We start from the raw sequence: 142,235 nt of genomic DNA on the forward strand, positions 1-142,235 counted from the left end.
AAACCCCAAAAACTTTAACCTTAGACTGTCTACTATTGACCTCACCCCTTTCCTAAGAGGTCTGTAGGGGGCGTGCATAAGCGCACCAACGTGCCTACCGTCCCTGTCCTATTGTTTCTCTTATTCTTCTTTTATTTTTCTTATATGTACCCATTTCATGTATTCACAACTATGTATACACTTATACTTATTATCTTGTAAACAATTGGCAAATCAAATAAATAAATAAAGTCCAGCTGGGCAGAGCAAGGAAGAGGGAGAACAAGGGAGAGGGAGTTCAGAGGAAGACCCAGGCCCACCCCCTCTTCTTCCTAGGGCATGCAGGGAGGAAAGGAGAAGGGAGCAATGTGGGTGACGTGGCTTACGGAGGAGGAAAGGGCCCTGATTCCCTTCAATAGCCACTCCTGGGAAGAGAGTTTAAAAGAGATGCAAGCTGAGTTTTCTAAAGCTACATTAACAGAGTCGAGCAGGTTTGAAAAGACGAATCCCCCACTGTCTCTTTTACAGGCCGAGGTTCCTTTCTCTGCCTGTTATGCAGTTCAGGGCTATGCCGTCTCTTATCCGATTGTTCCCAAGGCAGCCCCTCTTTGCGTTGTCTCTCAAGGCCATTCTCACATTCTACGACAGGATGAGAGAAACACTTTCGGCCTTGCTAGATTCGGTTCGTGTAACCTTGCTTACTAATTCTTACTCATGTTTATGCTTATACTTATTATCTTGTAAGTGATTGACAAATAAATAAATAAATAAACAATAAACCTTACTAGTTTGATGAAAAGAAGGACTAGGGGGGACAGGATAGCAGGGTTCCGATATCTCAGGGGCTGCCCCAAAGAAGAGGGAGTCAAGCCATGCTCCAAAGCACCTGAAGGCTGGAGGAGAAGCAACGGGTTGGAAACTCATCCAGGAGAGAAGCAACCTGGAATTAAGGAGAAACTTCTTAACAGGGAGGACAATTAATCAGTGGAACAATTTGCCTCCAGAAGTTGTGGTGGCTTCAACACTGGAAGTTTTAAAGAGATTGGATGACAATTTGTCTGAAATACTATAGGGTTTCTTGCCTAACCAGGGGGTTGGACTAGAAGATCTCCAGGGTCCCTTCCAACTCTTCTATTCTATTCTATTCTGTTCTGTTCTATTTCTATGCTGTTTCTATTTATTTCTATTTCTATTTCTATTATTTCCATTTCTATTTCTATTTCTATTATTTCTATTCTATTTCTATTTCTATTATTTCATTCCATTCCTCTGTTTCTATTCTATTCTATTCTATTCTATTCTATTCTATTCTATTCTATTCTATTCTATTCTATTCTACTGTAATTTCTATTCTATTCTATTCTATTCTATTCTATTCTATTCTACTCTACTCTACTCTATTCTATTTCTATTCCTTTATTCTATTCTATTCTCAATAAAGATTCTATTCTATTCTATTCTATTTCTATTCCTTTATTCTATTCTATTCTCAATAGATTCTATTCTATTCTACCTCTATTCTTCTATTCTATTCTATTCTATTCTATTCTATTCTATTTCTATTCTATTCTACTCTACTCTACTCTACTCTATTCTATTTCTATTCCTTTATTCTATTCTATTCTCAATAAAGATTCTATTCTATTCTATTCTATTCTATTTCTATTCCTTTATTCTATTCTATTCTCAATAGATTCTATTCTATTCTACTCTATTCTTCTATTCTATTCTATTCTATTCTATTCTATTCTATTCTATTCTATTCTATTCTATTCTATTCTATTCTATTTCTATTCCTTTATTCTATTCTATTCTCAATATTCTATTCTATTCTATTCTATTCTATTCTATTCTGTTCTGCTCTGCTCTGCCTCTTCCTGTTCTATTTCTGTTCCTTGTTCTGTTCTATTCTCAATAAAGTTCTATTCTATTCTATTCTATTTCTATTCCTTTATTCTATTCTATTCTCAATAGATTCTATTCTATTCTACTCTATTCTTCTATTCTATTCTATTCTATTCTATTCTATTCTATTCTATTCTATTTCTATTCCTTTATTCTATTCTATTCTCAATAAAGATTCTATTCTATTCTATTCTATTCTATTCTATTCTATTCTATTCTATTCTATTCTATTCTATTCTATTCTATTCTATTTCTATTCCTTTATTCTATTCTATTCTCAATAAAGATTCTATTCTATTCTATTCTATTTCTATTCCTTTATTCTATTCTATTCTCAATAGATTCTATTCTATTCTATTCTATTCTATTCTATTCTATTCTATTCTATTCTATTCTATTCTATTTCTATTCCTTTATTCTATTCTATTCTCAATAAAGATTCTATTCTATTCTATTCTATTCTATTCTATTCTATTCTATTCTATTCTATTCTATTCTATTCTATTCTATTCTATTCTATTCTATTCTATTATTTCTATTCTGCTGTACTGTAAAGATAGAGCCAGTTTTCCTGGGCCGGGTTTTTTGGCTGGACTACCTCCACGACTCAACTCTTCCCTCCCTCCTATCCCGCAAAGGAACCTTACTCAGCACATGCTCAGGGACTGCTCTCTCCCGTGGAGAGCAGAGCACACAGCCAACCAGGAAGCCAGACAGGGTCACAACCAGAAAGCTGGCTGGAGTTGGGAGCCGGCGGCCTTTTCAGCGAGGTGCTGGGTGCGAAATCTGCCTCTCCCTCCCACCCACCCCCCCCACAAGCAAAGCTAAAGAGTAGTGAAAAAGTTAAAAGAATTAAACTTAACTTTAAGGCAGGGGGCTCCCAACCTGGGACGATATTCCAAGGGGTGTGAGAAAAGTCCAGGTAAATAATAGGATATTGGCTATAGGTTGGCATTTTAATTTTATTATGCAATGGATTAACTTTGTTTTCATTTTAGAGTTAAGTATCATTATTTAGTGGCCGTCACCATACCTAGGTGAAAAGATTCAATCCTACCATCTATTTAAGGCCTTCGGTAGTTCCTAAAGTCTAAATTTCGGGGGGGTGCGAGGTTCGAGTGAAATTTCTTCAGGGGCGAAAAAAAGGTTGGGTACCGCTGCTTTTAAGGGTTAAACTTTAACCCTTAAAGGATGAAAAAGTTAAAGGATGAAAAAGTTGAAGAGGAATCTATCTGCCCCTCTTCACGCCAGAGGAAGATTGGCTCTCGCCCACCTCACCCTACCCCAAATGGGCACAGATTCAGAAAAGCTAGGTGTATTGGTGTGTGTGTGTGTGTGTGTGTGTGTGTGTGTGTGTGTGTGTGTGTGTGTGTGAGTCCTTCTCTTGGGAGGAGGGTAGTGAGCCAAGCCGCGCAGAGCCACAGGGTTCACCTTTCACGACTCCAACCTGGGCAGCCCCTTCAATTCCTCCTTCACCCACCCACCCTTAGCATTTGGGGAGCGGGGGGGGGGGGCGTTTACAGGGCAAGAGGAGGAAGCCAACCCCCTCCCTCCCTCCCTCCTTCGTTGGAAAAAGCCGGACGCCTCCTTGATGCCTGCTGCGTCCGTTGAACGCTTTGTAATGAGCAATTACCTTTCGTCACTCTCCTAATTTTCCGAATATCAATAAAGTTAATTAAACTCGGCGTGTGTCATTCTCCCGCGCCCGCCCGCGGCAGATGAAAAGGAAGGAAGGGGCTTGGGGGGGATGCTGACAGGCAAAAAAAAGTGGGGGGGCGGAAGCCGAGGGAGGGGAAGAACCCAAGGACGTGTTTGCGGATCCATGGGTGTGCGCGTTGTGCGGTGCACACACACACACACACACACACGCTGCAAACAATATAGCACGAGTGACTTGCGGGGCCGGTGCGACGTGCAATAAATTCACACGATGCAATAGGATTTAGATTAGATTAGATTAACAAGAGTTGGGGCCTTGGAGGTCATCTAGTCCAACCCCCTGCCCAAGCAGGAGACCCTATACCATTTCTGACAGATTGGCAGTCCGGTCTCTTCTTGAAAGCCTCCAGGGATGAAAGCTTCCCACCACTTCCGAAGAACAGAATAATAACAGAGTTGGAAATGATCTTGGAGGTCATCTAGTCCAACCCGCTGCCCAAGCAGGAGGCCCTACGCCATTTCGGACCGAGGGCAGTCCAGTCTCTTCTTGAAAGCCTCCGGGGATGAAAGCTTCGCACAACTTCCGAAGAACAGAATAATAACAGATCAATAGAGTTGGAAGGCACCTTGGAGGTCATCTAGCCCAACCCCCACCCTACCCAAGCGGGAGACCCTACACCATGTCTGACAGATGGCAGTCCAAATCTTTTCTTGGAAGCCTCCAGGGATGAAAGCTTCCCACCACTTCTGAAGAACAGAATAACAGATCAATAGAGTTGGAAGGACCTTGGAGGTCATCTAGCCCAACCCCCAACCCTACCCATGCAGGAGACCCTACACCATGTCTGACAGATGGCAGTCCAAATCTCTTCTTGGAAGCCTCCAGGGATGAAAGCTTCCCACAACTTCCGAAGAACAGAATAACAGATCAATAGAGTTGGAAGGGACCTTGGAGGTCATCTAGCCCAACCCCCCACCCTACCCATGCAGGAGACCCTACACCATGTCTGACAGATGGCAGTCCAATCTCTTCTTGGAAGCCTCCAGGGATGAAAGCTTCCCACCACTTCCGAAGAACAGAATAATAACAGATCAATAGAGTTGGAAGGCACCTTGGAGGTCATCTAGCCCAACCCCCCACCCTACCCATGCAGGAGACCCTACACCATGTCTGACAGATGGCAGTCCAAATCTCTTCTTGGAAGCCAACAGGGATGAAGCTCCCACCACTTCCGAGGGCAACTTCTGTTCCATTTAATTGATGGTTCTCACGGTCAAGGAAATCCCCTCCATATTTCCAGGTTAAAGGATCGCGTGTTTGTTAGTAGGACTCGCTGGGTTAGGGATCTTGTTTGCCTTTCACCGTGAGTTGTATTGTGTTGGGTGTGTTTGTGTGTGTGTGCGTGCACGAAGGGAGGCTCAGCCAATCTCAGGGTCCACACGTCCTACTCTTGACAATAAAGGTTTGAAGTTGAAGTTGAATGGAGCAGAACGAGGAGGGTGGGTGGTGGGTGGGGGGGTCCAGCCTGCTGGCTGGCTGACTTTGATCTTTGCGCCGGGAAGGGGGAGACACCACTCTGGGCTCATCCCCCCATGCCTTGCACCCCCGCAGGGCTCGGAGTCGGGGAAAATCACAGGCCGGGCCTATCTCGGTTTTCCGCCTGCCCTGCGGTTACGTTGCAACCCTTTGCACGGAAAACCAAAGGCGCTTTCGCAGCCACAGGTAACGCCGCTGCCCCTGTTGAGTTGCTTGGCAAGGCGAGGCGAGCACGCTCAAAGGCAGAGGTGACACCTGCCCGCAGGCAGCCTCTCTTTCTGTCTCTCTCTTTCTCTCTTTCTCTCTCTCTCTTTCGCTCTCTCTGCCTCCTGACCGGGAGGCGTCTGAACCAGCCGAGAAGGGAAGGAGGCAGCCTTTCCCTTTCAAAAGGCCGTCAGTCCCTGCGTCAAAGCCTCAGACTCGAAGTTGTGGAGAGGGGAGGTATAATTTTTCTACAGGCAGGTTAACAGAGTGGGAAAGGGACTTTGGAGGTCATCTAGTCCAACCCCTCCCCATCCCACCCAAGCAGGAGACCCTACACCGTTTCTGACAGATGCCAGTCCAGCAGGCTTGTCTTGAAAACTTCCAGGGATGACGCTCCCACCACTTCTGTTCCATGGGTTGGTGGTTCTCAACTGTCAGAAAGTTTCTCCTTATTTCCAGGTTGAATCTCTCCTGGATCAGTTTCCATCCATTATTCCTTGTCTGGCCTTCAGGTGCCTTGGCGAATAGCTTGACCCCCTTCCTCCTCTCTGGGGCAGCCCCTCAAATATTGGAAGATGCTCTCCTGTCTCCCCTGGTCCTTCTCTTCCCTAGACCAGCCAGGCCCAGTTCCTGCAAAAGTTTATTGTCTGTTTTAGCCTCCAGTCCGCTCATCATCCTGGTTGCTCTTCTCTGCACTTTTTCTAGAGTCTCAACATCTTTTTTTATAGTGTGGAGACCAAAACTGGATGCAGGACTCTAGGTGTGGCCTTACTAAGGATAGGTAGGTAGGTAGGTAGGTAGGTAGGTAGGTAGGTAGGTAGGTAGGTAGGTAGATAGATAGATAGATAGATAGATAGATAGATAGATAGATAGATAGATAGATAGATAGGCAGGCAGGCAGGCAGGCAGGCGCGGAGGCAGGCAGGCAGGCAGGCAGGCAGGCAGGCACACATGACATAGATGGATAGACAGACAGACAGACACACACACACACACACACACACAGAGATGATAGATAGATGATAGATAGAGACAGACATGTCCAGTTCCTGCAACCGTCCATCATGTTTTTTAGCCTCCAGTCCCCTAATCCTCTTTGTTGCTCTTCTCTGCACTTTTTCTAGCGTCTCAACATCTTTTTTTAAAGTGTGGTGACCAAAACTGGATGCAGGACTCTAGGTGTGGCCTTACTAAGGATAGGTAGGTCGGTAGATTGATAGACATGATTTAGATGAATAGATAGGGACGAGAGATATAGATATAGGTAGGAGGTAGGTAGATAGATAGATAGATAGATAGATAGATAGATAGATAGATAGATAGATAGATAGATAGACAGACAGACAGACAGACAGACAGACAGACAGACAGACAGACAGACAGACAGACAGATAGATGATGGAGATAGATAAATAGATACAGAGAGACAGATGACAGATAGATATAGACAGACAGACAGGCTAGACTAGCCAGGCCCAGTTCCTGCAACCGTTCATTGCATGTTTGAGCCTCCAGTCCCCTCATCCTCCTGGTTGCTCTTCTCTGCCCTTTTTTCTAGAGTCTCAACCCTTTTTTTGTAGTGTGGTGACCAAAACTGGATGCAGGACTCTAGGTGTGGCCTTACTCAGGCTTTATAGAGTGATATTAGTACCTCCCTTGATCTGGATTGAATCCCTCTGTTAATGCAATTTAGGATCCATCTGGAATGAGCTGAGCCCTAAATTCCAGCTGGGCTTGAAGAGGGGATGAATTCCACACACACCACTTGCTTGAAAGTTCATCCAAGCAACATGACTTGAATTTCCCAGCCCGGATTCCTGGGGCTTTCTGGGGTCAGATCAGCTGATTAATATTTTAACCCTCCAGCATTTCTTGTTACTGAAGTTCTGAATTATAGATGCGGCTTCCCCTCCCGCGGAGACCTGGAGCATGGCAGCGTCTCCAAAACGGCTTTTCAACGAGCGCCAAAGAGCCCAGGCAGCCCTCAGCCCCGTCACTGCCGATTTGCACAGGTAGTCCTTGACTTACACAACGGTTCACTTAGGGACCGTTCCAAGTTAACAAGGGCACTGAAAAAGCGACCGACGGACCGTTTTTCACACTTATAATGACCGTGTCTTCCAAACACCTGGTTCTTCTGGAACAAGCTTTCCTCACCTGAGCCGCTTCTAGTTGGGTGGACCTCCACCCCAGGAGGAAAGAATTAACATTTTGAACAGAAGAAGAAGAGTTGGAAGGGACCTCGGAGGCCTTCTAGTCTAGCCCAAGCCAGAGATGGTAGACCATGTCAGACAAAAGGCTGTCCAATCTCTTCTTAACCACCTCCACTATTAGTAAATTATTATCACTGGTAGTAGTAATTAGGACATTACTAATGATTATTTAATCTATTATTTAAAAGGCTAAAAGTGTAAACGCTTCTAAATTTTAGGAATGTTGGAAATAAAAACCAAAAAACCAAAAGAGAGGACCCTGTCTTAGTGTCTCTGCTGGCAGTGGAGGATGGGACCCTGCCAGGGTTACCTTTCGCCTTAATTCCAGGTTGCTTCTCTCCTTGATTAGTTTCCATCCATTGCCCTCCCTCTCTCCCTCCCTCCCTTCCTTTTCCTTCCTTTCTTCCTTTTCCTTCCTCCCTCTCATTTCCTCCTCCCTGCCTCCCATTTCCTTCCTTTTCCTTCCTTCCTCCCTCTCATTTCCTTCCTTTTCCTTCCTTCCTTTTCCTTTCCTTCCTTCCTTCCTTCCTCCCTCCCTCCCATTTCCTCCCTTCCTTTTCCTTCCTTCCATTTCCTTCCTTCCTTTTCTTTCCTTCCTTTTCCTTCCTTCCTTTTCCTTCCTCCCTCTCATTTCCTCCTCCCTCCCTCCCTCCCTGCCTCCCATTTCCTTCCTTTTCCTTCCTCCCTCCCATTTCCTTCCTTCCTTTTCTTTCCTTCCTCCCTCTCATTTCCTTCCTCTTCCTTCCTTTTCCTTTCCTTCCTTCCTTCCTCCCTCCCTCCCATTTCCTTCTTTCCTTTTCCTTTCCTCCCACCCTTCATCTCATTTCCTCCTCTACCCTTCCTTTTCCTTTCCTTCCTTCCTTCCTCCCTCCTTCCCATTTCCTCCCTTCCTTGCTAAATCATAGAACCCAAGGGTTGGAAGGGACCCTGGAGGTCTTCTAGTCCACCCCCCTGCTCAAGCAGGAGACCCTCTACCCTTCCAGACAAACGCCTGTGCAATCTCTTCTTAAAAGCCTCCCACAATGAAACGCCCATGACTTATGGAAGTGAGCCCTTCCCCCAATGAATTGTTCTCTTGCTCAATGACTGCATGGCTCGCTTAACAACCCCAGCAATTCCCTAAAATAACAGCTGCAAGAGGGGTCATAAAAAGGAGGCCAAACAACCTTCTGGATGAGGCGATAGAAATTCAGGGCTCCATGGCGGTCCTAAGTATCCCTCCCCTCCTCCACCGCTTAGCTATTCTCTCATCTCGGCTAGGTCTCCGTCTTGAGACCCTCTCCCCCCATGGGGGATCAAGGGAGGGACTAATACCACCCTATGAAGCCTTAGTAAGGCCACACCTAGAGTCCTGCATCCAGTTTTGGTCCCCACACTATAAAAAAAGATGTTGAGGCTCTAGAAAAAGGCAGAGAAGAGCAACCAGGAGGATGAGCATCATCCTGGAGGCTAAAACATACGATGGATAAGTTGCAGGAACTGGGACTGGCTGGTCTAGTCTGTTTGTCTGTCTGTCTGTCTGCCATGCCTACCTACCTATCATCTGTGTCTATATCTGTCTGTCTGTCTCATCTATCATCTCTATCTATCTATCTATCTCTCTATCTCTCTCTCTCTCTCTATCTATCTATCTATCTATCTATCTATCTATCTAATCTGTCCGTCCATCCATCCATCCTTAGTAAGGGCCACACCCAGAGTCCTGCATCCAGTTTTGGTCACCACACTATAAAAAAAGATGTTGAGACTCTAGAAAACGTCAGAGAAGAGCAACCAGGAGGATTAGGGGACTGGAGGCTCAAACATACGATGGACGGTTGCAGGAACCTGGCCTGGCTAGTCTAGGGAAGAGAAGGACCAGGGGAGACAGGAGAGCAGCCTTTCAATGTTTGAGGGGCTGCCCCAGAGAGGAGGAAGGGGGTCAAGCTATTTTCCAAATCACTTGAAGGCCAGACAAGGAAGAATGGATGGAAACTGACCAAGGAGAGGTTCAACTTGGAAATAAGGAGAAACTTTCTGACAGGGAGAACAATCAACCAAATGGAACAGAAGTTGCCTTCAGAAGTTGTGGGAGCGCCATCACTTGAGACTTTCAAGAAGAGACTGGACTGCCATTGGTCAGAAATGGGGTAGGGTCTACCGCTTGGGCGAGGAGTTGGACTAGATGACCTCCAAGGCCCCTTCCAACTCTGTTAATCTGTTATTATTCTGTTATTCGGAAGTGGTGGGAAGCTTTCATCCCTGGAGGCTTTCAAGAAGAGACTGGACTGCCCATCTGTCAGAAATGGTGTAGGGTCTCCTGCTTGCGGGCGGGTTGGACTAGATGACCTCCAAGATCATTTCCAACTCTCTTATTATTCTGTTATTCGGAAGTGGTGGGAAGCTTTCATCCCTGAGAGACTGGACTGCCACCGTCCCGGATGCCATGTTGACTTTTTCGACTACATCCTGCCACACCCCCCCCACACACACACACTCCACCTATCCAGTTACCTTTCGGTAACGGGCTCAACCCCCCCCCCGAATGGATGGATTGGTTTTCATTGGGGGGGCGCGGGATGTTGAAGAACCGGGATGCTAATGGAGACGAATGAGACGTTTCTTTTTTCCCCCCTCTGTATTTCTGCTTGGCATTTGTCTCCCTGCGGCAGGTGTGAAGGGAGGAGGGCCAAGCGCTTTGTTAGCCAATGCGACCCATCGAATGAGGCAAGAGGTCTACTAACTAAGCAAAATAATAATAATTATTATTATTATTATCCGGAGGCAGGAGATTCCCCAAAAGGAAGAACGAGGGGGGCAAAGTCAGCCCATTTCTAATCTCCCCATGGAAGATTTGGAGGCCACCTGGTCCAAGGGGGCCACCTCTGCTTACCTACCTGGAGGAATCACATGCCTAGGCTGACATTTCATTTTATTTCTTTGTATCCCGCCTCGATTGTTTTTAGAAACAAGGGGGTGAAGGTGCTAATCCTCCTCCCACCCCCTATTTCCCCTATGACAACAACCCTGTGAGGTGGGCTGGGCCGAGGGAGTGATTGGCCCGAAGACACCCAGCTGGCTTTCACACCTAAGGCGGGACTAGAACTCCTTGTTTCCTGGGGATCGGCCCAAAGTCACCCAATTGCCTTTCAGGCCTCAGGCGGGACTAGAACTCGCCGTCTCCTGGGGATTGGCCTGGTGCCTTCACCCGTAGACCAAACTGGCTAAACACACCCTTGGTGTAGCCCCATTTAACGCCCTGGGGTCTCCTTCTAAGAGAAGACCTGGCCTGCATATCAAAGGTCTCCTTTTTCTCTCGTTTTTTTTCTTTTTTTTCAATTACCGGTGTGAAAAAAAACCACAAATCCGTCAGTGTCGCTTAAGACTGTCCTACTTTACTCAGTGGTTTAATGAAAAGCCTTTAAAAGCTATAAAAAAGATGTGGAGACTCTGGAAAAAGTGCAGAGAAGAGCAACCAGGAGGATGAGGGGACTGGAGGATAAAACATACGATGGACGGTTGCAGGAACTGGGCCTGGCTAGTCTAGTCTGTTTGTCTGTCTGTCTATATCTATCTATCTATCTATCTATCTATCTATCTATCTATCTATCTATCTATCTATCTATCTATCTATCTATCTATCTATTATCTATCTATCTATCTATCTATCTATCTATCTATCTCTATACCATCTATCTATCTATCTATCTATCTATCTATCTATCTATCTATCTATCTATCTATCTATCTATCTATCTATCTCCCTCTCTCTCTATCTATCTATCTATCTATCTATCTATCTATCTATCTATCTATCTATCTATCTATCTATCTATCTATCTATCTATCTATCTATCATCTATCTATCTATCTATCTATCTATCTATCTATCATCTATCATCCGTCCATCCATCCATCCTTAGTAAGGCCACACCTAGAGTACTGCATCCAGTTTTGGTCACAACACTATAAAAAGATGATTTAGGGGACTGGTGGCTCAAACATACGATGGACGGTTGCAGGAACTGGGCTTGGCTAGTCTAGGGAAGAGAAGGACCAGGGGAGACAGGAGAGCATCTTCCAATATTTGAGGGGGTCAAATATTCCAATATTTGAGGAGGGGGTCAAGCTATTCTCCAAAGCATCCGAAGGCCAAACAAGGAACAATGGATGGAAACTGAACAAGGAGAGATTCAACCTGGAAATAAGGAGGAATTTTCTGACAGGGAGAACAAAGAACCAAATGGAACAGAAGTTGCTCTCGGAGGTTGTGGGAGCTTCATCCCTGGAGGCTTTCAAGAAGAGACTGGGCTGCCCTCGGTCAGAAATGGTGTAGGGTCTCCTGTTTACGCAGGGGGTTGGACTGCATGACCTCCAAGGTCCCTTCCAACTTGTTAATCTAAAAAAAAAAATCAATTTCTTTTATAAACAATAGAACTAGAAACCACCCCTCCATAAGCAATATCAATGTAAATCATATAAATATAATTAGAAGTAGAAATATCCCCCCCACCACATTTGCCTGGCTCTCCCTATCAATTATACCGCACCCTTGAGAATGATGAAAAACCGTCGGCTGCGATGCCGCGAAAGGCACATCGATTCCTCTTCCAGGCACATACCGCGGAGCCGTGCTGGGCAGCGAGTCTGTTCACCAACACCAATGCCAAAAAAAGGGGGAGAAAAAGCCCACGTCCTTTACAAATCGCTGGATGTGTTTCAACGCGCTGCCGGTCGTCGGCAGCGGGTGTAAAAAGAGAGACGCTCCCAGCTTGCCAACCGCAAACAAAGGCCCAAGCCCCCTCTCTGGGGGGGGGGGGAATCTTGTTCTTTTGCGTCCTCTAGAAAATGTCTCTTTGCACGTCGTGGTGTTGTTTTTTTTCTGTCCCCCTTTTAAAACCAGGAATAAATGCGCTCCCCCGTTCGGATACCCCTAACAATAGGGGAGACGTGGCTGGCCCAGGGAGGGAGAAAATGGAAGACAGAAGCTGTTGTGCCGCCGACTTTAGGATGGATGAAAGGAAGGAAAGAAAAAGCGTTCTCGGCACTTAAGAAGGCGGCTTTTCTTTCCAAATGGGCAGTTTTAAGACTTCCCCCCCCCCCCTTTGTAAATGTGCTGAGGGAGGCATAGATTGTAAAGGTAAAAAGGTAAAGGTGCCCCTCGCGCATCCACGCTAGTCGTTCCTGGCTCTAGGGCAGTGGTGGCTAACCCTTTTGGGCTCCTGGGCTGAAAATTGTGGGCGCACTTGCATGCTCGCGCTTGGGGGCCAGCACCTAGAAGGCAATGTGCCCCCCCACGCCCCCTACGCATGCACACGCAATCCCCACCTGCCCTCCACTGCGCCCTTATCTGCACTGCGCCTCAGAGCTGATTTTCGGCTGGTTGGAGGCCTTTTTCGGCCTCCCAGAGGCTTCAGGAAGGCTTCTGCAGGCTTTTCAGGTTGAAAATTAGGCCCATTTCGTCACTTCCGTTAATTCCTGAAAAACAGGAAGTAATGAAACAGGCCTAGTTTTCGGCCTGAAAAGCCTGCAGAAGCCTTCCTGAAGCCTCTGGGAGGCCGAAAAAGGCCTCAAACCGGCCCAAAATCAGCTGTGAGGTGCACACATGCACAGTGAGGTAAGTTTGCCTGCAGCTCACGTGCCGGCACAAATGGCTCTGCATGCCACCTATAGCACACATGCCATAGGTTCACCATCACAGCTCTAGGGGGCGCTGCTCATCGCCGTTGCAAACCCGAAGAGCCAGCGCTGTCCAAATACGTCTCCGTGGTCATGTGGCCAGCAGGACTAAACGCTGCCAAAGGCGCACACGGAACGCTGCTCCCTTCCCACCAAAGGGGTCCCTATTTTTCTACTTGCATCTTTTTTTTACATGCTTTCGAACTGCTCGGTTCGAAAGAAGCTGGGACAAGCCACGGGAGCTCACTCCATGAGACGCGGCAAGGCTAGGGATTCGAACTGCCGACCTTTTCTGATCGACAAGCTCAGCGTCTGAGCCACGGAGCCCACCGCGTCCCCTGGCATAGATTGTATGGGCTGGCAACCGAGGGAAGGGTGGAGCGAGCGAATGCCGCTCGGCTGGGACAATTATATTTATTCGTTCGTTTTTATTTTGTTTTATTTTTGCGGAGCCTTCTGTGGTCCTTGGCTCAAGAAGAAGGGGAGCATCTCGCCGCAATTGGTGCGCTTGGTTTTGTTTACTGTGATTTAGCGGCCTCCAATAATGGCACTCCTCTGGACAGTCTGCAAATCAATTAGAGCCGGGAATTAGGGAGGAAAACGGAAAAATATATGAACGTCAATCGAGAGCGGTAAACAGTATTAAAAGCAGCAGGGGAGCACAAAACTCTATTCTTGCCGCTGGGAAAAAAAAACAAGCAAAGGCCAGACTTGGAAATCAGGGGACGAGATAGAAATCGCGGCGGCGCAAAATCACCCTGACGGTTGTTGCAATTAAATCCTGAAGCTTCCGAGAGACAGAAAAAAAGGGGTTTTATTATATATTTTTATTTTAATATCGGCCCAGTGAGAAGTGTTCTGCTTGGACCCTGAAAAGACAGTAATTACGTCCTGAGGTTTCTTTCTGCCTTTTTTTTTTTTTTTGCCTTTTCTTTTTTGGCCTCGGCGTGTCAGTAATGGAGCTCCAGCAACAATTTCAGCTGCGATATGTTTGCAAAAAGAATAACTGGTCTTTTCTCCTTTCTTTCTTTCTTTCTCTTTCTCTTTTTTTTTTTGGCAGCAGTTTAATCATCCAAAGCTGTTTCATTTTTTTTTATTTTATTTTAACAATATGGAGCGATTTGCCACGGGGGCCGTGCGTTCTTCCTCTAATTGGAGCTGGCCGTTTTGGGCACCATGGTCCCTCCTGCAACCGGGGAAGGAGGGAGGGAGGAAAGAAAGAAAGAAAGAAAGAAAGAAAGAAAGAAAGAAAGAAAGAAAGAAAGAAAGAAAGAAAGAAAGAAAGAAAGAAAGAAAGGAGATGGGAAGAGGGAGAGGGAGGGATGGAGGGAAGGAAGGAAGGAAGAAAGAAAGGAGATGGGAAGAGGGAGGGGAGGGGGAGGGATGGAGGGAAGGAAGGAAGGAAAGAAGGAAGGAGATGGGAAGTAGGAGGGATGGAGGGAAGGAAGGAAAGAAAGAAGGAAGGAGATGGGAAGAGGGAGGGGAGGGATGGAGGGAAGGAAGGAAGGAAAGAAGGAAAGAAAGAAGGAAGGAAGGAAGGAAGAAAGGAAAGAAGGAAGGAGATGAGGAGGGGAGGGATGGAGGGAAGGAAGGAAAGAAAGAAGGAAGGAGATGGGAAGAGGGAGGGGAGGGATGGAGGGAAGGAAGGAAGGAAGAAAGAAAGGAGATGGGAAGAGGGAGGGAGGGGGAGGGATGGAGGGAAGGAAGGAAGGAAAGAAGGAAGGAGATGGGAAGTAGGAGGGATGGAGGGAAGGAAGGAAAGAAAGAAGGAAGGAGATGGGAAGAGGGAGGGGGAGGGATGGAGGGAAGGAAGGAAGGAAAGAAGGAAAGAAAGAAGGAAGGAAGGAAGGAAGAAAGGAAAGAAGGAAGGAGATGAGGAGGGGGAGGGATGGAGGAAGGAAGGAAAGAAAGAAGGAAGGAGATGGGAAGAGGGAGGGGGAGGGATGGAGGGAAGGAAGGAAGGAAAGAAGGAAAGAAGGAAGGAAGGAAGGAAGGAAGAAAGGAAAGGAGGAAGGAGATGAGGAGAGGGAGGGATGGAGGGAAGGAAGAAAGGAAAGAAGGAAGCAGATGAGGAGGGGGAGGGATGGAGGGAAGGAAGGAAGAAAAGAAGGAAGGAGATGGGAAGAGGGAGGGGGAGGGAGAGAAAGAGGAAAGCCCTGCGTTCGAGTCTGAGACAAAAGCGCAAGCCGCCTTTTGAAATCCCCACATCGCAGGGTGAGAGAGACACACGGATGGGGAAGATCCGGGCAGCAGCTGGCGATTATTCTCTGCCCGTCTGTGCAGCCGACAGACAGGCCCAGATGCCAGCATGGAAGGGTGCCAAGCCGCAGCGCCCGGCGCGGGAACTGGCCAGTTGGGAAGGAGGAGTAAGAGGAAGTCTGAAAGTTGGTGGCCTCGGCTGGACATCCCATCTGGAGGGGTTGCTGCGAGATGGAGCATGAAAGCAGCTGCGTCTTAAACTGAGGTCCCCCTTTATCAATAACAGAAGTAGAAATGGAAATAGAACAAGAAATAGAAAGGTTTCCTTCATAAACAATATGAATATAAATATAAGTAGAGTCAAAGTAGAAAAAGAAATATTTCCTAGCTCGATCCCCATGCTTCGCTAGGAAACTTATGTGGTCGGGCTTAGTTTTTGGGGAGGAAAATAAGGGGAAGAAAATTCTGCCTCTGCCTACCAGCATCCATCGGTATTCATCTGGCCTAGCGTCCTTTCAATGTGTGAGAGAGTGGAGGGCTGTTTGGAAACTGAAAGAGTATTGCTGTGTGAGCAAGGAGGAGACAGCAAGGAGCCTGGGCGTGGCTTAGCTCAACTGCTCTGTACTAAAGCTGCTTGGTGCTGTGAAACTGAAACTCCTCTGCTTGTGTTTTGCCTTTGGAAGAGGTTTCTTTCCAGGTGGGGAGGGGGAGTAGAACTCCTTAGCATCAGAGCGTGTTAATAATAATAATAATATAGGAAATACTCTAAATGCTCTGAGGGTCCTTTGGAAAAATCCTTCCTTAGTGAGCCCCTAGAAGCGAAGAGGAACCTACGGGCCAAAGTTCAAGTTTGTAGGCTTTACGGTTCTGGAGATTTTGTGACGATGCCTAAGTGGTAATTTCGCTTTTATATATATATATAGAAGATGTAAATATAGAAGTAGTAGAAATAGAAACATCCCCTTTATAAACAATATAAATATAGCTAGAGTAGAATTAGAAGTAGAAAAAGAAATATAAATATTTCCTATATAAACAATGCAAATAGAAGTCGAAGTTGAAGTAGTAGAAATAGAAACATCCCCTTTATAAACAATATAAATATAAATATAGGTAGTCCTCAACTTACATCAGTTCATTTAGTGACCGTTCAAAGTTACGACACTGGAAAAGGTTACGTATGACCATTTTTCACACTTATGACCCTTGCAGTGCCCCCCCCGTCACGTGATCAAAATTCAGATGCTTGGCAACTGACTCGTAGTTATGACGGTCGCAGTGTTCCTGGGCTCACGTGATTCCCCTTTTGCGACCTCCTGAGAAGGGGAAGACAGACTCACTTAAGGACCGTATTACTACGTTAACAACTGCAGTGATTCACTTAACAATGGTGGCAAGAATGGTCGTAAAATAGGGCGAAGCTCACTTAACAAATGTCTCACGTAACAGCACAAATGTTGGGCTCAATCGTAAGTTGAGGACGACCTGTATAAATATAAATATAATCCCAGGTTAAGTGCAGGGCCTGCGCGTGTCAGGATTCCAGCAGTCACCCTAATTAAAATCATGATTCTCGAGCCAAACTTCAAAAACCTTCAAAGGATTTATTAGAGGAGACATCCTGGCCCTGCCCTGTATGAAGCCAACTCTGGCATACATAATTTACAGTCCCCTGGGACCCTGGTTCCCCCCCTCCCCCCTGGGTGTGTCATAAATCAGGTTCTCCAACTGAGCACCTTCACAGGCTGGGTGTCATCAATCACATTCTCCAATTCAATATATTCACGGGGCAAAAGCTCCGGTAGTTTAGTTACAATCTTTTAAAGATAAAGAGTTGGAATGTACTTTCGCTTTCCAACTGCTGCGCTGCTCTTCCAGATTTCCTTCCTCCCCTCCTTTTTTTAACTACTACTACTGGCAGCTACTAAAACAGGGAGAGGAATATTTGATGAGTTGACAGCGCGGAAACAGGCCTCCCGGAGGCTCCAGAAGTCCGGAAATGGGCCTGTTTCTGGCCTCCAGGAAGCCTCCGGAGCCCGGGGGGAGGCCATTTTCACACTCCCGGAGGCTCAAGGAAAGTGTCATGCCCCTGTCGGAATCTGATTCAGAGGGGGAGGCCAAGCAGCTGACAGGCAGTGGGAGTGTGGCTCCGCTGGCTGTGGAGGAAACCGGGGAAGGGCAAAGTCCGGCTGGGCAGAGCAGGGAAGAGGTAGAACCAGGGAGAGGGAGTTCAGAGGAAGACCCAGGCCTATCCCTCTCTTCATCCTAGGGCCACGCAGGGAGGAATGGAGAAGGGAGTAACATGAGTTGGGTGGCTTACGGGGGAGGAAAGGGCCCTGATTCCCTTCATTAGCTGCAGCTGGGAACACAGTGTTTAAAAAAGGAAGCGGCGCACAGACTCCAGAGCCCAGGGAGGGCGAAAACACTCACCACCACGACCGTCATGCAGGAGGCTGACTAGGCCACGCCCACCCAGCCACTAGGCCGAGAGCCCCTTGCTAAATTTTTTTGAAGCCCACCCCTAAACGGTCACTAAATGAACCGTTGCAAGTCAAAGACTGCCTGTTTAAGCCCTTACTGGAAGCCCAGCTCCATCGTTCGCTGCGAATGCTTTCACTATTCATTAATATGAATTAACTCACTCAATATTCTTTGGCGCGTCCGTCATTAAGATGCACTTCGCAGGATTAAACATCCAAGAAATTAGGTAATAATTGTGTTGACAAGGAGGGTGGAATAAGGCAGAAGTTAGACCTTGACTTGTGCAGCCATTCTGCTTGAAGTAACAACGGCACTGAAAAAAAGGGGGGATGGACTGATCCATGGACTTACAACCGTTGCAACGTTGCCCCAGGCCTGTGATCAAAAGGCAGGCGCATATTTTACAATAGTTGTTCTCCCAAAAGGCCAGAATTGCTTTACAACACGTGATTCACTTAACAAACTGCAGGGATTCCTTTAGCAGCCGTGCGGGGAAAAGGTTCATAAAATCGAGGCGGTGACTCTTAGAATAACCCACTTGCTGATATCCGTGGAAATTCAGATCGCAATGGCGGTCGTAAGTCAAGGGTTGCCTGTATGAAGTTTGCAGCCAATAAAAAGCGGAGGTTTAGATCAGTGCTTCTCAACTTTGGCCACTTTAAGAGGGGTGGGCTTCCACTCCCAGAATCCCCCAGCCAGCCTACTTTAAGAGGGGTGGACTTCCACTCCCAGAATCCCCCAGCCAGCCTACTTTAAGAGGGGAGGGCTTCCACTCCCAGAATCCCCCAGTCAGCCTGCTTTAAGAGGGGTGGGCTTCCACTCCCAGAATCCCCCAGCCAGAAGGCTTTAAGAAGGGTGGGCTTCCTCTCCCAGAATCCCCAGCCAGCCTGCTTTAAGAGGGGAGGGCTTCCACTCCCAGAATCCCCAGCCAGAAGGCTTTAAGAAGGGAGGGCTTCCACTCCCAGAATCCCCCAGCCAGAAGGCTTTAAGAAGGGAGGGCTTCCACTCCCAGAATCCCCCAGCCAGCATGCTTTAAGAGGAGGGCTTCCACTCCCAGAATCCCCAGCCAGCCTACTTTAAGAGGGAGGGCTTCCACTCCCAGAATCCCCAGTCAGCCTGCTTTAAGAGGGGAGGGCTTCCACTCCCAGAATCCCCAGCCAGCCTGCTTTAAGAGGGAGGGCTTCCACTCCCAGAATCCCCCAGCCAGCCTGCTTTAAGAGGGGTGGGCTTCCACTCCCAGAATCCCCCAGCCAGCCTGCTTTAAGAGGGGTGGGCTTCCACTCCCAGAATCCCCAGCCAGCCTACTTTAAGAGGGAGGGCTTCCCTCCCAGAATCCCCCGTCAGCCTGCTTTAAGAGGGTGGGCTTCACTCCCAGAATCCCCAATCGGCATGCTTTAAGAGGGAGGACTCCAACTCCCAGAATCCCCCAGCCAGCCTGCTTTAAGAGGGGTGGGCTTCCACTCCCAGAATCCCCCAATCAGCATGCTTTAAGAGGGGAGGACTCCAACTCCCAGAATCCCCAGCCAGGCTGCTTTAAGAGGAGGACTTCCACTCCCAGAATCCCCCAGCCAGCCTGCTTTAAGAGGGGTGGACTTCCACTCCCAGAATCCCCAGCCAGCTGCTTTAAGAGGGGAGGACTTCCAACTCCCAGAATCCCCCAGCCAGCTGCTTTAAGAGGGGAGGACTTCCACTCCCAGAATCCCCAGCCAGCATGCTTTAAGAGGAGGACTCCAACTCCCAGAATCCCCAGCCAGCTGCTTTAAGAGGGAGGACTTCCACTCCCAGAATCCCCCAGCCAGCCTGCTTTAAGAGGGGAGGACTTCCACTCCCAGAATCCCCCAGCCAGCCTGCTTTAAGAGGGGAGGACTTCCACTCCCAGAATCCTCCAGCCAGCCTGCTTTAAGAGGGAGGACTTCCACTCCCAGAATCCCCAGCCAGCCTGCTTTAAGAGGGAGGACTTCCAACTCCCAGAATCCCCAGCCAGCTTGCTTTAAGAGGGGAGGACTTCCAAACTCCCAGAATCCCCAGCCAGCCTGCTTTAAGAGGGGGACTTCCCCAGCCCACTCCCAGAATCCCCCAGCCAGCCTGCTTTAAGAGGGTGGGCTTCCACTCCCAGAATCCCCCAGCCAGCCTGCTTTAAGAGGGAGGACTTCCACTCCCAGAATCCCCCAGAGCCAGCCTGCTTTAAGAGGGAGGACTTCCACTCCCAGAATCCCCAGCCAGCCTGCTTTAAGAGGGGAGGACTTCCACTCCCAGAATCCCCCAGCCAGCCTGCTTTAAGAGGGAGGGCTTCCACTCCCAGAATCCCCCAGCCAGCCTGCTTTAAGAGGGGAGGGCTTCCACTCCAGAATCCCCAGCCAGCCTGCTTTAAGAGGGGGGCTTCCACTCCCAGAATCCCCAGCCAGCCTGCTTTAAGAGGGGAGGACTTCCACTCCCAGAATCCCCCAGCCAGGATGCTTTAAGAGGGGAGGGCTTCCACTCCCAGAATCCCCCAGCCAGCCTGCTTTAAGAGGGAGGGCTTCCACTCCCAGAATCCCCAGCCAGCCTGCTTTAAGAGGGGAGGGCTTCCACTCCCAGAATCCCCCAGCCAGCCTGCTTTAAGAGGAGGACTTCCACTCCCAGAATCCCCAGCCAGCCTGCTTTAAGAGGAATCCCCCAGAATCCCCCAGCCAGCCTGCTTTAAGAGGGAGGACTTCCACTCCCAGAATCCCCAGCCAGCCTGCTTTAAGAGGGAGGACTTCCACTCCCAGAATCCCCAGCCAGCCTGCTTTAAGAGGGAGGACTTCCACTCCCAGAATCCCCCAGCCAGCCTGCTTTAAGAGGGGAGGACTTCCACTCCCAGAATCCCCAGCCAGCCTGCTTTAAGAGGGAGGGCTTCCACTCCCAGAATCCCCCAGCCAGCCTGCTTTAAGAGGAGGGGGGCTTCCACTCCCAGAATCCCCAGCCAGCCTGCTTTAAGAGGAGGGCTTCCACTCCCAGAATCCCCCAGCCAGCCTGCTTTAAGAGGAGGACTTCCACTCCCAGAATCCCCCAGCCAGCCTGCTTTAAGAGGGGTGGGCTTCCACTCCCAGAATCCCCCAGCCAGCCTGCTTTAAGAGGGAGGACTTCCACTCCCAGAATCCCCAGCCAGCCTGCTTTAAGAGGGAGGACTTCACTCCCAGAATCCCCAGCCAGCCTGCTTTAAGAGGGAGGACTTCCACTCCCAGAATCCCCCAGCCAGCCTGCTTTAAGAGGGGGGCTTCCACTCCCAGAATCCCCCAGCCAGCCTGCTTTAAGAGGGGAGGACTTCCACTCCCAGAATCCCTCAGCCAGCCTGCTTTAAGAGAGGAGGACTTCCACTCCCAGAATCCCCCAGCCAGCCTGCTTTAAGAGGGAGGACTTCCACTCCCAGAATCCCCCAGCCAGCCTGCTTTAAGAGGGAGGACTTCCACTCCCAGAATCCCCCAGCCAGCCTGCTTTAAGAGGAGGACTTCCACTCCCAGAATCCCCCAGCCAGCCTGCTTTAAGAGGGGAGGGCTTCCACTCCCAGAATCCCCCAGCCAGCCTGCTTTAAGAGGAGGGCTTCCACTCCCAGAATCCCCCAGCCAGCCTGCTTTAAGAGGGGAGGGCTTCCACTCCCAGAATCCCCCAGCCAGCCTGCTTTAAGAGGGGAGGACTTCCACTCCCAGAATCCCCCAGCCAGCCTGCTTTAAGAGGGAGGACTTCCACTCCCAGAATCCCCCAGCCAGCCTGCTTTAAGAGGGGGGACTTCCACTCCCAGAATCCCCAGCCAGCCTGCTTTAAGAGGAGGACTTCCACTCCCAGAATCCCCCAGCCAGCCTGCTTTAAGAGGGGAGGCTTCCACTCCCAGAATCCCCCAGCCAGCCTGCTTTAAGAGGGAGGACTTCCACTCCCAGAATCCCCCAGCCAGCCTGCTTTAAGAGGGGAGGACTTCCACTCCCAGAATCCCCCAGCCAGCCTGCTTTAAGAGGGAGGACTTCCACTCCCAGAATCCCCAGCCAGCCTGCTTTAAGAGGGAGGACTTCCACTCCCAGAATCCCCAGCCAGCCTGCTTTAAGAGGGAGGGCTTCCACTCCCAGAATCCCCAGCCAGCCTGCTTTAAGAGGGAGGACTTCCACTCCCAGAATCCCCCAGCCAGCCTGCTTTAAGAGGGGAGGCTTCCACTCCCAGAATCCCCAGCCAGCCTGCTTTAAGAGGGTGGACTTCCACTCCCAGAATCCCCAGCCAGCCTGCTTTAAGAGGGGAGGGCTTCCACTCCCAGAATCCCCCAGCCAGCCTGCTTTAAGAGGAGGGCTTCCACTCCCAGAATCCCCAGCCAGCCTGCTTTAAGAGGGAGGACTTCCACTCCCAGAATCCCCCAGCCAGCCTGCTTTAAGAGGGTGGACTTCCACTCCCAGAATCCCCAGCCAGCCTGCTTTAAGAGGGAGGACTTCCACTCCCAGAATCCCCCAGCCAGCCTGCTTTAGAGAGGAGGACTTCCACTCCCAGAATCCCCCAGCCAGCCTGCTTTAAGAGGGAGGACTTCCACTCCCAGAATCCCCAGCCAGCCTGCTTTAAGAGGGTGGGCTTCCACTCCCAGAATCCCCCAGCCAGCCTGCTTTAAGAGGGGAGGGCTTCCACTCCCAGAATCCCCAGCCAGCCTGCTTTAAGAGGGGAGGGCTTCCACTCCCAGAATCCCCCAGCCAGCCTGCTTTAAGAGGGAGGGCTTCCACTCCCAGAATCCCCAGCCAGCCTGCTTTAAGAGGAGGGCTTCCACTCCCAGAATCCCCCAGCCAGCCTGCTTTAAGAGGAGGGCTTCCACTCCCAGAATCCCCCAGCCAGCCCAGCTTCCACTCCCAGAATCCCCCAGCCAGCCTGCTTTAAGAGGGGTGGGCTTCCACTCCCAGAATCCCCAGCCAGCCTGCTTTAAGAGGAGGACTTCCACTCCCAGAATCCCCAGCCAGCCTGCTTTAAGAGAGGTGGGCTTCCACTCCCAGAATCCCCCAGCCAGCCTGCTTTAAGAGGGTGGACTTCCACTCCCAGAATCCCCAGCCAGCCTGCTTTAAGAGGAGGGCTTCCACTCCCAGAATCCCCCAGCCAGCCTGCTTTAAGAGGGGAGGGCTTCCACTCCCAGAATCCCCAGCCAGCCTGCTTTAAGAGGGGAGGACCCCTTCCACTCCCAGAATCCCCCAGCCAGCCTGCTTTAAGAGGAGGGGCTTCCACTCCCAGAATCCCCCAGCCAGCCATGCTTTAAGAGGGTGGACTTCCACTCCCAGAATCCCCAGCCAGCCTGCTTTAAGAGGGAGGGCTTCCACTCCCAGAATCCCCCAGCCAGCCTGCTTTAAGAGGGGTGGACTTCCACTCCCAGAATCCCCCAGCCAGCCTGCTTTAAGAGGGGAGGGCTTCCACTCCCAGAATCCCCCAGCCAGCCTGCTTTAAGAGGGGAGGGCTTCCACTCCCAGAATCCCCCAGCCAGCCTGCTTTAAGAGGAGGGCTTCCACTCCCAGAATCCCCCAGCCAGCCTGCTTTAAGAGGGAGGGCTTCACTCCCAGAATCCCCCAGCCAGCCTGCTTTAAGAGGGGAGGGCTTCCACTCCCAGAATCCCCCAGCCAGCCTGCTTTAAGAGGGGAGGACTTCCACTCCCAGAATCCCCCAGCCAGCCTGCTTTAAGAGGGGAGGACTTCCACTCCCAGAATCCCCCAGCCAGCCTGCTTTAAGAGGGGTGGGCTTCCACTCCCAGAATTACCACTTCAAGACCAGAATCCCAGAATTCCCCAGCCAACAAACTTCAATATATGTGCACATCAATTCCTATGCTGGTTGGGGAATTCTGGGAGTTGGAAGTCCACTCAACTTAAAATGGATAAGGTTGAGGGATTGGTTTAGAGTCGGTGTAACTAGCCTTTTAAAAATTAGGAATGGTACCTGGATGGTAGCTACATACAGTAAAGGAAAAGACATATTTAATTATATATGTATTAACAGCAGCTAGAATTGTATTTGCTCTGAATTGGAAAAGCGATAAGATACCGATAGAGGGAAAAGTAATGGAAAAATATTTGAATGTACAGAGACGAATAGATTAACATTGGTAATCAAAGAAAAAGTAGAAACGGAATATTATATGGTATGGGATTTATTTTATCAATGGTTGCTAAAATAAAACAAATTAAAATGGACCAGATGAATATATAAAGAAATAAGATTGTTAAAAAAAATAATAGATATGTTATGTAACAGTTATAAGGAAATGTGATTATTGTTACATAAGTAAAAGAAAAGTATTAATTATAATTGTCAGCACAGTACAATACACATGATTGAAATGAAAGATAGAATTATTGTAAATATTAAAAATAAATAAATCAACTATCCAACTTAGGGGCCGAACTTACGCCTTGTGGCAATGAGTGCCGCAGGTTAAAACAGGCATTTCCTGGGACAGGCATTTCCTTTCCCTCCCTCCCCTTTGAGTCCTCCCCCAACCACAATTTTAAAAAAAAAAATCACAATATTGGGCAACCCCAATGTGTTTCCTCTGCGTTGATGCTCCTCGAGCTATCCCGGGGAAACAAACGGCAATTATCATCATTAAAATTAATTAATTGCTTAATTAATAGAGGGCAGGCAGGCTCTCTGTATTTACTGAACAAGTAGCTAAATCCATCAATTTCCTTTTTATTTTTTTCCTTCCTCTCCCGATGCTGGCTGGTATCTCAGATTGGAAGACGGTTAGGAAGAAGAAGGGGGGAAAAAAACCTCCAGCTCTTAGCACAGGTAGGAATTGAACCGGGTGATTTATGGCGTCGCTTTGCTGCTTTATGAGATTTATGGATGTTAATTTGGCCCCGTTTGTTATTCCGAGCTCAGGGCGACGTCCCGGGAAATGAGGATGAAGAAGGTTTGAAAGCTGGAAGGAGCCGATAAATAGCACCGCTTGTTTGAGAGCCAGAAAGAGGAAAAAGAATAAAACTAAAGAAGAACGTGTTTCTAGTCCTCTTTGTGCCCCCCGGGGCGGGTGGGGAGAGAAGGCAATGGCTGGAGCCCCGGGCAGAAAATCTCGGAGAATCTCAGAGTTGGAAGGGACCTTGTAGGTCATCTAGTCAAACCCACCCTTCCTAAGTCAGGTGATGGGAGAGGCAGGACAGGTGGGGCAGGAGGAGAAAGGAGCAGGGGGGGGGCGGAGGGCTGGTTGGCTGGGATTTTGATCTCTGCGTCCTCCTGCCCTCCTCTTCCTCCTCTTTCCTTCTCCTCCTTCCCTTTCTCCTCCTTCCCCTCTTTCCTTCTGCTTCTCCTCCTCCTCCTCCTCCTTTCCTTCTGCTTCTCCTTCCTCTTCGCTTTCTCCTTCTTCCAGTTCTCTCTCCTCCTCTCCTCTTCCTCCTCCTTCCCTTCCTGCTGCTCCTCCTCCTCCTCAAATTTCCTTCTTCTTCTGTTCTCCTCCTCCTCCTCCTCTTTCCTTCTCCCTTCCCTTCTTCTTTCTCTTTCTGCTCCTCCTCCTCTCCTCCCTCCTCCTCCTCCTTTTCTTCCTCCATCCTTTCACATCTTCCTTCTTTCTCCTGCTCCTTCTCTTCTCCTTCCTTCTCCTCCACCTCTCTCTTTCTGCTTTTCCTCCTCCTCCTCCTTCCCTTCCCTGCTGCTGCTCCTCCTCCTCAAATTTCCTTCTTCTTCTGTTCTCCTCTTCCTCCTCCTCTTTCCTTCTCCTTCCCTTCTTCTTTCTCTTTCTGCTCCTCCTCCTCCTCCTACCCTTCTTCTCTTCCTCCTCCACTTTCACATCTTCCTTCTTTCTCCTGCTCTTTCTCTTTCTCCTTCCCTTCTCATCCTCCTCTCTCTTTCTGCTTTTCCTCCTCCTCCTCCTCCTTCCCTTCCCTGCTGCTGCTGCTCCTCCTCAAATTTCCTTCTTCTTCTGTTCTCCTCTTCCTCCTCCTCTTTCCTTCTCCTTCCCTTCTCCTTCTTTCTCTTTCTGCTCCCCTTTCTCCTTCTCCTCCTTCCTTCTCCTCTTCCTCTTCCACTTTCACGTTTCCCTTCTCTTTCTCCTGCTCCTCCTCCTCTTTCTCCTTGCCTCCTCCTCCTCCTCCTCCTCCACCTCTCTCCTTCTGCTCCTCCTTCTCCTTCACCTCCTCCTCCGTGCTACAGAAAGGGAGGGGGGGAGGGAGCCAGCCTGGAAGCTGCGCATCCTCCTTCCTCCCCGCTCAGCTTCCAAGGTCAAATCTCCCCCCACCCACCCCAAAAATCTCTCCATCTCCTTTCGCTGAATCGCTGGCTTCTCTCCTCACCCCACCGCCGCAGGGGACGATCCGCGCTGGAAGAATGGCTCTTCTGATGCCAGCAGCAGATGCGTGTGTGTGTGTGTGTGTGTGGCCGTCAAACCCACCCACCCCTTCCCTCCCGCTCCCCGCGGGCTCTGTGGCAGGTGGTGTTGCAGCAGATCCTGTTTCCAAATCACGACACAAGACCACGTAGGAGAATCCAGGTTTATTTGCGCAAAAGGTTCAGAGCCTTAGCCTGGCAAATTCTGAACACCCCCCCCCCCCCGGCGATCCCTGCGGGGGTTACTTTTATACAGCTCCCCGTCTCCGCGTAACATGTCTAGTTCTTAGGTTCAGCAATTTGGTGGTTTTTCACAATATCGTATTAAAGCAACTTCTATAATATTTGCGATATAAGCTAAGAAACTTCTGCTCATTATAAGAATACTTTTCTGGCAACTTTTCCATTCTGCTTCATTTCCCCCCTTTGAAACTGCACTTAAATCCTTAGATTATTGTGGAGTTTCACAGAGGGGAGAGCTATCTTCCATTGTGTTTAATTTCTCATATTCCCACAAAACCATAGCCTTATCTGCAGCCTTTTTTTTTCTCCCAGCATAGAAAAAACTGTTAGAGATTGTTCAAATGAAGATGGGGAGAATACATGGTAGAATAACACATCCTGCTGCTATCATTCCAATAAGTGCAACTATGGCTTGGAGACCGGTTAATTTAGGGAACCAAGAGCCAAAGATCTCGCCAAATTCAAACCCATCCCATTTATGGACAGGTACGTGCGCAAGGTTTTCTATACGCCTAGCCCTTTGATCAATGATTTCACCAATATCATCGAATAAATTACGAGCCTGCCGGGATGGTTGAAACTCGATATCAGCTTCCTTCCAAAATTCAGAGAAATATCTAGTATAGTTTCTAGTAGGGTGATACCTGGTTTCCAGAGACAGGTGTATGATACCTCCTGGATCGGTGCCTTGCGCCCACAATCTAATTCCCATTGTTGACCCATATCTGGAAATCCACTGCTGAGGGTTAGGTATAGTAATGTTGACATTATTGCATTGATATGGCGTACAATTTTGGGGCGGAGGTACCCTTGTTATCTGGAGATGGGTTCCCTTGCCCTTATTTGGATTATAAGTGGCCCATGCAACACAACTCCAGGTGGGACAGTACCTTTCGGGGGCGTTGCTGCAGTCCCATTTCCCGCTCTCTCCAGGGTGTTGGTAAGGGCAAATATAGACATCTGATTGAGTATACGTCCTGCGCCAAGACAACGACCCACAAGAAGTGGGCCACTGGGCCACTTTGCAGACATCAAATGAAATTGTCCCTTGGCTTGTGGCGGACAATATCTGAGTCTGGGAGATGACTGGGCCAGTATCTGAGCCCTGGCTTCTAGCTACCAACCAGGTTTGGGCCGGATTAATCTTGGGGTCATAACATTCATTCTTTTGGACACAGATAGAGTACCAGGTGCCTTTATAGCAACAAGGAGTGGCTTTTCCCGGACACCTATAATGGGTATGGTACACCAAAGTTGTGGTGAGTGTCCTCCCTTTTAACACAGATTTAAGACATACTGTGCAATTGTTTGGGCATAAGGAACTTTTAGCAGCTGGACCACTCGATCTTTCAGCTCGCTTTTCGCTTTTTATGTGGTGGCTAAGCGGGACTGGATCATCTTTATAACACAGTACTTCTTCCGTCCCATTACACCTTTTATATATCCTTTGTCGCCTTTTACCATATGCACAGGAGGGTAAATGGAAATGAGTACATGATCCTGGTTTTCCAATCCTGGCCTGTAGGACCCCTTCAGTAGTTAAGCACTGATCACATGAAGGTAGTTCTACCGAATCTTCGTTACCTATGGTAGTTCGGGGTATGCGGACGTGTCTAATTGGCACCCAGGGAGTGCGCAGAAGATGACACCTTATGGTGTTGTTGTACACGCACTGCCAATATCTAGTTCCCTCGTGCTCACACTGAGGGAGATTCGTAGTGGAACAGTTAGGAAACCTGGTTACACTATAAGTAAAATGTCTTCCGGTGGGTCGTACCATAAAACACATGTCGCATGGCCTGATTTCCTTTCCCCTATCTTGGGGTTCCTCCAGGTCCGTGGGGTCTGGTGAATACCACTCATCAACTGCATCCTTGTCGAGGGGTATTTCCTTGTTTGCATTACCTTTCCTAGCCACTAGCATCTCATATAAGTACAGGGAGTTAAGGACAACACTTATTACTAACAGGAGGGTTACAATCCAGATAGAGGGCATAAGGCCTCTGTGGATGCATGCGGTCTCCCGCATCCTTTGATTAGCCTCCATATTGCAATGGGGTATTGTCTCCCACCCCCACCAAGTCCCCCCTTTCTAAACAACTCCAATCCTTAGGTACGTCTGACTTGCGATCTAAGTTTCCAGGGGGCATCCGTTGCGTCGGGTGTTAGCTTCCGGGGTAACACCTGCAGGGCTCTGTGTCTCTTCGTCTCCCGTTCGTAGAGGGGCAGCTTCCGGGGTGCCACCAGAAGGGGAGATCTCCCGCGCAGTCCTTTGGGGAGTTACCTTTAATGGATGAATCGGGTGGGGTTCTCCTTTCCACTCGGTAGGTGCAGCCTACTTAACTCGAGACCGGCGAATCCGCGGTTTTATTTCAGCCACCTTAACAGCAAGGGGAGAACACATAACAACTGTATACGGCCCTTTCCACTTTGGGCTCAATGCTTTCCCTTTTCCAGTCTTTAACCCAGACCTCCTGTCCTGGATTGTATGTTATGTGGGGAGGTCACTAAAATATGTTGTAATCTTTGGACTATCGTATTGAGAGCTTGTAATTGTTGCACTCTAACTGCATCAGAAATCTGTACAGTATCTTGAATATTTAGACGAAGTAGATTGGTGACCCGACCGTATAATAGCTCACATGGTGAAAGTGAGACACCTTTGTGAGGAGCGCACCTGACAGCAACCAGAGCCAAACTCAAAGCATCTGGCCAGTTAAGGTGGGTTTCCTGACATATTTTGGCCAATTTTTCCTTAATAGTTCTATTAATTCTCTCTACCCTGCCTCCAGAGGGGGCATGGAAGCTACAGTGGAGCTTCCAAGTGACACCCAATATTTTAGCTAGTTGCTGAGTGGCCTTGTGGATAAACTCAAGGACCATTATCTGATGAAATTCTAGAAGGTAGGCCATATCTAGGGATTGTGATGTGGAGCAGTGCCCCGTCAACTTCAGTGGCCCTTTTTGTGCGGGTAGGGATACGCTCAGGCCATCCTGTGTAGGTACATACAACGACTAGCAGTGCGTTGTAGTGGCCAGAGCGGGGCATGTCTGTGAAGTCAATCATCAGAGAGTCAAACGGGGAACTGCCCCTTGGTTGATGGCCTGGTGGTGGTCGGGGCCCTTGTCTAGGGTTATTTGCTGCACAAGTTTCACACCTGGCACAGACGTTTGCTGCAGTGCTGTGTATTTGATTAATATAAACTTCCCTTTGCAAAACCTTGGCTAAAGCAGTTCTCCCTAGGTGCAGCTCCTTGGGTACTTGCTTCTACTATGTCCCAAGCCATATGCCCCGGCACGAAAACCCCGGTTGCCTGGTAGGATCCACCAGCCTCCTTCCAGTTGAGCCTCAAGCGCTTCCATTTAGTTCATGTCTCCCTGGGAGTAATGTGGCCGGTGGTGTTCGTGTGTGGCGTCCATACAGTAAGGCATCGTGCTTGTATTGTTGGGGCCCTTTGAGCCGCCTCTCGTGCCAATCTATCTGCTTTATCGTTGCCTTTTCTGTATATCGGAGGCCACTTTTTGATGTCCCCGGCAGTGCATGACTGCAACCTTCTGTGGGGCCCGTACACTTTCTAAGAGGCATAATATTTGGGGGCCATGCTTGATATCCTTGCCTCCTGCCGTGATAAGTCCTCTTTCCTTATATAAGGCACCATGGACTTGAACCGTGAGGAAAGCATATTTAGAGTCTGTATATATGTTGACACGTTTGCTTTTTGCCAGCTCTAAACTCTAGTTCACGGGTCTCCAACCTTGGCAAGTTTAAGCCTGGAGGACTTCAACTCCCAGAATTCCCCAGCCAGCTTTGCTGGCTGGGGAATTCTGGGAGTTGAAGTCCTCCAGGCTTAAACTTGCCAAGGTTGGAGACCCCTGAACTAGTTAATGCATGCAATTCCACTAACTGCGCACTCGTGCCTGAAGGGAGGGGCTCCGCTTCCCAAACATCATCCAAAGTAACCACTGCATACCCTGCCCGTCTCATCCCTTCCTGTATGAAGCTGGTACCGTCCGTATATAGGGTGTGATCTGGAGAAGGAAGGGGTCCATCAGTCACGTCAGGGCGGCTGGCATATGTTTCCTCTATTGTTTGGATACAATCGTGAACGGCTTCTGAGTTTGGTTCAGGCAAGAACATAGCAGGATTGAATGCGGTGGATCGTATAATATTAATCATAGGGTTATGAGTGATGACGCCTTGGTCTTTCAGCATTCGGGGGTTGGTTAGCCACAAATGGCCCTTTGTTTCCAGAACTGCTTTAAGGGCATGTGGAGTATAAATGCCAAGCTCTCGTCCAAAAGTCAGTTTAGTTTTGCTTCCTGAGTTAGCCGTCCCAGCCACAGCCTTAAGGCACGCAGGCTGTCCTTTGGCAACCTTATCCAGCTGTTTAGAGAGATAAGCTACAGGGCGATGACGTGTTCCTATTTTCTGGGTGAGGACGCCCCACTGCTACGTTCTCTTTAGTGATCTACAAATAATTGAAACGGTTTATCCAAATCCGGGAGGCCTAAACGGGGGGGTTTGCAGCAACGCGTGTTTGAGCAACCGGAAGCTAGTAGCTTCCTGCGTTCCCCAAAGTATAACGGCTCCTCGTCCTGCCCTTTGGTAGCTTCATAAAGGGGTTTAGCAATGAGGCTGAAATTAGGGATCCAGGTACGACAAAAGCCAGCGGCTCCCAAAACCCCTCTCAAGTCTTTCCTGTTAGGTGTTGGGAGCTGACCTCGAGCCTCTTTGCGTCCGTGACCTAAGGGACGTTTCCCCTGCTCTATGTCATAGCCCAGTGTTTCCCAACCTTAACAACTTTAAGACTTGTGGACTTCAACTCCCAGAATTCCTCAGGCAGCCATTCTGGCTGGGGAATTCTGGGAGTTGAAGTCCATGTATCTATCCCAGGTCTTGCAATAGGAGTAACAACTCGCGTGTGTTTTTCCAGCAATCATCTTTGGTGTGACCAGTGGATCCCCGGGGGCTTCTCATGAGGGGGGATATCCGGTCTAGTCAGACTATTCATCCTGGCGCCCCAGAGGATTCTCCCTCACCTGACATCCTTCTTAAGCCAAGAGGGGGTACGTATTTTGGGTGGGTGCGGTAGTTCTTCTGGGCAGCTAGACCATGACTGGGGTGGACTTCTTTAGCTTGGTCAGTGGTAAAGCTGGCGACACTAGGATCCTGCACCGTTGTATTTTGAATTTTCTAAGCCATGGTGGAGGGTGGTTTAATAGGTCAAGCCAAACACCTACGTAAGGAGCTTGCTCTGGGTGTCCTAACGTGGGATGGAATACTAACTGATGAACCTGTGCTGCTATAGAGGTGTCTCAAGTACCTGTGGCTGGCCACCCCACTCCAAAGGTTGGCCATTCTCCCTCACAAAACACCTGCAGTTTATGTCTACTCCACTGAAGACCGTAGATTCATATGCTTTAAGGAAGTGTTTTAGCACAGTGATCCCCAACCTTTTTTATGCCGCGGCCCGGTACCGGCATCAGCTGGGCGCCGCAGCCCGGTACCGGCATCAGCTGGGCGCCGCCATCTTTTGATGAAAAGTGCTTCCGTTGACCTCACCGGAAGCACTTTTTCATCAAAAAGATGGCGCAGCGCTTCGATGAGCTTTTCGGGTAGAAATGGCTTTCTACCGGAAAAGTTCACGAAGCGCTAGCGCCGCCATCTTTTTGATGAAAAAGTGCTTCCGGTGAGCTTTCTACCGGAAAAGCTCACGGAACGCTGGTGCCGCCATCTTTTTGATGAAAAGTGCTTCCGGTGAGCTTTCTACCGGAAAAGCTCACGAGGGCTGGTCGCCATCTTTTTGATGAAAAAGTGCTTCCGGTGAGCTTTCTACCGGAAAAGCTCACCGGAAGCACTTTCATCAAAAGATGGCAGTGCCAGCAACCAGCGGCCCAGTAGGAATTGTTCCGCGGACCGGTGATTGGGGAACCCTGTTTTAGCATACACCCCCATGGGGTTAGGGGCACACTTTCTCCACCTCCCGTGAGCCACCTAGGTCACCAGACAAGACAATTGGGAAGAGGGGTTAGAGAAAAAGCTATGGGGTCCTTCCTCTCTTGGTAACACCAGGGATTTCCACACACTCACGTCCGACCCGGGGAGCCGGGTACACACGGTCTCCGATGGGAAGTGCGGACGCCACTCGCTTTCTACTGGCCCACGGCGCTGGACAATCACAGTCACCAATGGGAACCACAGTAGCCACTCACCTCAACCATTCCTGACAATTCCTCCCACCTTTACCTAAGAGAGGGGTGATCAGTCCTCTCCTCCGTCCGCTGTTTACAGGGAGGGGTTGCTTCCCAAGTCCAATACTTGCCTGCAGGCGTGTTCCTTCTCCACCGGCCGGCTGGAAAATGTCCCGGTCTCCTCACCCTTCACCAGGGGTTCTTGAAGGTGTCAACCGCCGTTGCCGGAACCCAGTTTCCAAATCAGGACACAAGACCACGAATGGTAGGAGAATCCAGGTGTATTTGCGCAAAAGGTTCAGCGCATTAGCATGGCAGATTCTGAAACCCCCGGCGATCCCCGAGGGGGTTGCTTTTATACAGCTCCCCGTCTCAGCGTGCTACAAAAGGGGAAGTAAGTCTACTTAGTCCTTCGTTCTTATTCTTCTGTTTCTTCTGTTATTGTCCACACCCACCTTTGTTTACAGGAGTTTACATGTCTAGTTCTCAGGTTCAGCAATTTCGCGGTTTTTCACAATATCGTATTAAAGCAACTTCTATAATATCGGCGATATAAGCTAAGAAACCTCTGCTCATTATAAGAATACTTTTCTGGCAACTTTTCCATTCTGCTTCAGTGGCACTTGAGGGGAGAAGAGGTGGGAGGGTGCTGCTGGGGAGGGGGAGGCTCTTCCCACAACACACACCCCCCACACACACACACAACACACACATGAAAGAGAGAGAGAGAGAGAGAGCTTTTAAAGGTGGGTGCATTTTCTGGGTTGAGTCAAGGTCGGGGCTGCCATTCCTCGAATGGCCAGCAGGGGGAGCAAACCACCTTCCCTTATGCTGCCCTCTGGTGGGCGTCTGGTTTGTTGCAGCCCCAGCTGGCAGCTCTAAAGAACTTCCGTTTGACCTCTCAGGGCTGCCTCGCCTTCCGAGCTTGTGGCTTCAAGGCGAGGCCTTCGGTAGGTCCCTACCTGGGGCTTCCTTCTCCGCAAAGGGGCTGCTTCCATCCTTTTCTTTTCCTCTCCTTTCCTCTCCATCCATCCTTTCCTCTTCCATTCCCCTTCTTCTTTCCTTTCCTCTCCTCTCCATCCATCCTTTCCTTTCCTCTTCCATTCCCCTTCTTTCTTTCTTTCCTTTCCTCTCTTCTTCATCCATCCATTCTTTCCTTTCCTCTTCCATTCCCCTCCTTCTTTCCTTCTTTCCTTTCCTCTCCTCTCCATCCATCCTTTCCTTTCCTCTTCCATTCCCCTTCTTTCTTTCTTTCCTTTCCTCTCTTCTTCATCCATCCACTCTTTCCTTTCCTCTTCCATTCCCCTTCCTCTTTCCTTCTTTCCTTTCCTCTCCTCTCTTCTCCATCCATTCTTTCCTTTCCTCTTCCATTCCCCTTCCTCTTTCCTTCTTTCCTTTCCTTTCCCTCCCCTCCCGTCTCCTCTTCATCCATCCTTTCCTTTCCATTCCTTTCCCTTCCCTTTTTATCTTCCTTTCCTTCTCCCCTCCTCCTCCTCCTTTTTTTCTTCTTCTTTCCTCTTCTTTTCTTCCTTTCTCTTTCTCGGCAGAACAAAACCCTTTCAAGCAGGAATCGGAGAATGGAGACTCCTGAGTAATTTTGCTTCAAAAGCATCCTGGAGTTTTAGCGGCAGGCTATAATTATTTTTCTCCTTATCGCTCGGCTTTTTTGTCTCTCACGCTCCTTCTCTCACGCGCCCGCTGTCTCTCACACATACACACACACACACACACACAGACACACACAGAGGCACACACATATCTGTGCAGCGACACACAGCAGGCCCAGGCAAGGAAGGGCAAGCGGCACAAAGCAGCTCCCGGCCGACTTACGAGCAAGCTTGAGCTTCAAATTTCTGTCGCTCAGTGAGATATTTGTTAAGTGAATTTTGGCCCATTTTACGACCTTTCTGGCCACCATTGTTAAATGAATCACTGCAGGTTTTTAAAAAAACATTTTAATTAAATTGTACACTTTTAAAAACAAATCATATATTCAATCTTTGCAGTAAGTTGTGGCATCAACTTTTCCATTTTCATTTACATACATACACACACACATATAACAGATAAGAAATAACAGATAGAGTTGGAAGGGACCTTGTAGATCATGTAGTCGAACCCCCCACCCAAGCACGAGACCCTACACCATTTCTGACAGGTGACAGTCCAGTCTCTTCTTGAAAACCTCCAGGGATGAAGAAGCTCCCACAACTTCTCTTCCATTGGTTGATTGTTCTCACTGTCAAAAAATTTATCTTTATTTCCAGGTTGAATCTCTCCTGGATGAGTTTCCATCCATTCTTCCTTGTCTGGCCTTCAGGTGCCTTGGAAAATAGCTTGACCCCCTTCCTCCTCTCTGTGGCAGCCCCTCAAGTATTGGAAGATGCTCTCCTGTCTCCCCTGGTCCTTCTCTTCCCTAGACTAGCCAGGCCCAGTTCCTACAACCATGTATCGTGTCTTTGAGCCTCCAGTCCCCTCATCCTCCTGGTTGCTCTTCTCTGCACTTTTTTTCTAGAGTCTCAACATCTTTTTATAGTGTGGTGACCAAAACTGGATGCAGGACTACACCAGCCTATCTATCTATCTATCTATCTATCTATCTATCTATCTATCTATCTATCTATCTATCTATCTATCTATCTATCTCTCTCTCTCTCTCTCTCTCTCTCTCTCTCTATATATATATATATATATATATATATATATATATATATATATATATATATATATATATATATATATATATATATATATATATATATATGGTATTCAGCTTTGTTTGGGTATTTTCCCATGTCATTATAGTTGTGCTTTTAAAGTTGTAGCAACGTTTCGGCAGAATCTCATCTGCCATCATCAGGCTTCTGTATTGTGTATATACAGCTATCCTGCCCTACATAAGAGGTACTACAGACAAAATCAGTAAGATACCACACAGGCATCACATCAAGACTGCCTTCAAAACAGACAGAAAAATAGCAGCCATCCTTAGAAACCCCAAAGATAAAATTGACCTGGAAAACCAAGGCATATACGAAGTCCCCTGCGCATCATGCCTGGCCACATACATTGGACAGACCAATAGAAGAATAAGGACCCGCCTGGATGAACACAAAAATGCAGTCAAAAAGCTGGAACACACTTCCTCACTAGTCCAACACATGGAAGCCACAGGTCATAGCATCAACTTCAATGGCACCAAAACCCTAGCCACTATAGAAAACCCCAGCCACAGAATCATCATCAGAGAAGCCATAGAGATTGAAAAAAGACCTGAAAGCATGAATAGAAGAGATGATTCCACCAGACTGTCAATCATTTGGAAGCCTGCACTCACAAACAAAAAAAATCTCCACACCACAAGCCAGGCAAACACCTGGGCACAAACAGACCCCCCCTGATACCTCCAGCTCAAACACACCCCAACCAGGCACCCAGATGAAACCTAGCTTCCTAACAAATGATAGCCGTCCATTTACTCAGAGCCAAGCTACACTAAAAGCCTCCAATACAGGAAACACAATGTTGCCAGCCAACCAAGACAAAAAAAGTCACAAAACAAGACAGAAGATATTAGAGACACCAATCAAGCAGAACACAGCAAACTCCGAGACCAATAAACACAGACCAAGACTCCCAACCAATCAGGATGAAGAAAAAACCATTCTGACCAATAGGCTAGCCCCAAATTTAAAACTGGAACCACTGTAAAAGTCTGACTCACAGACAAACACAATACAGAAGCCTGATGATGGCAGATGAGATTCTGCCGAAACGTTGCTACAACTTTAAAAGCACAACTATAATGACCATTTTGGACATAGCGTTATTCTAGCTGCTGTCAGTATATGTATTATTATATATTCAGTGTCCTTCTTATATTCACCTCTGAGTATCCCTAATAAGAACATTTCAGGCTTAAGTTCTATTTTTAAGCCGATTATTTCTTGCAGCCAGAATCCTTATCTTATTCCAAAATTTCTTTGCTTTAGAACAAGACCACCACATAGGAAAGTTTCTTTTTGCATTTCCAACATGCTGGGGACTCAAATTTGGGTAGATTTTGGCCAGTGTGGCTGGTGCTAGGTGCCAACGATAGAACATTTTGTAGAGATTTTCTCTGTACGTGGCTGCCATTGTTAATTTATAGATTTTCATCCAAAGGTTTTCCCAATCTTCTAATTGTATGTTATATCCGAAGTTTTTCATCCAAGCAATCATTGTTAAATGAATTGTTGCAACTATTAAAGTGAGTAACATGGTCGTTAAGTGAATCAGGATTCCCTGTGATGACCTGGAGTGTAACACAAACGTAACAAAATCCAAAATGTAAATAAATGTCCTTTAATGCCCCCAACTTGGCCCCACTGTTCAATAATCCTTAGTTGGAGATAAAACATACTCAAAAATAGTCTTCAAAAGAAAGCAATACAGTCCAAACTTAATGAGCAGATAGAGGTGGAATAAGAAACTAAAACAAATTACAATGAAGGAATTTCCACAACGGAACAGGAGAAGTCTTTACCAAATTCTTCTCTGCCCTCTTTCCAGAGTCTCAACCTCTTTTTTTTATAGTGTGGTGACCAGACCTGGATGCAATTTTCCAGGTGTGGCCTTGCTAATGCAGCCTAAAGCAGTGTGCTATATCTTCTCCTCCCCTTCTTGCTATTCCTCCATTGATCCAATGCAGAATTGTGTTGTCTTTTCATTTTGCTGCAGTACAACAATCTTGGCTTGCTCTGCACAATGAAGGACCAGTTCTTGGCTTAAGGTTGCATCAGGGGTCCCCAAGCGTGGCCACTTGAAGACTGGTGGACTTCAACTCCCAGAATTCTCCAGCCAGCTATGCTGAGGTTGAAGTCCACAAGTCCAGACAAGGAATAATAATGGATGGAAACTGATCAAGGAGAGATTCAACCTGGAAATAAGGAGAAACTTTCTGACAGTGAGAACGATCCACCCATGGAAGTGGTGGAAGCTTCATTCCTGGAGGCTTTCAAGAAGAGACTGGACTGCCATCAGTCAGAAATGGTGTAGGGTCTCCTTCATGGGCAGGGGGTTGGACTAGATGACCTCTGAGGTCCCTTCCAAGGCTGTTATTCAATTTGTTAATCAGTGGGACGACTTGCCTTCAGAAGTTGTGGGAGCTTCATCCCTGGAGGCTTTCAAGAAGAAACCGGACTGCCACCTGTCAGAAATGGTGCAGGGTCTCCTGCTTGGGCGGGGGGTTGGACTAGATGACCTACAAGGCCCCTTCTGGCTCTGTTAATCTGTTATGATTCTGTTATTCAGAAGTTGTGAGAGCTTCACCCTGGAGGCTTTCAAGAAGAGACCGGACTGCCATCTGTCAGAAATGGTGTAGGGTCTCCTGCTTGGGCGGGGGTTGGACTAGATGACCTACAAGGTCCCTTCCGACTCTGTTAATCTGTTATGATTCTGTTATTCAGAAGTTGTGAGAGCTTCATCCCTGGAGGCTTTCAAGAAGAGACTGGACTGCCCATCTGTCAGAAATGGTGTAGGGTCTTCCACTGGGGGGGGGGGTTGGGCTAGATGACCTACAAGGTCCCTTCCCAACTCTGATTATCTGTTATCTGTTAAGTCTTAAAGTGGGCCAAGTTTGGGGACCCCTGGGCTACATGGTGGAAGTGGCCAACTAGTCACCCGGCCAAAGAGCAGTTGAGCGAAGTCTGTTAGCTCTTTTTTTTTTTTTTTTTTGCGGGTGGTGGGGAAGGAGATTTAGGGTACAAGCCATTCATTCCTGCAGCGCCCAAGACAGATTCCCTGGATGGACTCATTCTTAGGACCCCTGTGTGGCTGGAGGGATCATGAGCTTGCAGCAACTTTTGGGGTGGGGGATGCGGGTGACAAGGGATGACCTCTCCCTTCCTGGAGCCCCCAAAAAATCCAGAATATCTGGTAGCAACAATTTCATTTCAACGTTTTTGCAAACTCTTTTTTCTCCTTCGGGAAAACGGTGCTCTGCCCTTTGGAGGGGCCCAGGAGCAGAAATGTTTGGGGGTGGGGGTCAGGGGTCTCCAAATCCATTTCTTAAACACCCCTTCCCCCATTTCTCTCTTTCTTTAACCCGCCACACCCCCCACCCGTTACAACTTTGTTTTCCACTCAGGTTCCACATCACTTCCCTTCCTTGCAAGGAGGTGAGGCTGCCCAGGACTGGGGTGCAACCTCCCCCCAAGTCAGCGTATAAGGAGGGGGGAGCGCCCTGGCTGCAGCAGCCTCTGCTCCCCACCACCGCTGCTCCCTTGCCATCCCTGGAGGCTTCCAAGAAGAGACTGGAGTGTCATTGGTCAGAAATGGTGTAGGGGCTCCTGCTTGGGTGGGGTGGGGGTGGGGGTTGGTCTAGATGTCCTACAAGGTCCCTTCCAACTCTGATGATCTGTATCTATATCAATCATCACTTGAGACCTTCAAGAAGAGACTGGACTGCCATTGGTCAGAAATAGTGTAGGGTCTCCTGCTTGGGTGGGGTGGGGGGTTGGTCTAGATGTCCTACAAGGTCCCTTCCAACTCTGATTATCTGTATCTATATCAATCATCACTTGAGACCTTCAAGAAGAGACTGGACTGCCATTGGTCAGAAATGGTGTAGGGTCTCCTGCTTGGGTGGGTGGGGGGTTGGTCTAGATGTCCTACAAGGTCCTTCCAACTCTGATGATCTGTATCTATATCAATCATCACTTGAGACCTTCAAGAAGAGACTGGACTGCCATTGGTCAGAAATGGTGTAGGGTCTCCTGCTTGGGGTGGGGGTTGGTCTAGATGTCCTACAAGGTCCCTTCCAACTCTGATTATCTGTATCTATATCAATCATCACTTGAGACCTTCAAGAAGAGACTGGACTGCCATTGGTCAGAAATGGTGTAGGGTCTCCTGCTTGGGGTGGGGGGTTGGACTAGATGACCTACAAGGTCCCTTCCAACTATGTTAATCTGTATCTATATCAATCATCACTTGAGACATTCAAGAAGAGACTGGACATCGGTCAGAAATTGTGTAGGGTCTCCTACTTGTGCGGGGGGTTGGACTAGATGACCTACAAGGTCCCTTCCCACCTCTGTTAATCTGCTATTATTCTGTTCTTCAGAACTTGTGGGAACTTCGTCCCTGGAAGCTTTCAAGAAGAGACTGGACTGCCCTCTGTCAGAAATGATGTAGGGTCTCCTACTTGTGCGGGGGGTTGGTCTAGATGTCCTACAAGGTCCCTTCCAACTCTGATTATCTGTATCTATATCAATCATCACTTGAGACCTTCAAGAAGAGACTGGACTGCCATTGGTCAGAAATAGTGTAGGGTCTCCTGCTTGGGTGGGGGGTGGGGGTTGGACTAGATGACCTACAAGGTCCCTTCCAACTATGTTAATCTGTATCTATATCAATCATCACTTGAGATCTTCAAGAAGAGACTGGACTGCCATCGGTCAGAAATAGTGTAGGGTCTCCTGCTTGGGTGGGGTGGGGGTTGGACTAGATGACCTACAAGGTCTCTTCCAACTCTGATTATCTGTTATCTGTCATCAATTTCATTGAGGGCCTCATTAGGGTTATCCCTTGAGGCCTTCAAGAAGAGACTGGACTGCCATCGGTCAGAAATTGTGTACGGTCTCCTGCTTGGGTGGGGTGGGGGGTTGGACTAGATGACCTACAAGGTCTCTTCCAACTCTGATTATCTGTTATCTGTCATCAATTTCATTGAGGGCCTCATTAGGGTTATCCCTTGAGGCCTTCAAGAAGAGACTGGACTGCCATCGGTCAGAAATTGTGTACGGTCTCCTACTTGTGCAGGGGGGTTGGACTAGATGACCTACAAGGTCCCTTCCCACCTCTGTTAATCTGCTATTATTCTGTTCTTCAGAACTTGTGGGAGCTTCATCCCTGGAGGCTTCCAAGAAAAGGCTGGACATGGTGTAGAGTCTCCTGTTTGGGCGAGGGTGTGTGTGGTTGGACTAGATGACCTCCAAGGTCCCTCCCAACTCCGATTATTTGTTATGTTATCCACCCCCAAGTCGCTGGTCCTTTCCAAGGACAAAAGGTGTCGGCGGGGGAGAGAGAAAAACAGGCTGTCATTGCTGATGTTCGTGGAAATTGCTGTATCAATCCATTCGCTTCGCCGAGAGAGGCGTCAAATTGGAATTACGCGGGTGGCGCCGGGGGGCACGAGGGGTGGAGGGGATGGCAGGCGGCGCAGCTGAGCCTTGTCACAAACCTGGCACGGAGCTCCAGAGATCGCCGCACACCTGGACAGAAAATGGGGAGGATGGGGGGCAACCGGGGATGAGCTGCAGAGAAGAAAGCCCCCCCGCTCCAACGTTGGGCTGCTGTGGCTCCCCACCATCCTTTCCAAAATAGGGAGGAGGGGGTCTCATGGAGGTCCCCCTCCCCTTGCAGGGCTGGGAGCGAGCCACGGAGGGGATCGGATTGCGTGCAGAGGCCGCTTTCTTTAGCATAACGGTCTAGCCATATTTGGAGGGGCTGCCCTAGAGGAGAGGGGGCCCCCCCACTTATTCTGCAAAGCATTTGAAGGCGGGACAAGAAGCAAACGGATGGAAACTAACCAAGGAGAGAAGCAACCTGGAATGAAGGAGGAATTTCCTGAGAGGGAGGATAATCAACCCGTGGAACTCCTGGCCACCAGAAATTGCAGTTGCTCCAACACTGGAGCGCTTTTAAGAAGAGACTGGACAGCCGCTTGTCTGGAATGGTGTAGGGTCTCTCCTGCTAGAGCAGGGGATTAACAGATAACAGATAATCAGAGCTGGAAGGGACCTTGGAGGTCATCTAGTCCAACCTCCCCGCCCAAGCAGGAGATCCTACACTATTTCAGAACAAATGGCAGTCCAGTCTCTTCTTGAAAGTCTCAAGGGATGAAGCTCCCACAACTTCCGAGGACAAGCTGTTCCTTTGGTTGATTGTTCTCACTGTCAGAAAGTTTCTCCTTATTTCCAGGTTGAATCTCTCCTTGTTCAGTTTCCACACATTATTCCTTGTCTGGCCTTCGGGTTCTTTGAAAAATAGCTTGACCCCCTTCCTCCTCTCTGGGGCAGCCCCTCCAATACTGGAAGATGCTCTCCTGTCTCCCCTGGTCCTTCTCTTCCCTAGACCAGCCAGGCCCAGTTCCTGCAACCGTTCTTCATATGTTTTATCCTCCAGTCCCCTCATCCTCCTGGTTGCTCTTCTCTGCACATTTTCTAGAGTCTCAACATCTTTTTTCATAGTGTGGTGACCAAAACTGGATGCAGGACTCTAGGTGTGGCCTTACTAAGGCTTCATAGAGTGGTATTAGTCCCTCCCTTGATCTTGATTGTATCCCTCTGTTAATGCAATTTAGGATTGCATTGGCTTTTTTGGCTGCTGCTGCAGACCGTTAATTCATATTTAGCTGGTTGTCCACTAAGACTCCCAGATCCCCCTCCCAGTTACTGCTATTGAGCCTGGTTTCACCCAGTCTAGATGTGTCCTTTTGGTTTTTCTTGCCTAAGTGTAGGACTTTACTTTTCTCTATATTGAATTTCATTTTATTAGATATGGCCCATTGTTCTAGTCTGTCAAGATCCCTCTGGATCTTGAGCTTATCTTCTTGGGTGTTGGCTATTCCTGCCAGCTTAGTATCATCTGCAAATTTGGTAAGTTCCCCTTCTATTCTCTCATCTAAGTCGTTAATGAAGATATTGAAGAGTACTGGGCCTAAGACAGAACCTTGTGGCACCCCACTGCTTCCTTCCCTCCAGGTAGACTTAGACCCATTAAGGACTGACTACTCGTTGAGTACGGTTTGCCAGCCAGTTGTCAGTCCATCTAGTGGTGGTGCTATATATCCCACTTTTTTCTAGCTTACTAAGAAGTAGGTGGTGGTCTACTTTATCTAATGCCTTGCTGAAATCTAAATATATTATGTCCACAGTATTTTGCTGGTCTACTAATTTAGTCACTGTGTTGAAGAATGAAATAAGATTGGTTTGGCATGATCTGTTCTTAACAAACCCGTGCTGACTGCTAGTTGTTACTTTACTTGTTTCTAGATGTTGGCAGATCTGTTTTTTTATTATCTTTTCCAGTATCTTCCCTGGTATTGATCTTAGGCTGATTGGTCTATAGTTTCCTGGGTCTGTTTTTTTTCTTCCTTTTTTGAAGATGGGAACCACATCAGCTCTTTTGGACTAGAAGACCTCCAAGGCCCCTTCCAACTTCGTTATTCAATTATTCTATGGAAGGAAGGAAAGGAAGGAAAGACAAAGAGAGGGGAGGGGAGGAAGGGGAGGAAGGAGGGAGGGAGGGAGGGAGGGAGGGAGGGAGGAAGGAAGGAAGGAAGGAAGGAAGGAAGGAAGGAAGGAAGGAAGGAAGGAAGGAAGGAAGGAGAGAGGACAAAGAGGAGAGAAGAGGGGAGGGAGGGAGGAAGGAAGGAAGGGAGGAAGGCAGGAAGAAAGAACAAAGGAAGGAAGCAAGGGGGAGTGAGGAAGGAAGGGGAAGGAAGAAAGGAAGGAAGGAAGGAAGGAAGGAAGGAAGGAAGGAAGGAAGGAAGGAAGGAAGGAAGGAAGGAAGGAAGGAAGGAGAGAAGGACAAAGAGGGAGGGAGGAAGAAAAATGGTTGGAAACTAATCAAAGTGAGAAGCAACCTGGAATTAAAGGAGAAACTTCCTAAAGACAATTAATTTTACTGGAACAGCTTCGCTCCAGAAGTTGTTGATGCTCCAAACACTGGAGGTTTTTAAGAAGACATTGGACTGCCACTTGTCTGGAATGCCATAGGGTTTCCTGCTTGAGCAGGGGGTTGGACTAGAAGACCTCCAGGGTCCCTTCCAACTCTTGTAATTCTGGCATCCTGCTATCTCACAGATTAGGGTTTAATAATCAAGAGGGGGTTGCTAACCAGGATGGATGAAGGAAAGGGTTAGACAGCTAAATACGCATGATATTACAGATTTCAAGCCACGGTCACCTTATCGGTGAGATGGACACCCTCTAAATGTCATAAATAAGTACATTTGAATGGTTCTGAGCTGGAAAAGGTTGCTTTGAAAGTTCAAAGGGCTTGGTCTAATAATCCCCTGGGGAATCCTGGGAGTTGAAGTCCGCCCATCTTCAGAAAGCTGCCAAGGTTGAGAAGCACTGTTTTTTTAACTTTTCCTGGGAATGTCCTGAAACTCTTGCCATTCCTTCCAGACGTGTGTTCCAAGTTCGAAAGGCTTTAACCCTCCTTTAGGTGTGGAGTTCTTTGAAAAATGTTTGCAGGAGGGTTGGGTGTTTTGGGGGGAAAGGTAGAACAGTAAGGACCACACCTAGAGTCCTGCCTCCAGTTTTGGTCACCACATTATAAAAAAAGATGTTGAGACTCTGGAAAAAGTGCAGAGAAGAGCAACCAGGATGATGAGGGGACTGGAGGCTGAAACATACGACGAACGGTTGCAGGAACTGGGCTTGGCTAGTCAGTCTGTCTGTCTGTCTCTATCTGTCTGTCTGTCTGTCTGTCTGTCTGTCTGTCTATCATCTATCCCTTTATAGGGAGGATTGGAGGCTAAGATGTATAATAAATGGTTGCAGGAATTGGGAATGGCTAGTCTGTCTGTCTGTTGATTTATCTATCTATCTATCTATCTTTCTATCCATTATCTATCCATCATCTATTTATCTATCATCTATCCATTATCTATCTCTACCCTCTTTCTGTCTATCATCTATCCACCATATACATCCATCTATCTATCTATCTATCTATCTATCTATCTATCTATCTTTCTTTCTTTCTTTCTTTCTTTCTATCCATCCATCCATCCATCCATCTATCTATCTATCTATCTATCTATCTATCTATCTATCTATCTATCTATCTATCCATCTATCTATCTTTCTATCTATCCATCCATTTATCTATCTATTATCTACCTACCTACCTATCTATCTATCTATCCATCCATCCATCCATCCATCCATCCTTAGTAAGGCCACACCTAGAGTCCTGCATCCAGTTTTGGTCACCACACTATAAGAAAAGATGTTTAGAGACTCTAGATAAAGTGCAGAGAAGAGCAACCAGGATGATTGGGGGACTGGAGGCTCAAACATACGACGGATGGTTACAGGAACTGGGCCTGGCTGGTCTAGGGAAGAGAAGGACCAGGGGAGACAGGATGGCAGTCTTTCAGTATTTGAGGGGCTGCCCCAGAGAGGAGGAGGGGGTCAAGCTATTTTCCAAAGCATCTGAAGGCCAGACAAGGAACAATGGGTGGAAACTGATCCAGGAGAGATTCAACATGGAAATAAGGAGAAATTTTCTGACAGGGAGAACAACCAACCCATGGAGCAGAAGTTGCCCTCGGAAGTGGTGGGAGCTTCATCCCTGGAGGCTTCCAAGAAGAGACTGGACTACCATTTGTCAGAAATGGTGTAGGGTCTCCTGCTTGGGTGGGGGGTTGGACTAGATGACCTACAAGGTCCCTTCCAACTGTGACTAACTGTTAGCTTGGCATCTAAAAATTTGAAATCTGCAAAGCTCCACCCTTCGAGGCCCAGTCTTGGCTCAGAGTAGTCAATTCTCTCGGAGCTGCAATTGTTTGATTTTTTGGAACGAAGAGATGAAATTAGATGTTTTTGGGGGGTTGGTTTTGTTTTGTTTTTTTTCCCAGCGAAGAGACCAAATCAGTTTTCTGTGACCGAGAGAAGTAGAATACATGGTGCAACCTGGCAACCAGAAACACAACAAGAATTAATGAATTTGAACAACGTAATGCCTTATTGCCAGCATTACGTGGTCCTTCTTTTACAGCCTTCCGAAAGAGCTATAAGCAGAAAATCCTATTTTTATTTTAATTGTGATGGGCAATATTTGCAGGGGTTCTTCCTGGAAATAAAGAGAATTCCCATGTATTTTAGATTTTTTTTTTTTTAGGCATTTTGTTCGGATGTGAGGAAAGTCTGGTTGCATTAATTGGAAGGCTAAAGTTTCTAGCCCTTAAGGACCTGGAAGGAAGGAAGAATTCCCATGTAGATTTTGCATCAGGCGGTTGCAAAGTATTTAATTCCGAGACGAGGAGGAGGATGTGGCTGCATTAATTGGAAGATTAAAGTTTCTATCCCATTAAGGACTCAAAGAAAGGGATATGCACATTGGTCATCAGGGCCAGAAAATGCTTCAGCCAAGACTGAAATAGGTTCCCTGTGATTCTGGAACCTTCCGTTGCATTTTTTTTATTCTCCCTGTAATTAACAGAAGCAGAATCGCTTAAGCCAAATGGGAGCACATTGGCACGGATGCACACAGGCCCCAAGTCCTGCACTTCACTGGGTATAGCAGTTTTATTCGAGCGACAAATTGCATTTGGCCTGGCGCACCCCAAACACCTCCGCACTCCGGGGGGCCTGCCAATCAAAAACCCAAGCTCTCTTTTTTTTCAGTTTTCGGCAGAATGTTGAAGCAACATTACTTAGTCTGGTTTTTAACTGGAATAGAATAAAAAAGGAAGAATAGAACAGAATAGAATAGAATGTAGAACAGAACAGAATAGAATGAATAGAATAGAATAGAATAGAATAGAATAGAATAGAATAGAATAGAATAGAATAGAATAGAATATTGGAATGAAGAATAGAATAGAATAGAATAGAATAGAATAGAATAGAATAGAATAGAATAGAATAGAATAGAATAGAATATTGGAATGAAGAATAGAATAGAATAGAATAGAATAGAATAGAATAGAATAGAATAGAATAGAATAGAATATTGGAATGAAGAATAGAATAGAATAGAATAGAATAGAATAGAATAGAATAGAATAGAGGAAGGAAGGAAGGAAGGAAGGAAGGAAGGAAGGAAGGAAGAAAGAAAGAAAAGAATAGAATAGAATAGAATAGAATAGAATAGGATGCAAAATAGAATAGAAATAGAATAGAATAGAAATGAGAATAGAATAGAAGACTAGAAAAGAATTAGAATAGAAAATAGAATAGAATCGAATCGAATCGAATAGAATCGAATAGAATCGAATAGAATCGAATAGAATAGAATAGAATAGAAATGAGAATAGAATAGAATAGAAGAATAGAAAAGAATTAGAATAGAAAATAGAATAGAATAGAATAGAATAGAATAGAATAGAATAGAATAGAATGAAGGAATAGAAGGAAGGAAGGAAGGAAGGAAGGAAGGAAAGAAAGAAAGAAAGAAAGAAAGAAAGAAAGAAAGAAAGAAAGAAAGAAAGAAAGAAAGAAAGAAAGAAAGAAAAGAAGAATAGAATAGGATGCAAAATAGAATAGAAATAGAATAGAATAGAAATGAGAATAGAATAGAAGACTAGAAAAGAATTAGAATAGAAAATAGAATAGAATCGAATAGAATAGAAAATAGAATAGAATAGAATAGAAAATAGAATTCTTTATTGGCCAAGTGTGATTGGACACACAAGGAATTTGTCTTTGGTGCAAATGCTATCAGTGTACATAAAAAGAAAAGATACATTCGTCAAGAATCACCAGGTCCAACACTTAATGATAGTCACGGGGTACAATAAGCAATCAAATCATACGAGGAAACAGTCCATATAAATCGTAAGGATACAAGCGACAAAGTTACAGTCCTACAGTCACAAGTGGGAGGGGATGGGCAATAAGGAGTGATGAGAAGATTAATTATGCTAGTAGTGCAGACTTTGTAAATAGTTGGACAGTGTGGAGGGAATTATTTGTTTAACAGAGGGATGGCGATGGGGAAAAAACTCCCCTTGTGTCTAGTTGTTCTGGTGTGCAGGGCTCTATAGCGTCGTTTTGAGGGAAGGAGTTGAAACGGTTTCTGTCTGGGATGTGAGGGGTCTGTAGGTATTTTCCCAGCCCTCTTTTTGACTCGTGCAGGATATACAAGTCCTCGATGAAAGGCAGGTGGGTAGTAAAAATTTTTTTCTGCCGTCCTAATTCCTCTCTGGAGTCTGTGTCTGTCCTGTTGGGATGCAGAACCAAACCAGACAGTTACAGAGGTGCAGATGACAGACTCCATCATTCCTCTGGAGAACTGGATCAGCAGCTCCGTTTGGGCACTTTGAAATGGTGTAAGGTCTCGTGCTCGGGCAGGTGGGTTGGACTGGATGACCTACAAGGTCCCTTCCAACCTCTGTTAATCTGTGATCGAGTCGTTTGAATTTAAACGTTTAATCGAGACCTTTCGATTGTTTCGTAAAATAATCTTGGAATGGAAACGTTTTGCTTCCTTCCCACATGTAAATGTTGCAAGCTTAGATTAAAACGGGGCCAGCCCAGGCCTTTTATCTCCTCTGCAAATTCCAATAAATTCTTTTTATTTTTTATCATTTCCTGCGTTTTGCAGGCTCCCAATATTTCTCCGGCTTAAAGTTCTCCTTCTAATCTGTCAACAAATGAAAGGCAAGAAATAAACGTTTGCTTTCGCCCTTTTCCTTCTTGTTCTTAAACATCAGCTAGTTTTCTTTTGAGCTCAAACGGCTTGCTGGGAAGAAAGCAAGATTAAAGTCCCAGGGGGAAAAAAAAATGGAATAATGTCCAGAGAACAAATGAAGCGGCTTCTCCATCTTTGGTATCTTGCAGCCCACTTTAAACCCAGCTGGATTTAAAACAAAACAAAAAACCTCGACTAAACTAGGGATCGGTGAAAAGTTTTTTCTGAAAATCTGCACAGGTCGTCCAACAGCTCATTTAGTGACGGCTTAAAGTTACAGCGGCACTGGGGGGGGGAAAGGGATTTTATGACCGTTTTTCACAATTATAACCGTTGCAGAATCGTGTGATCAAAATTCAGACCCTTGTGGCAACTGTCTCATATTTAGGACGGTCGCAGTGTCCCAAGATCACACGATCCCCTTTTGTGACCTTCTGATAAGCAAAGTCAACGGTGTTGTGGCCTGCCAGTGGCCAGCAGAACTGGCGGCAGACTCGGACAGTCAGGAGGGGCCAGTCCTGGAAGCTGGGGAAGGCGCTGACGAGGGCTCCGCGTCATAGGCAGAGATGGGGCCCAGGGTCATCCGACAGTTATCAGCTGCCTTCAGAGTTGGACATCAGTGGGGAAGAAGAACAGCTGGAGCCTGTTCCCAGTGTGCGCATGCGCAGAGCTGCCAGAAGAAGGGAACAGCTGAGGAAAAAGAGCAGAGATGGGGCCAGAGCCGTCCGACAGTTATCAGCTGCCTTCAGAGTTGGACATCAGTGGGGAAGAAGAACGGCTGGAGCCTGTTCCCAGCGTGCGCATGCGCAGAGCTGCCAGAAGAAGGGAATAGCTGAGGAACCAGGGTCGACTTGGGAGTAAAGGCTCAGGTGGACAGGGAATGGCCCCTCCCATAGGGAATAAAGAGGAGCAAAAGGGGAGTGGGGGTTTGCAGGAGACAAGTAGTTCAATTCATTTGGGTGAAGATCTGTCCCTGACGTCTTGCCAAGTCATTGCTGCTACAGTGTGGCGTTTGGAAGACGTTGGCCTGGCAGCTCTCCAAACCTGATAACGGTCTGTAATTGTGGAATATCTTGAAAGACTGTTTGCTGGGACTTGGCTGGAGAGGAATTCCTTGTAACCTAAATAAAAGGGTTTTTTAAGTCTCTTTGATGATCTTGGGAAGCCTAAGTCAGAATGGTCAGATTCACTTAATGACCGGGTGACTAACTTAACAACTGCGGTGACTCGCTTAACAATGGAGGCAGGAAAGAATGGGGCAAGCCTTACTTAACAACTCTCTTGTCCAGGAGTGCCTGGAGTAGGAATAAACCAGGGTTTATTCCCCCTCTGCTCTTGGCCCAACCTCTACATGTTGTATGTGTTCTCATGTCAGGTTTTGCCTCCGTACCTTGAAAAACGTTCCTTCCTTACAGTGGATTTTTTTTTTGCAAGGTTATATTTAAAGCTGTTTTTTTTTTTTTGCCAACAGGGAAACAAAAACACCGTCTCGTTTTGCCACGAGATAATCTCTTTTCTGTACCGCATCCTAATCTGAATATTTGCTTTCTGTTCTGCGTATTACCGTCTGCCGTAATTATCCTTTTTGCATAATCTATTCTGTCGTCTCTAATTAGCATGCTGAAGCTTTCCTCCTGAAAGGCGTTGAAGGTCTAAAAATCTGAGCAATCTCCTGCCACGTTATATATTTCCCCACCTTTTATCACCATCGCGATGGACTAGAAACTTGGGGGGGGGCAGCTGTCCCCCACTCTTTTTAAAACAGTATTTAGGGCAGGGGTCTCCAACCTTGGCAACTCGAAGCCTGGTGGACTTCAACTCCCAGAATTCCCCAGCCTGGGGAATTCTGGGAGTTGAAATCCACCAGGCTTCGAGTTGCCAAGGTTGATGTGATGACCCAGGGTGTGGGATACAAAATAAACACCGTTGCAAAAAACAGGCGAAGCCCCTTTTATTCCTTCACTTTGCTTCCAAGCTCCAAATATCCTTGACTGGAGACAAAAAAATACTCCCACACATGCAGTTACAAGAAGAAGGAAATGGCTATAAATTATAAAGAATAAAAAGAAACACAAACCAGGCAAGATAAGTGCTGGAAGACGTCCACAGATATAAACACACACACTGGGAAGGATGTCAAACTCAGAGAGGAACCATAAACTAGAGATATTTCCATGCTTTGTCTCCAGCGTTCGCCAGTACGCATGTCTGTCTTCTTATCCAGTTGTCACAGCTGCAGCCCATGAAGGGGATCAGGGCCCTTTCCTCCCCCATAGACCACACCACTCACGTTTCTCCCTTATCCACTCCTCCCTGCGTGCCCTAGGATGGAGAGGGATGGGCCTGGGTCCTCCTCTGACTGCCCAGCCGGCCTCTGCCCTTCCCCAGCCTCCTCCACCACCTCCAGAGCCACACTTCCACTCCCTGTCGGCTGTTCCTCCTCTTCCTCGGAGTCCGTCTCCACCAGGGGCAGGACAGTTGGAGACCCTCTGATTTAGGGGTCATTCATTCCCATCCTGAATTCTGCCCTTTTAAAGGAGAATGGGGGAAGAGCAACAAAGATTATTAGGGGGCCGGAGGATAAAACATCACGAAGAATAGTTGCAGGAATTGGGTGTGTTTGGTTTAATTAAAAGAAAGATGAAGGGGGGACGTGATAGCAGCCTTCCGGTATTTGAGGGGCTGTCCCAAGGAAGAGTTGGGGTTCAACCTATTCACCAAAGCTCCTGAGGGCAGGATAAGAAATAATGGTTGGACTAGAAGACTTCCAAGGTCCCCTCCACAAATAAATGTTATGCTGTTATTTGGGAATAGAATAGAGTAGAGTAGAGTAGAGTAGAGTAGAGTAGAGTAGAGTAGAGTAGAGTAGAGTAGAGTATACAGTAGAATAGAATAGAATAGAATAGAATAGAATAGAATAGAATAGAAGGATATCGGGATAGAATTTAAATAGGATGGGATGGGATGGGATGGGATGGGATATAGAATAGAATAGAATAGAATAGAATAGAATAGAATAGAATAGAATAGAATAGAATAGAATAGAAGGATATAGGGATAGAATTTAAATAGGATGGGATGGGATAGAGAATAGAATAAGAATAGAATAGAATAGAATAGAATAGAATAGGAACAGGAATAGGATAAGAGAAGAGAGAATTCAATACAATACAATAGTTAGAATTAAAATTGTTAGAATTAATTGGAATGGAATAGAATAAGGAATGGAATAAGGAACACAATACAATACAATACAATACAATACAGTACAATACAATAAGAATTATTAAAATTAGAATTGTTAGAATGAAATGGAAGAATAGAATAGAATAGAATAGAATGCAATGCTATGCAATAGTTAGAATTAGAATTGTTAGAATTAATTAGAATGGAATAGAATAAGGAATGGAATAAGGAACACAATACAATACAATACAATACAATACAATACAATACAATACAATACAATACAGTACAATACAATAAGAATTATTAAAATTAGAATTGTTAGAATGAAATGGAAGAATAGAATAGAATAGAATAGAATGCAATGCTATGCAATAGTTAGAATTAGAATTGTTAGAATTAATTAGAATGGAATGGAATTGAATAAGGAATACAATACAATACAATTAGAATTATTAAAATTAGAATTGTTACAATGGAATGGAATGATAGAATATAATATCCGAATGAGAATAGAATAGAACAGAACAGAACAGAATAGCAATAAGAGAATAGAAGAGAGGAGAGGAGAGGAGAGGAGAGAAGATAAGAGAAGATAATATAAGATAAGATAAGATAAGATAAGAGAAGAGAAGAGAAGAGAAGAGAAGAGAAGAGAACTAACCAAAGGAGAGAAACAACCTGAATTAAGGAGCAATTTCCTGACAGTGAGAACAATTCATCAGTGGAATAACTTCCCTCCAGAAGTTGTGGCTGCTCCCAACACTGGAGGCTCTTAAGAAAAGACTGGGCAGCTATTTGACAGGGATAGTACCCTAGGGTCTCCTGCTTGAGCAGGGGGTTGGACTAGAAGACCTCCAAGGTCCCTTCCAGCTCTACTCCATTCTAATTCTCTCCAGCCTGCATGGATTGCCTTTATGACTGCTGGTTTTCTGTCTTTATGTATTTTTTGTTCAATTTACCTAGGTGCATTTGTGCCTCCTTACGCACCTTCCCAGCTCTGTTGGTTTGTCCCTCCACCCCAGTCGCCGTTTCTCTGGGGGGTCCATTGGGGGAAATGAATTGCCCACCCTGTACCTTAATAAGCCAGAAAGCAGGGAGGGGGCTCGCCTGCCTCTCGTGCGCTCCCCCCCTCCGGTCTCCCGAGGCGCATCGTCCCCAGCCTCCCGCTGCATTCATATTCATGGGACTTCTCTCCGCCAGCGTTTGACCTTGTGCGTTGTGCGGCTCTCCTTGAGGGGCACACAGCCATTTACACACCGACACTTGTCACAGGTCGTCTCCATGGGCTCCCGGGAACCTCGGGAGGACAGGCAGGAATGACAGCTGACAGATCCGGCCCCATGTCTGGCAGTTACGCCCGTGTTGCAGTAACGGAGCTGCCGGCCAAGGGGCAGGCAGCCTGGTTGGCGGGAAGGCGGTGCGCTGCAGCCCAGGGCTGGGCCGGGGTGGGTTTAAATCGGTTCGCACCGGTTGAACTGAACCGGTGGTTAAATGGCTGGCTGGTCCCACTCCTTCCAGGAGCCCCCACCTGCCCCGTTTGGGCTCCCAGGTAAGGGCAGGGAGGCCTATTAGGCCCCAAACGGGGTGCAAAGGGGTGTAGTGCGCCCCCCCGAGGGCCTGATTTTGCTCCTAGGAGGCTTCAGGGAGGCCCACTAGGCCCAAAATGGGGTGCAAAGGGGTGCAGCGTTGCTCCCCGCACCCCACTTTTGCTCCCAGCGGGGTGCACGAGGCCGAGTGCTGCCTGTCACACACCCCTGGCTACGCCCACCCAGCCGATCCTTAAGGCAGAGAACCGGTCGTTAAATGATCTGAATCCCACCACACTGGGGCGAGGAAAGGGAGTCCTGGACTTACGACTGCCCCGGAGGCCGCCCCCCACCTTTCCATGGCTAAGTGAGACGTTTGTTAGTGTTTGGGGATTAACCCCTAGCAGAGTATTGCAGCAGTAGTCAAGCCAGGCAGCCAAACGAGAGTGGAAGGGCCCCAGAGTATACACACACTGAACACAAACACTGTTTGTAGTTTAAATAGTTTTTAATCCAGTTAGAGTTTAAGCATTGTCATTCAGTCCATTAGTCATTCACTATATTTCCATCCAGTAAGACTCACCATTACAGTCCAAGTTAAGAGTCCTTGCAACATCTCCATCAGCCGATAAAGATATCTTCTCCTCCTCCAGTGCCTCTCTCCAGAGGAACAAACGCTGGATATTCAGCAAGAAGTTCAAACAGTAGAACAGTAGAATTACGCAGTAAATCAGCAAACAGTAGCAAACAAGAACATCTCAGTCACAGGCACAGTCACAGTAAGACACAGTTAGTCGCAGTAGCAGTTACAGTAAGTCACAGTAAGCTTTCCAGCTTCTAATGCTTCCTTATATTGTAACTTCTAACCGCACCTTTAATTGGCTAATTGCCTGCAGCATTGTGCTTAAAGTGATAAGCACTTAAACCATGATATCTAAGTTTTATATATTTATTCACCCAAACCATATTTGGTATCAATGTTATACCTAACAACATTGGTTCAAGGAGTTTGGCCCCATTGTACGACGCTTCCTGCTGCCGTCATTAAATGAATCCCTGCCGTTGTGAAATTAGTCCCCTGTTGTCGAGGCAATCCAGCTTCCCCGTCGATGGAAGGGGCACCGTCATAAAGCTGTAACGGTTGGGTGGGAAAAGGGCTATATGTTGCTTTTTTTCAGCGATGTAACTTTGAATGGTCGCTAAACGAACTGTTGTAACTCAGACTAGCTGTAGTTAAAATTTAACATATGGCTCTGAGACTCCGATTTCATCATGAGTCCGTTCTCCAACTGAGGTGAAATCCACAGAATTCTGGGCGGGTGGGGAGGGAGGTACCACAAAACTAAAAAAAAATGGGTTTTGCAGCATTAACAAATGAACAAATCAACAGAGAGTTGGAAGGGGCCTTGTGGGTCATCTAGTCCAACCCCCTGCTCAAGGCAACCAGGGTAAAAAAAAGGGGGGGCGGCCTTGCAAAATCGGGTACAGCTCATTGACTTGCTTAGCAGTGGAAATTCCAGTCGTAAGTCAAGAAGCACATGTGTAAAGGATGGCTCTCAATAAAGTTAATCAATTGAACCTTACTGGATGGTTGCTGCATCCCCATTGAAAGCAAACCAAAGATTTTCAGGAGTGAATTCCTGCTCCTGTTGGAGTTTGACTCCGAGAGAGAGGAGGAACAACCGACAGGGAGTGGGAATGTGGTTCCGGAGGTTGTGGAGGAAAATGGGGAAGGGCACAGGCCAGCTGGGCATTTAGAGGAAGACCCAGGCCCATCCCCTCTCCATCCTAGGGCATGCAGGGAGGAGAGGATAAGGGAGAAACGTGAGTGGTGTGGTCTACGGGGGAGGAAAGGGCCCTGATCCCCTTCATGGGCTGCAGCTGGGAGGACTGTTTAAAAGGACAAACTGCGCATGGGCCAGTGCTGGAAGCAAAGCATGAAATAATTCTAGTCTTTCAGTTCTTATCTGAGTTCTGGCATCCTTCCCAGTGTGTGTATTTCGATATCTGTGGACGTCTTCAAGCCCTTATCCTGCCTGGTCTCACTAATTGCTTCAGTGTGGTTTGTGTTGTTGTTTTTTTCTATTTATCATTTATATGTATTTTGAGTTTGAAGGGCATTTCTTCCTTTTCACAACTGTTTGTGGGGGAGTTTTTTTTTTCTCCAGTCAATGATAATTGGACCTTGGAGGCCAAGTTGAAGGAATGAAAGAGACTTCACCTGTTTTTGTGACTTTGTCGCTTTTGTATCCCACCCTGGGTCATCACACCACTGCTATCACAGCCCCCATTAAAAGCGTGGCTGCAAACCATCCCTGGGCATCCAGAGATAAATGCCACGTTGCAAAGCTTAAAGGGTAGCAGCTGCAGAGTTGGACTCTGGGTCAAGCAGCTAGGAGTGGAGCATGGGGTATCTGGTCTCCATCACAATGTTTGCCAACTTCAGCCACTTTAAGACTTGTGGACTTCAACTCCCAGAATTCCCCAGCCAGCAAAGATGGCTGGGGAATTCTGGGAGTTGAAGTCCACAATTAATCAAAGCTTGGCTGGCTGGGGAATTCTGGGAGTTGAAGTCCACAATTAATCAAAGCTTGGCTGGCTGGGGAATTCTGGGAGTTGAAGTCCACAATTAATCAAAGCTTGGCTGGCTGGGGAATTCTGGGAGTTGAAGTCCACCAGTCTCAAAAGTTCCCAAGTTGGATACCTCTTGCTATGAGGTCTCTTAGCGGGTTGGACTAGAAGACCTCCAAGGTCCCTTCCAAACTCTTGTCATTCTGTAAAGTCATCCTAGCTAAGAACCACCGGAGTTTGCAGGGATGAAACGCCAATGCAGGGATGACCTGTGGCACACGAAGCCCCCTCCCCCCACTTTGTCCCATCTAGAGTTTTCCTGCCTGTCAATCAATTTAATTGGGCGACCTGTCAGTGCTGATGGTGGAGACCTTCCGTTTGGCCTCTTCCAGCTAACCTATGCGTCTTCATGCTCCACGGGTGCATCTGTGGATTGGAGAGGGACAGGGGTCCCCCAGGGTGCCTTTAAGCAGCCCCCTCCCCTTCCCAGGCCTCTGAGGGTCCCCCTCCCTCTCCCCAGGGGTTGCAGCCACCCATATGATGCCCAACATCCGGACTTCACACAATGTGATGACCCAAAGGGGCATGGCACAAAAGCAACACAGTCACATAAGTAATTTATTATCTCCAATTTTGCCCCCAATGTCCAGGTGACCTTCTGGGCTGGAGAAAAAAAACTCTCCCAAAAACAGCCTTTAAGTGGAGGAAATTCAGTCCGAAAACAAAATTACATACAAACTGCAACTAAAAATCCACACAACCCACAAGCTGCAGCAATTAACTGGACAGGGCAGGAGAAGGAATTGCAGACTTCAAAGGCCAACAAAACTCACACAGTTGGGAAGATGCCAGGAACCCAGATAAGTCACAACAATACAAGATAAATTCATGTTTGCTCCCAACAACTTTGCTGTGTGTAGCTTCCCTTTTTAAACACTGTGTTCCCAGCTGCGGCTGATGAAGGGAATCAGGGCCCTTTCCTCCCCCGTAAGCCACGCAACTCACGTTGCTCCCTTCTCCGTTCCCCCCTGCGTTGCCCTAGGATGAAGAGGAGGGTGGGCCTGGGTCTTCCTCTGAACTCCCTCTGCCTTGCTCTACCTCTCCCCTGCTCTGCCCAGCCGGACTTTGCCCTTCCCCAGACAGACAGAGAGAGATGAGAGAGAGAAAGGGAGAGAGAGAGAGAGAGATAGGGATAGATAGATGGATGATGGATGGATGGACAGACAGAGATGATGGATGATAGGATGAATGGATGGGTGGATGGATGGATAGATAGGACAGACAGAAAGACACATGAGAGAGAGAGAGAAAAAGGGAGAAAGAGAGAGAGGGATGGATGGACAGACGGACATGAGGGATGGATAGACAGACAGACAGAGATGATGGATGATAGGATGAATGGATGAACAGAGACAGATGGAGGGACAGATGGACAGATGGATAAATACATAGATAGATAGATAGATAGATAGATAGATAGATAGATAGATAGATAGATAGATAGATAGATAGATAGATGAGATTAGTGGATAGATAGATAGATAGATAGATAGATAGATAGATAGATAGAGAGATAGATAGATAGATAGATAGATAGATAGATAGATAGATAGATAGAGTGAGATGATAGATAGATAGATAGATAGAAGGTTGGTTGGATGGATGGATGGATAGATAGATAGATAGATAGATAGATAGATAGATAGATAGATAGATAGATAGATAGATAGATAGATAGATAGAGAGAGAGAGAGAAAGAGAGAGAGAGATGATGGAGGCAGGCAGGCAGGCAGACGATGTCTCTGGGTTCTTGCTGCCTAGGAGAAGAAGGGCGCCCCCTCCCTCCCTCCCCCCTCCACCTAAGAGCCCGCCTGCCAGCACCCGCCTCTTCTTGCCAGCTGTCCAAAACTCTGGCCAGGTGGCTGCACCAGCCTGGCGCTTTCCCATTAATTAAATGTTGGTTTTTTCCACCACTCATTGAATCGCCTTTATGGCCATTGTGGGACTCCCAAGATTAGCAGGGTTAACAGCCGGCAGGGGAGCCACGCCGGGCCTGATCCAGTCCGGCTCCCTCGCTCGGCCAGGCGGCGGCACCTGCTCCCTTCCTCCACTTCAGCCTGGATGGACCAGCCCACCCAGGCAGAAATATTCCTCTTTCTTTCTTTCTTTCCTTCTTTCTTTCCTTCTCTCTTTCCTTCTTTCCTTCTTTCTTTCCTTCTCTCTTTCCTTCTTTCCTTCCTTCTCTCTTTCTTTCTTTCCTTCTCTCTTTCTTTCTTTCTTTCCTTCTCTCTTTCTTTCTTTCCTTCTCTCTTTCTTTCCTCCTTTCTTTCTTTCTCTCTTTCTTTCTTTCTTTCCTTGTCTCTTTCTTTCTTTCTTTCCTTCTCTCTTTCTTTCCTTCTCTCTGTCTTACTTTCTTCCTTCTTTTCCTTCTCTTTCCTTCTTTCTTTTTTTCTCTTTCATTCTCTCTTTCCTTCCTTCTTTCTTTCCTTCTGTCTCTTTCTTTCCTCTCTTTCTTTCTCTCCTCTTTCTTTCTTTCTCTCTTTCTTTCTTTTCCTTTCCTTCTCTCTCTCTCTTTTCCTCCCTCCTTCCCTCCCTCCCTCCTCTCTCTTTCCTTCCTTCTTTCTTTCTTTCTTTCTGTCTCTTTCTTTCCTCCTTTCTTTCTTTCCTTGTCTCTTTCTTTCTTTCCTTCTCTCTTTCTTTCTTTCTTTCTTTCTTTCTTTCTTTCTTTCTTTCTTTCTTTCTTTCTCTCTGTCTTACTTTCTTCCTTCTTTTCATTCTCTTTCCTTCTTTCTTTCTTTCCCTTTCATTCTCTCTTTCCTTCCTTTCTTTCCTTCTGTCTCTTTCTTTCCTCTCTTTCTTTCTCTCCTCTTTCTTTCTCTCTCTCTTTCTTTCTTTTTCCTTTCCTTTCTCTCTCTCTTTCCCTCCCTCCTTCCCTCCCTCCCTCTCTCTTTCCTTCCTTCTTTCTTTCCTTCTCTTTCTTTCTTTCTTTCTTTCTTTCTTTCTTTCTTTCTTTCTTTCTTTCTTTCTTTCTTTCTTTCTTTCTTTCTTTCTTTCTTTCTTTCTTTCTTTCTCTCTTTTTTTTTTTCCTTTCCTTCTCTCTCTCTCTTTCCCTCCCTCCTTCCCTCCCTCCCTCTCTCTTTCCTGGCTAGAGAATCCTGCCAAATTCTTAACACCATGGCTTTGGCAAAGGCGCACTTAATCGTGGGGCCGTGAACTCAGCGCCAACGCCAACACTTTGGCTTCCCAGAGCAGCCAGCTTGGGCCTCGGCCTTGTTTTTCTCATTCTGAAAAATGGGTACAGCAAGAGTCAGTGAGTGCACAGCGAGGACAATTAACCAGGGTAACCGCTTGCCACCAGAAGTGAGTGGATGCTCCCTCCCTGGAGGTTTGTAAGAAGAGAGTAGACAGCCATTGGTCTGGGATGGTCTGTGGGGGAGAGGGGGCTGGACTAGAAGACCTCCAGGGTGCCTTCCAGCTCTGTTCTGTCTGACTGATTGATTGAAACGGTCGAGTCTAGTTGCTGACTTCCCTGTGGCCTTCTTGGCCCCCTCATTTCTGCAGACCCATCATCCCCACCCGGAGGGATAACGAGCCCATGTGCCTGTGGCTGGAAGAGGCCCACTTCGCTCCCTTCCCAGCGCTCCCTGACTCGAGAGAGCCATTTTCAGCATAAACTTTAATTAGGGATTTTTATTCTCTTTTGATCTGGCAGCAACACCTGGGCGTCCAGGGGGTGGCTGGAAGGGGAGGGGGAGCTCCTGGCTGGTTGGGGAGGGGACTTCAGTGGAGGGAGGAGGGGGGGCACAGACCAGCAATAGCAAATATTTGGGGGCTGGGTGGTGGGGGGAGATTTTCCTCTCTGCTCCTGCAGGGTTTCAAATGAGGTTTAGGTGCGTCAGAAAATCATGGGGCCTTGAAGGTCCTCCAGTCCAGCCCCCCTGTTCCAATTTTGTCAATTTTAAAAACATGTGAACTTCAACTCCCAGAATTTCCCAGCCAACAGAGCATGGAATTTGAACTTAAAGCTGGGGGATTCTGGGAGTGGAAGCCCTCCCCTCTTAAATCATGCTGGCTGGGGGATTCCGGGAGTGGAAGTCCACCCCTCTCAAAGCCTGTTTCCTGGGGGATTCTGGGAGTGGAAGCCCCCCTCTTAAAGCAGGCTGGCTGGGGATTCTGGGAGTGGAAGCCCACCCCCATAAATTGTCCAGGTTTGGAAAATCGCTGTTCCAGGACCATCCCAAGCAGGCTCTGAAATAACTGGCAGTTTCCTCTGCCAGCCTCTGGTTCTTTCAAGCAGACTGCTCTTAAAGATAGAAGCTCCATTGATGGGAGGGAACAAATTAAATTTGCAAGGAGAAATTCAGGGCCCCTCGCGATGCCCCTGCGACATTCTGCAGACATGAATGTCGGGGCCAGGCGTCCTTTTCATGTATGTGTTAAATTTGGGTTCGTTTAAATTTATGACAAATGGCCTCGGCTGTAAAGAGGTGCTCTGAGGATGAATGGGAAGAGGGTCTGTAAATGAAGTGGTGTTTTCATGCAGAGTCCCCTGTGGGGGACTGATGGGAGAGCTAATTACGCACCCCCCCACACACACACACACACAGTGGCTGAGCAGAATAAATGGCTTTGTTTATCCTCATTTGGCCAGTGACATCATTCCAGGATGTCAAGAGGGACCCCATTAACGTCAGCAGAGAGTCATAACTGCATCTGCATTAGTGCAGAACCTGTGGCCACTGAGGAGGAGGAGGAGGAGGAGGAGGAGGAGGAGGAGAAAGACTGTGGGGTTCTTGTTACTCTATGAACCTGGTTTTTCGTCATCAGGGATAGAACACCATCAGGGTTTGCAGAGAGGAGGGGTTTGCAGAGAGGAGGAGGAAGAGAAAGAGGAGAAAGAGGAGGAGGGGGAAGAGGAGGAGGAGAAAGAGGAGGAGGAGGAGGATGAAAGGAAGGGGGAAAGGAGCTGGAGGAGGGGGGAGGACAAGGGAGAGGAGGAAGAGCAGGGGAGGGGAGGAGGGGGACTAGAAGGGGAGGAAGAGGGAGAAAGAGGAGCAGGAGGAGGAAGAGAAGGGTAAAAGGAGGAGAATGAGGAAGAGGAGGAGGACAGGAGGAGGAGGGGCAGAATTATGGGGTCCTTGGTACTGTCAGAGATTTCGTGACCCAACTAGGGAACATCATCTATGTTCTATTCTATTCTATTCTATTCTATTCTATTCTATTCTATTCTATTCTATTCTATTCTATTCTATTCTATTCTATTCCATTCCATTCCATTCCATTCCATTCCATTCTTCCATTCTATTCCTTTATTCCTATTCTATTCTACTCTACTCTACTCTCTATTCTCTATTCTATTCTATTCCTTTATTCTATTCTATTCCTTTATTCCTATTCTATTCTATTCTATTCTATTCTATTCTATTCTATTCTATTCTATTCCTTTATTCCTATTCTACTCTACTCTACTCTACTCTCTACTCTACTCTCTATTCTCTATTCTCTATTCTATTCCTTTATTCTATTCTATTCCTTTATTCCTATTCTATTCTATTCTATTCTATTCTATTCTATTCTATTCTATTCTATTCTATTCTATTCTATTCTATTCTATTCTATTCTATTCTATTTCTAATGTTCCATTCTATTCTATTCTTCATTCCAGTATTTATTCTATTCTATTTTCTATTGTCTTTTCTATTCTCCTTTCTATTCTATTCTATTCTATTCTATTCTATTCTATTCTATTCTATTCTATTCTATTCTATTCTATTATTCTAATTTCTATTCTTATTCTTATTCTTATTCTTATTCTATGCTATCCTACCTCATCGCATTCCATCCCTTCTTCTCTTCCATTCTAGAAAAGGAAGAATCGGGAGTTAATGAGCTGCGGCAGCCCCCAGTGAATGCGGGACACCCCACTAATCCTCCTATTTAAACCTGAAGAGGAATCCTGGCGCCTTTCCGTATAAACTCATTAACTTTTACGGCGTAATAAATGGATTCTATTAAAGCATAATTCGCTCCGTGCTGGGGGCGAGTTAACCTCTGGAAGCCTCCGCGGCAGCTGCCCGTCACCTCCCACACTGCCCCTCCCCCACGGCCCCCTTCAGGCATGTGAGGAGGCCTCCCCCCTCCCCCGGATGCCTCCACACACACCCCCTTTCCAGGCTGGGTGGGTGGGGAGGGGGCTTCTTGGCCAGCTGGCCGCAGATGCTGCTGCTCCAAAGCGGCCAGGCAGCCTCCGTCCCAGCTCTGCTTTAGAGAGGCCACCCAGAGATCATCTCGTCCACCCCCCCCGCTCCTCTGCAGATCTGGGAGCCTGGTTCTTCCCCGGGTCCAGCAGGTGAATTCGGCCTTCCCTGGTCCGAATGTTGTCTCCGCCAGTGGCAGAAATCCATGCTTGGTGGTCTGGATGCAGATGTGGTTCTGTCCAAGGAGGTGACATCCTCGGGGCTGGGAAGGGAAGGGGAGGAGAAGGGAAGGGGAAGGGAAGGAAAGAAAGAAGGAAAGGACAAGAGAGGAGAAAGGAGGGAGACGGAAAAGGGAAGGGGGAAAGGAAAGGAGAGTTACTAGCCCGGTTGTTAAGTGAAGCAGGCTTCCTTCTTTGACTTTGCTTGTCCAGGACGCAAGAGGGGACCGCTGCAAACCATCATAAGTACATGCCAGTTGCCAAGCCTTTTAATTTTGCCCACGTGACCATGGGGAGGGGGCAAAGGTCGTGTGAAAAAATAGTCATCAAGTCACTTTTTTAAAAAGTACCGTTTTTGGTCACTAAATGTTGTCAAGTCGAGGACAGGGTGGGATTCATATTTTTTAACGACTGGTTCTGTGGGCGTGGCTAGGTGGGCGGGGCTTTGTGACTGGGTGGGTGTCGCTTCTTCTCCTTTTTTTTTTTGCAACACAACCCCCGAATTTTTGCCTCCTGGGCCTGCGGGAAGCCTCCTGGGCAAAGCAGTAAGACAGCAAGGGGAACCCAGCACAGCTGATCATCAGAACAGCTGATCATCCTCTCCTTCCTTCCTCCTCTCCTTCCTTCCTTCCTTTCTTCCTCTTCCTCTCCTTCCTCCCTTCCTTCCTTCCTTCCTCCCTCCCTCCCTTCCTTCCTTCCTTCCTGCATCCTCTCCTTCCTTCCTTCCTTCCTCTTGGGTGAAGCAGTAAGACAGCGAGGGGATCCTGGCACAGCTGATCATCCTCTCCTTCCTTCCTTCCTTCCTTCCTTCCTTCCTTCCTTCCTTCCTTCCTTCCTTCCTTCCTTCCTTCCTTCCTTCCTTCCTTCCTTCCTTCCTTCCTTCCTTCCTACATCCTCTCCTTCCTTCTTCCCTTCCTCCTGGGTGAAGCAGTAAGACAACAAGGGGGAACCCAGCACAGCTGATCGTCAGAACAGCTGATCATCCTCTCCTTCCTTCCTCCTCTCCTTCCTTCCTTCCTTTCTTCCTCTTCCTCTCCTTCCTCCCTTCCTTCCTTCCTCCCTCCCTCCCTTCCTTCCTTCCTTCCTACATCCTCTCCTTCCTTCCTTCCTTCCTCTTGGGTGAAGCAGTAAGACAGCGAGGGGATCCTGGCACAGCTGATCATCCTCTCCTTCCTTCCTTCCTTCCTTCCTTCCTTCCTTCCTTCCTTCCTTCCTTCCTTCCTTCCTTCCTTCCTTCCTTCCTTCCTTCCTTCCTTCCTACCTACATCCTCTCCTTCCTTCTTCCCTTCCTCCTGGGTGAAGCAGTAAAACAAGGGGAACCCAGCACAGCTGATCGTCAGAACAGCTGATCATCCTCTCCTTCCTTCCTCCCCTTCCTTCCTTCCTTCCTTCCTTCCTTCCTCCCTTCCTCCTCCTCTCCTTACTTCCTTCCTCCTCCTCTCCTTCCTTCCTTTCTTCCTTCCTCCTCTCCCTTCTTCCTCCTCTTCTTCCTTCCTTTTTCCTATCTTCCTTCCTTGTTTCTCCTCTCCTTCCTTCCTTCCTTGCTCCTCCATTCCTTCCTTCCTTCCTCCTGGGAGAAGCAGTAAGACAGTGAGGGGGACCCCAGCTCAGCTGATCATCAGAACAGCTGATCATCCTCTCCCTCCTCCTCTCCTTCCCTCCTTCCTTCCTTCCTTCCTCCCTTCCTCCTCCTCTCCTTCGTTCCTTCCTCCTCTCCCTCCTTCCTCCTCTCCTTCCCTCCTTCCTTCCTTCCTTCCTCCCTTCCTCCTCCTCTCCTTTGTTCCTTCCTCCTCTCCCTCCTTCCTCCTATCCTTCCTTCCTTCCTTCCTCCTGGGCGAAGCAGTAAGACAGTGAGGGGGATCCCAGCACAGCTGATCATCAGAACAGGTGATCATCCTCTCCCTCCTTCCTCCTCTTTCTTCCTTCCTTCCTTCCTCCTCCTCTCCTCTCCTTCCTTCCTTCCTCCTCTCTTTCCTTCCTCCCTCCTCCTCTCCTCTCCTCTCCTTCCTCCTCTCCTTCCTTCCTTCCTTCCTCCTGGGCGAAGCAGTAAGACAGTGAGGGGGACCCCAGCACAGCTGATCATCAGAACAGCTGATCATTCTCTCCCTCCTTCCTCCTCTTTCTTCCTTCCTTCCTTCCTCCTCCTCTCCTTCCTTCCTTCCTCCTCTCTTTCCTTCCTTCCTCCTCCTCTCCTCTCCTCTCCTTCCTTCCTTCCTTCCTTCCTTCCTCCTCTCCTCTCCTCTCCTCTCCCCTTCCTTCCTTCCTTCCTTCCTTCCTTCCTGGCGAAGCAGTAAGACAGCGAGGGGAAGGAAGGAAGAAGGAAAGAGAAGAACAAGAAAGGAAGGAAGGAAGGAAGGAAGGAAGGAAGGAAGGAAAGCAAGAAAGGAAGGAAGGAAAGGAAGGAAGGAAGGAAGGAAGGAAGGAAGGAAGGAAGGAAGGAAGGAAGGAAGGAAGGAAGGAAGGAAGGAAGGAAGGAAGGAAGGAAGGAAGGAAAGGAAGGAAGGAAGGAAGGAAGGAAAGGAAGGGAGAAAGGAAGGTAGGAAGGAAGGAAGGGAAGGAAGGAAGGAAGGAGGAGGAGCAAGAAAGGAAGGAAGGAAGGAAGGAGGGGAGGGGGAGGAAGGAGAAAGGAAGGGAGGAAGGAGGAAGGAAGGAGGAGAGGAGGAGGAAGGAAGGAAGGAAGGAAGGAAGGAAGGAAGGAAGGAAGGAAGAAGGAAGAGAAGGAAGGAAGAAAGGAAGGAAGGAAGGAAGGAAGGAAGGAAGGAAGGAAGGAAGGAAGGAAGAAGGAGGAAGCAAGAAAGGAAGGAAGGAAGGAAGGAAGGAAGGAAGAAGAAGGAGCAAGAAAGGAAGGTAGGAAGGAAGGAAGGAAGGAGAGGAGGAGCAAGGAAGGAAGGAAGGAAGGAAGGAAAGGAAGGAGCAAGAAGGAAGGTAGGAAGGAAGGAAGGGAAGGGAAGGAGGAGGAAGAAGAAAGGAAGGAAGGAAGGAAGGAAGGAAGGAAGGAAGGAAGGAAGGAAGGAAGGAAGGAAGGAAGGAAATAAATCTCAACCTGGAGTAAAGGAGAAACTTCCCTCAGTGAGAAAAATTAACAAGGGGAACAACTTGCCTTCAGAAATCATGGGTCGCTCCATCCCTAGAGGCTTTTAAGAAGCGACTAGGCAGTCCCTTATCTGGAATGGTACAGGTTCCCCTGCTTGAGCAGGGGGCTGGGCTAGATGACCTCCAATGTCCCTTCCAGCTTATTCTATTCATAAGACTGCAGCTGAAGAGCCCCCCCTCACTGAACTGGCACTTGGAAGGAAGGAGGACCGGGTTCTGTCTCTTCCCCACCCTCCCCCAAAAAATGGGGCAGTGGGGAGGGTAAAGCCATGTCAGCCCCCCCTGCAGCTGCCTCCACCAGCAAAGGAGGCCAAACTCACCAGGGAGGCATTTTTGATGGCTCATTACCGGCTAATGAAAGCAGTTTTGCATTTAGCTTAATGGCTCTAAATGGTGCACAACAGTTGGTAATCATGGGAATGCAGGAAACCAGGGCCTGTTTTAAACCACCTTGACTGCAGCAGCAGCAGGTAGAAAATCCTCTGGGGGGGGACACCACACCTCCCTTAAGAGAGGGCTTTGCGGGCATGTGCAGAGATCTTTCTGGAGGTGTGGGGGAGGGTCTTTTTTCAGAAGGAAGGAAGGAAGGAAGGAAGGAAAACTTGAACCCGGTGTTCTCAACCTGGAGTAAGAGGGAGGGCTTCCATTCCTCAGTGAGAAAAAAATTAACAAGGGGAACAGCTTGCCTTCAGAAATCACCATCCCTGGAGGCTTTAAGAAGAGACTAGGCAGTCCCTTATCTGGAATGGTACAGGTTCCCCTGCTTGAGCAGGGGGCTGGGCTAGATGACCTCCAATGTCCCTTCCAGCTTATTCTATTCATAAGACTGCAGCTGAAGAGCCCCCTCCCTTACTGAACTGGCACTTGGGAGGACCGGTTTCTGTCTCTTCCCCACCCTCCCCCAAAAAATGGGGCAGTGGGGAGGGGTAAAGCCATGTCAGCCCCCCAGCTGCCTCCACCAGCAAAGGAGGCCAAACTCACCAGGGAGGCATTTTTGATGGCTCATTACCGGCTAATGAAAGCAGTTTTGCATTTAGCTTAATGGCTCTAAATGGTGCACAACTTAGTTGGTAATCATGGGAATGCAGGAAACCAGGGCCTGCTTTAAACCACCTTGACTGCAGCAGCAGCAGGTAGGAAATCCTCTGGGGGGACACCACACCTCCCTTAAGAGAGGGCTTTGCGGGCATGTGCAGAGATCTTTCTGGAGGTGTGGGGGAGGGGGGTCTTTTCAGAAGGAAGAGTTCTCTGAGACGCTAGGTGCAAACTTGAACCCGGTGTTTTTCAATCTTGGCAATTTTAAGAGGGGGGAGCATCCATTCACTCCCAGAATCCCCCAGCCAGCCTGCTTTAAGACGAGTGGGCTTCCACTCCCAGAATCCCCCAGCCAGCCTGCTTTAAGAGGGGAGGGCTTCCACTCCCAGAATCCCCCAGCCAGGATGCTTTAAGAGGGGTGGACTTCCACTCCCAGAATCCCCCAGCCAGGATGCTTTAAGAGGGGAGGACTTCCACTCCCAGAATCCCCCAGCCAGCCTGCTTTAAGAGGGGAGGGCTTCCACTCCCAGAATCCCCCAGTCAGCCTGCTTTAAGAGGGGAGGGCTTCCACTCCCAGAATCCCCCAGCCAGCCTGCTTTAAGAGGGGAGGGCTTCCACTCCCAGAATCCCCCAGCCAGCCTTCTTTAAGAGGGGTGGACTTCCACTCCCAGAATCCCCCAGCCAGGATGCTTTAAGAGGGAGGGCTTCCACTCCCAGAATCCCCCAGCCAGCCTGCTTTAAGAGGGGAGGGCTTCCACTCCCAGAATCCCCCAGTCAGCCTGCTTTAAGAGGGGAGGACTTCCACTCCCAGAATCCCCCAGCCAGGATGCTTTAAGAGGGAGGGCTTCCACTCCCAGAATCCCCCAGTCAGCCTGCTTTAAGAGGGGAGGGCTTCCACTCCCAGAATCCCCCAGTCAGCCTGCTTTAAGAGGGGAGGGCTTCCACTCCCAGAATCCCCCAGTCGGCCTGCTTTAAGAGGGGAGGGCTTCCACTCCCAGAATCCCCCAGTCGGCCTGCTTTAAGAGGGGAGGGCTTCCACTCCCAGAATCCCCCAGCCAGCCCGCTTTAAGAGGGGTGGGTTTCCACTCCCAGAATCCCCCAGCCAGGATGCTTTGAGAGGGGTCGGCTTCCACTCCCAGAATCCCCCAGCCAGGATGCTTTAAGAGGGAGGGCTTCCACTCCCAGAATCCCCAGCCAGGATGCTTTAAGAGGGGAGGGCTTCCACTCCCAGAATCCCCCAGTCGGCCTGCTTTAAGAGGGGAGGGATTCCACTCCCAGAATCCCCCAGCCAGCCAGCTTTAAGAGGGCTGGACTCCACTCCCAGAATCCCCCAGCCAGCCTTCTTTAAGAGGGGTGGGCTCCCACTCCCAGAATCCCCCAGCCAGCCTGCTTTAAGAGGAGGACTTCCACTCCCAGAATCCCCAGCCAGCCTGCTTTAAGAGGGGTGGGCTTCCACTCCCAGAATCCCTCAGCCGGCCTGCTTTAAGAGGGGAGGGCTTCCACTCCCAGAATCCCCAGCCAGCCTTCTTTAAGAGGGAGGATTTCCACTCCCAGAATCCCCCAGCCAGCCTTCTTTAAGAGGGGTGGGCTCCCACTCCCAGAATCCCCAGCCAGCCTGCTTTAAGAGGGAGGGCTTCCACTCCCAGAATCCCCCAGTCGGCCTGCTTTAAGAGGGGAGGGATTCCACTCCCAGAATCCCCCAGCCAGCATGCTTTAAGAGGGGAGGACTTCCACTCCCAGAATCCCCCAGCCAGCCTTCTTTAAGAGGGGTGGGCTCCCACTCCCAGAATCCCCCAGCCAGCCTGCTTTAAGAGGGGAGGACTTCCACTCCCAGAATCCCCCAGTCGGCCTGCTTTAAGAGGGAGGGCTTCCACTCCCAGAATCCCCCAGTCGGCCTGCTTTAAGAGGGAGGGCTTCCACTCCCAGAATCCCCCAGCCAGCCTTCTTTAAGAGGGGTGGGCTCCCACTCCCAGAATCCCCCAGTCAGCCTGCTTTAAGAGGGAGGGCTTCCACTCCCAGAATCCCCCAGTCGGCCTGCTTTAAGAGGGAGGGCTTCCACTCCCAGAATCCCCAGTCGGCCTGCTTTAAGAGGGAGGGCTTCACTCCCAGAATCCCCAGCCAGCCCGCTTTAAGAGGGGTGGGTTTCCACTCCCAGAATCCCCCAGCCAGGATGCTTTGAGAGGGTCGGCTTCCACTCCCAGAATCCCCAGCCAGGATGCTTTAAGAGGGGTGGGCTCCCACTCCCAGAATCCCCCAGCCAGCCTGCTTTAAGAGGGTGGGCTCCCACTCCCAGAATCCCCCAGTCGGCCTGCTTTAAGAGGGGAGGGATTCCACTCCCAGAATCCCCCAGCCAGCATGCTTTAAGAGGGAGGACTTCCACTCCCAGAATCCCCCAGCCAGCCTTCTTTAAGAGGGGTGGGCTCCCACTCCCAGAATCCCCCAGCCAGCCTGCTTTAAGAGGGGAGGACTTCCACTCCCAGAATCCCCCAGCCAGCCTGCTTTAAGAGGGGTGGGCTTCCACTCCCAGAATCCCTCAGCCGGCCTGCTTTAAGAGGGGAGGCTTCCACTCCCAGAATCCCCTAGCTGGCATGTTGAAGTCCACCTCTCTTAAAGCATTGTAGCTAGGGAATTCTGGGAAGCATTTGTAAGTGATAACCACAAAAGGGCCATTTCATTTGTTTTGTTTGCTTGCATATTAACTTATTTGCTGAATGCAGGTGCTTCACTACGAAACTCTGTGGTCGGGCTTAGTTTTTGGAACAGGAAAATAAGGGGGGAAAATTCTGCCTGTGCCTACCAGCCTCCATCGGTATTCATCTGGCTAGGGTCCTGTCAGCGTGTGTGAGAAAGTTGAGGGCTGTTTAGAAACTGAAAGAGTATTTGCTGTGTGAGCAAGAAGGAGACAGCAAGGAGCCTGGGCGTGGCTTAGCTCAACTGTTCTGTACTAAAGCTGCTTGGTGCTGTGAAACTGAAACTCCTCTGCTTGTATTTTGCATTTGGAACAGATTTCTTTTCAGGTGGGGAGGGGAGTAGAACTCCTTAGCATCAGAGCGTGTTAATAATAATAATAATAATAATAATAATAATAATGGAAATACTCAAATGCTCTGAGAGTCCTTTTGCAAAATCCTTTCTTAGGGAGCCCCTAGAAGCCAAGAGGAACCTACGGGCCAAATTTCAAGGTTTCAGTTTCCAAACAGCCCTCAACTTTACGGTTCTGGAGATTTTTATGATGATGCGTGAGGAATAATTTCGCTTGCGTATATATAGATATCTACTTTTCAATCCATTGTCCCAAGGATGCTTTTTGGGACAAAAACCTGGATGGCTGAGAATCCTACAAGACCTTCAATGAATGAATTAACTCTCCCCCCTCCCCCCGCCGCTGATCTCATTGTTGCAGCGATTCTGGACATTTCGGGAGGAGGAGAGAACCTCCACCACCGGGGCAACCGGGGGGCTGGAATAGATGGCCTCTGGAGGGTCCCTCCGCCCTTAGCCTCCCACGGCTCCGCTCACCACCGTCTCCCTCTCTTCTTCTTCCACCCCCCTCCCCTCCCCTCTGCAGGCTTCTCCCACGAGGATCCCCAGGCGGCCGCCAGCTCCGAGGCCGGACGGACGGCGCCCCCCACCCGCGACCACCCGGCGCGCGGGGCCCCCTTCACCACCACGGCGCCCACCCTGAAGTTGCTCAACCACCACCCGTTGCTGGAGGGTTTCTTCCCCGAGGAGCCCCCGCCCGGCTCGCAGCCAGCGGCCCCCCTCGCCTGGACGGCGACCCCCGCCGCCGCTCGCCCGCCCGGACCCAGCCGCGACCCCGACTCCGCCGGCCGTGGCTCCAGCCTCGGGGCCGCGGCGCCGCTAGTCCTGCCTCCGCCCGGGACCCGCAGCCGTCGCGCTTCCCCTCCGGTTCCTCCCGGGGCCCACGACGAGCAGGGGGCCTGAGACCCCCGCTGCACCTGTGGCAGGTAAGGGCGAGGAGGACAAGGAGGGAGGGGGGGGCGAAGTTTTGGGGGCTTCCAAGCAGGGATGCTCCTGCCTGGACCGAAGCATCCCGGAGAAGATTTTGGAAGTGGGTGGGAGCTTCATCACTTGAGACTTTCAAGACAAATGGACTTTCATTTGTTACAAAGGGTGTAGGGTCTCCTGCTTGGGGGGGGGAGGGTTGGACTAGATGACCTACAAGGTCCCTTCCGACTCTGTCAATCTGTTATGATTCTGTTATTCAGAAGTTTGTGAGAGCTTCATCCCTAGAGGCTTTCAAGAACAGACTGTGTCAGAAATGGTGTGGGGGGTCTCCTGCTTGGGCGGAGGGGGGGTTGGACTAGATGACCTCCAAGGTCCCTTCTAAGCTCTCTTAATCTAAAGAACTGTGAGGCAGAGATGCAGCAGCCGTGATCCAGGCTGGGGGACAAGAGGGAGGGGTTTCCTAGTGAGTTGGAGGAGCCTCCCCCCCCCCCCAGGAGCCAGGAAAGAATCACAGGAGGAGGGGGTTAAAAGTAGGGCAGTCGAGACAGCTTGCCACCAGAAGTTGTGAATGCTCCATCCCTGGAGGTTTTCAAGAAGAGACTGTCAAATTGTTATAGGGCAAGGGAGGCCTCCCTCCACACCAGCCCTTGAGGTGGGTGTCCCCTGGCATGGGTGGGGGGTGTCAGTATTTTTCATTTGAGGCAGTAAAGCTGCTCAGGTGGAAAAATCCAATTTGGGGTTGTTGGCAACTTCCCTGCTGCTCTCGGTTCTGGATGTGAGACCCCCTACATTGAAAAACAGGGTGGGGGGGTTGAATGTGGGGTGGGGGACAGACCTGGGTCTTGGTTGCAGGGGGAAGGAAGGGAGCAGGGGGCCTAGCCCCCCCCTCCCTGGTCTTCAAAAGAGGAGAGCGATCAGTCCATGGAATAGTTTGCATCCAGGGATGCTCCCATCAACTGGAGGGTTTGAGAAATAGACTGGACAACAATTTGACTGGGATGGGATAAAAACTCCTGCCTTGAGCAGGGGGTTGGACTAGATGACCTCTGAGGTCCCCCTCCTGTCCTGGGATTCTATGATTGAGGGAGGGAAGGGAAAGGGAAAGGAGAGTGGGAGGAAGGAAGAGGGAAGGAAGAGGAAGGAAAATGGGAGGGAGGGAGAGGGGAGGAAGGAAGGAAGGAAGGAAGATGAGAAAGGGAAGTAGAGAAGAAGGAAGGGAAGGGAAGGAAATGGGGAGGAGGGAGGGAGAAAGCCAGGAAAACAGGAAGGAAGAAAAGAAAGGGAAATGAGGGAAGGAGGGAAAGGGAAGAGAGGAAGGGAATAAAAGAAGAAGGGGGAGAAGAAGGGGAGGAAGGAAGGAGGAGAAGGGAAGAGAAGAGAAGAAGTGAATGAGGGAAAAGGGGAAACAGAAGGAGAGAGGATGGAAAAGGAAGAAAAGAGGGAAGGAAGGAAAAGGAAAATGAAGGAAGGAGGGAGGATAGAGAGGAAGGGAATAAGAAAAGGGGAAGGGAAGGGAAGGAAGGAAGGAAGAGGAAAAGAAGGGAAGGAAAGAGAAGGAGGGAGGGAAGGGAAGGAAATAAGAATGGGAACGGAAGGAGGAAGGAAGGAAGATGGGTAGAAGCTCAAATCCAATCCAATGGAATTGCTCACCACCTGAAGTTGTGCATCCTCCATCGCTCTTGGTCTTCATTTCTTTGCGAGGGTACGAACTCTCGCTTTGGGCTGGACTAGAAGACCTCTGGGGGTCCCTCCCAATTCTTGTCATTCTGCTAAGATTCTAAGGGTCTCTTCCTTCCTTCCCCCCCCCCCCACCCCCCACAAGCAACCTGCAGCTGGAACCTGACCGGACCTCGCGGCTCCCTGGCCTCTCCGCTGCCCAGCAGCATCCCAACCCAAGATGGCTGGCTGGATTGTGGCTACACCATCTCCGTCTATCCCGGTTACGGCGTGGAGATCCGGGTGAGTTGAGTCCCGACGGAAGAGGGAAGAAGGCGCGTGTGCCTAGCTGGCTTTGGGTGGGAGTAGCTGGCACCCCTTTGGCTCAATCTTTGGAAGCGGGGGGAATCTTGGGGAGTGGGGGGAACCTCTCTGGCTTGGGATGGTTCCATGGAGGGGGGAGGAACAGCCAAGCTTGGCATGAACCAATCAGAGAATTATGGGGAGGGGGAGACAGGGAATCAAACAGCAAACTCCTATTACGTCTGTTCGTTGAGCAACGGTGTAAAGCGATAGAGCAGGGGTCTTCCAACTTGGCAGCTTTAAGACTTGTGGACTTCAACTCCCAGAATTCCTCCTCCTCCAGTCATGTTAGCTCAGGAATTCTGGGAGTTGAAGTCCACAAGTCTTTTAAAGCTTGCCAAGTTGGAAGACCCTTGGAATAGAGGATAGAATAAGAATAAAATAGAATAGAATAAGAATTTGAATAGAATTGAATAAGAATGTTAGATTAGAATAGAATATGGAATAGAATAAGAATAGAATAAGAATTTAAGAATAGAATAGAATAGAATAGAATAGAATAGAATAGAATAGAATAGAATAGAATAGAATAGAATAAATAGAGGAGGGGACTTCCAACTTGGCAGCTTTAAGACTTGTGGACTTCAACTCCCAGAATTCCTCCTCCTCCAGTCATGTTAGCTCAGGAATTCTGGGAGTTGAAGTCCACAAGTCTTAAAGCTGCCAAGTTGGAAGACCCTTGTTAGAGATAGTCCTTGACTTACAACCACAATGGAGACCAGAATTTATGTGGCTAAGGAAGACTGTTGTTAAATGAGTGGCGTCCACTCTTACGGCCGTTTTTGCCCTGGTTGTTCAGCAAATCATTTCAGTTGTTAAGTGAATATTTGTTAACCTTAAGCACAGACTTCAAGCCACTTTAAGAGGGGAGGGCTTCCACTCCCAGAATCCCCCAACCAGCATCCTTTGAGAGGGGAGGACTTCCACTCCCACAATCCCCCAGCCAGCCTGCTTTAAGAGGGGAGGACTTCCACGCCCAGAATCCCCAGCCAGCATGATTTAAGAGGGAGGACTTCCACTCCCAGAATCCCCCAGCCAGCCTGCTTTAAGAGGAGGACTTCCACTCCCAGAATCCCCAGCCAGCCTGCTTTAAGAGGGAGGATCTTCCACTCCCAGAATCCCCCAGCCAGAAGGCTTTATGATTCTGGGAGTTGAAGTCCCCCAGGGATGAGAGATGCGCAGTTCTCACCATTAGCACAGCCTCCCCTTCCTCACATTTCAAGCCCCAGCAGTCACAAGAGCTAGGGTGAGGGTCTCATGCCCAGATGCCCACCCCGAGGCCACGCCCGGTCGCTTCCCTCCGTGGGCAGCCCATTGGAGAAGACCAGACGGATGAGCTTCTGCTGTCCCTTCCAGGATGTTGGCATCACCACACATGCACGTACACAAATGGGGCTTGGCTGGAAGCCGCCGTTGGGCACAAACTGTCTTTCTGCACCGCCCGTGCTGGAGAACGGCGGGTGGCATCTTTGAAACACGAGGCTGTTTGCTCTCCTAATGACAAGCAATGATCGGTCATTAGGCCAGCATGCCAGAGTGGAGGAGGCCCTCGGTTTATCTGCACAGGAGGCTTTAGGGGGAGGGGAGGGCATCAGTGCCAGCCAAGCTGGAGGGCAAAGAAGCCAAGATGTTAACAATTAAGCTCTGTCCTTCATACGGGCATCGCTGTGTGAATATCCTGGGTGAATCTAGGTGAATGACCAGGCGATGGTGAGTTCTAGGGCCATTTTAACCAGGAAGGCTGGTTGGGCGTGTCTGGATGCATCACTAGGAGATAGTGAGTTCTAGTCCCACCTTAACCATGAAAGCTGGCAGGTGAATCTGGACAAATCACTAGGAGACGGTGAGTTCTAGTCCCACCTTAACCATGAAAGCTGGCTAGGTGAGCCTGGATGCATCACTAGGAGATAGTGAGTTCTAGTCCCACCTTAACCATGAAAGGTGGCTGAGTGAGTTTGGACGAATCACCAGGAGATGTTGAGTTCTAGTCCCACCTTAAAAGCTGGCAGGTAAAGATGCACTACTAGGAGATGGTGAGTTCTAGTCCCACCTTAACCATGAAAGGTGGCTGAGTGAGTTTGGACGAATCACTAGGTGACAGTGAGTTCTAGTCCCACCTTAACCATGAAAGCTGGTGGGTTAATCTGGACAAATCACTAGGTGACGGTGAATTGTAGTCCCACCTTAACCATGAAAGTTGGCTGAGTGAGTTTGGACGAATCACTAGGTGACAGTGAGTTCTAGTCCCACCTTAACCATGAAAGGTGGCTGAGTGAGTTTGGACGAATCACCAGGAGATGTTGAGTTCTAGTCCCACCTTAAAAGCTGGCAGGTAAAGATGCACTACTAGGAGATGGTGAGTTCTAGTCCCACCTTAACCATGAAAGGTGGCTGAGTGAGTTTGGACGAATCACTAGGTGACAGTGAGTTCTAGTCCCACCTTAACCATGAAAGGTGGCTGAGTGAGTTTGGACGAATCACCAGGAGATGTTGAGTTCTAGTCCCACCTTAAAAGCTGGCAGGTGAAGATGCACTACTAGGAGATGGTGAGTTCTAGTCCCACCTTAACCATGAAAGGTGGCTGAGTGAGTTTGGACAAATCACTAGGTGACAGTGAGTTCTAGTCCCACCTTAATCATGAAAGCTGGTGGGTTAATCTGGACAAATCACTAGGTGACGGTGAATTGTAGTCCCACCTTAACCATGAAAGCCGGCTGGGTCAGTCTGGATGAATCCCCAGGAGATGGTGAGTTCTAGTCCCACCTTAACCATGAAAGATGGCAGGTGAATCTGGATGCATCACTAGGAGATGGTGAGTTCTAGTCCTATCTCAAGCAAGGAAGCCAGCTGGGTATCATTGGGCCAATCGCCATGAGACTCTTGAGTTCTAGCCCTGCCTTGCATGAAAAACCACCTAGGTGATGGTGAGACCGTCTCTCTCCCTCACCCCAACCTACCTCCCAGGGTTGTTGTTGTGGGGAAAACGGGCGGAGGGAGGCAGAGGGTCCATGTCCTTCTCTGTGAGTTGTTTATAAAAATAATCAAGGCAGGAGAAATAAATAAATAAATAGGAACAGATACCCCCAGAGAATAAAGAGGCTTCTGTCACGGAGATTGCAAAGCTGCAGAAAAAAAAACAGCGCCACGGTCAAGAGGGAAGATGCAAAGCCACGGAGGAGGTGAATCATGGAATAGGAGCCACGGAAAGAAGGACCGAAGAGCCGCTAACTAAGAGGATCAAAGGCCTGGAGACTGAAACCCAGGAAGGATGCTTTTGCAGGATTTGGGTTTGGTCTGTCTAGAGAGAAGAAGGATATGGGGTGACGTGATAGCGGTATTCCAGTATTGGAGGGGCTGCCCCAAAGAGGACGGGGGTCAACTTATTCTCCCAAGAAATAAGGGACGGATACTCGCCAAGGAGAGAAGCAACCTGAAACACAGGAGAAACTTCCTAACGGCGAGAACCGGTGGAACAGCTGGCCACCAGAAGTTGTGGGTGCTTCATCCCTGGAGGCTTTGAAGAAGAGGCTAGACCAGGGGTGTCCAACCTTTCACCTTCCCTGGGCCACATTAGAAGATGAAAATTTGGTTTGGGCCGCACATATAATAAATTATTATAAAATAATTATATTATAAAATTATATAATAAATTATAAATTATTTTTATTATTTATTATTAATTATTTATTAAAAATTATTTATTTTATATTAATTTTCCGGCCAAATTTTGCGGGGTGGGGGGTGGCAGCGGGGCAGAAGCAGCAAAGGCGGCGCCTCATCTCGCCCCGCCTCGCGCCTGTCTCTCCTCCTCCTCCTCGCTGGCTCTTGCCAGAAGGTTGGGGTGGGCACTGGGCCGCATTACGAGGCGACCTGGCCGCATGCGGCCTGTGGGCCGCGGATTGGACAAGCCTGGGCTAGACGATCATTTGTGTGGAATGGTCTAGGCTCTCCTGTTTGGGCAGGGGGCTGGACTGGAAGACCTCCAAGGTCCCTTCCAGTTTCTATTCTATTCTATTCTTTCCTGATTCTATTCTATTCTGTTCTGTTCTGTTTTGTTCCTTATTCTGTTGTGTTCTGTTCTGTTCCATTCCATTCCATTCTATTCTATTCTATTCTATATTCTATTCTATTCTATATTCTATTCTATACTCCAATATTCTATTCTGTTCTGTTCTGTTCTAATTTCTATTCTATTCTATTCTATTCTATTCTATTCTATTCTATTCTATTCTATATTCTATTCTATACTCCAATATTCTATTCTGTTCTGTTCTGTTCTAATTTCTATTCTATTCTATTCTATTCTATTCTATTCTATTCTATTCTATATTCTATTCTATACTCCAATATTCTATTCTGTTCTGTTCTAATTTCTATTCTATTCTATTCTATTCTATTCTATTCTATTCTATTCTATTCTATTCTATATTCTATTCTATACTCCAATATTCTATTCTGTTCTGTTCTGTTCTAATTTCTATTCTATTCTATTCTATTCTATTCTATATTCTATTCTATTCTATATTCTATTCTATACTCCATATTCTATTCTGTTCTGTTCTGTTAATTTCTATTCTATTCTATTCTATTCTATTCTATTCTATTCTATTCTATTCTATTCTATATTCTATTCTATACTCCAATATTCTATTCTGTTCTGTTCTGTTCTAATTTCTATTCTATTCTATTCTATTCTATTCTATTCTATTCTATTCTATTCTATATTCTATTCTATACTCCAATATTCTATTCTGTTCTGTTCTATTCTATTCCCTATTCTAGTTCTAATTATAATTCTATTCTATTGTAGTATGATTTGGTTGCTTATTGTACCCCATGACTATCATTAAGTGTTGCACCTGATGATTCTTGACTCCTGGCGGATGTCTCTTTTCTTTTATGTCCATTGAAAGCATTTGCACCAAGACAAATTCCTTGTGTGTCCAATCACACTTGGCCAATAAAAGAATTCTATTCTATTCTATTCTATTTTTATTGTATCCTATGACTATCATTAAGTGTTGGACCTGATGATTCTTGACAAATGTCTCTTTTCTTTTATGTACACCGAGAGCATTTGCACCAAGACAAATTCCTTGTGTGTCCAATCACACTTGGCCAATAAAGAATTCTATTCTATTCTATTCTATTCTATTCTATTCTATTCTATTCTATATTCTATTCTATTCTATTCTATTCTATATTCTATTCTATACTCCAATATTCTATTCTGTTCTGTTCTATTCTATTCCCTATTCTAGTTCTAATTATAATTCTATTCTATTGTAGTATGATTTGGTTGCTTATTGTACCCCATGACTATCATTAAGTGTTGCACCTGATGATTCTTGACTCCTGGCGGATGTCTCTTTTCTTTTATGTCCATTGAAAGCATTTGCACCAAGACAAATTCCTTGTGTGTCTAATCACACTTGGCCAATAAAGAATTCTATTCTATTCTATTCTATTCTATTCTATTCTATTCTATTCTATTCTATTCTATTCTATTCTATATTCCATTCTATATTCTATATTCTATATTCTATATTCTATATTCTATATTCTATATTCTATTCTATTCTGCATCCTATTATATTCCAATCCTAATCCTAATCCTAATTAATTCCACCTTCCTAGGGGCCCTTTGCGGGTGAGGGGGGGGGGTGGCCGGGGGAAGAATTGGGGGGGGGAGGCCTGCAGGGATGCTGGGAGCTCCGTTGCAAAGGGATGTCTTCCCCGCATCTCAATGAGGAGCTACAAAGGCAGGCGCCCGGCAGCTTTCGGGGAGGCAGCCAGGCGTGCCATCTTGGCAACACCGCGAAGCAAATGTCAAATCGATCGGCAGTGGCATTTGGCTGACATTTCGACAATAGCTCTGCTCCCCCTCCCACTTCCAGGCTCCTGGGGCATCATTAGCTCGCCCCAGAGCCCAGCCTCTCGCCCCCCCCAAGTGGCACACCTTGCCTCTGGCCAGGGGGGCGGATGGGGGCCTTCCCTGGGGCACCATCAGCCAAGGACAAAGAGGCATGGTGTAAAACACGAGGAAACAGCCCCTCCGAGCTGGGGGAAGGAATCCCTTGGTGCGATTTGTGCGAGTGTGTGTGTGTGTGTTGTCAGAGGCCGAAGCTGCCTACCGCTGCTCTGGGAGGGAGGGAGGGAAGGAAGGGAAAAAGGAAGGAAGGAAAATGGAGGGAGGGAAGAAGGATGAAAGGAGCAAGAGGGAGGGAAGGAAGGAACAAAGGGGAAGGAAGGAAGGAAGGAAAAATGGAGGGAGAGAAGAAGGAAGAAAAGAGGAAGAGGGAGGGAAGGAGGGAAGGAAGAAAAGAACCAGGGGGAAGGAAGGAAGGAGCAAGAGAGAGGGAAGGAAGGAAGGAAAGGAACAAGGGAAGGAAGGAGCAAGGGGGAGGGAAGGAAGGAAAGAAAAATGGAGGGAGGGAAGAAGGATGAAAGCAAGAGGGAAGGAAGGAAGGAAAGGAACAAGGGAAGGAAGGAGCTATAGAGGGAAGGAAGGAGCAAGAGGGAGGGAAGGAAGGAAAGTAAAATGGAGGGAGGGAAGAAGGATGGAAGGAGCAAGAGGGAGGGAAGGAAGGAAAGGAACAAGGGAAGGAAGGAGCAAGAGGGAGGGAAGGAAGGAAAGTAAAATGGAGGGAGGGAAGAAGGATGAAAGGAGCAAGAGGGAGGGAAGGAAGGAAGGAAAGGAACAAGGGAGGGAAGGAGCTATAGAGGGAAGGAAGGAAAGAAAAATGGAGGGAGGGAAGAAGGATGAAAGCAAGAGGGAAGGAAGGAAGAAAAGGAACAAGGGAAGGAAGGAGATATAGAGGGAAGGAAGGAGCAAGAGGGAGGTAAGGAAGGAAAGTAAAATGGAGGGAGGGAAGAAGGATGGAAGGAGCAAGAGGGAGGGAAGGAAGGAAGGAAAGGAACAAGGGAAGGAAGGAGCTTTAGAGGGAAGGAAGGAGCAAGAGGGAGGGAAGGAAGGAAAGAAAAATGGAGGGAGGGAAGAAGGATGAAAGCAAGAGGGAAGGAAGGAAGGAAGGAAAGGAACAAGGGAAGGAAGGAGCTTTAGAGGGAAGGAAGGAGCAAGAGGGAGGGAAGGAAGGAAAGAAAAATGGAGGGAGGGAGGAAGGGCAAGGAAGGGCAAAGAGGAGAGCGCAGGGAGAGAAAGGAAGGAAGGAAGGAAAAATGGAGGGAGAGAAGAAGAATGAAAAGAGCAAGAGGGAGAGAAGGAAGGAAGGAAGGAGCAAGAAGGAGGGAAGTAAGGAAAGAAGGAAGACGAGAAAGGGACAAAGAGGAGAGGAAAGGAAGGAAGCGAGGAATGAAGGGACAAAAAGACCCTCACAGGGAGATCCTACCTGGAATTAAGAAGGGATTTCCTGACAATTGAGATTAATTGTTCTCAATTCATCAGCGGAACAACTTGTCTCCGGAAGTTGTGGGTGCTTCAACACTCAAGGTTTTCAAGAAGAGACTGGAGAGCCACTTGTCTGAAATGGTCTATATCAGGTCTCCAGACCTTGGGCTGGACTAGAAGACCTCCAAGGTCCCTTCCGGCCCTGTTCTTCTGTCCTTTCACTCCCCCTTCCCCACCTGCCTGCCTTTCCTCCCCTCCCCCCCTCGATCTTTCTGGCACCTTTGTGATGTAATTAGGGAAAGAGGTTTGCAGCTTTTGGCCGTTCATCACCTGAGTAGCCCCCATTTAATGAGCGTAATTAATACACAAGGGGGGGGGGGAATTAATGAGAGATGGGAGCGGAGGCTCGTTTATCAAGATAACCTACGCTGGTGCTGCTGCTCCCAGGAATTACGGCTTGGCTGGCGCCCAGCCACAGGTGGGCAAGGCGGTTTCGGAGCTGCCTATAGCAGGACCCGTAAAAATGACCCTCCCTTAAGTATCATCCTCCTTCGCTCGTATCAAAATACGTGCGGTTGCAAAACCTCTAGTCCAGGGGTCGCCAACCTTTTGGACCACTATACCCGTAATTTTAAATCCCGGGGACCCCTCATGTGAATTTTGACTGACAGTGGCTTGGCCGACGTTGGTGGAGAGAGAGAGAGAGAGAGAGAGAGAGAGTGAGAGAGAGAGAGGGGGAATGAGAGAGAGAGACAGAGACAGAGACAGAGAGAGAGAGAGAGAGAGAGAGACAGAGAGGGAGAGGGAGAGGGAGAGAGAGAGAGGGAGTGTGAGAGAGAGACAGAGACAGAGAGAGAGAGAGAGAGAGAGAGAGTGTGTGAGAGAGAGGGGGTGAGAGAGAGAGACAGAGAGAGAGAGTGAGAGAGAGAGTGTGTGAGAGAGAGAGTGTGTGAGAGAGAGGGGGGTGAGAGAGAGAGACAGAGAGAGAGAGTGAGAGAGAGAGTGTGTGAGAGAGAGGGGGTGAGAGAGAGAGAGAGAGAGAGAGAGAGAGAGAGAGTGTGTGAGAGAGAGAGGGAGTGAGAGAGAGAGACAGAGAGGGGGGAGAGAGAGAGTAAGAGAGAGAGAGATCTGATCTAACCTCTCTCCCCTCCCTCCCCTCCCCCTCCTCTCTCTCTCTCTCTCTCACACACACACACACACACACACACACACACACACAAATACACAGAGGCAGGGGTGGGATTCAAATTTCTTAACCTGTTGTGTGGGTGTGGCCTAATTTGTGGGTGTGGCTTGGTGGTCATGTGACTGGCTGGGCATGGCTTGTATGTAAATATTATAAATATTTCTGTAAATAGTGAACTTTTTTATATAAAAAAGAGCAACTTTTACCCAGAAATCAGGCAAAGCAAAGATTGAGTTGCTTGCAGAATCACAGATTCACTCAGAGATCTACCTTTCTGCCATCTGCTACCTGAGTCTGTCACATAAAATTTGCTGGCAAGCAAACTCACAAAATTAACTCACAACACACCCTGTGGGTAAAGATTGCATTTTTTTATTAAGAAAAAGAGCAACTTTTATCCCAAAGCAAGCAAAGCAGGCAGGCAGATGGAGTTGCTTGCAGAATCACAGATTCACTCAGAGATCTACCTTTCTGCCATCTGCTACCTGAGTCTGCCCTGAAAAATAGAAGCTTCGGTCCTAAGGAAGGTTCGGCTCTGCTTTTAGATTAGCCAGAAAGCAAGAAATCCAACTATTTTCTGCTTTCTAGCTAATCTAAATCTCCCGGCACAGCAAAACAGCTGATGGTCGGGGAAGAAAAGGAAAATAGCAACTTAGCAGGCAAGTTTGCCAGGTAAGGAGTGAGTAAGTGGGGAGGGTTCCTGCAGGCCATGTGGGCGGCGCAGCCTTGTGTTCCTGCACAGCCTGGATTAATTGCTTTGGGGCTGAGATTTCTCTGTGGACCGCCAAAATGTTCTCACGGACCACCACGGCCTACCGGTTGGCGACCACTGCTCTAGGCCAGGGGTCCCCAACCACCGGTCCGCGGACGGGACCGTCCGTGGAACAAGTCCTACCGGGCCGCTGGTAGTGGCGCCGCCATTTTTTGATAGGCTTCCGGTGAGCTTTTCCGGTAGAAAGCTCACCGGAAGCACTTTTCATCAAAAAGATGGCGGCGCTTAGCGCTCCGGTGAGCTTTTCCGGTAGAAAGCTCACGGAAGCACTTTTTCATCAAAAAAGATGGCGGCGCCAGCGCTCCGGTGAGCTTTTCCGGGTAGAAAGCTCACCGGAAGCACTTTTCATCAAAAAGATGGCGGCGCCCACCTAATGCCGTTACCGGGCCGCGCCATAAAAAAGGTTGGGGATACCGGGCCGCGGCATAAGAAAGGTTGGGGATCACTGCTCTAGGCAACTTTGTGCTTTTTTTCCAGTGCAGGATGACCTCAAAATTTCTGCTATCTTTCAGCCCACCAGGGCAGCCGATCTGTGCTGGCCGGATGCCCTCCCTGTCACCCAGGAGGAGTTGAACCCTGCACTTCAAGATAGGCCTCAAATCCAACTTGACAGGGGGTCCCTCAAACTTAAATGACCGGAATTTGGGAGGAGAATTTCCCTTTGCTGGGCAGAGCAGGGGTGTAAGTGAATCTCCAAATCCCAAGAGTTGGAAGGGGCCCTGGAGGTCTTCTAGTCGAACCCCCTGCCTGCCCGAGCAGGAGAAAATAAAATCTCCACTCGATTTTTATGATGGTTTTGTTTTTTTGGCCACGGTTGTTAAATGAATCGATGCAGTTCTTGAGTGAGTCACGTGGTCGTTAACCGAGTTAGAACTCCCCCTTTGATCTGTGAGGAACTGGTCGGGTGAGCAGGTCACCAATGTTAAATGTGGGTTGCCAAGTGCCCGAATTTTAATCGTGCGATTGTGGGGGACGCTACAACGGCTGTAAGTATGAGGAGCTGTGGTGAGTCGATTTTTTTTCAGCACCATTGTAACTTCAAACAGAGTGGTGCGGTGGCCTAGAGGTGTTGCTCTCGCCTTACAATCAGGAGGCTGTGAGTTCGTCCCTAGGTAACGGCAGAAATTTCTCTGGGCGCAATGAGAATATATCCACTGAATATAACTCCTTATTGGCGACAGGAACGGCATCCGGCCAGTAAACACTCGGCTCCATTCATTTGCCCAGACTCCACCCCAATGTAAGGGATTACGGGGTCATTAAAAGACCAAATAATAAATAAAAATAAATTGTAGCTTCACTCAAACTCTAAATGAATGGTTGTAAATCAAGGACTCAGATCTGTTTTAGCCCTCCAGGATTAATTAGCCAGTGAGGTTTTTGTGCCTCAAATCTGAAGCTGAGTTGAGCATTCAGAAAGGGGTCCCTCTTGCTCAAGTTTCTTGACCTTATCATCGTAGAACGTCAAGAGTTGGAGGGGACCTTAGAGACCATCTAGTCCTCCCACCCCCCCAATAGCATTCCAGACAGATAGATGACTGTCTCTAGCCTCAAGGTCCAGTCCTCCAGGCCGTGACGTTGGAGGCAGCAGCTTTGGTGGTAGAGAATTCTTCCTTACGCCGCCCCCCCAAATCTCCTTCCTCGGACACCGAACGCTCTGAGCTCTGAAGCTGCGGCTTGTGATTTGGCTTGTAACCTTTACCGTGTTGGAAGAATCTACTCTTGGTATTGTAAACTTTTATGTGTTATTATGTATACATAAAGAAGTTAATGAATCCCCCCCACAAGGCCTGAACTAGCGATGAAGAGGAATTTTGTCTCTGCTCAATCTTTAACCAGATTCCCTGCATTCACCAGGATTGGACTAGATGACCTTTAAGCCCTCCCCAACTCTGAGCACCTTAAACCAAGGGGAGAGGGCTGTGTTTTAAGTAATAGAATAGAATAAATCACTTTATTATCACTTTGAATGTACGCTAATCAGAATACATTCAAAGTGAAATTTTGTTGTGTCAGAATATTCATGAACTGGCAGAGACACGGGTAACAAGGTCAACCGATGGGAGCTGAAACTGAAGAGACTCTGGCCGTGGTTTATCTCTGCTCTCAGCTCTGAAACTGAACTGAGCTCTGAAACTGAAACTGAAACTGCTCTGAGCTCTGAAACTGAAACTGCTCTGAGCTCTGAAGCTGAAACTGAAACTGCTCTGAGCTCTGAAACTGAAACTGCTCTGAGCTCTGAAGCTGAAACTGAAACTGCTCTGAGCTCTGAAACTGAAACTGAAACTGCTCTGAGCTCTGAAGCTGAAGCTGAGCTCTGAAACTGAAACTGCTCTGAGCTCTGAAGCTGAAACTGAAACTGCTCTGAGCTCTGAAACTGAAACTGCTCTGAGCTCTGAAACTGAAACTGAAACTGCTCTGAGCTCTGAAACTGAAACTGAAACTGCTCTGAGCTCTGAAGCTGAAACTGAAACTGCTCTGAGCTCTGAAACTGAAACTGCTCTGAGCTCTGAAACTGAAACTGAAACTGCTCTGAGCTCTGAAACTGAAACTGAAACTGCTCTGAGCTCTGAAGCTGCTGCTTGTGATTTGGCTTGTAACCTTTACCATGTTGGAAGAATCTACTCTTGGTATTGTAAACTTTATGTGTTATTATATATATATAAAGAAGTTAATGAATCCCCCCACAAGGCCTGAACTAGCGATGAAGGGATTTTGTCTCTGCTCAATCTTTAACCAGATTCCCTGCATTCACCAGGATTGGACTAGATGACCTCTAAGCCACCCCTCCCCCCACTCCGAGCACCTTAAACCAAGGGGAGAGGGCTGTGTTTTAAGAATAGAATAGAATAAATCACTTCATTATCACTTTGAATGTACGCTAATCAGAATACATTAAAGTGAAAATTTTGTTGTGTCCGAATATTCATGAACTGGCAGAGACACGGGTAACAAGGTCAACCGATGGGAGCTGAAACTGAAGAGACTCTGGCCGTGGTTGATCTCTGCTCTCAGCTCTGAAACTGAAACTGCTCTGAGCTCTGAAACTGAAACTGAAACTGCTCTGAGCTCTGAAGCTGAAACTGAAACTGCTCTGAGCTCTGAAGCTGAAACTGAAACTGCTCTGAGCTCTGAAGCTGAAACTGAAACTGCTCTGAGCTCTGAAACTGAAACTGAAACTGCTCTGAGCTCTGAAGCTGAAACTGAAACTGCTCTGAGCTCTGAAACTGAAACTGCTCTGAGCTCTGAAACTGAAACTGAAACTGCTCTGAGCTCTGAAGCTGCTGCTTGTGATTTGGCTTGTAACCTTTACCATGTTGGAAGAATCTACTCTGGTATTGTAAACTTTATGTGTTATTATGTATATATAAAGAAGTTAATGAATCCCCGACAAGGCCTGAACTAGCGATGAAGAGGAATTTTGTCTCTGCTCAATCTTTAACCAGATTCCCTGCATTCACCAGGATTGGACTAGATGATCTCTAAGCCACCCCTCCCCCACTCCGAGCACCTTAAACCAAGGGGAGAGGGCTGTTTTAAGAATAGAATAGAATAAATCACTTCATTATCACTTTGAATGTACGCTAATCAGAATACATTAAAGTGAAAATTTTGTTGTGTCCGAATATTCATGAACTGGCAGAGACACGGGTAACAAGGTCAACCGATGGGAGCTGAAACTGAAGAGACTCTGGCCGTGGTTGATCTCTGCTCTCAGCTCTGAAACTGAAACTGCTCTGAGCTCTGAAACTGAAACTGAAACTGCTCTGAGCTCTGAAACTGAAACTGCTCTGAGCTCTGAAGCTGAAACTGAAACTGCTCTGAGCTCTGAAACTGAAACTGCTCTGAGCTCTGAAGCTGAAACTGAAACTGCTCTGAGCTCTGAAACTGAAACTGCTCTGAGCTCTGAAGCTGCTGCTTGTGTTTTTGCTTGTACCCTTTACCATGTTAGAAGAATCTACAATTGGTATTGTAAACTTTACTTGGTGTGTGATTAGGTATATGTAAAGAAGTTAATGAATGGTGGGCTTTCTGGATTCGAATTTCTGCTGCAAACTCTTAACACGCTTCTCTCCCCTCCCCCCCCGCCCCCCCCCATTCCCCCGCATGCAGGTGCAGAATATCAGCCTTGTAGTAGGCGAGACCATCACCGTGGAGACGCTCGGAGGCCTGGAGCCCGTTCCGCTGGCCAATGAGTCCTTCCTGATGCGTGGCCAAGTGGTCCGTGGCCCCACCAACCAAGTGCTGGTCCGGTTCCAGAGCCCTTCTCCTGCCAACCCGGGCTCCTTCCACTTCCACTTCGAAGGTAAGAACTTTCACCGGGATCCCGTGGGAGGAAGCTGGGGAGGCGGAGGGACTTTGGGGCAGAACAACCAAGGAGGGATTTGGGGGACCTGTGGTTGCTGTTGGGAAGAGGGATGTGCAGACGCCTTAGGCAAAAGAAGAGGATCTGTTAGCCCTGCGAGGTAGTCCATCTAAGAAGTACCACCTAGGAGAACTAGCTCTATCTTTACGGTAAGGTGACATGAACCGAATCTAGCAAGACCGAAAGTATTTTCCCCATCCTGTAATGTGTTGTGGCCCATCAGCAGCCTGCGGAGCCGGCAGCAAATTTGGACAGTGAGGAGGTTGGGGAGGAACATGGGCCAGTCCTGGAGTCTGGGGAAGGCTCTACGAGGGCTCTGCATTGGAGGCAGAGATGGGGCCAGGACCCTCCGAACAGTTATAAGCTGCCTTCGGAGTCGGTGATCCGTGGGGAAGAAGAACAGCTGGAGCCTGTTCCCAGTGTGCGCATGTGCAGAGCTGCCAGAATAAGGGAATAGCTGAGGAACAAGAGGCAGAGATGGGGCCAGGGACATCCAACAGTTATCAGCTGCCTTCGGAGTCAGAGATCAGTAGGGAAGAAGAACAGCTGGAGCCTGTTCCCAGTGTGCACATGCGCAGAGCTGCCAGAAGAAGGGAAGAATTAAGGAACAAGGGTCGACTTGGGAGTAAGGGCACAGGTAGATGGTGAATAGCACCTCCCATAGGGAATAAAAGAGGAGGAAAAGGGGAGTTTTGCAGGAAACAATTTGTTCATTCCTGCACCCTTGCCAAGTATTGTGGCGTCTGAAAGGTATCGGCCTGGCAGTTCTTCTCCAAGTCTGTAATTGTGAACTCTCTTGAAAGGCCGTTGGCCAGGACTTTGCTGGAGAGGAATTCACTGTAAATTAAATAAAAAGGGTTTATCAGGATGGAGACTCAGCTTCATGCTGTTGGGGTAGCCTCGATCAGAACATAATGGAATGTGAGAATGGCCTTGAGCAAAGAGGGGCTGCCTTGGGAACAATCGAATAAGAGACGGCATAGCCCTGAACTGCATAACAGGCAGAGAAAGGAACCTCAGGCTGTAAAAAAAGACAGTGGGAGTATTTGTCCTTCCAAACCTGCAACATTCTGTTACGTGTAGCCACTAGTCTATGCAGAACCTTCTTCACACGGCTCCCCTGTGCCCTCAACGCCTTCGGTCAGGTCTGCTGAATGCAGGTCATCCTCAAGTTGCAACTATTCATTTAATGACCCTTGTGGAAGTTACAACCTGCAGAGAAAAAGGGACTTTGGATCATTTTTGTTTCACCCTTATGCCCGCGTTCAAAATTCAGACAATTTTGGCGATGACTCGTACTTAACGACCGTTGCCGTGTCCCGGGGTCTTTTTGTGACCTTCTGACAAAACGAAGCCAACGAGGAGAGCCAGGTTCTTTTCACAACTGTGTCACAAGCAGAGTGGTTCCCTTAGCAACAGCAGCAAGAACAGTTGTAAAACGAGGCAAAGTTCCACGAATGATGGTCTCGCTTAGCAACAGACATTTTGAGCTCAGTTGTGGTTGTAAGTCAAGGGCTACTTTTAGGGTCGGAGAATGGCAACCAAGGTACGTAGCAAATGGTTCTGATCCAGCTTCCCAAACAGGACAAACCCCGTGAAGTTAAATCAATTAGGAGCGCCAACAGCTCCGGCAAAATGTTTCTCTCTCATCACAGGCTAACAAGTCCGTCCAGCCGGGAGATAAATAGTTGTCTGCCACATCTATTCCTCTCCCTCCCCTGCCTTTTATCTCCAGAGCTAGGGAGGGGCTTCGCTAGCAGCGGTGGCTCTTCCGTCCCGAGGACCAGCCCATAGATTTCCACTCCTCTCCTCTCTTCTGCCTTCTGTGCATCCACGCCTCAGGCACTGGACCCCGTGGTTCCTCCTCTTCCTCATCAGCCACCTCCACACCTGGGGGCTGTTGACTCTCCATCTGAGGGCTGATGGATGGCCCAGGCTCCGTCTCTCTCTCTCTCTCTCTCTCTCTCTCTCTCTCTCTCTCTCCGCCAGCTCCCTCTTCCCCCTCGGAGCTGATGCTTGTTGTGGTTCGCCGGCAGCCGGCGCAGAGGGCAGAAGTATCAGACAGTGAGGACGAAAGGGAACCAGTCAGGGGGTCAGGAGAGGACTTGGACGAGGGTCCTGCATCCGATGCAGAGATGGGGCCAGGACCGTCTCAGAGTCGGGTGCTGACTCCGGAGCCTCTGGAGTCTGGCAGCAGCGAGGCAGAGGAGCAGAGGGAGCCTGTTCCCAGTGCGCATGTGCGCAGAGCTGCCAGAAGGCGAGAGCAGCTGAAGCAGAAGGGGCTATTCAGGAGTAAGGCTGGGAGGTGATTGCCCCTCCCATAAGGGATAAAAGTCAGGCCAAGATGATGAAACCTTTGCAGGAAGCAAGGCAGTACAGTAATCTCCGAGGTCTTCGTGAAACTCTGTATTCTGCTTGGTTTTTTTTTTCTGGGTTTTTGAGTTGGTTTATGTGAGTCTTTCATCGGACTTCTGTTTTTTGCCAGCGTTCGACCGCACTGAAAAACATGCTCTTATCTGGAGGAACTGTGTCTAATGAGTTTTGGCTGGGAATGCAAGTAATTCCCAGCGTCGCGTTAAAGTAGCTTTTACTTTTGAATTCAACCGGTGTTTTATTAAGTTTGATGAAGCCTGGGTCAGAACAATGCTCATCCTGACTCCCCCACCTCCTGCTCCTCCTTTGATTCGGCTGCTGGAAGGGCCGGTGGCCAACTGGCCATAACACAAATGCTTCAATGCACCAGCAGGGCCCCCAATGCTCCGTTGCCATGTACTTAACGTATGTATGTATGGACGCACACACACACCCCAATAGCAGCTTCGGAGGGTGCCACAGCGCCAGGATTTTCCCTTGCAGCTGTAAGAGCAATTAGCTAATTGGAAGCACGCTAATCGCCGCAGGAACTAATCGCTGACGCTGCCAGGTTAAAGCAGGCACCTCCGAAGAAGCAATGTCTAATGAGGAGGTAATTGGCCCCAACAATTAACACAATTTGCACAGAGCGTGGGCGAGGAGGGGGGGAGGACAGCTGTCACCGTACCTGCCTACAGATAATATTGCCAGAGCTTCTCTTGCCATCCCATCATCAGAGATAGGGAGACGTCCTGGTTCACCCTTGCTTGCAAAGAGAGCGGTCAGGTTCACACAACCTTATGACGTATTATGCCGGGCCAGGTGTCCACCACATGCGTTAGAAACCCCATCTTCCCCAGTCCGCAGCGTAGAGCAACGGTCCCCAACCTTTCCAGCTTCGCGGACTGGCGGGGGGGCGGGGGGAGAGAAGGGGTGGTTCCATGTGAGTGGCATGCACACCCCCGCAGCTCCATTTGCACAAGCGGAGGGAGCCCACGTGCACCGCTCACACAAATGAAGCTTCACGCAAGCGGAGCTGCCTACGCGCAGGCATCTACTTGCTTGTGCGGCCTGGTTCCAAACGGGCCACACCTCGGTAGCGGGCCTCACCCTGGGGGGGGGGGCGAGGTTTGGGGACCCCTGTCATAGAGGATACTGAATACAACTGCAGTGGGTTGTGAGAAAGATCTTGGGAGGCGGGATGAAAAAACGCCGACCGATAAGAGACAATCGAGACCTCAGCTGCATAAAGGGCAAAGAAAGAAACGCTCCCTAGTTTCTCAGGACACAGTGGGAGATTTATACTTTCAGACCGGCAAGATTCTGTTCATGCAGCTTTACAATAAAGTAAAATTAACTGATCTGATTGTGTTTCTTGTCTGGTGTTGGGAACAGCAACGGGGACAGGATCTCCCTATCGGAGAGGTGTGTACATACAGCTATTCCTCAACTTACAACCACCATTGAGCACCAAACTTCTGTTGCTAAGTGAGACACTGGGGGGTGTAAGAGAGTTTTACCCCCTTTGTTGCCACAGTTGTGAAGTTAGTAACCCGGATGTTTAGTGAATCTGCCTTCCCCGACGACACTGCTTGCCCCTGTTATGATATGTACAGAATAACCCTTGAGTAACAAGGATATGCCCATGGAAACGTTTATGAGAGTAGTGATGAATAATTATTCAGCCCAGACATGATATTCTTCCGATTAAAATCGAATTCTGATTTTTTGGGAATTGCCCCCTTTCCCCCCTTCTTCTCCTTCCCTTCCCCTCGGAGGCCCCGAGTCAGGAGTTGCTACCGCTGGCGCAACTCTGCGTGGCTCCAGTCCCGCATTGCCTCAGGAAGGGAAAGGCAAAGGAAGAGCGCGGCGGCGCTTTGCAACGGCAGCAGTGGCTCCTGGTTTTGCCTTTCCTTCCCGAGGCAACGCGGGACTGGAGCCCGCTGGAGCCGCGCCGGCGGTAGCAACTCCTGACAGCCCCAGCCGGATACCTGAGCGGAGCCCGGGCGGGCGGGCGGTGCGAGTGGAGCCCGGGCGGGCAGGCGGTGCGGCGGAGGCCACTGAGTGGCAGGAAAAGGGAGCTGGGCAGCGATTTCTTGGCGCGTGGTGGTGGGGTCTCTTTGGCCGGCCCGATTTTTTTTTTCAGAGGGGAATATCATGCCTGTCAGCCACACACAGCTACACTGAATTGAGTTAAAATTTACTTTAAGAAATAGCACAGTCCAATAAACGGTCCAGTCATATACATTTAACAGTCCAAAGAATATCCAATTACAAAGTCTTCTTATCAGTTGCCTTTGTCATTTACAGTAAACAAAGATATTAAAGCATATGCACAGCATAAATACAACAGAGAATCTTAGATAGCAACATAATGTCAGAGAGACAGAATGTCAGAGAGAGAGAATGTCAGAGAGAGCAAGCCAAGATCTCTAGCTCCCTCTTATGGCAATTTGCAATACAATCAACCAATCGGAACATAGTACAAATCAATACAGTGACTTTGTCTTAAAGCTACAAACATACATTGTTGGTTTATAGATTGCCAACCCAACTAATCGATGTACAGATTCCTAACCGCCCCAAAAGGGGATCACATGATCTTGGGACACACAGTGGTCATAAATACAAGCCAGTTGCCAATCTGAATTTTGCTGGCACGATCATGGGGATGCAGTAGTGGTTGTAAGTGTGACCAATGGCCACCTGCTGTTGTAACTTCAAAGGTGTTGTCAGTGAATTGTATTTTTTCAGTGCAACTCACACATCACCGGAAGGCAGCAAACGATTCTCTCGACAGGCAGCAACCGCAAAGAGAAAGCCTCCGGTCTGGAGTTAGAGGTACTCCTCGACTTACAACAGTTCATTTAAGGACCAAAGTTACTGGGATGACCCAATGGGGGCTGGCACAAAGGCAACACAGTCACATAAGTAAGAAACTTTACCCCCAATGTCCTGGTTACCTTCGGCTGGAGAAAAACTCTCCCAGGAACAGCCTTTGATTGCAGAGAATCAAGTCCAAAACATGGTCAACAAAAACTGTAACTATAAGTCCAATCAAGGCAAAACAAGGTAATTAGTTTGGCAGGGCAGGAGAAGGAATTCCAGGCGTGCATGGCAATAACTCAGCACGGTTGGGAGGATTCCAGGAATGCAGATAACCAAAGTCAACACAAGATAAACTCACATTTGTTCCCAGCAGCTGCCGCACTCAGCATGCATCTCCTTTAAACTCACTTTCCAGGTGTGCCTAGTGAAGGGAATCAGGGCCTTTTCCTCCCCCCTAAGCCACACAACTCACATTGCTCCCTTCTCTGTTCTTCCCTGCGTGTCCTAGGATGAAGAGGGGGTGGGCCTGGGTCTTCCTCTGAACTCCCTCTCCCTTGTTCTACCTCTTCCCTGCTCTGCCCAGCCGGACTTTGCCCTTCCCCAGTTTCTTCCACAGCCGACAGAGCCACACTCCCACTTCCTGTCAGCTGCTCAGCTTCCTCCTTCAAATCAGATTCCGACAGAGGCATGACAGTTAGAACAGCGCTGAAAAAAGGACTGTTTTTTCACCCTTATGACCACTGCAGCTTCCCCATGTCACGTGATTAGAACTCAGATGCTTGGCCACTGACTTGTATTTATGACGGTCACAGTTTCCCCAGGGCTCACGGGATCCTCTTTTGCAACCTTCCGACAAGCAAAGCCAACCAGGGAAAGGCAGATTCGTTTAACCACCATGTTGCTCACTTAGTGACTGCAGCAATTCACTTAACAACCCTGGCGAGAAAGTTTGCAAAAACGGAGCAGAGCAACTATCTCGCTTAGCGATGGAAACTTTGAGCTCGATTCTGGCCGTAAGTTGAGGACTACCAGCATTGCATTTGCAGGCAAGAGGCACTGGGTTCGAGACTTGGCCTCTGCAACTTGCTTTGGGTGGACAGTCCTGGAATAGATGCCTGCCTCTGATGCGGTAGAGAACAAGGGGTGGGGAAGAGTGCAGTTGCCCAGGACGATGGACGGCGGTGGGGGGTGTTGTTTTAGCCATGGATTTTAGTGCTCAGGACTGTCACTAAACCAGGGGTGTCAAACATAATGTCAGGACTCCAACAAATCCACCCCCATTCAAATCGTAAGTCTCTATTCACTCAGAGTAAAAAATTGATTTATTTGGAATGACCATGTTGGGGTTGGCTGGATGGCAGCCAATACTAAAATACATCCTTCCTTTCCCCCTTGACCCTGGTCTTCCACCTGGATGTATATTCTCCAATGGGACACATCCATAGCCAAGAGTCATCAATCATGCTTTCTTGCGCTCTGACAACTTTGGGCTGCCAGGGTGATTATCTAGGCACTTGAGGAATGCACTCCCTTTCTGCTGGTAGCTAAAAAAACCAGAGAGGAGTATCTTTTTAGTTGATACACAAGGCCTGTGGGCTGGATTCAGCCTGCGATGTGGTCGGAACCAGTCCTGGAAAACGTAACAAGTCGGCCCGCATCACTTTGGCCCGGTCTACTCAATGCGAAGAGGAAACAGGGACCAGTTTTGTGGAGAGAGTTTTTCCGTAGGCCGGAGGGAGCGTGGTTTCGTGTGCTTCCTGAATCTCATGGGTGGGACTTTGCTTGTTTGTACGGACCGGTTTCTGGCACGCCGTGGCTCCACACTGGTCCACCGATTGGGGATTGGGGACACCCGCGTTAAGCTACTTGTCTGTGTCTCTCCTCTGTGTGCAGCGTATTTGCTGAGCTGTGCCTTCCCCACGCGGCCAGCGTACGGTGACGTCTCTGTCACCAGCACTCACCCGGGCGGCCAAGCGTGCTTCTCCTGCATCGTCGGCTACCAGCTGGCGGGGAAGCCCTGCCTGGAATGCCTCAATGCCACCCATCCCTTCTGGAGCAACCAGGAGCCCACCTGTATCGGTGAGTCAGCAGGAGACGGGGCAGCAGAGTAGGGGAGGGGGTGTCCCACGCCAGACCTGGACCCCACCCCCTCGTGTGACCTGTTGGCTATCACCTTACGCTCGCTGTGCTTCGCTGCTACGCGATGACAGACCGCCGTGAACCACGAGGAAGGGGAAGGAGGAGGGCGAAGCTTGGGAAATCGAAAGTCGTGACCGTACGACCTCAAGGCACTGCCTCAAGGTCATCCAGCTGGAAAAAAGAAAGGAGACGCACCACCTCCAGGCGGTGCTCGGAGTGACCGTTGTGAAAACATCTTGCATGCTTCGATTGGTTACAGTGGGGTGGACGGCAAGGGAGAGTTAACTTAGGGATTTGGGCGCGCGATCCTCACTTCTGGCTTTGCACTCCTGCCATGCATTTGATCTCTAATACAATTATATCTTTCACAACAAATGGAGCCGAACTCTTTTTTTAAGAGTTCAGGTTGTAGCCAGGTTGTTCTTGCCCGTTCTGTGCTCTTCCTGCAGCGGCGTGTGGAGGGGTGATCCGAAATGCCACCACTGGGCGCATCGTGTCGCCGGGCTTCCCGGCCAACTACAGCAACAACCTCACCTGCCACTGGGTGCTGGAGGCGTCCCCAGGACAGCGGGTACACCTACATTTCGAGAAGGTCTCCTTGGCAGAGGATGATGACAGGTGGGCCCTCGGAGGACGGGGGGGCAAGGGATGGGGGGCTGCAGGGGGCTCTGTTCAGGGTTTTGGCCCTTTGAGGTAGATGAAGGTGAAAGAGGGTGCACCTTGCTGACCGGGGAGTTCTGGGGGTGGAACTCCACCCATCTTAAACCAAACTGGAGAATTCTGGGAGTGGAAGCCCTCCCCTCTTAAAGCATCCTGACTGGGGGATTCTGGGAGTGGAAGTCTGTCCATCTTAAAGAAGGCGGGCTGGGGGATTCTGGGAGTGGAAGTCCACCCTCTTAAAGCAGGCTGGCTGGGGGATTCTGGGAGTGGAAGTCTGTCCCTCTTAAAGCAGGCTGGCTGGGGAATTCTGGGAGTGGAAGTCTGTCCATCTTAAAGAAGGCGGGCTGGGGATTCTGGGAGTGGAAGCCCACCCTCTTAAAGCAGGCTGGCTGGGGGATTCTGGGAGTGGAAGTCCTCCCTCTTAAGGCAGGCTGGCTGGGGATTCTGGGAGTGGAAGCCCTCCCCTCTTAAAGCAGGCTGGCTGGGGGATTCTGGGAGTGGAAGTCCACCCTCTTAAAGCATCCTGACTGGGGGATTCTGGGAGTGGAAGTCTGTCCATCTTAAAGAAGGCGGGCTGGGGGATTCTGGGAGTGGAAGTCCAGCCCTCTTAAAGCAGGCTGGCTGGGGGATTCTGGGAGTGGAAGCCCTCCCCTCTTAAAGCAGGCTGGCTGGGGGATTCTGGGAGTGGAAGCCCTCCCCTCTTAAAGCTGCCAAGGTCAAGAAACTCTGTTTTAGGGCAATGGCCCCTCTGCAAGATGGAGGATCTCTCTCTGCTGCCCCAAATCCTGTAAACCTGGAGAGCCTCAGAAAGGAAACCTGATCCTCTTCGTTGCAGGCTGATCATCCGTAACGGCAACAACATCGAGGCGCCTCCTGTGTACGACTCGTACGAGGTCGAGTATCTGCCTATCGAGGGGCTGGTCAGTACCAGCCGTGGCTTCTTCGTCGAGTTTTCCACGGATAGTGGCGGCGTGGCGGCTGGGGTGGCCCTCCGCTATGAGGGTGAGTGGCCAAGAAGAGCCGGGCTCCCCGCAGGCGTTGTTCCCCCTAGGATGACCCATGCCAACCTATCGCAGGGGGTTGGACTAGAAGACCTCCAAGGTCCCTTCCCACTAGTGGTGGGATTCAAAAATCCTAACAACTGCCCAGTTGCTGGGTGGGCGTTGCCATGGTGGGCGTGGCCTACTGGAATTTTGGGAGGGCCGTTTTTCATCTTCCCCAGAGTCCGGAGGCTTGCCTCGGGCCTCTGGGAGAGCGAAAACGGCCTTCCCCAGGCTCCCGAGGCCCTGTGGAAGCTGGAAACAGGCCCGTTTCTAAACTTCCGGAACTTCCCATACGGCCATTTTTCATCCTCCCAGAGCCTCCTGCGCTTACCTGCATCCAAAATGGGCCCTGAGGAGACTGGGGAGGGGAGGGGAGGGGAGGGCAAGGCCAGCCGGTCAGTTCAACTACCGGTTCAGCGAACCAGATGTAAATTTAACATCCAGTTTGCCTGGACCGGCCCGAACCGGCTGAATCCCGCCTCAGCTTCCCCACTCTGTTAAACCTGTTACAGGTTTAACTTCAGCTGGCTGAGGCTGATGGGAACTGTAGTCCAGCAGCCAGCAGGGGCCAGTCCCGTTAAAAGGAGACCCAAGCCCTCCTTGTCCCCGCTCTGCCCTTTGCAGCTTTCAGGCCCGGTCACTGCTACGAGCCCTTCGTCAAGTACGGGAACTTCACCTCCAGCAACGGGAGCTACAAAGTGGGCACCACCGTGGAGTTCACCTGTGAGCCCGGCTACACCCTGGAGCAAGGCTCGGTCATCATCGAGTGCGTAGATCCCTCCAACCCCCAGTGGAATGAGACGGAGCCGGCCTGCCGAGGTGAGCGGTGGGGAAGGAGACGGCTGGAGGAAATAACAAGAGTTGATTCCCTTGTGGCTACATAAGGATTCTAGGCTGCTGCCTCTTTTGACTCCACCCTCAGGCTCTGCCACTCCTTCTCTTACGTTTCTTTCCTTCTAATCTTTTTCCCTTTCACGTTCTTCCTTCCTTCCTTCCTTCCTTCCTTCCTTCCTTCCTTCCTTCCTTCCTTCCTCTTTTTCATTCATCTCCTTTCCTCCCTCCCTCCCTCCTCCTTCCTTCCTTCCTTCCTTCCTTCCTTCCTTCCTTCCTTCCTTCCTTCCTTCCTTCTCTCTCTTCTTTGACCCTTTCTTACGTTCCTTCCTCTGTCCTTCCCTCCCTCCTCCCTCCCTCCCTCTTCCTTCTTCCTCCCTCCCTATTGCTCCTTCCTCCCTTCCTCCTTCCTCTTTTCTTTCTTTCTTTCTTCCTTCCTTCCTCTCTCTTGCTCTTTTCTTCCTTCTTCTCTCCCTCTCTCCATTTTTCCTTCCTTCCCCTGTTCCTTCCTTCCTTCCTTCTCTCTCTTCTTTGACCCTTTCTTACGTTCCTTCCTCTGTCCTTCCCTCCCTCCTCCCTCCCTCCCTCTTCCTTCTTCCTCCCTCCCTATTGCTCCTTCCTCCCTTCCTCCTTGTTCCTTTCTTCCTTCCTTCCTTCCTTCCTTCCTTCCTTCCTTCCTTCCTTCCTTCCTTCCTTCCTCTCTCTTGCTCTTTTCTTCTCTCCCTCTCTCCATTTTTCCTTCCTTCCCCTGTTCCTTCCTTCCTTCCCTCCCTCTTGCTCCTTCCTTCCACCCCGCTTGTTCCTTTCTTCCTTCCTTCCTTCCCTCCCTCTTGCTTTTTTTCTTCCTTCTTCTCTCCCTTCCTCCATTTTCCCTTCCTTCCTCCCTTCCTGTCTCCCTCCGTTTCCTTCCTTTCTTCCTTCTCCTTGACATCTCCCTCCCTCCCTCTTCCCATCTTCCTTCTCCCTCCGTCTTCTTTCTTCCCCTCCCTCCATTTCCTCCCTCCCTCCCTCCCTATCCTCATTTTCCTTCCTTCTTTCCAGATACAAAAGGCCAGGTCCTCACCCGAAGCTCCCATAAAAACTAAGGTACTTTATTGCTCCCTGTCAGCTGTTTGTCTTCCTCCTTGGATTCAAACTCCGACAGGGGCATGTCAGCAACATAGTATTCCATCAGGGGGCTCCCTCTTGTGGCGAAAGAGAAGAACTGCGACGCTGCACAAGAGACAGTACAACAGTGTGAGCCCCAACTAGAGGATTTTCCTGTCTAATACAGCAGGGGTCCCCAACCACCGGGCCCCGGACCGGTAACGGTCCGTGGAACATTTTCTACCGGGCCGCCAGTTTGCTGGGCGCCACCATCTTGTTTCGATGAGAAAGTGCTTCCGGGTGAGCTTTTCCGGTTGGAAAGCGGCGTTTGCGTCCTGAAGGAATCCTCGCGCCTTAGTTTCATCGAAGGGGGGGGCTTCAAAACGAAACTAAGGCGCGAGGATTCTTTCAGCACCCAAGGCAAGGCGAGCCGAACGACCGTCCCGAAGCCCATCGACAAAGGTACAGAGGAGGAGTTGAAGGTGGCGGGGAGAAGCGGGGGACGGCTGGCTGGCCGGTCTCTCGGCTCGCCTTGCCTTGTCATGCGTGCTGATGCCGGTAGCGGGCCGTGGCACAAAAAAGGTTGGGGGCCACTGTAATACAGGATTGGGATAAATCAATACCCGGGCAATGCTAGCTTTAAAATAAAAAAGGTAGAAACTCAAGAGAGGGGTCTAAAAACCCAGCATTGGCTATGCTCACGCATGACCTCTTTCTCACGTGTGTCCCCCAACAGCGGTGTGCAGTGGGGAGATCACGGATGCGTCCGGCGTGGTTTTGTCCCCCAACTGGCCCGAACCGTACGGAAAGGGGCAGGATTGCATCTGGGGCATTCACGTGGAAGAGGACAAGCGCATCATGTTGGACATACGTGTGTGAGTGGACTGCTTCTCTCTTCCCCTCTTTCGCACCTGGGGCCCAGCTCTCCTTAAGGCAGGCAAACCAACAGAATTGAACCCACGGCCACACCCAAGGAGCTCTGGATTTATGACTGCAATTGAGCCCGGAGGTTGCTAAGCAAGGCCGTGTTTAAGACGTGGCGGCGCAGGAGTGAGAAGGCAGGATTGCAGGTTAACTCACTGCCCACTGCCAGCAGTTCGATCCTTATCGGGTCGAGGTTGACACAGGTCGGTAAAATGAGGACCTGGATTGTTGGCGGGTGTGTGTGTGTATGTGTGCAAGAAGCTGACTATAAACTGCTTAGAAAGAGCTGTAAAAGCACTGTGAAGCGGTGTATAAATCTAAATGCTGTTGTTTGGGAAAGAAGGAAGGGAAGGAAGGAAGGAAGGAAGGAAGGAAGGAAGGAAGGAAGGAAGGAAAGAAAGAGAAGGAAGGGAAGGAGGAAGGAAGGAAGGAAGAGAAGGAAGGAAAGAAGGGAAGGAAGGAAAGGAAGGGAAGAGAGAAGGAAAGGGAGGAAGGAAGAGAAAGAAGGGAAGTGAGAGAGAAGGAAAGGGAGGAAGGAAGGAAGAAGAAGGAAGGGAAGGGAAGGGAAGGAAGGAAGGAAGGAAGGGAGGGAGGGAAGGAGGGAGGGAGGGAGGGAGGGAGGAAGGAAAGGGAGGAAGGAAAGGAAGGGAAGGAAGGGAAAGAAGGAAGGAAGGGAAGGAAGGGAAGGAAGGAAGGAAGGGAAAGAAGGAAGGAAGGAAAGGGAGGAAGGAAGGAAGGGAAGTAAAGAATAAGGAAAGGAAGGGAAGGGAGAGAAGGAAAGGGAGGAAGGAATGGAAGGGAAGGAAGGAAGGAAAGGAAGGAAGGAACGAAGGAAGGAAGAGAAGGAAGGAAGTGAGAGAAGGAAAGGAGGAAGGAAGGAAGGGAAGGGAAGGAAGGAAGGAAGGGAAGGGAAGGGAAGGGGAAGGGGAAGGAAGGAAGGAAGGAAGGAAGGAAGGAAGGAAGGAAGGAAGGAAGGAAGGAAGGAAGGAAGGAAGGAAGGAAGATGCTTTCTGAGCTGGGTGGTTTCCTTGCAGACATTTCATGACCCAACTAGGGAACATCATCAGGGCTAGAAGGGAGTGGGGAGAGGAGGAGGAAGTGGAGGAGGAGAAAGATAGATAGATAGATAGATAGATAGATAGATAGATAGATAGATAGATAGATAGATAGATAGATAGAAGAGAGATAGATAGATAGATAGATAGATAGATAGATAGATAGATAGATAGATAGATAGATAGATAGATAGATAGATATGACAGAGAAGAGATGGGGTTGGCAGGGCCAGTCAGAGGCGGGATTGGCCGGTTCTCCGAACCACTCAACACCTCCGCTCCTGGTTCTCCAGAACAGGTCAGAACCGGCTGAAAACCACCCCTGGCCCCCCTGTTGAGGCAGCCCCCTCCCCCTCCTCCTCCCCTCTCCCCACTTGTCCTTCAAAGGTTGCGCCTTGGCAAAGGGGACACGCTGACCTTCTACGACGGGACGACCTGACGGCCCGCATCCTGGGCCAGTACTCCGGCTCCCACCGGCATTTCCAGCTCTTCACCGCCATGGCCGACGTCACCGTCCAGTTCCAGTCGGATCCCGGGAGCAGCGCCGTGGGTTACCGGAATGGCTTCATCATCCATTTCGCCGGTAAGCGGAGCAGCGGCCTTCTTTGCGGCTCAGCTTTTAACATGCCCCGGGAGGGGGGGAGGGGAGAGAAAGGGGGAGGGGCATTGCAGTTACAGGCAGTCCTCAAATTACGACCTCAGTGGAGCCCAAAATTCCCATAGCGAAGTTAGCCCAGTTGTAAAATGGATTTTGCCCCGTTTTATGACCGTTCTTGCTTCAGTTGTTAAGTGAATCGCTGCAGTTGTTAACATAGGAACATGGTTGTTAAATGAATCACTGTCTTTCTTAACATAGGAACGTGGTTGTTAAGTGAATCACTGCATTTCTTAACATAGGAACATGGTTGTCAGGTGAACCACTGCATTTCTTAACATAGGAACATGGTTGTTAAGTGAATCACTGCATTTCTTAACATAGGAACATGGTTGTCAGGTGAACCACTGCATTTCTTAACATAGGAACGTGGTTGTTAAGTGAATCACTGCATTTCTTAACATAGGAACATGGTTGTCAGGTGAACCACTGCATTTCTTAACATAGGAACATGGTTGTTAAGTGAATCACTGCATTTCTTAACATAGGAACATGGTTGTCAGGTGAACCACTACTGTCGTTAAGTTAAGAACACCGTGATTAAGTGAATCTGCCTTCCCCATTGACCTTCTGGCGATCAAAGTCAAAGGAGGGGGGAATTCAGATTCACTTAACAACCGTGTCCCTAACAACGACTGCAACGATTCACTTAACAACGGTGGCAAGAAAGGTCGTAACGGGGGGGCTCAACTCCCTCCACAGCCGTCTCGCTTAGCTACGGAATTTTTTGGGCTCAACCGTGGGTCGTTAAGCCGAGGACTACCTGTATATCTTTGGAAGCCCCATTGAGGCGGCCAGAAGGGGGAGCTTCCCAGTGGGGCCGGGGGGGGGGGGTTTCAAAGAGGCTCTCGTCCCGTCCCCCCCGTTCTATTATCATCCTTTTACTGTTGTGGACCTTACAATCGCTATCTGATTATATAAGCAGGCAGACTAACTCCACAAAGCATCCATACCAAGTCTTTCTATTGGTTCATCAGGCATCCTCAATAACTCACGGTTATGTTGAGATTCATCTCAATGTCCAACTCTTTGCATAGCTGACTTTCTGGTGTAAAAGGATGGTACCAGAGCATACAAAACATTTACTAGACCAATACTCGAATACAGTTCATCAGTCTGGAACCCACACTACGTATCTGATATTAGCACAATTGAGAAAGTCCAGAAATATTTCACAAGAAGAGTTCTCCACTCTTCTGCTCGTTGTAGAATACCTTATGCCACCAGACTTGAAATTCTAGAACTAGAAAACCTAGAATTATGCCGTCTTCGGTCCGATCTAAGTATAGTATATAAAATCATACATTGCAATGTCCTACCTGTCAATGAATACTTCAGCTTCAACCATAACAACACAAGAGCACACAATAGATACAAACTCAAAGTAAACCGCACCAAACTTGATTGCAGGAAATACGACTTCAGCAATAGAGTGGTCAATGTCTGGAATACTCTACCCGACTCTGTAGTCTCTTCCCAAACCCCAAAACTTTAACCTTAGACTGTCTACTATTGACCTCACCCCTTTCCTAAGAGGTCTGTAGGGGGCGTGCATAAGCGCACCAACGTGCCTACCGTCCCTGTCCTATTGTTTCTCTTATTCTTTTATTTTTCTTATATGCAGCCATTTCATGTATTCACAACTATGTATACATTTATACTTATTATCTTGTAAACAATTGGCAAATCAAATAAATAAAATAAATAAATAAATAATCTTTCACCCCCCAAAATGAAGGAGAAAGGGGGTGAGGCAGCAGCTGGGTTCCAGGCAAGAGGGAGGGGAACTTCCCCAACCCACCGAGGGTCAGTTTAGGGACCAATCAGGATTGCAGGTGTGACCGCATGACGTGGACTACATTTCCCAGGATACCTTAGCTACACTTAACCATGATGCATTGCCTTAAGGGGACAGTTCCCAATTCCTAACTTAACTATACCAATTCCCCATTAACTATACACTGTCTGGACAGCGCACCCCCAGCCCCCCAAAATCAGGTGCCAAGGGAGGGGCCCCTGGCCAGCCTCCCTTTCGGCCTCTTGCTCTTCTCCCCCCGGCAGAGGTTGCACGCAACGACACCTGCCCGGAGCTCCCCGAAATCCCCAATGGCTGGAAGACCACCTCACACCCGGAGCTGATCCACGGGGCCGTGGTTACCTACCACTGCTACCCGGGCTACGAGTTGGTGGGCACCGAGCTGCTGATGTGCCACTGGGACTTGGTGTGGAGCGGGGACCTGCCCTCCTGCCAGAGAGGTGAGTGGGGGGTGTGTGTGTGAGATCTGGGGCTGGGAGGAGGAAGAGGAGGAGGAGGAGGAGGAGGAGGAGGAGGAGGAGGAGGAGGAGGAGGAGGAGGAGGAGGAGGAGGAGGAGGAGGAGGAATAATTCTACATGCTGAGTGATTGTGCCCATCTAGCTGGGAAGGAGGAAAGGGGAGTAGAGGAGAGGAAGGGAGGGAGGGAGGAAGGAAGGAATGGAAGGAGGGAAGGAAGGAGAAAGAGAAGGAAGGGAAGTACAAAGGAAAGGAAGATAAAAGGGAAAGGGAAAGAAGATAAAAAGGGAAAGGAAAGATTGGAAGGAAAGGACGGATGAAGAGAGGAGAGGGAGAGGAAAGGAAAGGAAGATAAAAAGGAAAAGAAAGGAAAAGAAAAGAAGATAAAAAGGGAAAGGAAAGATTGGAAGGAAAGGATGGATGAAGAGGAGAAGAAAGGAAAAGAGAAGAAAAGATTAAAAGGGAAAGGAAAGGAATGGAAAGGAAAGGATGCATGAAGAGGAGAGGTGAGGAAAGGAAAACAAAAAAGGAAAGGAAAGTAATGAAAAGGAAAAGATGCGTGAAAAGGAGAGGAAAGAAAAGATAAAAAGGAAAGGAATGAAAAGGAAAGGCTGCATGGAGAGGAGAGGAGAGGAAAGGAAGATAAAAAGGAAAGGGAAAGAAGATAAAAAGGGAAAGGAAAGATTGGAAGGAAAGGATGGATGAAGAGGAGAAGAAGGGAAAAGAGAAGAAAAGATAAAAAGGGGAAGGAAAGTAATGGAAAGGAAAGGATGCATGAAGAGGAGAGGAGAGGAAAATAAAAAAGGAAAGGAAAGGAATGAAAAGGAAAAGATGCGCGAAGAGGAGAGGAAAGAAAAGATAAAAAGGAAAGGAATGAAAAGGAGAGGCTGCATGGAGAGGAGAGGAAAGGAAAGGGAAAGAAGATAAAAAGGGAAAGAAAGGAAAGTAAGGAAAAGGAAAGGAAAAAAAAAGATAAAAAGGGAAAGGAATGAAAAGGAAAGGGTGGATGAAGAAGAGAGGAGAGGAAAGGAGGCAGAGGCAGCCTGGAGAATTCTGGGAGTGGAAGTCCACAAGTTTTCAAGTGTCCAAAGTTGGACCCCCCTCCATCCATTGTGCTTGCAAAACCACTGATGGCTTTATTTTGGGTGTGTTAAGAGCTCCCCCTACTGGCTGAGGAGGGGATCGTTGTCAAGTCTGGAATGTCCAAAGGAGGCGGTGCGAAAACAAGCAGATTCACAGAGGTTGGAAGGGACCTTGTAGGTCATCTAGTCCAACCCTACTCCGCCCAAGCAGGAGACCCTACCCCAATTCTGACAAATGGTGGTCCAATCGCTTCTTGAAAGCCTCAAATGAAAGCATTCTGCTTAATGACAGACCGCTGCCAAAATATGATTGTACCCATTTTATGACTGTCACACATTATGTCCATGATGGGCCGGCTCCGTTACTGTTGGAACATGAGGAGTATCTGTACACGTTCATTTCTTTCCTGCCTCCTTTTATCCTGTCCCTTTAAGTACAGGGGATCCTCGGCTTACAATCATTAGTTTACTGACCATTCAAAGTTACAACGGCACTGGAAAAATTGACTTATTTTTCAGACTTACGATGGTTGCAGCCTCCCTGTGGTCATGTGATCAAAATTCAGGGGCTGGGCCACGGACTCGTAGTTATGACAGTCGCAGTTGCCGTGGGGGTCACACGGTTGCTTCCTTAACCTTCTGCCAAGCCAAGTCAGTGTGAGGAAAACCAAATTCACTTAACGACCGTGTTCCTATCTTAACAACTGCAGTGAAACACTTAACAGTGGTGGCAAGAAAGGTCATGAAATGGGACAAAACTGTCTCGCTTAGTGAGGGAAATTTTGCACTCAGTTGTGGTCATAAGCTGAGGACTTCCTCTGTGTGTGTATTTGTGTGTGTATGTTTAGTATATATGTGTGTGTGTGTGTGTGTGTGTGTGTGTGTGTGTGTTTGTAGATTTTCACGGGTACAGGTATGTAGGTCTAGGTGTGTTCAGGTCTTTTCCCTTGCTTTCGGCTTCGTGCCAGTGCAAGCAGGATATCTCCACAACAAAACTCACAAGGCCATCACAGAGCCCATTATACCAACATCAACTCCATCAACCAATCAAGAGGCAGCAGCGCAGCCAACCAGCCCAGCACACCAGCCCCCCAGTATATATAGAGAGACGGCAGCTCCGATCCACACACTGTTTGCACTGGCAGGAAGCCGGAAGCACCAGCCTGAGGTGGCAAGTGGGACCTCGCCGAAATGTCGCCAAGATACTCTTAATCTTACACGGGAAAAGACCCGAACACACCTAGACCTACATATGTGTGTATGTGTATATATATATGTATTATGTGTATATGTATTACACGTGTGTGTGTGTTTAGTACATATGTGTGTATATGTATTACATGTATATGTATGTGTGTGTGTGTGTGTGTGTGTAGTATATATATATATATATATATATATATATATATATATATATATATATGTGTGTGTGTGTGTATGTATATGTATTACGTGTATCTATCTATATAAAAGCGAAATTACCCCTCACGCATCATCACAAAATCTCCAGAACCGTAAAGCCTACAAACTTGAAGTTTGGCCCGTAGGTTCCTCTTGGCTTCTAGGGGCTCCCTAAGAAAGGATTTTTTTCCAAAGGACCCTTAGAGCATTTAGAGTATTTCCTATATTATTATTATTATTATTATTATTATTATTATTATTATTATTATTATTATTACTATTATTACTATTACTACTATTATTATTACTACTATTATTATTATTACTATTATTATTATTAATTATTAATTATTATTATTATTAATTATTATTATTAACATGCTCTGATGCTAAGGAGTTCTACTCCCCCTCCTCACCTGAAAAGAAATCTCTTCCAAATGCAAAACACAAGCAGAGGAGAGGAGGTTCAGTTTCAGAGCACCAAGCAGCTTTAGTACAGAGCAGTTGAGCTAAGCCACGCCCAGGCTCCTTGCTGTCTCCTCCTTGCTCACACAGCAAATACTGTTTCAGTTTCCAAACAGCCCTCAACTCTCTCTAACATACTGACAGGGCGCTAGCCAGATGAATACCAATGGATGCTAGTAGACAGAGGCAGATTTCCCCCCCCTTATTTTCCTCCCAAAAAACTAAGCCCGGTCACATAGTTTCATAGCAAAGCACGGGGACCGAGCTAGTATATATATGTGTGTGGGTGTGGGTGTGTGTGTGTATGTATATGTATTATGTGTGTAGTACATGTGTGTGTGTGTGTGTGTGTGTGTGTGTGTATAGATATAGATACATGTCTGAAAATAGCATAGAACTTCTACTTGAAGAGGGGACCGGAGTAGAACACCTCCAAAGTCCCTTCCCACCTGTTTTTTGTGTTTGTGTGTGTGTGTGTAACTACTGCTGTATATATGTGTGCATGTGTATGAGTGAGAGTACGTACACACATACACACACACACACACAGATAGATAGATAGATAGATAGATAGATAGATAGATAGATAGATAGATGAAAGAAAAAATGATTGAGATAGATGGATGGATGGAAGAGAAAGATTGATAGACATAAGGGTGATAGAGATAGATAGATGACAGATAGACTTGATATAGATGTATAGACAGACACAGATGAAAGAGATAGATAGATGGATGGATGGATAGATAGATAGATAGATAGATAGATAGATAGATAGATAGATAGATAGATAGATAGAGGTAAATAGATGATAGATAGATAGATAGATAGATAGATAGATAGATAGATAGATAGATAGATAGATAGATAGATAGATAGATAGATAGATAGATGGATGGATAGATAGATAGATAGATGATAGATAGATAGATAGATAGATAGATAGATAGATAGATAGATAGATAGATAGATAGATAGATAGATAGATAGATAGATAGATAGATAGATAGATTGGATGGATGGATGGATGGATGGATAGATAGATAGATAGATAGATAGATAGATAGATAGATGATAGATAGATAGATAGATAGACAGACAGACAGACAGACTGTAGATATACATAAATAATTCCAGGGCATAAGTGGATTACGGGGGTCTGCGTAGCGCTTCCAGGGCCTTCTGAGCTCGGGCCCCTCCCAATGAGGTGGCACCTGCCCCCCTCTGCCCTTGGGCTGTCCCCCTGCCCGCCTACCTACTGGTTCCCTTTTTGTCTCTCTTAGTGACCGCTTGTCCAGACCCTGGAGACGTGGAGCACAGCCGTCGCGTGGTCTCCGCCAACAAATTCCCGGTGGGCTCTGCCATCCAGTTCCTCTGCGACAAGGGCTTCCTCCTGGCCGGCTCCGGGGAGATCGTTTGCCACGACCGGCCGGGCGGCGGTCCGAAGTGGAGTGACCGGCTGCCCAAATGCATCCGTAAGCTGAGTCTGGGGGGGTCTCCCTGCCTGGGGGGAGGGCGAGAAACTAGCCGGGAGGGGGGTGCAGAGCCTTCGACGGTGACCAGAGGCCAAAGAAATACAGGCAGTCCTCGACTTACGACCATGGATTCATTTAGTGACCATCCAAAGTTCCTCAAAAAAAGTGGCTTACGACCGTTTTTCACACTTACGACCTCCCCGTGGTCACATGATCCAAATTCGGACCCTTGGCAATTGACTCATATTTATGACGGTCACAGTTCAAGTCATCCTCTTTTGCAACCTTCTGACGAGCGACGTCAGCGGGGGGATCCAGATTCACTTAACAACCATGTTACTTGCTTAACAACAGTGGCAAGAAAAGCCATTAAAACGGGACAAAACTCACCCACTGTCTTGCTTAGTGATGGAAATGTTGGCCTCGGTTGTGGTCATAAGTTCGAGGACGACCTGCAGTGATTTAGAAAATGACCCTCGGGCTGAAATTTAGTCCAAGGATCATTTTCCTAAATCAGTAGAGTTAGTCCTCGAACTTACGACCACAATTGAGCCCAATATTTGTGTTGCTAATTTATGTTGCTAATACATTGAGTCTTGCCCCATTTCGTGACCTTTCTGGACATGGTTCTTAAGTGAATCCCTGTAGTTGTTAATGTTGTTAAGTGAATCATTCACTTTGCTTGTCAAACGGTCACAAAAGGGAACAGGTGACCCTGGGAAACTGCGACCATCATAACTGTGAGTCAGTTGCCAAGTCAGTCGGAATGTTGATCACGTGACCAGGGGGATACTGCACCAGTCGTAAGTGTGGAAAACGGTCCTAAGTCCCTTTTTCCATGCCATTGTAACTTCGGTCACTAAATGAACGGTTGTACAGGCGAGGACTAGCTGTATTTCTCACTCAGTAACAACTTTATGATGGGTGGACTTCAACTCCCAGAATTCTCCAGCCAGCACAGGAATTCTGGGAGTTGAAGTCCGCCCATCGTAAAATTGCAAGGTTGAGAAACACTATTTTTTTAAAAAGTGTTTCTCCTGAGTAAAATAAATCTTTAAAAAATCCAGGAGCAAAATCAGAACCAGGCCAGAAAGGAGTTCAAATCTATCAGAATGCACATGGTGTAACTATGTGAGACCACCCAGGAGCAAATAGAGTAAACAAAAGTTTGTATTTTAAATAGTGCTTCTATCTACAAAGAATATATGCACACACTTTAGTCTCAGACCTCAAACAAACAGCAGTCAGCAGTTACAGCATGGAAGCACATATGGAGAAAGAGATACTCTCCCCAGCAGGGCCTCTTCTTATTACAGGCTCTTAAAGTGATATCAGCCCAAAAACCTTGCTGACTCGTTTCCCAGCATTACATCATCTTAGCAGCTGGTCAGCTCTTAAATCATTACCCTGAGAGAATGAATGAATGTTCAATGAATGAATGTTCAATGAATGAATGTATGAGTGTGTGCACAGTGTGACTATGTGAGACAACCCAGGAGCAGTAAACAGGTTTTCATTTAAATAGTGGTTTTATCCAGGGGTGGGATTCTAACGGTTCACACCTATTCGCTAGAACCGGTTGTTAATATTCTAAGCAGTTTGGAGAACTGGTTGTTAGAAGAAATTACTGGGCTAATCCTGTAAGGAAGGCGGGAAGGAAACATTCTGGTGTTGCTTACAGAAACTGCCTCTCCGTTTACCCTTATTACATTCTTAGCAGGACTAGACTTCCTGTCTCTGGAACGTCTCTGGAGTTTTTTTCCCCTCCTTTACTGGTACTTTGCTTGTGTGGAGTCACCATTCAAAGTTACAATGGCACTGAAAAAAGTGACTTATGACCGTTTTTCACACTTATGACTGTTGCAGCATCCCCACAGTCGTGAGAGGCCAGGCGAGGAGATGCGTGCCTCGATGTGAGTGATATTGAATTGGCCACACCCAGCCAATAACATGACCACCAAGCCACACCCACCACCTAAGCCACGCCCACAGAACCGGTTATTTAAAAAAATGAATCCCACCCCTGGTTTTATCTACAAAGAAAGTATACATACACATCCTTTAGTCAGACTTCAAACAAACAACAATCAGTAATTACAGCACACATGGAGAGAGTGATACTCCCCAACAGGGCCTCTTCTTATTACAGGCTCTTAAAGTGATATCGGCCCCAAAACCTTGCCGACTCGTTCCCAGCATTACATCATCCTAGCAGCTGGTCAGCTCTTAGATCATTACCTTCAGAGAATCCTGCCGTTCTTTTCTTCCAGCCGAGGTCTACGAACCCTGCACCAACCCGGGCGGACCTGAACACAGCACTCAGCACCCCGAAAAGCGGCTCTACCAAACTGGGACCACCCTGCGCTTCACCTGTGCCACCGGCTACCTGCCACTGGGCAACGCCATCCTCCGATGCCTGCCTGGGCACCCCTCACACTGGAGCAGCCCTCCCCCGCTTTGCAAAGCTGGTCAGTCTCCGTGGGGGTGTGGTGGGGGAGGGATGAGGGTAAGCTATCCGGAATCCTCTGCTCCGGTGATGGCGAACCTTTTGGTTGTGTGCCAAAAGCCCAGGGGTGGGATTCAAATTGTTTAACAACCGGTTCTGTGGGCGTGGCTTAGGTGGTGGGCGTGGTTTGGTGGTCATGTGACTGGGTGAACGTGGCTTGGTGGTCATGTTATTGGCTGGGCGTGGCCAACTCAACATCCCTCACATCGAGGCACGCATCTCCTCGCCTGGCCTCTCATGACTGTGGGGATGCCGCAACAGTCGTAAGTGTGAAAAACGGTCATAAGTCACTTTTTTCAGTGCCATTGTAACTTTGAATGGTCACTCAACACAAGCAAAGTACCAGCAAAGGAGGGGAAAAAAACTCCAGAGAAGTTCCAGAGACAGTAAGTCTAGTCCTGCCAAGAATGTAATAAGGGATAATGGAGAGGCAGTTTCTGTAAGCAACACCAGAATGTTTCCTTCCTGCCTTCCTTACAGGATTAGCCCAGTAATTTCTTCTAACAACCGGTTCTCTGAACTGCTTAGAATGTTAACAACTGGTTCTAGCGAATAGGTGCGAACCGGTAGAATCCCACCCCTACCAAAAGCGCATGCACATGCGTGCCGGCACCCATAATGCAATGTTGGGGGGGGCATGCATATGCGTGCAACACCCCCTTACCTACACTCTGCATGCGTGCACCTCCCAGCTAATCTTCGGTCTTTTTGAGGCCATTTTCGCCCTCTCGGGGGCTTGAGGGAAGCCTCTGCAGCCTCAGGAGGCTGAAAAATGGGTCCGTTTCAGCACTTCCGGTATTTCCGGAAGGCTCATTTTTTTCGAAAAAGGCCTCAAATGGGCCATAAATCAGCTGGGAGGTGCGCACATGTGCAGCGCAGGTAAGCTTGGCTGGGCCTTGTGTGCCTGTATCAATGGCTCTGCGTGCCATAGGTTCGCCATCATGACTCTAACAGATAACAGATAATCAGAATGGGAAGGGACCTTGTAGGTTATTTAGTCCAAACCCCCCCCTGCCCAAGCAGGAGACCCTACACCATGTCTGACTGAGGGCAGTCCAGTCTCTTCTTGAAAGCCTCCAGGGATGAAGCTCCCACAACTTCTGAAGGCAACTTCTGTTCCATGGGTTGATTGTTCTCACTGTCAGAAAGTTTCTCCTTATTTCCAGGTTGAATCTCTCCTTGTTCAGTTTCCATCCATTATTCCTTCTCTGGCCTTCTGGTGCTTTGGAAAATAGCTTGACCCCCTTCCTCCTCCCTGTGGCAGCCCCTCAAATATTGGAAGGCTGCTCTCCTGTCTCCCCTGGTCCTTCTCTTCCCTAGACTAGCCAGGCCCAGTTCCTGCAACTGTTCTTTGTTTTAGCCTCCAGTCCCCTAATCATCCTGGTTGCTCTTCTCTGCACTTTTTCTAGAGTCTCAACTTCTTTTTTATAGTGACCAAAACTGGATGCAGCACTCTATGTGTAGCTTTACTAAGGCTTTATAGAGTGGTATTAGTACCTCCCTTGATCTCGAATGTATCCCTCTGTTAATGCAACCGTCCGTCGTATGTTTTATCCTCCAGTCCCCTCATCATCCTGGTTGCTCTTCTCTGCACTTTTTTCCTAGAGTCTCAACATCTTGTTTATAGTGTAGTGACCAAAACTGGATGCAGGACTCTAGGTGTGGCCTTACTAAGGATGGATAGAGTGGGATTAGTACCTCCCAGGATCTCGATTGTATCCCCCTGTTAATACAACTTAGGACTGCATTGGCTTTTTTGGCTGCTGCTGCACCCGGCTGGCTCCTGTTTAGCTGGCTCTACTCTCTACATAGCCCTCGACGTATGACAGTTCACTTAGTGACCATATACAAAGTTACAACGGCACTGAAAACGGGGACTTAGGACCATGTTTCACACTTAGGACCCCACGATCAACTCAAGACGCTTGGCAACTGACTCATGTTTACGACGGTCGCCATGTCCCGAGGGGACACGGGGAGGGTCTCAGGGAAATCCTGCCTTAGCACTTGGCCACCCCAGGTGCCCCCCCGACACGAGTCCTGTGCCACGCCTCCCACGGCCACGCCCCACTGGCCCTCTGAGGTCAAACGCAACCCTGATGTAGCCCTCAACGGAATCGAGTTTGACCCCTCCCCCGGTCTAGATTTCTGAGCTGGGAATTGCCAGCCTGCGATGCCCCCCTCCCTAACGCCCCCCCTCTGCTTCCTTTCTAGTCTCCCACGATGAGTTTTATGCCAACCCGAAACTGGACGGTAAGGATCCCCAAAACGTCCTTTGCCCAGGAGGCTGCTGACCAACCCTCCCCCTCTAAGGGATGAGCTTTTGGGGTCCCGCTCTCCCTCCCCCTCTGCTGCCCTGCAGGGGGACCCCTCCCCAAACTCAGCCTCCCGTTTCCTCCTGCAGCTGTGGCCAAAGTGATGCCCGCCAGGGACCCCTTGAGAGGCTCCAGCGTGGCCTTTGAGGTCTTCCTACCCGTGGCTGCCGTTGGGCTTCTCCTGGGCACCGTCTACCTGTGCATTTCCAGGTGAGCTGCGGTGGCCTGAGAGCTGACCGGAAGGGGGTGGGGGGACATAGCCCCCCCTGCCTCCCCACGTGTGTCTTGACCCCAGTCTCCTTCCCTCCTCTGGGGCTGCCCAGGCATCAGGGGAAGATGTCGCTGCCGGCACCCCTGTCCACTTCACACGCCTACGGCCACCACATGGCGGACGATTCGGCTTTTGACAATCCCATCTATGAGACTGGAGTAAGTGGGGGCCCTTCTGGTCCCGGGTGTGCCAAGTAGGGTGAGAGGGGGGCCCACGGAGTGGGATATAGGGGTGTGGGTGTGTTTGGAGGGAGAGAAAGAAAGATGGAGAGAGAGAGAGAGAGGGATGGAGAGAGAAGGAGAGAGAGAATGAGGGGGAGAGATAGAGGGAAAGAGAGAGGGAGAGAGAGGGGAGAGAGGGAGAGAGAGGGAGGGAGAGAGGGAGGAGAGGGAGATGGAAAGAGAAAGAGGGAGAGAAAGAGGGAGGGAGAGAGATGGAGAGAAGGGAGAGAGAGAGGAGAGGGGAGGGAGAGAGAGAGAGAGAAAGAGGGAGGGAGGGAGAGAGATGGAGAGGGAGGGTGGAGAAAGGAAGAGGGAGGGAGAGAGATGGAGAGGGGAATGGAGAGAGAGAAAAGGGAGAGATGGAAAGAGAGGGAGGGAGAGAGATGGAGAGAGAAGGAGAGGGAGAGATGGAAAGAGAGGGATGGAGAGAGAAGGAGAGTGGGAGAGAGGGAGAGAGAGAGAAAGAAGGAGAGAGAGAGAAGGAGAGAGAAAGAGGGAGAGAGGGAGGGAGGGAGAGATGGAGAGAGAAAGAGGGAGAGAGAGGGAGAAGGAGAGATGGAGAGAGGGATGGAGAGAGAAGGAGAGAGGGAGAGAGTGAGATAGAAAGAAGGAGAGAGGGAGGGAGGGAGAGATGGAGAGGGGGGAATGGAGAGAGAGAAAGAGGGAGAGAGAGGGAGAAGCAGAGAGAGAGGGAGAGAAAGCGAGGGAGAGAAGGAAGGAGAGGGAGAAGGAGAGAGGGATGGAGAGAGAGAAGGACAGAGAGAGAAAGAGGGAGGGAGAGAGACCACTTTCATACCTAAGGCAATACTAGAACTCACCGTCTCCTGGTGATTAGCTAGGTGACTTTGGACCAATCCCTGGGAGACACCCCCCACTCTGTTTTGGGGGAGGGGCTGCCTCATTGAACCCGTCCCTTGGGGTGAGGGTTGGGGGGCTGAGAGGCCGACCCCCAAGGGCCCAACCTTCTGCAGGCTTTTCTCTCCGCAGGAGATCCCAGCGGCAGCCTATGAAGTCTCCATCTAGGGCAGGAGCCCCCACTTGAGGGAGGAGCCGGGGGGGAACAGACCCCACCCCACCCTGGACCATGGAGGCTCCCCACCCCTCCCCGCCCTGAGAGAGAGGACCTGTAAATACCTCCCGGCCAGACCTTCCTCGGACCAGCATCGCGCGCGGAGGGGAGGGGGCTGCTGACAGACAGTGCCTCCCCCTTCCAGGACCCCACGGCAACGGCAGCACCCACCCCAACCCTTCCTCAGCTGGGGGGTCTCCCGTCCTCCTGACCCCCCCGATGCTCCTCCCACCTTCCCTCCAGGCCTCTCTAGGAACGCTCCTCACCAAGTGATGCTCCTGGACCATCTGCAACAACCGTTAATGGGATTCTCCCCGACCCACTTTTTCAAGCCCGGGACAAGACCGCCGAACAGCCTGCTCCCCCCGGCAAACTGGACCCTTCCTCTCCATCCTCCAGGCCACGGTTGTCCTCCAAGGGGCTTTCCACCCCAACCCAACCCAACCCAAAAAAGGCAGCCGGACGTTCTTGGTTCTGGGTTTTCCCCCCCTTGAAGACCTTTTCGCTTCCCATCCCAGAAGCTTCTTCGGTTCTGCTCGTCCAGATGGGCTGGTTTCTGCCTTCCAAACAGGACGCCGGCCCAAAAGCAGCCCTCCGCCCCTGCACGCCTGAGTTGAGGAGGGCAACATGGGCCTTCCGTCCGTCAGGAGGGCGAAGAAATAGTTCCACCTTTTCCCCAAAACAAAACAGGCGGAGGAGTCGACCGTGCGCTGGGTCTCCAGGGAGAGGTGCAGGCTTCTGCTCGGCCGATCATGGATGGTGTTCCCTTAGTAGGGTAATGCAACGTCTGCAAGAAAGCCACCACAGTCAGAGAGCACCCAGGAGCCCACAGTCGTCCTTCTCCCCACTCCCTTCTAGCACTGATGATGTTACCTAGCAGGGTCACGAAACGTCTGCAAGAAAACCACCCAGCTCAGAGAGCACCAAGGACCCCACAATTCTCTTCCTCTTCCTCCTCCTTGCACTGATGATGTTACCTACTTGGGTTAAGAAATGTCTGCCAGAAAACCACCCAGCTCAGAGAGCACCAAGGACCCAACTATCTTCCTATTCTCTTCCTTCCTTCCTTCCTTCCTTCCTTCCTTCCTTCCTTCCTTCCTTCCTTCCTTCCTTCCAGCCCTGATGATGTTGCCTAGTTGGGTCATGAAACGTCTGCAAGGAAACCACCCAGCTCAGAGAGCACCAAGGACCCAACTATCTTCCTTCCTTCCTTCCTTCCTTCCTTCCTTCCTTCCTTCCTTCCTTCCTTCCTTCCTTCTTTTCCTTCCTTCCTTCCTTCTTTTCCTTCCTTCCTTCTTTTCCTTCCTTCCTTCCTTCCTTCCTTCCTTCCCTCCTACCCTTTCCTTCCTTCCTTCCTTCCTTCCTTCCTTCCTTCCTTCCTTCCTTCCTTCCTTCCTTCCTTCCTTCCAGCATTGATGATGTTGCCTAGTTGGGTCACGAAACGTCTGCAAGGAAACCACCCAGCTCAGAGAAGCACCAAGGACCCCACAATTCAACCCTGAGCAAAAAGATTCTCCTGGATTGGTCCTGATCCAAAAGCAGCTGAGCCAGTTCGGACCTGGAAGGGGAACCACGGGGAAATGCCAACTTGGACTGGGTTAATAAAGAGATAGGGAAAAAAAACACCCCAGAATTTGCGGCAGAGGCAAACTGAGAAACGGGATGGGTTTGAAGACCGCAAGGCTCCTGTATTTCTCCACCGACGGTCCCCTCCCCACTGCAGTTGCCCCCTCCTCATTCCTGGCTAGGCAGGAAGGCTACGAACCACCTCAAGGAGGCCTTTAGCAGCCCCTCCCTCCGTGGGGAACAACACACACACACACACACACACACACACACACACACGGAGAATTTTCTTAACATCCATTTCCAGGATGGCCCGAAAGCGTTTGAGGGGGCTGGACTAGATGACCTCCAAGGTCCCTTCCATGAAGCTGAGGATTCTTTCTGTTTGAGCAAACTCGGATGGGGCCCCGGGGGTGGGTGGGGGGAAACCCATTGGAGGAAGGGAAAAAGTGGGGGGGGCTTCTGGCTCTTTGATCCTGAATTTTGGTAGATTTTTGCTTTTGGTGTTTTTGTTGGAGGCTTCATTTCACGTGGTGGGGGGAGGAAAACTCTGCCGCTGATTTGGGCGATACTGGGATTGGAGGGTGGGGGTTTCCTGGGGGGGCCACAACCAATGGTCTTGGGAGGGGGGACCACGCAGCTGACGGGGCCTTGGGTTTCTCATCCCTGGTTTTAAGGGGCCAGGACACGCAAAGACACACACACACACACACACACACACACCCCAGCAGTGGTGGGATTCAAACATGTTTACTACCAGTTCTGTGTGCGTGGCTTGGTGGGCGTGGCAAGGGAAGGATATACTTCAAAATCCCCCTCCCCTCCCCGCCCCACTGACCTGCTTTCCAGCTCCGTTCTCCTGAGCAGGGCAACCAAAGGAGACCCAGCCAATCAGCTATGGGTGTGGCTTGGTGGGCGTGGCCTTCTGTGGGCGTGGCTTGATGGGCATGGCAGGGGAAGGATATACTGCGACATCCCCCTTCCCTCCCCACCCCGCTAACCTGCTTTCCAGCTCCGTTCTCCTGTGCAAGGCAACCAAAGGAGACCCAGCCAATCAGCTATGGGTGTGGCTTGGTGGGCATGGCAGGTTCTACAAATTACACCAAATATCTGCTCCAGGTTCTTGAGAACCGGTCAGAACGGGCTGAATCCCACTTGTGGGTTGGACTAGAAGACCTTCCAAGGTCTCTTCCCTCTCTGTTTTCTGGCAGTATGCCAACTTTAATCAAAGTCTTCTGACAGGTTCACCGAGCCAAAAAGTGAAGTTTCCAGCACAGGTTCCTTGGCACACCGGTTCCTCCCCAGCCCCAAAAGGACATCTGGGTTTAAATTAATTTTCCAGAACTGGTCCGAACCGGCTGAATCCCACCTCTGCCCCCCCCCCCCAGAAACCCTGGATGTAGGACCACCAGAAGCAGAGAGGGTTGGGGGTCTCCTTGGTGGTCTTGGCCTGTGCTCTGAGCATTTGATCCTTGCGGGGTGGGGAGACCAAAGCCACCAATTTGCAGAAGGCAGCAGCTGAAGGGTGTGTGTGTGTGTGTGTGTGTGTGTGTGTACCATTTGGGGTGTCGGGTAGTTCTGGTTTCCATCAAACCACCCAAGGAGAAACTTTAGCTCCCCCTTGTAACTCCACCTCAACCTTCCTTGCTCCAGAGTTGTTCTTAATACCTTGAGGAAGGGGTGTGTGTGTGTGGAGGGGTCCCAGAAGTAAGATCCAGCACTGGCATTTAAGCCCCCCAGGCTGGGTGACGGAGGCGACCATCCGTGCAAATGAAGATCTCCGTCCTTGGTGGAGGTGCCTCACTTGAGGAACCTCAAGGAGACCATCCAGCCCTGAAGGTACCAATAGAAATAGCCCTCAAGACTTACACACCGCTTCACAGGGCTTTGCAGCCCTTTCTAAGCGGTGTAGAGTCGGCATCTTGTCCCCCTCAACCATCTGGGTCGTCGTTTTACCGACCGCGGAAGGACGGAAGGCTGAGTCAACCTTGAGGTGGTCAGGATCGAACTTCCTGGCTGTGGGCAGTCAGCCTGCAATATGACGCTCTAGCCACCCTACCACCACCATGGCTTCCTTCCTTCCATCTCATTTCCTTTCCTTCCTTTTCCTCTTCCTTCCTTCTCATCTGCTTGCCTGCCCGCCTTCTTCATTCCTTCCCTTCATTTTCCCTTCCTTTCTCTTCCCTTCCCTCATTTTCCCTCCCTTCTTTCCTTCCTCTCATTTTCCCTTCCTTTCCTTTCCCCTTCCTTCCTTCCCTCCCTCCTTCCTAAGCCATAGCACTTAGACTTATATACCGCTTTATAGTGCTTTACAGCCCTCTCTAAGCAGTTTACAGAGTCAGCCTCTGGCCCCCAACCACCTGGGTCCTCATTTTACCCACCTCGGAAGGACGGAAGGCTGAGTCAACCTGGAGCCTGGCGGGATTTGAACTGCTGGCAGTGGGCAGAGTCAGCCTGCAATCCTGCACTCTAACCCCCAAGCCAAAGGGGCCCTAGACACACACACACACACACACCGTCTTCAACACCTTTCTCCTCCCATCTTTGGGGTCCAGCAGCACTTCTGAAGACACCAGCTCAAGACACATCTGAAATCCACTTTCAGTATTTTTCTACAGACAGATTGCTTAACGGATCATCAGAGTTGGAGGGGTCCTTGTAGGTCATCTAGTCCAACCCCTCGGCCCAAGCAGGAAACCCTACACCATTTCTGACAGTCCTTGACTTAAGGACCACAATTGAGCCCAAAATTTATGTTGCTGAGTGAGATGGGTTGTTAAGCGAGTCTTGCCCCATTTTAAGACCTTTCTTAGCCACTGTTGTTAAGCGATTCAGTGCAGTTCCTATGTGAGCAACGTGGCTGTTAAGTGAATCTGGCTTCCCCATGGCCTTTGCTTGGTGGCAGGTCGTGTCCCCGGGACACTACGGCCGTCATAAACATGAACCGCTTGCCAAGCCTCTGAATTTGGATCACGAGGATGCCGCAACGGTCGTTAAGCATGAAAAATTGTCCCAAGTCGGGTTTTTTTTCCCCCAGTTCTTTTGTAAACTTCCAACCATCACTAAATGTACTGTTGTTAAGCTAACACTTTAGTAAGGATCAGGCCGGATCTTGTAGGGATTGAATATAAAGCCTGCTTTGACCCAGCTAAGGTCATCTTCAGGATTGCAACTGGATCCCATGAGCTTTTTGATGGTAAAAGCATGGATGACCTTGTGGGGTCCTGCAGACGCTGGAGAGAGCAGAGACCCATGGTTCCCCACACGAAGAGACCCTCCCATCTCAAGCCACTCCACCTCCACGCACACTGGCTGGGACTGGTCACTTAGGAAGGGTCAGGGTCGCTGTGAGACATGATCTCCCTATCTCCAGTCCAGAGGTCCCCAAAGTTGGCCACTTTAAGACTGGTGGACTTCAACTCCCGTATCCCGTAAATAATTCATTTGTTCCTTCCTGATGAAGTGGAAGGGCCACCTGGCATCTTCTCCCATTCTCCTCTTACTCCGGGTCATAAACAGCGAGTTCAGGAAGGACTCCGTAGAGAGGAGCTTTCAACCGGGAGGAGGTGGGCTCAACCAGCCAAGAAGCCCCTGGCCTCAAATCCCCTCTTCCCTGTATTAAAACCAGGATCTCCAACCTTGGCCGCTTTAAGATTTGTGGACTTCAATTCCCAGAATTCTTCAGCCAGCTTTGCTGGCTGGAGAATTCTGGGAGTTGAAGTCCACACGTCTTAAAGCGGCCAACTTTAGGGGGACCCCCTGCTCCAGTCTTAGGAGGCATCCACAATTCTTGGGTCCACCAAGAACGATTCCCACCCTCCAGGCGTCAACAAGGACCTCCGCAAAGAATTGGGCCCTTAGGAAAGGCTACAAGTCGTGGCCTCCAATCTTGGGAGGGATCCAGAAGGATCCCTTGGTCACCAAGAGGAATGGTCTCAATCCTCCAGATCTCAGTGAGGATCTCCACAAAGAATGGGCCACCTAAGAATGGGCAGAACCTGTTCCAGACATGGCCTTCAAACTCCAACTCTTGGGAGGGATCCTTCAAAGGAGGCTCTCTGGGTCACCAAGAGGGATCATCGCCTCCTTCCAGATCTGGACCAAAGGACATGGACCTCTTGGTGACCCCGACATTTCAGTCCCAGGCCCTGGAGAAGGTCCAGAAACCCATGGCCTTTTGGGGGGGGCACTCTGGCTGAAGCCCACCCATTCTAGACCTCCCCTGCAAATGACCAAACACCCCTCCCCTTGAATCCCAAGGGGGGCGGGGGTTGCATCTCTCCACCACCCCTTACCCTCGTTTTGTAAACTTCTCCCCCTCCCGAAGTTGGGAGGAGGATGGATTAGCAGAAGCTCTTCTCATGGGTCCTCCCTCCACCTCCTCCAAAATCCACCCCCCTCCCTTCTCTATGAGAAGTCTGGACTGTTTCGGGAAGACCAGGGTGGTCTAGAGCCCCCTTGGTTGCCTCCCCCCCGGGGGGGTCTGGAGAGGAGGGGAGCTTTTTATCATTCAATGTCAAACTACAGAGCTCGTCCCTTCCCCCTTTGCAAGTGGAGGGTGGGGTGGGGGGAAATCTTGGGGGTGGGGGGGTGAGGGGAAGGGAGGGTGGGCCAACTTTTTTTTTGGACTGTTTGATGAATAAACCGGTGTTTTAGAAAAAGTCTGGTCTGGTTTGGTGACTTGCTTTTCCAGAAGGGATCTGTTCTGTCCTAGGCCTCCCCCCAAAACACTAAATTAATTCTGAGCCCCGGCAAAAACCTCTTTTTATTACATTAATGTGGATTTATTTCGTTCGCAAGTCAGCCAACGGCTTGGCCAACAGTCTCGTGAAGGTAGACTCATGAGCTCAGACCTTTATCAATCCTGGAACGCTGCCCGGTAAATAGTCCCACGCTCAGTGCTGACAGGGAAGGGCTGGGTTAGACAGCCAGATCTTCACGAACGGACAAACAAACGAATGAATTGTTTCCTGAAAAAGCCCCCTCCCCTTTTGCTCCTCATTTAATCCTGATGGGAGGGGCCATTCATCGTCCACCTGTGGCCTTACTCCCATGTCGACCCCGAGTTCTTAATTGTGCCTTCCTTTCGGCAGCTCTGTGCATGCGCAGGCTGGGAACCGGCTCCAGAGGCTCCGCCGCCTCACTGCTGTCCGAGCCCAAAGGCAGCTGATGACTGGCAGCCTGCCCTGGCCCCGTCTCTGCCTCTGACGCAGAGCCCTCATCCGAGCCCTCCTCGGCCTCCAGGAATGGCCCAGGTTCCTCCCCAGCCTCCTCGCTACTGTCTGACTCTGCTGCCAGCTCTGTCAGCCACCGGTGGGCCACAACAGGATCCAAGATCTGGAAAAATATCGCAGGCCATGAAAACCAACATGCCGATTGGAGGATTCTGGGAGCTGAGGCCGCCATTTTGGTTGGGGGAAATCCAGGGGCCGCCATTTTGATTTCCCAGAGAGGAAATCCTGGGCTCCCAACTACGATGAAGCCCAAAACATTCCGTTATCAAGTTGTGAAATGAGTCCTTGCTCCATTTTACGACCTTTTTCGCCACGGTGGTTAAACGAATCACCACAGCCGTTCAGTTAGGAACACAGTTGTTAAGTGAATCTGGTTTCCCCATTGACTTCGTTTAACGGAACCCACCCACCCCCCGGATCACACTGCAACCATCATGAGGAAGAGCCAGGTGCCAAGCGTCCGAATTTTGATCCCACAACCATGGGGATGTTGCAATGGTCATAAGTGTGGAAAACGATCCTGATTCACTTTTTTTTTCAGGGCCACTGTCATTTTCAGCGGTCCCTAAAGTGGTTGTAACTTGAGGACTATCAATTCTAGGGAACTAGAGCTTTTCTCAACAACAACAAAAATATCCGTGGCCCTTTTTCATGGTTCCTGGGGTTTTGTGGCCAGGGATATGTTTGCACCCCTTGGACAATGAGCCGTGAACCCCCATCAAAAAAAATTCCTACACGTAGGGAAGAAAATCCCAAAGGACACATATATAGACTGGGTGAAACCAGGCTCAATAGCAGGAACTGGGAGGGGGATCTCGGAGTCTTAGTGGACAACCAGCTAAATAGGAGCCAGCCGTGTGCAGCAGCAGCCAAAAAAGCCAATGCAATCCCAAGTTGTATTAACAGAGGTACACAATCGAGATCAAGGGAGGTACTAATATCACTCTATAGAGCCTTAGTAAGACCACACCTAGAGTCCTACATCCAGTTTTGGTTATCACACTATAAAAAAGAAGTTGAGACTCTAGAAAAAGTGCAGAGAAGAGCAACCAGGATGATTGGGGGACTGGAGGGTAAAACATACAACGAACGGTTGCAGGAACTGGGCCTGGCTAGTCTAGGGAAGAGAAGGACCAGGGGAGACAGGAGAGCAGCCTTCCAATATTTGAGGGGCTGCCCCAGAGAGGAGGAAAGGGGTCAAGCTATTTTCCAAAGCGCCTGAAGGCCAGACAAGGAATAATGGATGGAAACTGATCCAGGAGAGATTCAACCTGGAAATAAGGAGAAATTTTTGGACAGTGAGAACAATCCACCGATGGAACAGAAGTTGACCTTGGAAGTTCAGGGAGCTTCATCCCTGGAAGCTTTCAAGAAGAAACTGGACTGCCATTTATCAGAAATGGTCTATCCTATCCTATCCTATCCTATCCTTAATTCCTAATTTTATTCCTATTCTATATTGTCTTGTCCTCTGTATTCTCTTCTATTCTCTACTCCAGGGGTATCAAACTGGATTCCGAGGGCCGGATAAGCATTGTAGTTCTCCCTCACGGGCTGGCGGGCAGACGGATGCTTCCTGCAGCACCCCTGCCGGCCAAAAGGGGACATGGCGGGGTGTCCATGCATGCCCCCCCCCCTCCCCCCACACCTCGTTTTCCCCCTCCATGACCTCCTGCACCACTCTGCCGGCCATTTTCGGGCCCTTTTTCACCCTGGTTTTTTCATGGAGGGTGAAAACAAGATGCAGCCCCCCCCCACCCATTTTAGGTGCCAGAGGCACCCCGGCCCGATCCTAAGATATTTCCAGGCTGGCCCTGCAAGCCGGATTTAAGCACCCCGTGGGCCGGATTCAGCCCGTAAGCCTTGAGTTTGACATCCCTTCCATATTCTATTCTATTCTATTCTATTCTATTCTATTCTATTCTATTCTATTCTATTCTATTTCTATTCTAATTATATTCTACATTCCAATATTCTGTTCTGTTCTATTCTGTTCTATTCTATTCTGTATTCTATTCTATTCTATATTTTATTCTATTCTGTATTCTATTCTATTCTATTCTATATGCTATTCTATTCTCCATTCCATTCCATTCTATTTTTTTATTTTATTTATTTTGTCGAGCGATTATAAGATTACAGGTATAAGTATAAACATAGTTATGAATACATGGATACATATAAGAAAAATAAAAAAAAATAAAAGAAACAATAGGACAGGGACGGTAGGCACGTTGGTGCGCTTATGCCCGCCCCCTACAGACCTCTTAGGGAAAGGGGTGAAGTCAATAGTAGACAGTCTAAGGTTAAAGGTTTTGGGGTTTGGGGAAGAAACCACAGAGTCAGGGAGAGGATTCCAGACCTTGACCACTCTGTGGCTGAAGTCGTATTTCCTGCAATCAAGTTTGGTGCGGTTAACCTTGAGTTTGTATCTATTGTTTGCTCTTGTGTTGTTATGGTTGAAGCTGAAGTATTCATTGACAGGTAGGACATTGCAATGTATGATTTTTAATTTTATTTAATTCTCTATTCTATTCTTCTTAGTTCTTAATTCCTAATTCTATTCCTATTCCATTCTATTTAAATTCTATTCTATTCTAAAGTTCTTAGCTCTTAATTCTATTCCTATTCTATTTTCTATTCTATTCTATTCTACTTATTCTATTCCTATTGAACTACCTCCACGGTGAGCAGAAAACAACGGAGCTCAAGAGATCACCAGGGACGCCGCTGAATGGGCAACCTTTTGTGCTGACCCACCCAAACAGGGAGGCATTCCAGGATTGGATGCCTTCTGCAGAACCATGACATTCTGTTAATTATTCCAACTTTTCTGCAAAGAACAAAACTGATTCCCCCCCCCCCCAAAAAAAATCTCTAACGCCCAGTGTGGCACCCTGTCCTCTGGCTCCTCCCACCTTGTGCCCCCTTTCCTCTGTTGCCCCCCCAAAGAAACGTCCAATTCCACTTTCTGCAAATGCAATGCACCCCCCAGGGCTTCCTCCTCACCCCACCATGAGCCAAGCGGTCCCAAGGAAGGATCCCCTCCCCAATTCCAGCCTGCGACCCTGGAGAATAAGAACTGCTTTACAGGACGGGCATTATCTTCCCAGAGACCCTTCCAGAGGGTAGAGGGGTGCAGGGGGGGGGGAGAAGTGGCCTGAGAGCAGAGCTGAATCTTCCTTAGGACCGAAGCTTCTATTATGGAGGGCAGACTCAGGTAGCAGATGGCAGAAAGGTAGATCTCTGAGTGAATCTGTGATTCTGCAAGCAACTCAATTTTTGCTTTGCCTGATTTTTGGGTAAAAGTTGCTCTTTTTTATATTAAAAAATTCAATATTTACAGAAATATTTACATACAAGCCACGCCCATCCAGTCGTGACCACCAAGCCACACCCAAATTAGGCCACGTCTCTGAATCCCACCCCAAAGGTACCTGTGTAAATTGTGATCTGCAAGCCCCCCTTCTTCCTAAGGCTCCACCGCGCCCCACCCTCTTCATTGTGGCCCAAAGATGCCCCCAAGTCCACCATTCTCCGGCTATGTAATGGGAAATCCCTCGGACTACACTGCAGGGTTGTCGTAGCACCGGTCCGCTGCTGCCCTTTGCAGAGCCTCGAAAAGGACCGGCATATTCGGCGCGCGAACAAAAGAACTGCTCCCTTTTCCCTTCGCAGTCCTGCTCGCCGGTAGTGCGCAGACTCACGTCCTGGCCCTTTCCGAGCATGCGTAAAGGAACCCAGCTCCCGTTACTTCGACCGCCCGACCGCCTGGTATAGAATGCGGATCCCGCGCATGCGCAACGGAGCACCTGCGTCCAGAAAAAATAGGGAGCAAGTAAAATACTCCTCGCGTAGTTATTAGCTCGCACCATGTTTAAGACGTTGTTTTAAATCACGACTATCAACGGGGTTCTACATCTGCAATTAATCATTTTTTAAAAAAATAAAAATAAAAGGTCATTCCGCGCAGGCGCAAAGCTTAGGCGGAGAGGATGACGCATGCGCAAATCAGAGTGGTAACGGAAAGAGGGGGAAGAAAGGGGGGACGCGATTGCGCAGAAAGACCCTGGGAAAGAAACAAAAATAGTGCCGGAGTCGCCGCGCGTGCGCAAATCAAGGCCGCCTGGGAGCGGCGCGGCGCCTGCGCACACAGACCGGGCAAGGAGGGGCGAGGAAACGGAGCCGAACGGGAGGGAGGGGGAACAGAGAGAAAGGGGGGAGAGCTGTATCCTCGCGCATGCGCGTCGTGGAGGACCCAACGCGCTTCCTTCCCGCCCCCCAGCGAACCCGAAGTGTGTGTCGTGTTGTGTGTGTTTTTTTTTTGGTGCGTCCGCCCCGCGCCTGCGCGGCAGAGGCCCGCCGCCGCGCGCATGCTCCCGGGGCGGCGGGAGGCGGCGGTGCGCCTGCGCGACGAACGCTGTGGCAGCGGCGGTGGCGGGGCCCTGCGTGTGAGGCGGCGGCGGCGGCGGCGGCGGCGGGCGACCTTCTTCTTCTTCTTCTTCCCCTCAGCGGCAGCGCGGGCCCCGCCCCTGTCATGGCAGCCGTCCCCTCAGCCGACCCGCGGGCTGTCCCGGAGGCGGAGGCTGAGGCGGCGGAGGGCTCCCTCAGGCCCGTCGGGTAGGCCGAGCCGGAGAGTCTCCCTCCCCCCGCCCCCCCACACCCCCCACCACCTCCGCGGCTACCCCTCGCCAGCCCGGCCTGAGCGTCGCGCTTGCGGCCCGGCCCTCGCCGTTGGATGTGGGAAAGGATGGAGGCCAAGACGGTGGTCTACGACCTGGACACCACGGGGGCCTCATGGAGGTGAGCGCGGGGGTGGGGGAGGGGCGGGGAGGGAGGGGGGAAGGGTTAGGGTCCCGTCAGGCGCCCGGCTGACCGATGCTCTCCCCGCTGCCCCTCCCCCGCCCCCCCCCCCGCAGCAAATCCAGGCGCTGTTGGCCCCCCGCGGAGCGACGACGGAGGAGGCGGCGGCGGCGGGAGCGAGAAGCGGAGCCGGCGGCCGGAGCGAGGAGGCGGCGGCGGCGGCGACGGGCACCCCGCGCACCACTTCCAGCAGCATCAGCAGCATCCTCCGCACCACCATCACCACCACCAGCAGCAGCAGCAGCAGCAGCACCACCACCACAACCCCCGCGCCGGCCGTCTCGCACGGGCCCTCCCGCCGGCGGCGGCCCAAGCCGGCGGCGGCCCCTGGCGCCCCGCACCCGCAGCATCCGCACCACCGGCGCCGCCGCCGCCGTCGTCCTCCTCCTCCTCCTCGGCCGCCGCCTCCTCCTCGGCCGCCCAGCGACGCAGCGGGCGGGCCACGAACCACGACAGCTGCGACAGCTGCAAGGAGGGCGGCGACCTGCTCTGCTGCGACCACTGCCCGGCCGCCTTCCACCTCCAGTGCTGGTGAGTGAGCGAGAGAGCCCGGTCCTCCCTCCTTTCCCCTCCTTCCATCCATCCTTCTCCCTCTCTCTCATTCCCATCCATTCCTCCTCCTCCTTTCCTTCCCTCCTTCCCCTCTTTCTTTCCTCTCTCCACCTCTCTCTCCCCTCCCTCCCTTTTCCCTTCGTTCCTTCTTTCTTCCATCCTCTCTCATTCCCATCCATTCATCCTTCTACTTTTCTTCCCCTTCTTTCTTTCCCTCTTTCTCCTCTCCCTTCCACCTCTCTCTCTCCCCCCTTCCTTTCTTCTATCCATCCTTCTCCCTTCATTACTTTTCCTTCGTTCCTTCTTTCTTCCATCCTCTCTCATTCCCATCCATTCATCCTTCTCCTTTCCTTCCCTCCTTCCTTCTTCCTCCATCTCTCTCCCTTCCCTCCTTCCCTTCTTTCCTTTCTTCTTCCCTTCGCCTCTCTCTCTTCCCCTTCCTTTCTTCCATCCATCCTTCTCCCTTCCTTCCCTCCTAACCCCTTCCTTCCCTTTTTTCTTCCTTCTTCCCTCCGCCTCTATCTCCCTTCCTTTCTTCCATCCATCCACCTTCCTTCCCTCCTTTTCCTTTCTTTCCTTCCCTCCTTCCTTTTTCCCTCCCTGCCTTTCCCTTCCTTTCCTCCATCTATCTATTCTTCTCCCTTCCCTCCTTCATTCTTTCCCGCTTTCCTTCCTTCCTTCCCTCCCTTTTCCTTCCTTTCTGCCATCCATCCATCCATCTCCCTTCCCTCGTTTTCTCCTCTTTCCTTACTTCCACCTCTCTCTCTTCCTCCCTCCCGCCCTGCCCGCCCGTTATCCCTGCCCTGCCGCCCGCCCGTTATCCTGGCCGCTTCCCGTTCCCCTCCGGGCAGGGCGCCGACATCATGGCAACCCGCCTGGGATTGCTGCCTCTTTTCCTCCAGCGCCATTTTGCCCATTGGGCCCCTCCTGGTGTGTGTCTCCCCCCCCCTTCCCCCATCAGCCTCCGAGGAGGCCGGGTCCAGGGAGGGAGGGAGGCTGGGCTGGGCTGGGGCCCTCCTGGCTGAGAGGTGGGTGAGAAAGAGGAGGAGGGCGCCAGCTACTCCCAAGTAGACCCAGGCAGGCTCGAGCTGCTGCTTCCTCCCTCGCCCTGCTCTTTTGTTTATAGCCCGGTGGTGCTTTTCCGGCTCCTCCCTCCTCCTCCTCCTCCTCTTCCAGCCGTGAAATCTCGGCTGCAGGTTTCCCAGCCCATTGTTTGCATTTGGTACTCCCACCCCCACCCCCGCCTGGGGATCGGGGAGCCCGGTCAGAAAGAAGGTGCCTTTGCCCGCTAGGCGGGCAGGCAGGCAGGCAGTCTGGGTGGTGCAGGCCTCCGGAGCTGGCAGGAGCGCAGGGAAGAGGCGGTGTAGAGGTGGCGGCGGCGGCAGCAGCCATAAAAGGAAGGCAGCAGTGCGACAGGCTAAGGTGTCCTCGCCTGCCGCCTCTGGACCGGGAGGGTCAGCGGGGAAGCAAGCCTCTGGTGGGCTTTTGTGCCCTTGTCTGGAGCCTTCCTCTTCCTCCTGCCTGCGAACGTGGGCCGGGCTGGGCCTCGGGGTTGCTGTTGGAGGCGGCTGAAAGTTGCTTTTGAGCTGGTCGGCAGGAAGGCAGCGATGACCCCACCGGCAAGGTGGCTGGTGCGATGTGAGGCTTTGGAAGGGCACAGCCCGCCCTGAAAGGGAAGGAGGCTGGAGAAGCGGAGGAGGAGGAGGAGAACCGTAGCCTGAATTCTGTGCCCGTAGGACAGCTACACCGAGGGCCCAGCCTGACCTGTGCCGGACACCGGCCCTGCCACCTCCCAGCCATTGTCTGGGTTGAGAGTTACGCCCCAGCGCATCTACAAGAGAGAGAAAGAGAGAGAGCGGCCGTTACCCCCAGCTCTGGGTCTCAATGGCTCCCATCCTCCTTGGCAGCCGTTCTCATTGGCGGAACCGGGACTTGCCTCCCCTTGGCTTCTGCTGGGCCACGCTGCTGCTGCGTCTCAGCCAACCATTTTGCCTCCCGGCGTCTGCGGGTGAGGAGCTGTGTGTGGGGGGTTTGGGGTTCCTGCCTCTCCATCTAACATGGTCACTCTCCATGCCTCTTTTTTTTTTAAGATGGCCCTGAGCTGCCTTCGGCGGAAGGCAAACGGCTGTTTAATTGAAGGTGGCATTTGATTTCTCTTTCCCCGGCATTTGTTTCTGTTTAAATTATACATAAACTGGCAGCACACATGGGAGGCTTTGCTTTCTGCATTCGTTTAACTTGGGCCCCTTCTTTCCGTGGCGCTGGGTTGGCTTGTATTGTTTACACAGTTGCAAATAAAAAAAAAATATTTTTTTTTTGGTTTGCTTTGCCTTTCTTACTTCGACTTCAAACAGTGCTCGTTCTCGCAGTTGCTCGAGGCGTTTTCTTGTTGGGAGCCGAGAGTAAGGTGGACGGAGGCAGTCTAGGGAAGGAAAATGGCAGAAGCTGGCCATTATGAGGGGCTGACACGACCCTGCCTTGTTCCTCGGTTTGGGGAGGGCTGGACTCTGCTTGAATTTTATAGAGGTTGGGCTTTGGGGCCCTGGCATCAGGACTGTTCTGCCTCCCAGGTCTTTAAAAAAAAAAAAATCTAAGCTTTATCACTCACGAGCAAGGAGAGACGCTGTTCAGCATGGGGAAACGGAGGCTGGAAAATGGACAGGGGGCAGTGAGGTTTTTTTTGGGGGGTGTCACTGTCCTGAAAAATAAGGCCGTTATTCATCTTTCTTTGTGTGTGTGATAGGCCGTGTTGTTTCTGAACTGTACCTACTCAAAACTTGCCTGTCAAACAAAGAAAGGCCTGTCTGCCTTAGATACGTTCTCTCTGACGCTGACCTGGACGCTTCCCCCTGTGATTTCATGCAACCGGGATGCGGCCTCTGGATAGCCGGCAAAGGATTAATTTGTATTAAAAGGATTACCGTTGGGAGTGAGCTCCATTTAGAGCCCTGCCTTTTGGTCAGGCAAGATCCTGCGTATGTCGACAGCATTCGTGGCTTCCTTTTTAAGATATCGAGAGATAGCGATCGATCGTTGCCATAGCATTGTTTAGAAAATACATAGGAAAAACTCTTAGAAAAGAGTTTGTACAATCTTGGTCAACAGCCTGGTAAAATAGATAAACGGAGTATCCTGTCTGTTTTGTATTTCTTGAGAATTGGCGCACTCGTGGCCTGTATTTTATGTCCAGTCTGTCCTTTCCTCTCGGGACATGCTATATTTAATGGAGATTAGCAAGAAAGTTATTGTGTGTTTTTAAAAAACTTCTGTTCGGTGCAGCCCTGTTCTTTCTGCTGCTGACATTATTAACGTTGACATTAGTGTAACCGATTCTTTGAACAGCTTTTGTGAATAAAAAATAAAAAAATAAAAAATAGCTAGGAGATGCTTGACTGTTTTATTTTCTTTCACCAGTCCCTCAATCCGGTGCCTTCATATACGTTCTACAGTTACCAGAATGCCCGTGGCTGGGAATTTGGGAAATAGGCCTCTTGCCACATTTGAAAACATCAGGCTGGGGGGAACTTAAGAATACTGTATGCCTCTAGCTGTCATGATCTTCATTCCTTCCCCCTTTTTAATATCCGCTTACATATACATTAACTTTCGGCGGCTGTTCCCAAAGTAAGTTTATGGTTTTGTGGGTGAGATAACCTTCCAAGCTGTTAGATTTAGAAGTTACCAACTCCAGAATGACTCTGGGCAAGCTTAGATGTAAAAATAGATAAACAATTTAAAAAAAATGAATCTAACCGTGCAGATAAGCTGCAACGTCCCATTCAAATTACGTCCCGGGGCTCCACGAACACCCTAGCCCAAGGCGGGGGAGAGCAGCCAGCTTTCTAAAGGCTTCCGGAACATCGTCAGGATGGTTGCTAAAGGGATCTCTGTAATTAAAGGAATTTCATCAAGGGAAAAAGAGGAGCTTTGTTTGGCAGGTAACTAGGAAATAAGCGGATAGCGGCAGAGAGCGAACGGAATTTTGCTTCCCCCGGTTGTAAAATCCTTCTCCAACCTTCATGAATCCTCACGTCCATCTGGGTGAACTCCCACCGATAACCAGCCTCTCAGGCTAGAGTTCTAAAACCTTTGAAATCAGCTGCAATTTCCCTTGGAAAAAGAAAAAAAAAAAAGACAATGGCCCTGTGTGTAAGGAACTTGAACGTTTCCTGCCTAGTGGAGATTCTCAGTGAACCAAGGTCACGGTTCTCCCAAAGGTGCTTCTTTCCCAAGACAGCTGAACTTTTCTTCTTTGAAAACGCTTCGCTTCTCACCCAGGAAGCTGCTTCAGTTCCGAAGAAGTGAAGAACTGAAGAAGCTTCTTGGATGAGAAGGGAAATGTCTTCGAGGGGGGTGGGGGAAAACAAAATCAAAGTCTAGTTGCCTTTTGAAAAAGCACATTTGAGTCTTCCCTTACGGCCTTTATACTACTTCCTCACTTCCTATTATTTTTGTGGATTTTCTTCCTGGAGGCTCACTCTGTACCTTTAAGGAACTGACTTTGTTTCCCTTATGGGGTTGGGTTTTTTTGGCTCGGCTGCTCTCAATATAGGTCAGCCATTTGGAGACCTGTGGTGTGAGGGCTTGAAAGGAAATTCTGGCGTCGGCCTTGCTGAGGAGTTCCAGTTTGTCCCTGTCCTCTTGACAGACCCGGGTGTGTGCCCTGGTGTCTTCTAAGGGGGTACAGATGACTGTCTGAATGCATCTGTTAGTCCTGACACTAACCTGCTGGTATTTATGCAGCATTTAAAAAACGGTCTTTGTGGTTTGTTGGTTTCCTCCAACCTATGTAAAAAGTTCAGATAAAGGAGGATATTTGTAGGTCAGGATGGAGGGGTGAGGTCTTTGATGTTTTCTGAGCTTGGTGGGTGTTTAACTGCAGATGTTTCATGACCCAACTAGTTAACCTCAGGGCTACAATGGGAGGGGGGAATTGCAGAGAGGAAGATAATGAGAAAGAGAAGGAGGATGCTAGAAGGGAGGAGGTGTGCAGAGTGGAGAACAGTGAGAAAGGGAAGGAGGAGGACTGTGGGGTCCTCGGTGCTCTCCGAGTTTGGTTCTTTTCTTGCAGACATTTTATTACCCAACTAGGGAAGAGCCTCAGTGATGTTGTAACAGGACAGTAATCAATTACACTGGTAGCACTGTTGATGTTCCCTAGTTGGGTGATGAAATGTCTGCAAGAAAAGAACCAAACTCGGAGAGCACCAAGGACCCCCACACAGTCTTTCTCCTGCTCCTCCTCTCCTCCATAAACCCCCCTCCCTTCTAGCACTGATGATGTTCCCTTGTTGGGTCATGAAATGCCTGCAAGAAAACAGCCAAGCTCACAGAGCACCAAGGACCTCTCAGTCCTCCTCCTCCTCCTTGTAGCACTGATGATGTTACCTAGTTTGGCAATGAAACGTCGGCAAGAAAACAATCCGGCTCAGCGAAGCTCCAAGGACCCTCCCTGTAAAAACGTTTCCTCAGAAGTCTGGTGTTTTGTACCGTGTTTCTCATATAATAAGGCCGGGTCTTATTTTTTTTTGAGCCCCGAAAAAATGGCTAGGCCGTCTTTTGGGGGGTGACTTAATTCCCCTTGCATCTTTGGGCAGGCGGGTTGGATGTTGACCTCGGCGTTGGTGGGGCACTTTGTATCAGGGTCAACGTAGGCAGCACCATATCCGGGTGTGCAACAAAAGTACTTCCTAACAGCAAGCCCCCACCATTTCCCCCATTTCGCATGTTTTAATATAGGCCTTAATTTGGGGGAGGGGCTTAATTTCATTTCATGCCTATAAAACATGCTGGGACTTCCTATTGGGGGAGGCCGTATTGTTGGAGAAACAGGGTAAAATGCTTACGATTCCGCTCTCTTTGGGATGTTGAGGCCAAGGACCACAGTCCATTTGGTCAGCCTTGTCCCTTCATTTCCTAAACCGGGCCCTTTCCAGCTTTAGCCGGAGGTGCTACTGAGAACGGACCGACCGACCGTGCTATTTGCCACCTGCCAGGGAGTTCTCCACTGTTTATGGAGGCCTTACCTCCTTTTACGATTGTTCAGATAAGGTTGCTGTGGCACAAAGGTGAATTACTTTTATAACACATTGGGTTGACACTCTCTTCAGTGGCTGGGCAAAGAGTCCTTCCGGAGGAAACGTGAAGAATAAACATTTTAAATACGCAAAAACAAGTCCTTCACCAGCTCTGTGTGCTATAGAAAGTGTATTAAACATGGGTTGCGTATGTGTGCCTCTTTGATGTGCCCCTCAGTCGCTGGCTGCATGGAGAGGATTTCTAAAATGGAAATGAGTTTGAGAACCACTCCTAAAAGTTTCGATCCTGAAGAGACAGCTTTTGGGAAGCCTGGATTGTAACCTGTTACAGATGACAAGGAAGGACATGATAACAGAAGAGAGTTGGGAGGGACCTTAGAGGCCTTCTAGTCCAACCCCCTGTGTAAGCAGGGGAGCCTATACCAGAGAGGTCCAACTTGGAACGTTTAAAGACTTGTGGAATTCAACTCCCAGAATTCCCCAGCCATCTATGCTGGCTGGGGAATTCTGGGAGTTGAAGTTGACAAGTCTGAAACGTCCCCAAGGTTAGACACGCATATCCTACACCATTCCAGACAAAATGGCTGTCCAGACCTCCACAACTTCTGATGGCAAGCTGTTCCACTGGTTAATTTTTCTCCCTGTTAGGACCTTTCTCCTTTAATTCCAGGTTGCTTCTCTCCTTAGTGTCCATCCATGGCTTCTTGTCCTGCCTTCAGGTGCTTTGGGGGATAGCTTGACTCCCCTCTTCTTTATGGCAGCCCCTCAAATATTAGAAGACTGCTATCATGTCTTCTCTAGTCCTTCTTTTCATGAAACCAGCCCTACCCAATTCCTGCCACGGTTCTTCCTATGTTTTAGCCTCCAGTCCCCTCATTATCTCAGTCGTTCTTCTCTGACGCCTTGGCAATTAGATCTTTCGTCGTCCAAAGGCCCCCGATTCTTGGTCAGAGATGGAAGGGCCGAGAAGGAACCCCCCATCCTGGCTGCTCACAGGAATAAATACTGTTGGCTCCGGCGACCTGCTTTGACATCTCTTCACAAGGCTTTTGTAGTAGTAACAGCATGCCGTACACGAGAGACTTCTAATTTGGCAGCCGTTGGGTGGACCGAGCATCACAATCTGTTGTTATAGGAGGAAAAAGACCCTTGGAGCAATGAGATTCCGGCTGCTATTCACCTCCTTCATTGAGACATTTCATGACCTGACTAGGGAACATCATCAGTGCAGAAGGGAGGAGGAGGAGGAAGATTGTGGGGTCCTTGGTGCTCCCTGAGCTTGGTTGTTTTCTTGCAGGCGTTTCGTGACCCAACTAGGTAACACCAACCGTGCTACGTTCACAGGGTTTGCATAGTGCAAGCCCTGCCCCCTCCCAGCACTGATGGCGTTAGTTAGTTTGGGTAATGAAACGTCTGCAAGAAAACAGCCAAGCTGAGAGAGCGTCAAGGACCCCCACAGTTTGAACCCTGAGCTACAAATGCCCTCCTTCGTCGATCTCCTTACTTGGTCTGGAGAGGGAAAGAGACAGGAAAGGGGGCAGCAGCGACCAGAAGGCTCAGCCAAGGGAGGGGAGGGGGAAGCCGTTGGAAGGAGTGGATAATGGGTTGGAAATCTCTTGAGCCACGTCCCCCATTTTGCCCTCTAAGCCAGACTTGGAGGGGAAAAAGTAAGTCGCAGGACCGGGACCAACATTTAAATTTGGGTTTTAAAAGGAATTGAGCTCAGGAGCTGGGTAATTCCTAGAGTACAAGTCGACTTTAACGAACCGAAATCGGACCCCAAAATTTCCGTTGCTAACCAAGACGGTTGTTCAGCGAACTTTGCGCCCTCGTTTTGCGACCTTTCTTGCCGCCGCTGTTAAGCGAATCGCTGCCGTTCTTAAGTTAGGAACACGGTTATTAAGTGAATGTGGCTTCTCTCCCCCGGTTGACCTGGTTTGTGGAAGGTCGCAAAGGGGTTCACGTGACCCCCCTCCCAGGACGCTGCAGCCATCATACATACAAGTCACTTGCCAAACATCTGGATTTCGATCCTGGGGATGCAGCAATGGTTGGTCGTAGGTGTGAAACCCGCTCCCTTTTAAGTCCCTTTTTCCAGCGCCGTTGCAGCTTCCCAAACGGTCACTCAGTGGGTGTTTGTAAGCTCCCTTTTACCAGAAGTTTCTCCCCAGGAGCAGAGTCCGACCCTGCGGAGATATTTTCTGGATAAGAACCAGGAGGCAGATCTGAACTGCAAATCAAAGTCCCCTTTATCAGCTCAGCTCACCTAGTCCAGGAAAGCCAGTGGATTACCAGACGGATCCCGTCAAGACGGTTCCGCTTCCTTCCACAACAGCCCAGCGGAAGTCAGTCCTCGACTTAAGAACCGTTCGTTTAGCAGCCGTTCGAATTTAACGCCGGCACTGGCAGAAGGGACTTGGGACCGTCTTTTTTTTTTCCCTTTCTTACTTAACGGCCGTTGCGCCATTCCCCCGTGGTCAAAATCCGGAGGCTTGGCCACTCACTCGTGTTTATGACGGTTGAAGGGTTACGTGATCTCCCCCCTTTTGCGACCGTGGAAGCCAGATTCACTTAGCGGCTGTGGGATTAACTTAACTCCCTGCAGTGATTCACTTAACAGCGGTGGCAGGAAAGTTCGTCAAGTGGGACAAAACTCCCTTAACCACCTGGCTTGCTTAGCAAAAGAAATGTTGGGCTCAGCTGCGGTCCTAAGTCGAGGACTGCCTGTAACTCGAGGCTTACGACCATTTTTCAACCTTTGTAACATCTCCACGATGGTGTGAACAAAATCCAGAACTTTTAGAATAACTTTCTTGTCCCTTTGAATGCACACGAATTGGCCTACGTTGAAATGGAATTTCGTTGCAGCCTCATACTTACGACCACTTCTTCTGGTGCTTGCAGTGTCCCAAGATCACGTGATCTCCCCCCCCCCCCCCCCTCTAATTTTTGCAACCACTGGACAAGGTGAATGCGGAGGCTGGATTCATTTAACAGCCATGTTTGCTAGCTTACCAGCCGTGGCGATCCACTTAACGGAGGCAAGAGAGGTCGCAAAGCGGGGCAAAAACCCGCTTAACAAACGCCTCATTTCACGAGAGAAATGTTGGGCTCACTTGGGGGGGGGGTCATAAGCGGAGGACTTATCTGTATTAATGTCTTAGATTAAGTCATCTAGAGGTAATCCTCAACTTAACAACCATATTGGAGCCTGCAGTGATTATCACAATTCGTGCTGGTTGTTCAACAGGCCCCCCTGTGACCAAACCTGATATTACAACCCCCTTTTTGGGGTGGGTGGGTGGGGGTGGCGCAAGCCCTTGTTAAACAATCCCCTTGTTTGCTATGAGACTCTCTCTTGCTGGAAACCAGAAGTAAACACAGGTTGCAGCAAAAACACCACAAAGTTGTGACCACAGGATGCTGCAAATGTCAGCCAGTTGCCAAGCACCAGAAGATGTGGCCCCGTGACCACCGGGGGTGAGGGGGGGGGAAGGAAGAGGCCCAGCAAATCCAGAACTTAGAATCCGGGTCCTAAGTAGCTCTGTTGTAACTTGAGACAGTTGCTAAGCAGCTGGTTATAAATCGAGGACTATCTGTGATCCAACTCCCGGGATGAGCTCTTTCAGTCGTTCGAACCAAAACGATCGTAATGTTCCACTGGGTGTTTTTGTTTTTCCCCTCCAATACGAGAATAATTTTTAAATTTTGAATTTTATGTGTATCCTCTTCTCTGGGGGAACAGAAACCGAGTTTACTTCTCATCTTATATTAACAATTAAGGCTGGCTCATGATTTGGAATAGAATAGAACTGGAAGGGGCCTTGGAGGTCTTCTAGTCCAGCCCCCTGCTCAAGCAGGATTACCTATACTATTTCAAGTTAAGTGACTGTCCAGTCTCTTCTTAAAAATCTCCAGTGATGGAGCACCCACGACTTCTGGTGGCCAGCCGTTCCACTGGTTGATTGTCCTTACATTCAGGAAATTCCTCCTAAATTCCAGGTTGCTTCTCTCCTCGATTAGTTTCTCTCCGTTGCTTCTTGTCCTGCCTTCAGGTGCTTTGGGGAATAATTTGACCCCACTCTTCTTTGTGCCAGCTCCTCAAATACTGGGAGGCTGCTATCATGTCCCCCCAGTCCTTCTTTTCTCTAGGCTGGCCAAACCCAAATCCTGCCGCCATTCTTCCTGTGTTTTAGTCTCCAGGCCTTTAATCCTCTTAGTTGCTCTTCTCCTAACTTTTTCCAAAGGAGCACTAATACATCACGTGATCCTGATCCTATGCCTCTGTTTATACAACCCAGGATTGTATTCGCTTTTTTTTTGGCTGCTTGCTGCACATGGCTGGCTCCCATTCAAGGGATCGTCCACGTCCACTCTCCCAGTTACTCCAGCAAGGGAAATTGGGCTGGTTGAGAAGATGCCACAGATGGTTTCCTTACGACTTGGGAAGAAACAGCCACAAATCACCACCGTACTTTGAACTCCCGTTACCCCCTCGTTTTTTTTTCCTGCGTAATTCATGCCAGGGGTGGCACAACGCAACAATAAATCAAATGTTTTCAGCGTTAGCTGCATTGGCCAAGTAGGGGAAGGCATTGGGTGAGCGGTTCCTTGATTGCAAAAAAACAAAAAAAAACAACCCCAAAACTTCTGGGACAGGAAACGAGAAATATTTCTGGGCTCGACAGAGAAATAAGTTTGCTAATTGTGGCCGGAGTGTGAATACATTGTGTGAATAAGGTACATACGAAAGTTGCCCTTGGTAACTAGAAGGCCCTTACGAGATTCTGTAATGTTCTCCAAATTCCCCAGAGCAACTCTGATTTTTTTAAGTATTAGGAGTTTAATTGAAGCTGCGGTCCTTGACTTAACGACCACAGTTGAGCCCAGAATTTCTGTGGCTAAGCGAGGCAGATGTTAGCTGAGATTTGCCCCGTTTTGTGACCTTTCTTGCCACCGTTGTTAAGTGGATCTGTCTTTTCCATTAACCTTGCCTGTCAGAAGGTGACCAAAGGGGGAATCCTGTGACACACACACACACACCTCGGGACGCTGCAACCATCGTAAATATGAGTTCAGTGGCCAAACATCTGAATTTGGATCTTGAGACTGTGGGGAAGCAGCAATGTTTGTGTGAAAAATCGGTCACAGGTGGCTACTTTGAGTACCGTTGCAACTTTGAATGGTCACTAAATGAACCTCTTAGTGCAATACCCTTAAAAAAACCCAACATCCTGTAGTTTCAAATAGTCCAGAAATGCAATAAAGAGGGGTTCCCCCCCCCTCCTTTATTTTTGCCTTTGATGGAAAGAAAGCCAACAACCTCCTTCAGATGCAGCTAAAGAGGAAGACTTGTAACTTCAGAAGCCCTTTGCAACGGTCGTTTTCACAAAAGCTGTCTCGTCTGTGCCGGGGTTTGTCCCGGTGGCGCCAACATGCCCTATGGGTCTCTGGGAACGAGTGGTTGCAATTAAGGATCCAGTTGAGGTAACTTGAACCCGGCTTTCTCTGCATTTGGTCAGTTTCCTAACGGGGTGGGGGGTGGGGGGGAACCTCCTGATCGTCCTGTGTCCTCTGGGTGGCTTTGGATCGTTTTCTACGAGGAGTTTCTGTGGCAGGTTTTGAAAAAGGTCCCCAGAAATAAGACTTAAGGCGAAGGAAGGAAGGCGGGAGCTTAGCAGGGAGGCGGTAGCGGCTAAGACCCTAGAACCGTGATGGCGGACCTATGGCACACGTGTGCCGGAAGTGCGACAAAAAGGTTAGCCATCACTGCCCTAGAAAGTCTGCAGAGAAGACCCAAAGGTGCTCCCCCCCCCCCCCCCAAAGAGGCCACTGGACTTTCTGGTTTTTCTTTGAAGACGTTTTGCTTCTCATCCCAGAAGCTTCTTCGGCTTCCCCCACCATCCAGTCAGAGCGGAAGGAAGCTCCTGGGAGCGAAACGTCTTCAAAGAAAAACCAGAAAGTCCAGCTGCTTCCTGAAAAAGCACCTTTGGGACAGTGGGGGGAATGTTCTTTCACTATCTATCTAATCTGTCTGTCTGTCTGTCTGTCTGTCTGTCTCTCTCTCTCTCTCTGTGTGTGTGTGTGTGTGTGTGTGTGTATGTATGTATGTATGTATGTATGTATGTTTTCTTAAGTTTTCGCGGCTACTTACATGTATGGCATTCAGCTTTGTTCAGGTATTTTCCCACGTCATTGTAGTTGTGCTTTTAAAGTTGTAGCAACGTTTCGGCAGAATCTCATCTGCCATCATCAGGCTTCTGTATTGTGTTTGTCTGTGAGTCAGACTTTTACAGTGGTTTCAGTTTAAAATTTGGGGCTAGCCTATTGGTCAGAATGGTTTTTTTCTTAATCCTGACTGGTTGGGAGTCTTGGTCTGTGTTTATTGGTCTTGGAGTCTGCTTGATTGGTGTTTCTAATATCTTCTGTCTGTTTTGTGGCTTTTTTGGTGTCTTGATTGGCTGGCAACATTGTGTTCCTGTATTGGAGGCTTTTAGTGCAGCTTGGCTCCGAGTAAACGGGCGGCTATCATTTATTAGGAAGCTAGGTTTCATCTGGGTGCCTGGTTGGGGTGTGTTTGAGCTGGAGGTATCAGGGGGGATCTGTTTGTGCCCAGGTGTTTGTCTGGCTAGTGGTGTGGAGATTTTTTTTGTTTTGAGAGTGCAGGCTTCCAGATAATTGACAGTCTGGTGGAATCATCTCTTCTGTTCATGCTTTCAGGTCTTTTTTCAATCTCTATGGCTTCTCTGATAATTCTGTGGCTGGGGTTTTCCATAGTGGTTAGGGTTTTGGTGCCATTGAAGTTGATGCTATGACTTGTGGCTTCCATGTGTTGGACTAGTGAGGAAGTGTGTTCCAGCTTTTTGACTGCATTTTTGTGTTCATCCAGGCGGGTGCTTATTCTTCTATTGGTCTGTCCAATGTATGTGGCCGGGCATGATGCACAGGGGACTTCATCTATGCCTTGGTTTTCCAGGTCAATTTTATCTTTGGGGTTTCTAAGGATGGCTGCTATTTTTCTGTCTGTTTTGAAGGCAGTCTTGATGTGATGCCTGTGTGGTATCTTACTGATTTTGTCAGTAAGGAGACTATATATAGTATTCAGCTTTGTGAATTTTCCCACGTGGGAAAATACCCGAACAAAGCTGAATACCATACATGTAAGTACCTGCAAAAGCTTAAGAAAACAGACACACACACACACACACACACACATATATATGAATATGAGAGAGAGATTAGAGAGATAAGATAGATATATAGTTTTCTGTCTCTGCTGGACTTTCTGGATTTTCCTTGAAGATGTTTTGCTTCTCATCTCATACAAGAAGCTTCTTCAGCTCCGACTGGATGGGAAGGATTAAATCCTATAAATATAAATCTTTCCCTTCCCCACCATCCAGTCAGAGAGGAAGGAAGCTTCTTGGATGAGAAGCGAAACATCTTCAAAGAAAAACCAGAAAGTCCAGTGGCCTCTTGGGGAAAAAAAAAATAAAGCACTTTGGAGACAACCAGGACCTGGATGACTGAGGATTCTGCGGAGAAGACCATACAGGTTATACAGGTAGCCCTCGACTTACAACAGTTCACTTAGCGACCGTTTGAGGTTCCAATGGCACTGGAAAAACTGATCGATGACTATTCTTCAACCTTACGACCGTTGCCGCATTCCCCACGCTCATGCGATTTACCCTTGCATGCTTGGCAACTGTCCCGCGTTTATGACGGTTGCAGTCTCCCGAGGTCAAATGGGGAAAGCAGATTCACTCAGCAACCGTGTTATTAATTTAATGGCTGCAGCGATTCGCTTAACAAATGTTTCAAGGGAAGTCGTAAAAGGGGGCAAAGCTCACTTAACCAATGTCTTACTGAGCATCATAAATGTCGGGCTCTATTGTGGTCATAAGTCGAGGGCTATCTGTATGATGAATGGTTAAGGGAGCTAGGTATATCTAGTCTATTGAAAAAAAAATAACCGAGTTGGAAGGGACCTTGGAGGTCTTCTAGTCCAGCCCCTTGCTCAAGAAGGACACATCATACCTTTCCAGACTGTCGTCTTGGAAAACCTCCAGTGATGGAGCACCCACACGTTCTGGAGACAAGCTGTTCCTTTAGTTAATGGTTCTAACTTTCAGGGAATTCCTCCTCAGTTCCAAGTTGGATCTCCCTCTGACTTCCGTTCCTAGAATTCCCCAGCCAGAAGGCTTTAAGATGGGTAGACTTAGAATCCTAGGGTTGGAAGGGACCTTGGAGGTCTTCTAGTCCAACCTCCAGGAAGACCCTACCATTATTCTGGACAAGTGGCTGTCCAATCTCTTCTTAAAAACCTTAAAAACCTCCAGTGATGGAGCACCCAGAATTTCTGTCCAACTATTTACAAAGTCTGCACTACTATTACTATTACTATTCATTTTCTCAGCACTGCTTAGCCTCTCCCACTTGTGACCGTATGACTGTAACTTTGTCGCTTGTATCCTTACGATTTATATGCACTGTTTCCTGGTATGATTTGATGGCTTATTGTACCCTCTGACTGTCATGAAGCGTTGAACCTGATGATTCTTGACTCTTGACGAAAGTATCTTTTCCTTTATGTATCCTGAGAGCATTTGGACTAAGACAAATTCCTTGTGTGTCCAATCACACTTGGCCAATAAAAGTATTCTATTCTGTTCTATTCTGTTCTATTTTCTATTCTATTCTTTCTATTCTATCCCTTATTCTCTTCTCTTCTCTTCTCTTCTCTTCTCTTCTCTTCTCTTCTCTTCTCTTCTCTTCTCTTCTCTTCTCTTCTCTTCTCCTCTCTCCTCTCCTCTCCTCTCCTCTCCTCCCTCCCCTCCCTCCCCTCCCCCCCTCCCTCCCTCTCTTCTGGAGGCAAAGCCGGTTAATTATTCTCACTATCCGGAATTGATTTGAATTGATTGAATCTCCTTGATTTCTTTCCATCCGTTGCTTCTTGTCCTGCCTTCAGGGGCTTTGGAGAAGAAGTTGCCCCCTCTTGTTTGAGAAGTATTGGAGGAGGCGGGGACATGACAGCTGCCTTCCAGTACTTGAGACATTGTCACACGGGGATTGACTTATTCTCCAAAGCACCCGAAGGACCAGAAGCAGTGTGTAGAACCAACTTAGAAATAAGGGGAAATTTCTTGACCGTGAGGACAATGAATCAGTGGAACAGCTTCCTTCCTGGAGTTGTAGGTGCTTCATCACTGGAGGTTGTCAAAAATTAAGACCGGACAACCGTTTGACCAGGATAGCATGCCTTGAGCAGGGGGTTGGACTAGAAGACCTCCAAGGTCCCTTCCGTTATGATTCTGTGATCTCAAAAAGTTCTGTGCTTAGTCCCCCTGCCCCTGTGGTTAAAGAGTCGAGAGAGAGAGAGAGAGAGAGAGAGAGAGAGAGAGAGAGAGAGAGAGAGAGAGAGAGAGAAAGAGCCACCAAGGAATGAAATCAGGAGTGCACAACCACTGCCCTTCTAGGTCCTGGAGAATCCTGTCCTGTTTGATGCCACGTTGCTCACAACTACCGACAGAACAAGGATGCAGAGGCCATAAGCTGCAGAAGTCAAGAGGTTTATATTCCCCCCCCCCAAACACGCACACACACACACACACATTTTGTCACCAACAAGCACAAGCCCCCAGATGATGGGGAAGAAAAGGAAGGATGATTGTTTATATTTCTGCTTACATCTTCCCTAATTTATTTTAAACCTGGGAAGTACAAGGTCTTGAGGATAACCATCAGAAAGAGCATGAGGAGGGTGTATGTATGTTCAAATACAATAATAATTACATAGCTAATTGTAGATAATATTAATAGATAATTGAATGGGTAAGGTTTAATTAACGTCATTCTAAGCGCCCACCTACTTGGTATTTTTATATCAGCCGCCGCTCCCGTTTTTCAGTTAAGGTTGCAGCATTTCGTGTTTTTAAAGTCCAGGGCAGCCCTCAGTCCAACTTTTCATACAGCGCCTGGAAGAGCAGAGTTGCCTCAGTTTTGGGTTAAATATGGTTGGTTTGCCCAACCCTTGAAATATCGCCCATTTTTTAAATAGAGCTGGATTTTTAAATAGAACAACGCAGGTTGGGTATGATTCAAATCTATACATTCTGTATATAGGAAGTCCTTGACTTAGTGCCATTTGTTTACTGACCGTTTTAAAGTTACACCGGCACTGAAAACAGTGACCGTTTCTCACGCTTACGACCTTGGGCAGCATCCCCATATTCACGGTATCGAAATTCAGGCGCTTGGCAGCTGACTTGTAGTTATGACGGTTGCAGTGGTCCGCTTTTGCAACCTTCTGATAGGCGAAGGCAATGCGGGGGGGTCAGATTTACCTAACAGCCGTGTGACTCACTTAACAACTGCAGTGATTCACTTAACAACGGTGGCAAGTTGTAAAACGGAGCGAAACTGACTTGACACCTGTCTTCGATGAGCAACAGAAATTTTGGGCTCCGTTGTGGTCATAAGTTGAGGGTATTTTAATCGGGTATTTTCTGCATTTCAAGCCAACAGATAGAAGCTTGACCAGACCTTTGATTGTATAAGATCCGTTGCAGGAACTGGGTATGGCCGGTCTTGAGAAGAGAAGGACTAGGGCAGACGTGATAGCAGGATTCCAGTATTTCAGGGGCTGCCCCAAAGAAGAGGAAGGGGTCAATTTATTCTCCAAAGCCCCTGAAGGCAGGACAAGAAGCAACAGATGGAAACTAAGCAAGGAGAGACGCAACCTGGAATAAAGGAGGAATTTCCTAACGGGGAGGACAATTAACCAGGGGAACTGCTTGCCACCAGAGGTTGTGGCTGCTCCAACACTGGAGGTTTGTAAGAAGAGACTGGACAGCCACTTGTCTGAACTGGCCTGGGAAGACCTCCAAGGTCCAGCTCTATTCTGATTGATTGACTGACTCTTTCTCGCTATACCTTGTAGGCTGAAGGACTGACCAGTTGCATCTGGAGTGTTTATAGGTTTCCCCTCTGAAAAATCTTTGGGTGGATACAACCTCACTTGTGATAGGCTAATGTTGTTCTCCACAACAGAGACAGCGCATAGGTGCAGACATTTTACTTTCTAGAAATGTATTTTAGATATGATTTTGGCACTAAAAATACCTCCCCCGCCGCAAGACCCCCAGAGCTGGTATATATAACCATGTTGGTTCTCTGTTGTGGCCTTTCCTCCCATCAATCACTGCATCCTTATGAAAACTCTTTTCTTCTGTTAGGAGCAGACCGGACGAACCTCAGGGGTTCCCTCCCAATCTGCTTAGCCATTTCTAAATCTGATTCTGATAGATTACTGGTTGACCCATACGTGTTGCACCTGATGACTCTTGACGAATGTCTCTTTTCTTTTATGTGCACTGAGAGCATTTGCACCGTAGACAAATTCCTTCTGTGTCCAATCACACTTGGCCAATAAAATAATTCTATTCTATTCTATTCTATTTTCTATTCTATTCTAATTTCTCTTCTCTTCTATTCTCAATAAAGATTCTATTCTATTCCATTCCAATCCAATCTATTCTTTATTATATTCTATTCTATCCTATCCTATTTTATTCTATATCCTGTTCCATCCCATCCCATTCTACTGTATTTAAATTCTATTCCTATATCATTCTATCCTATCCTATCCTATCCTATCCTATCCTATGACTATTATTAAGTGTTCTACCAGATGATTCTTGACTCTTGATGAATGTTCTATTTTCTTTTTATGTACCCTGAGAGCATTTGCACCAAGACAAATTCCTTGTGTGTCCAATCACACTTGGCCAACAAAGAATTCTATTCTATTCTATTCTATTCTATTCTATTCTATTCTATTCTATTCTATTCTATTCTATTCTATTCTATT

The 142,235-nt window shown here is 48.9% G+C and overlaps 3 protein-coding genes across 4 annotated transcripts in view; all 3 read left to right on the forward strand.

The window, feature by feature from the left end:
• Window positions 1-71,630: 71,630 nt before the first annotated feature.
• Window positions 71,631-112,299, forward strand: SEZ6 (seizure related 6 homolog). The gene is given in 16 exon segments (XM_087955788.1): window positions 71,631-71,727; window positions 85,207-85,399; window positions 92,534-92,719; window positions 93,229-93,397; window positions 94,275-94,441; window positions 95,107-95,301; window positions 97,136-97,274; window positions 98,766-98,803; window positions 98,806-98,961; window positions 101,095-101,289; window positions 105,537-105,728; window positions 107,999-108,196; window positions 110,449-110,487; window positions 110,639-110,759; window positions 110,873-110,978; window positions 112,029-112,299. Coding segments are annotated over 15 exon segments (2,037 nt in total). The 5' UTR covers window positions 71,631-71,727; window positions 85,207-85,299; the 3' UTR covers window positions 112,065-112,299.
• Window positions 112,300-123,510: 11,211 nt separating this feature from the next.
• On the forward strand, window positions 123,511-130,684 carry LOC148132660 (uncharacterized). The gene is given in 7 exon segments (XM_087952843.1): window positions 123,511-123,694; window positions 123,697-123,713; window positions 123,830-123,845; window positions 123,848-124,304; window positions 126,233-126,333; window positions 128,878-128,979; window positions 130,581-130,684. Coding segments are annotated over 7 exon segments (843 nt in total). The 5' UTR covers window positions 123,511-123,648.
• Window positions 124,134-142,235, forward strand: part of PHF12 (PHD finger protein 12) — a 69,487-nt gene continuing 51,385 nt past the window's right edge. For both annotated transcript variants that reach the window (XM_087956021.1, XM_087956017.1), the window contains exon 1: window positions 124,134-124,304. The gene's annotated coding sequence lies outside the window, so the exon portion shown is untranslated. The remainder of the gene's footprint in view (window positions 124,305-142,235) is intronic.

This window comes from Notechis scutatus, chromosome 1 (assembly GCF_049901735.1).
Source record: "Notechis scutatus isolate UNSWTSFEM ecotype Mainland chromosome 1, rNotScu1.2, whole genome shotgun sequence".
In the NCBI taxonomy this organism is placed as follows: Eukaryota; Metazoa; Chordata; class Lepidosauria; order Squamata; family Elapidae; genus Notechis; species Notechis scutatus.